Genomic DNA, 128,433 nt, shown 5'->3' with positions numbered 1-128,433 from the left:
ATACTTTTACACAAATAATTGTACATTTGCAGTTTTAAAACGGACAATTGTTTTTTTTGATTAAAAGTATTGTTGATGGGTGTTCAGTTGCTTCATGCATTGTGTGCATATGTTTACTGTGATTGTCACCCTAATATTGGCTACTAGGTATCCCCACATACTGGATCAAGGTGACATCTAGATGGTTATCAATATTAGTTATTTCTTGTGTTTTCTCATAATAGAGGAAAAAATGGCAGGCACATAGATACAACACCAGTGCACTGGTCGACTTGTCATGCAGCCCAATCAGCCACGCAAAAACCCTTCGGGTGAATGGTTGAGCCTTCTTGAGTGTGTGACGTCATAAAGATGCTCTAAAGAGCCATCTGTGTTCTTATGCTGCGTTCAAAACAACTGGGAACTCGGAAATTGCAGTGCAGACTTCAGTGCTTTCAAGAGAAATAGGAAAACGAGCTCCGACTGGGATTTTTTTGGGGAAACCCAGCTTCAGCTTGATCCCCAAATGAATTGGGAAGTAAACAAAAGCACCAGTTAGCTACCAATCTATTTTAGTTTCACTGTCTGATCATTCAAAAAACGAGCCCACTAATTGTTATATTTACCTTTCCACAAACGATCTGGTACGTGTTGCGCGATATGAGAAAGTGAACCCAAATGTATCAAAGAATAGGTCATGAGTCCATGAATAGTTAGTTAATGGCTGCTACCTGGCCAGTGAACTAGCTAGCTACATTTCAGTAATTAGCTATCCTCCTAAACGCAGTGATCAGTGGACAAACTGTAGTTGAAGAGTTGAATATATTTGTCTGAAAATGAACTAGTCGCCAGTTATTGTTGCCCATGGTGTAATGTCTAACCAGTTGGCTAATGTAGCTTGTGTGCTCCAGCAAGAAAATCCCAAATTCTCACTCAAACAGAAGGTAGAACTAACAAAGTGTCACACCCTGATCTGTTTCACCTGTCCTTGTGATTGTCGCCACCTCCTCCAGGTGTCACTTGTTTTCCCCGGTGTATTTATCCCTGTGTTTCCTGTCTCTCTGTGCCAGTTTGTCTTTTATGTCCAAGTCAACAAGCATGTATTTCCCGTGCGCCTGCATTTTCTATTCTCTTTTTGCTAGTCCTCCTGAGTTTGACCCTTGCCTGTTTCTGGACTCAACCCACCTGCCTGACCATTCCGTCTGCCTTGACCTCGAGCCTGCCTGCCACTCTGTACCTCCTGGACTCTGAACTGGTTTTGACCTTTTGCCTGTCCACGACCATTCTCTTGCCTACCCCTTTTTGGATCAATAAACATCTAAGACTCCAACCATCTGCCTCCTGTGTCTGCATCTGGGTCTCGCCTTGTGTCATGATACAAAGAGTCACTGACAACAAGCAAAATGAAACAGGTTGGGTTTTAGGAGGGGTTCTGAAAGACACTCAAGGGGTGTCCACTGAAAGTTGACTAGCAACAACAGCTGGGGCTTAAGTCACCCACCGTGAGCACCAACAACATTTGCCCAAGAAGAGGCAAACAAAATAAAATCCACACCAAACTTAAAGACAGGAAGCAAACCAAAATGAAAACAGGAAAGATCACAAAGGATTTTTTTATTTTATTTAGAAATCAAACCGGGAGAGTCAACTAAATGTGTTTTCTCTCTACATCTCTCAAGCCAACTGGAGCACTGGGCTGGCCACTCTTAAATATCACCTGGGCCAGCGCAGGCTTCCCTGTGGCTCAGTTGGCAGAGCATGGTGTTTGCAACGCCAGCATGGTGTGTGCAACGCCAGGGTTGTGGGTTCGATTCCCACGGGGGGCCAGTACAAAAAAAAATGCATGAAATGTATGCAATCACTACTGTAAGTTGCTCTGGATAAGAGCGTCTGCTAAATGACTAAAATGTAAATGTACTTCAATCTCACAACATGATCAATTTAACTGTGTCGCCCAGTTGCGGCCCACTATTTGGAAGCGAGCCACTCTATTTCGTTCCTACATCATATCGGCATCGAACACATCACCCTCCCTAGGAGAGGGGGTGACCTTGACAATTTATTGTTAAAATGAGAGGCTGCCTGGATCTTTAGTTGGTCTCAAGGTAGACTTTGATTTGAAGCCATTCTTGTGATTCATTTGATTTCGCTATTCATTGTAAATGTTTTGTAGGCCTATCTAGCCAAATTGTGTCTATGATTGTATGCTATGCATTCATGATTTTTATATGTTCTATTTATATCTGTAAATTAACCAATAACATCAAGCCACACTCGAGTGGCGCAGCGGTCTAAGGCGCAGCGGTCTAAGGCACTGCATCTCAGTGCTAGAGGTGTCACTACAGACCCTGATTTGATTCCAGGCTGTATCACAACCTGCTGTGATTAGGAGTCCCATAGGGCGGCTCACATTTGGCCCAGTGTCATCCGGGTTAGGGATTGGCTGGGGTAGGCCGTCATTGTAAATAAGAATGTGTTCTTAATTAACTGACTTGCCTAGTTAAATAAAACACTGGGCCATGATTACAGACACCTGTGTGTTCTTATAAACTAGTTGTGTCGAAAGGAAATTTGTGTAACCCTGATGAAGACAGCTTGTCTGTTGAACCGTTGGTTATTAAATGATTGTATCTGAGCTGCTAGAGTGTGCGGCTCTCCTTTTCCTTTCCAAGTGTTCTACTCCGCTAGCCAGCACCTCAGCTTAGCAGGTGTTCTACTCCGCTAGCCAGCACCTCAGCTAAACAGGTGTTCTACTCCGCTAGCCAGCACCTCAGCTAAACAGGTGTTCTACTCCGCTAGCCAGCACCTCAGCTAAACAGGTGTTCTACTCCGCTAGCCAGCACCTCAGCTATACAGGTGTTCTACTCCGCTAGCCAGCACCTCAGCTAAACAGGTGTTCTACTCCGCTAGCCAGCACCTCAGCTAAACAGGTGTTATACTCCGCTAGCCAGCACCTCAGCTAAACAGGTGTTCTACTCCGCTAGCCAGCACCTCAGCTAAACAGGTGTGCGTTTCTTTCGCCTCCAGTCTACTGGGTGTCAACATTTAAATACAAGACAGAACAGCCACCTTTTTTTGGTAAATATACAGTACTAATTCCAGGGTTTATCTTAATTTTTTACTATTTTCTACATGGTAGTATAATAGTGAAGACATCAAAACTATGAAATAACACATAGAATCATGTAGTAACCAAAAAAGTGTTGAACAAATCAAAATATATTTAATAATTTTGTGATTCTTCAAAGTAGCCACCCTTTACCTTGATGACAGCTTTGCACACTCTTGACATTCTCTCAATCAGCTTCATGAGGTAGTCACCTGGAATGCTTTTCAATTAACAGGTGTGCCTTGCTAATTTGTTGGAATTTCTTTCCTTCTTAATGCGTTTGAGCCAATCAGTTGTGTTGTGACAAGGTAGGGTTGGTATACAGAAGATAGCCCTATTTGGTAAAATACTGTCAGTGATTTATTTAGAATTCAAGGCACACTTGACCAGCATGGCTACCACAGCATTCTGCAGCAATACGCCATCCCATCTGGTTTGAGCTTAGTGGGACTATCATTCGTTTTTCAACAGGACAATGACCCAACACACCTCCAGGCTGTGTAAGGGTTATTTGACCAAGAAGGAGAGTGATGGAGTGCTGCATCAGATGACCTGGCATCAACAATCACCCGACCTAAACCCAATTGAGATGGTTTGGGATGAGTTGGAAGGAAAAGCAGGCAACAAGTGCACAGCATATGTGGGAACTCCTTCAAGACCCTTGGAAAAGCATTCCCCTATTATTCTACAATATAGTAAAAATAAAGAAAAACCCTGGAATGAGTAGGTGTGTCCAAACTTTTGACTGGTACTGTATATATGGAAGGACATTTATCCTCCAGCGAGAGCAAGCATGCTAGCTAGCCAGATACATTTCTGTCAGTAGCTATCCTTCTAAATGCGATGGTCACTGGATAAACTATGATGTGAACATTGATGGCTGAAAACGAATTAGTAGCCAGTTGTTGTTGCCCATTGTGGAATCATATCTAACCCACTGGTTCCTGAAGGCTATGTCCCCATGAGCTCCCGAGTCTCACTAACGTTAGCTAGCGTTGCAAATTGTAATTTTTCTAACTAGCTGAGCTGTTTTATAAGAACATTTCTGATATGAATCAAACACTGTATCTAGCTAGCAAGGCCTCCTGGGTGACAATGCCATTGCTAGACCCGGGAGCTTTATTAGGGATAGTTTCCCTGGGACAAATGCATTTGTGGTACAATTCCCATTTAGCATTTCTGGCACAAATCCCATTCAAGTCATGGGACCACTATAAGACATTTTCTCCCATAATCGTCAAAACATCTATAAGTGACTTATTGGAGCTTCACAATCAATTTTAGATCGTTTCGGATTATTTGGACATGATACGCGAATAATGATAATATCGGTCTCATGACTTGAATGGCATATATGCCACAAATGCTAAAACGTTAGCATGTGGAAACAGTGCCAGGTAAACTAACCAAATCATCGATTGCTGTCATACCTTGTCCATAGACTGCTTACAGGGTATGGAAACCAATGTGTCTTTTTGTAATTTGGGTGAACTATCCCTTTAAAGAGGCGTGTGTGTGTGTGTGTGTGTGTGTGTGTGTGTGCGTGCATGCGTGTGTGTGCGTGCGTGCAGACAAACAGACATAGACAGACAGAAAAGAGGGATACTTTACAAGTGTCACACAGGAATTGGTGAAACAGTTTAATGCTCTCAGCTCAAGTTACTAAGGAGAGTTTATGAAAGCACATTTTACAGCAAAGCCTGTACCAATACAGATGTTCCTACTTGAAAGTGTGTGGTTCAATAACATTCATTACATACAAAGACAAAACAAATGTAAAATGAAATGAATAAAATTCTGGCAGCATTTTGGCTACTTTTTTCAGCAATTTTCAGTGCATCAGCATCAAGAATATTTAGCAAAATAACGTTTAAACAAATGTTTTGAATGTCTCTGTAATGGAGAATAAAATCTATAGGTAGACATGGAAACAGAAGCCAGTGAAAGGTTCACAGTACAATTTAACACAAAACAATGTCCATTTTAAACATTTTATGCAGTGTACAAGTCCCTTATTTCCAAAAGTACAATAATAATGTGAAGATTCTCTATCTACATGCATTCAGACACTTCCTTTTCACTCCATTGTTTGTAAAATGAATAAGCCAGTGTTGTGTTTTGGCCCTGTCGTGAAGTCAACCAGGAGCTCTTTTAATAAGAGATTAGATGAACTCACAGAGAATAGCTGCAGACATACAATAGAGCAGGAACTTTCTTCATGTTTCTTATAACACTGTTCCTTACTCTAAGCTAATATTCTAGTTTGGCTCAGTCTATAGTCCGATGTAATGAAAATATGCCTACCATTTAGAACCTGGATCTGTATATAAACAACTTCATGAACAGAGAGGGGTTGGGGGGGAGTACAAGATTTGGATACTATATTCCTTTTCAGGTTAATAAAATCTACACGCGTGTGAGCATAGAATTTAATTGTGTTGTTTTTGGATTAAGTTTGCTGTGTGTAAAATCTATCCATGCTTGCATCTTATATAGTGGAGCATTGTACCATGCACTCAATGACAAAATCTAAAACTTTAAACAAACTTGTAGCGGCAAGTGAAAGACTAACCTTGACCACTGTAACTGTATATGCCTCTCAGTAGACTACCAAGCCTTGCATACACAATATCTTTGCTGTAAAACTAAAACACAGGATACTGGCCCTCTACTTTACACGAACCCTGTCCATGAGATGTATTACCAAATAGAAAAGGGATAACAAAACAACATTAGATGGAAAGTCTTCATACATCAGAGATACAAGTATGTCTATGTCTGATCTCTGTATATCATCAGTTCTCTGTGCTTGTTGTAGGAGTGGAGTGTAAGAGCAAGTAAGATCTTGATGCTCTGCATACAAAGGTTTTGTTCTTTTTAAATGTACTTGAGTTGAATTTTCTCTTTGAAGTTCCATGAGAGACAGTGGTTAGAACACGGGCCTTATGATAAGAGCTCACATTTTGGTTGAATGCATTCAGTTGTGCAACTGACAAGGTATCCCCTTCCCCTTTCCCTTTCTAAATAAAAACTAAAACAATTTGAAAAGCTGTTCTTAAGTTGTTGTTGTTGTGTGTGTAGTGGTTGTCATGACATAACGGAGTGAGTCTAATCGCAAAAGAGAGTGAACTGCTATCAAACAATCTACCACAGATAACATTAAATCATCAACAGGGATGCAGCACTATATATACAGTGAGGGAAAAAAGTATTTCATCCCCTGCTGATTTTGTACGTTTGCCCACTGACAAAGAAATGATCAGTCTATAATTTTAATGGTAGGTTTATTTGAACAGTGAGAGACAGAATAACAAACAAAAAAATCCAGAAAAACACATGTCAAAAATGTTATAAAATGATTTGCATTTTAATGAGGGAAATAAGTATTTGACCCCTCTGCAAAACATGACGTACTTGGTGGCAAAACCCTTGTTGGCAATCACAGAGGTCAGACGTTTCTTGTAGTTGGCCACCAGGATTGCACACATCTCAGGAGGGATTTTGTCCCACTCCTCTTTGCAGATCTTCTCCAAGTCATTAAGGTTTCGAGGCTGACGTTTGGCAACTCGAACCTTCAGCTCCCTCCACAGATTTTCTATGGGATTAAGGTCTGCAGACTGGCTAGGCCACTCCAGGACCTTAATGTGCTTCTTCTTGAGCCACTCCTTTGTTGCCATGGCCATGTGTTTTGGGTCATTGTCATGCTGGAATACCCATCCACGACCCATTTTCAATGCCCTGGCTGAGGGAAGGAGGTTCTCACCCAAGATTTGACGGTACATGGCCCCGTCCATCATCCCTTTGATGCGGTGAAGTTGTCCTGTCCCCTTAGCAGAAAAACACCCCCAAAACATAATGTTTCCATCTCCATGTTTGACGGCGGGGATGGTGTTCTTGGGGTCATAGGCAGCATTCCTCCTCCTCCAAACATGGCGAGTTGAGTTGATGCCAAAGAGCTCCATTTTGGTCTCATCTGACCACAACACTTTCACCCAGTTGTCCTCTGAATCATTCAGATGTTCATCGGCAAACTTCAGACGGGCATGTATGTGTGCTTTCTTGAGCAGGGGAACCTTGCGGACGCTGCAGGATCAGTCCTTCACGGCATAGTGTGTTACCAATTGTTTTCTTGGTGACTATGGTCCCAGCTGCCTTGAGATCATTGACAACATCCTCCCGTGTAGTTCTGGGCTGATTCCTCACCGTTCTCATGATCATTGCAACTCCACGAGGTGAGATCTTGCATGGAGCCCGAGGCCGAGGGAGATTGACAGTTCTTTTGTGTTTCTTCTATTTGCGAATAATCGCACCAACTGTTGTCACCTTCTCACCAAGCTGCTTGGAGATGGTCTTGTAGCCCATTCCAGCCTTGTGTAGGTGTACAATCTTGTCCCTGACATCCTTGGAGAGCTCTTTGGTCTTGGCCATGGTGGAGAGTTTGGAATCTGATTGATTGATTGCTTCTGTGGACAGGTGTCTTTTATACAGGTAACAAACTGAGATTAGGAGCACTCCCTTTAAGAGTGTGCTCCTAATCTCAACTCGTTACCTGTATAAAAGACACCTGGGAGTCAGAAATCTTTCTGATTGAGAGGGGGTCAAATACTTATTTCCCTCATTAAAATGCAAATCAATTTATAACATTTTTGACATGCGTTTTTCTGGATCTTTTTGTTGTTATTCTGTCTCTCACTGTTCAAATAAACCTACCATTAAAATTATAGACTGATCATTTCTTTGTCAGTGGGCAAACGTACAAAAGCAGCAGGGGATCAAATACTTTTTTCCCTCACTGTAGGGGTAGTTGCTTTTGTGATGTTGTTTTTCTTTTATGTTGTTGTTGTTGATGTTATTTAGTCCATTTCCCCTTCTATTGGCTACTTTAAGAGATGGGCAGCTGGTCTGTCCAATCAGGTCTCTACTTTCCCATAGGTGCCCTCAGGTGGGCGGTACTGTTTTGGAAAGGCCTTCAGCTGGAGGGAGTTGAAGGCGTATTTACGGCATCCTACATTCTTCATGGTGTTCTCTCGTCTGCAGCCCTCACTATTGGGAGAAGGAGATGAGAAGAGAGAGGAGGGGAGGGTAAAGTAGAAGAGAGAAGAGAGAGGAGGGGAGGGTAAAGTAGAGGAGAGAGAAGGAGAGGGGAGAAGGAAATGGGGAGAGGAGGAGAGAGAAGGAGAGGGGAGGGGAGGAGAGAAAAGAGAGGAGAAAAGAGGGGGTGATTGGTTAAAAGGTAAAAGGAGATGAGTTAGAGGGTATATGAAAATATGAAGTTATTATAAACATTGACATAATTCTTCCTTTCCTCAAATTTTACATGATAAATGCTACAACTTGTCTCGTTTTGTTCAAGCTGACCTGCGCATGCAGTCAAGGGCCTGGGAGAAGACCTGTGGGGCCAGTCCGTGCTCCTGCTGGAGGATGAGACACTGCTCCAGGGTTAGAGACATGGCTGTACGGTCTTTAGCACTCTTACAGCTGGTAAAACGCACTCCGTTCAGACGCCGACAAGCCTGGGGAGGGAGAGACAGGGAGAGAGAGAGAAAGAAGAGGGGGGCAGAGGAGAAAGGGTGAGGAGAGGAATGTAGAGAGTAGTGGAAGGAATGGGGAAGTATAGAGAGTCAGGCAAAGACTTCAATTCATTCAGTTAGCGATAGAAGTGTATTGTGGAGAGAGAGAAAGAGAAGAAGGAGAGAATGTCTCTACCTCCGCTGCCTGCCACAGGATCTCTACGTTCTTGCTCTTCCTGGCGTTGATGTTCTGACTCAGCAGCTTTAGCAGCTCAGGCAGGCTGGTCTGACTACGGATACAAGGGAGGCCTGGAGAGAGAGAGGAGAGAGGAGTATCATTGCACTGACGTACATTTTAAGAACCAGGTTGTTAACCATTTTATTAGGGCTTGAGGTCAAGATGATGCTGTGTGACTCACAGTCCTCAGGTAGGACCTCTTTAAACTGGTCATAGTATGAGCTGAGACGAGCCATATTCTCCATGTTAATCCCCTCCTGGAGAGACGTGTCTCCAAACCTATAGACACATAGATGGACAGATGGACAGACAGATTGGATTGTTCTTCAGGGGGAATTGTACTGCTCATTAAGCAAAGCTACAACACATCATCATTTCTTACAGTCTATAGAGAGTAGACCTAATGTTCTCACAGTCTCCGTCATTGGCATCGTTGAGGAATTACCATAGCATTATTTGCAATCATTTCTAGTCTGTACTGGCAAATCTAATAAACACGCTTTGAAAACACACAATAATCAGACGCTTGTGATTATTCGAGGTAACCATCATCACTTATATGGTATTACCACAAATGGCAGCTGGCTGCCATTGCCATGGTAACACACCTCCTGACTACCCTCTCTCTTCCATTGTGCTGCTGTCCTCTCCTCCCTCCACCTCTCCTCTTATCCCGTATCTCCTTCAATCCTCTTATAACCTCTCCCACTCTCCTTTCCCCTCCTTGTCTCTCCTCATCTGTCCTCTTCTCTCCTCTCTCGTTTACTCACTTCTCGGCCAGTGTCTGCTGTTCATTGATTCCCACATTGAAGAGAACAGGCTGAACCCTCAGCAGCATTCCATTCTGGATCTCCCGCGGCAACGCATCAAACATCGCTGCTGGTAACGGAACCCTGACGTTGAAGCCGTCCCGGTTCCCGGTGATGACAGGCAACATATCTGGGCCGAAGACCGAGGTTGCCTGGGTAACCTTAAAAGTGACATTTCGCAGGTCCATCACACCAACACTCATGTCCTCCAACATGGCCAGCTCCTCCCCTTTAAGATTGAAGAGAGTAAGGGGTAAGAGTAGGTTTCAGTTGTCATATTTTAAAATCTACAAATAAAGTATAGAAAACGAGGAGGTTTCAAATCAACATATTTGTGTTGGTATTCTAAGACATAAACACAAGAATACACGCACACACACACACACACACACACACACACACACACACACACACACACACACACACACACACACACACACACACACACACACACACACACACACACACACACACACACACACACACACACACACACACACACAGCAGGTTACCGTAGGTGCTGAGCAGGCCCTCATACTGGACTAGCAGGCCGATGATGTGGAGCTGCCTGAGGAAGCCATCGTCATGGAGACAGTTCCTCAGCTTGATGATGAAACCACAGATCAGAGCTGACAGCTACAGAAGGGGAAACACCAATACAACTATTCATCATCAATATAATCACCAATACAACTATTCATCCTCTATATAATCACCAATACAACTATTCATCACCTATATAATCACCAATACAACTATTCATCATCAATATAATCACCAATACAACTATTCATCACCTATATAATCACCAATACAACTATTCATCACCAATACAACTATTCATCATCAATATAATCACCAATACAACTATTCATCATCTATATAATCACCAATACAACAATTCATCATCAATACAACTATTCCTCATCTATATAATCACCAATTCAACTATTCATCATCTATATAATCACCAATACAACTATTCATCATCAATACAACTATTAATCACCAATACAACTATTCATCATCTATATAACCAACAATACAACTATTCATCATCAATACAACTATTCATCATCAATATAATCACCAATACAACTATTCATCATCAATATAATCACCAATACAACAATTCATCACCAATACAACTATTCATCATCAATACAACTATTCATCATCAATACAACTATTCATCACCAATACAACTATTCATCACCTATATAATCATCAATACAACTATTCATCATCAATACAACTATTCATCACCAATACAACTATTCATCTATATAATCACAAATACAACTATTCATCACCAATACAACTATTCATCTTCAATACAACTATTCATCATCAATACAACTATTCATCATCAATATAATCACCAATACAACTATTCATCATCAATACAACTATTCATCATCAATACAACTATTCATCATCAATACAACTATTCATCACCTATATAATCACCAATACAACTATTCATCACCAATACAACTATTCATCATCAATATAATCACCAATACAACTATTCATCATCAATATAATCACCAATACAACTATTCATCATCAATATAATCACCAATACAACTATTCATCATCAATATAATCACCAATACAACTATTCATATCAATACAACTATTCATCATCAATATAATCACCAATACAACTATTCATCATCAATATAATCACCAATACAACTATTCATCATCAATACAACTATTCATCATCAATATAATCACCAATACAACTATTCATCATCAATATAATCAACAATACAACTATTCATCATCAATACAACTATTCATCATCAATATAATCACCAATACAACTATTCATCATCAATACAATACATCACCAATACAACTATTCATCATCAATACAACTATTCATCATCTACATAATCACCAATACAACTATTCATCATCAATACAACTATTCATCACCAATACAACTATTCATCACCTATATAATCACCAATACAACTATATAATCACCAATACAACTATTCATCATCAATATAATCACCAATACAACTATTCATCATCTATATAATCACCAATACAACTATTCATCATCAATATAATCACCAATACAACTATTCATCATCAATACAACTATTCATCATCAATATAATCACCAATACAACTATTCATCACCTATATAATCACCAATACAACTATTCATCATCAATACAACTATTCATCATCTATATAATCACCAATACAACTATTCATCATCAATATAATCACCAATACAACTATTCATCATCAATATAATCACCAATACAACTATTCATCATCAATATAATCACCAATACAACTATTCATCATCAATATAATCACCAATACAACTATTCATCATCAATATAATCACCAATACAACTATTCATCATCAATATAATCACCAATACAACTATATAATCACCAATACAACTATTCATCACCAATACAACTATTCATCACCAATACAACTATTATCATCAATACAACTATTCATCATCTATATAATCACCAATACAACTATTCATCACCAATACAACTATTCATCATCAATATAATCACCAATACAACTATTCATCATCAATATAATCACCAATACAACTATATAATCACCAATACAACTATTCATCACCAATACAACTATTCATCACCAATACAACTATTCATCATCAATACAACTATTCATCACCTATATAATCACCAATACAACTATTCATCACCAATACATCTATTCATCATCAATACAACTATTCATCACCAATACAACTATTCATCATCAATATAATCACAAATACAACTATTCATCACCAATACAACTATTCATCTTCAATACAACTATTCATCATCAATACAACTATTCATCACCAATACAACTATTCATCATCAATATAATCACCAATACAACTATTCATCATCTACATAATCACCAATACAACTATTCATCATCAATACAACTATTCATCATCTATATAATCACCAATACAACTATTCATCATCAATATAATCACCAATACAACTATTCATCATCAATATAATCACCAATACAACTATTCATCACCAATATAATCACCAATACAACTATTCATCACCAATACAACTATTCATCATCAATACAACTATTCATCACCAATACAACTATTCATCATCAATATAATCACAAATACAACTATTCATCACCAATACAACTATTCATCATCAATATAATCACCAATACAACTATTCATCATCAATATAATCACCAATACAACTATTCATCATCAATATAATCACCAATACAACTATTCATCACCAATACAACTATTCATCATCAATATAATCACCAATACAACTATTCATCATCTATATAATCACCAATACAACTATTCATCATCAATATAATCACCAATACAACTATTCATCATCAATATAATCACCAATACAACTATTCATCATCAATACTAATCACCAATACAACTATTCATCACCAATACAACTATTCATCATCAATATAATCACCAATACAACTATTCATCATCTATATAATCACCAATACAACTATTCATCACCAATACAACTATTCATCATCTATATAATCACCAATACAACTATTCATCATCAATATAATCACCAATACAACTATTCATCATCAATATAATCACCAATACAACTATTCATCATCTATATAATCACCAATACAACTATTCATCATCAATACAACTATTCATCATCAATATAATCACCAATACAACTATTCATCACCTATATAATCACCAATACAACTATTCATCATCAATACAACTATTCATCATCTATATAATCACCAATACAACTATTCATCATCTATATAATCACCAATACAACTATTCATCACCAATACAACTATTCATCATCTATATAATCACCAATACAACTATTCATCATCAATACAACTATTCATCACCAATATAATCACCAATACAACTATTCATCATCAATACAACTATTCATCATCTATATAATCACCAATACAACTATTCATCATCTATATAATCACCAATACAACTATTCATCATCAATACAACTATTCATCATCAATATAATCACCAATACAACTATTCATCATCAATATAATCACCAATACAACTATTCATCATCAATACAACTATTCATCTTCAATACAACTATTCATCATCAATACAACTATTCATCATGAATATAATCACCAATACAACTATTCATCATCAATACAACTATTCATCATCTACATAATCACCAATACAACTATTCATCATCAATACAACTATTCATCATCTATATAATCACCAATACAACTATTCATCATCAATATAATCACCAATACAACTATTCATCATCAATACAACTATTCATCACCAATACAACTATTCATCATCAATATAATCACCAATACAACTATTCATCACCAATACAACTATTCATCATCAATATAATCACCAATACAACTATTCATCATCAATATAATCACCAATACAACTATTCATCATCAATATAATCACCAATACAACTATTCATCACCAATACAACTATTCATCATCAATATAATCACCAATACAACTATTCATCATCTATATAATCACCAATACAACTATTCATCACCAATACAACTATTCATCATCTATATAATCACCAATACAACTATTCATCATCAATATAATCACCAATACAACTATTCATCATCAATATAATCACCAATACAACTATTCATCACCAATACAACTATTCATCATCAATATAATCACCAATACAACTATTCATCACCAATACAACTATTCATCATCAATATAATCACCAATACAACTATTCATCATCAATATAATCACCAATACAACTATTCATCATCAATACAACTATTCATCATCAATATAATCACCAATACAACTATTCATCATCAATATAATCACCAATACAACTATTCATCATCAATATAATCACCAATACAACTATATAATCACCAATACAACTATTCATCATCAATATAATCACCAATACAACTATTCATCATCTATATAATCACCAATACAACTATTCATCATCAATATAATCACCAATACAACTATTCATCATCAATATAATCACCAATACAACTATTCATCATCAATATAATCACCAATACAACTATTCATCACCAATACAACTATTCATCATCAATATAATCACCAATACAACTATTCATCATCAATACAACTATTCATCATCTATATAATCACCAATACAACTATTCATCATCAATACAACTATTCATCATCAATACAACTATTATCACCAATACAACTATTCATCATCAATATAATCACCAATACAACTATTCATCATCAATACAACTATTATCACCAATACAACTATTCATCACCAATACAACTATTCATCATCTATATAATCACCAATACAACTATTCATCATCAATATAATCACCAATACAACTATTCATCATCAATATAATCACCAATACAACTATTCATCACCAATACAACTATTCATCACCAATACAACTATTCATCATCAATACAACTATTCATCATCAATATAATCACCAATACAACTATTCATCACCAATACAACTATTCATCATCAATACAACTATTCATCACCAATACAACTATTCATCATCAATATAATCACAAATACAACTATTCATCACCAATACAACTATTCATCTTCAATACAACTATTCATCATCAATACAACTATTCATCACCAATACAACTATTCATCATCAATATAATCACCAATACAACTATTCATCATCAAATAATCACCAATACAACTATTCATCACAAATAATCACCAATACAACTATTCATCATCAATACAACTATTCATCATCTATATAATCACCAATACAACTATTCATCATCAATATAATCACCAATACAACTATTCATCATCAATATAATCACCAATACAACTATTCATCACCAATATAATCACCAATACAACTATTCATCACCAATACAACTATTCATCATCAATACAATTATTCATCACCAATACAACTATTCATCATCAATATAATCACAAATACAACTATTCATCATCAATACAATATTCATCATCAATACAACTATTCATCACCAATACAACTATTCATCATCAATATAATCACCAATACAACTATTCATCATCACATAATCACCAATACAACTATTCATCACCAATACAACTATTCATCATCTATATAATCACCAATACAACTATTCATCATCAATATAATCACCAATACAACTATTCATCATCAATATAATCACCAATACAACTATTCATCATCAATATAATCACCAATACAACTATTCATCATCAATACAACTATTCATCATCAATATAATCACCAATACAACTATTCATCACCTATATAATCACCAATACAACTATTCATCATCAATACAACTATTCATCATCTATATAATCACCAATACAACTATTCATCATCAATATAATCACCAATACAACTATTCATCATCTATACAACTATTCATCATCTACATAATCACCAATACAACTATTCATCACCAATACAACTATTCATCATATATACCAATACAACTATTCATCACCAATACAACTATTCATCATCTATATAATCACCAATACAACTATTCATCACCAATATAATCACCAATACAACTATTCATCATCAATACAACTATTCATCATCTATATAATCACCAATACAACTATTCATCATCTATATAATCACCAATACAACTATTCATCATCAATACAACTATTCATCATCAATACAACTATTCATCATCAATACAACTATTCATCATCTATATAATCACCAATACAACTATTCATCACATATAATCACCAATACAACTATTCATCATCAATACAACTATTCATCATCTATATAATCACCAATACAACTATTCATCATCAATATAATCACCAATACAACTATTCATCATCTATACAACTATTCATCATCTACATAATCACCAATACAACTATTCATCACCAATACAACTATTCATCATCTATATAATCACCAATACAACTATTCATCATCAATACAACTATTCATCATCATATAATCACCAATACAACTATTCATCACCTATATAATCACCAATACAACTATTCATCATCAATACAACTATTCATCATCAATATAATCACCAATACAACTATTCATCATCAATATAATCACCATTACAACTATTCATCACCAATACAACTATTCATCTCAATATAATCACCAATACAACTATTCATCATCTATATAATCACCAATACAACTATTCATCATCAATACAACTATTCATCATCCAATACAACTATTCATCATCAATACAACTATTCATCTTCAATACAACTATTCATCATCAATACAACTATTCATCATGAATATAATCACCAATACAACTATTCATCATCAATATAATCACCAATACAACTATTCATCATCAATACAACTATTCATCATCAATATAATCACCAATACAACTATTCATCATCAATACAACTATTCATCATCTATATAATCACCAATACAACTATTCATCACCTATATAATCACCAATACAACTATTCATCATCAATACAACTATTCATCATCTATATAATCACCAATACAACTATTCATCATCAATACAACTATTCATCATCAATACTATTATCACCAATACAACTATTCATCATCTATATAATCACCAATACAACTATTCATCACCAATACAACTATTCATCATCTATATAATCACCAATACAACTATTCATCATCAATATAATCACCAATACAACTATTCATCAAATCCAATACATATTATCACCAATACAACTATTCATCATCAATATAATCACCAATACAACTATTCATCATCAATACAACTATTCATCACCAATACAACTATTCATCACCAATACAACTATTCATCATCAATACAACTATTCATCATCAATACAACTATTCATCATCAATATAATCACCAATACAACTATTCATCATCAATATAATCACCAATACAACTATTCATCACCAATACAACTATTCATCATCAATATAATCACAAATACAACTATTCATCACCAATACAACTATTCATCATCAATATAATCACCAATACAACTATTCATCATCAATACATATTATCACCAATACAACTATTCATCATCAATACAATATTCACCAATACAACTATTCATCATCAATATAATCACCAATACAACTATTCATCATCAATATAATCACCAATACAACTATTCATCATCAATATAATCACCAATACAACTATTCATCATCAATACAATATTCATCATCAATACAACTATTCATCATCAATATAATCACCAATACAACTATTCATCATCAATATAATCACCAATACAACTATTCATCATCAATATAATCACCAATACAACTATTCATCACCAATACAACTATTCATCATCTATATAATCACCAATACAACTATTCATCATCAATACAACTATTCATCATCAATATAATCACCAATACAACTATTCATCATCTATATAATCACAAAACAACTATTCATCATCAATACAACTATTCATCATCAATATAATCACCAATACAATTATTCATCATCAATACAACTATTCATCATCAATACAACTATTCATCATCTACATAATCACCAATACAACTATTCATCATCAATACAACTATTCATCACCTATATAATCACCAATACAACTATATCATCACCAATACAACTATTCATCACCAATACAACTATTCATCATCAATACAACTATTCATCACCAATACAACTATTCATCACCTATATAATCACCAATACAACTATATAATCACCAATACAACTATTCATCATCAATATAATCACCAATACAACTATTCATCATCTATATAATCACCAATACAACTATTCATCATCTATATAATCACCAATACAACTATTCATCATCAATACAACTATTCATCATCTATATAATCACCAATACAACTATTCATCATCTATATAATCACCAATACAACTATTCATCATCAATACAACTATTCATCATCTATATAATCACCAATACAACTATTCATCATCAATATAATCACCAATACAACTATTCATCATCAATATAATCACCAATACAACTATTCATCACCAATACAACTATTCATCATCAATATAATCACCAATACAACTATTCATCACCAATACAACTATTAATCACCAGTACAACTATTCATCATCAATATAATCACCAATACAACTATTCATCATCAATATAATCACCAATACAACTATTCATCACCAATACAACTATTCATCATCAATATAATCACCAATACAACTATTCATCATCAATACAACTATTCATACAATACAACTATTCATCACCAATACAACTATTCATCATCAATACAACTATTCATCATCAATACAACTATTCATCATCAATATAATCACCAATACAACTATTCATCATCAATATAATCACCAATACAACTATTCATCACCAATACAACTATTCATCATCAATATAATCACCAATACAACTATTCATCATCTATATAATCACCAATACAACTATTCATCATCAATATAATCACCAATACAACTATTCATCATCTATATAATCACCAATACAACTATTCATCATCAATATAATCACCAATACAACTATTCATCATCAATACAATAATCACCAATACAACTATTCATCATCAATATAATCACCAATACAACTATTCATCATCAATATAATCACCAATACAACTATTCATCATCAATATAATCACCAATACAACTATTCATCATCAATACAACTATTCATCATCAATATAATCACCAATACAACTATTCATCACCAATACAACTATTCATCACCAATACAACTATTCATCACCAATACAACTATTCATCATCTATATAATCACCAATACAACTATTCATCATCAATATAATCACCAATACAACTATTCATCACCAATACAACTATTCATCATCAATACAACTATTCATCATCAATATAATCACCAATACAACTATTCATCACCTATATAATCACCAATACAACTATTCATCATCAATACAACTATTCATCACCAATACAACTATTCATCATCTATATAATCACCAATACAACTATTCATCACCAATACACTATTCATCGCCAATACAATATTCATCACCAATACAACTATTCATCATCAATACAACTATTCATCATCTATATAATCACCAATACAACTATTCATCACCAATACAACTATTCATCACCAATACAACTATTCATCACCAATACAACTATTCATCATCAATACAACTATTCATCACCTATATAATCACCAATACAACTATTCATCACCAATACATCTATTCATCATCAATACAACTATTCATCACCAATACAACTATTCATCATCAATATAATCACCAATACAACTATTCATCATCAATATAATCACAAATACAACTATTCATCACCAATACAACTATTCATCACCAATACAACTATTCATCATCAATACAACTATTCATCACCTATACAACTATTCATCATCTATATAATCACCAATACAACTATTCATCATCAATACAACTATTCATCATCTATATAATCACCAATACAACTATTCATCATCAATACAACTATTCATCACCAATACAACTATTCATCATCTATATAATCACCAATACAACTATTCATCATCAATACAACTATTCATCACCAATACAACTATTCATCATCTATATAATCACCAATACAACTATTCATCATCAATACAATATTCATCACCAATACAACTATTCATCATCAATACAACTATTAATCATCAATACAACTATTCATCACCAATACAACTATTCATCATCAATATAATCACCAATACAACTATTCATCATCAATATAATCACCAATACAACTATTCATCATCAATATAATCACCAATACAACTATATAATCACCAATACAACTATTCATCACCAATATAATCATCAATACAACTATTCATCATCTATATAATCACCAATACAACTATTCATCACCAATACAACTATTCATCACCAATACAACTATTCATCATCAATACAACTATTCATCATCTATATAATCACCAATACAACTATTCATCATCAATATAATAACCAATACAACTATTCATCATCAATACAACTATTCATCATCTATATAATCACCAATACAACTATTCATCATCAATATAATCACCAATACAACTATTCATCATCAATATAATCACCAATACAACTATTAATCACCAATACAACTATTCATCACCAATACAACTATTCATCATCAATACAACTATTCATCAACCATATAATCACCAATACAACTATTCATCAACAATACTATATCACCAATACAACTATTCATCATCAATACAACTATTCATCACCAATACAACTATTCATCATCAATATAATCACCAATACAACTATTCATCACCTATCTAATCACCAATACAACTATTCATCATCAATATAATCACCAATACAACTATTCATCACCTATATAATCACCAATACAACTATTCATCATCAATATAATCACAAATACAACTATTCATCACCAATACAACTATTCATCATCTATATAATCACCAATACAACTATTCATCATCAATACAACTATTCATCGCAATACAACTATTCATCACCAATACAACTATTCATCATCAATACAACTATTCATCATCTATATAATCATCAATACAACTATTCATCACAAATACAACTATTCATCACCAATACAACTATTCATCACCAATACAACTATTCATCATCAATACAACTATTCATCACCTATATAATCACCAATACAACTATTCATCACCAATACAACTATTCATCATCAATACAACTATTCATCACCAATACAACTATTCATCATCAATATAATCACCAATACAACTATTCATCAACAATACAACTATTCATCACCAATACAACTATTCATCATCAATACAACTATTCATCATCTATATAATCACCAATACAACTATTCATCATCAATACAATATTATCACCAATACAACTATTCATCACCAATACAACTATTCATCATCAATACAACTATTCATCATCAATATAATCACCAATACAACTATTCATCACCAATACAACTATTCATCATCAATACAACTATTCATCACCAATACAACTATTCATCATCAATATAATCACCAATACAACTATTCATCATCAATATAATCACCAATACAACTATTCATCATCAATATAATCACCAATACAACTATTCATCATCAATACAACTATTCATCATCAATACAACTATTCATCATCAATATAATCACAAATACAACTATTCATCACCAATACAACTATTCATCACCAATACAACTATTCATCATCAATACAACTATTCATCACCTATACAACTATTCATCATCTATATAATCACCAATACAACTATTCATCATCAATACAACTATTCATCATCAATACAACTATTCATCATCTATATAATCACCAATACAACTATTCATCATCAATACAACTATTCATCACCAATACAACTATTCATCATCAATACAACTATTAATCATCAATACAACTATTCATCACCAATACAACTATTCATCATCAATATAATCACCAATACAACTATTCATCATCAATATAATCACCAATACAACTATTCATCATCAATATAATCACCAATACAACTATATAATCACCAATACAACTATTCATCACCAATACAACTATTCATCACCAATACAACTATTCATCATCTATATAATCACCAATACAACTATTCATCACCAATACAACTATTCATCACCAATACAACTATTCATCATCAATACAACTATTCATCATCTATATAATCACCAATACAACTATTCATCATCAATATAATAACCAATACAACTATTCATCATCAATACAACTATTCATCATCTATATAATCACCAATACAACTATTCATCATCAATATAATCACCAATACAACTATTCATCATCAATATAATCACCAATACAACTATATAATCACCAATACAACTATTCATCACCAATACAACTATTCATCATCAATACAACTATTCATCAACCATATAATCACCAATACAACTATTCATCAACAATACAACTATTCATCACCAATACAACTATTCATCATCTATATAATCACCAATACAACTATTCATCATCAATATAATCACCAATACAACTATTCATCACCAATACAACTATTCATCACCAATATAATCACCAATACAACTATTCATCATCAATATAATCACCAATACAACTATTCATCACCATATAATCACCAATACAACTATTCATCATCAATACAACTATTCATCACCAATACAACTATTCATCATCTATATAATCACCAATACAACTATTCATCACCAATACAACTATTCATCATCAATACAACTATTCATCACCAATACAACTATTCATCATCAATACAACTATTCATCATCTATATAATCATCAATACAACTATTCATCACAAATACAACTATTCATCACCAATACAACTATTCATCACCAATACAACTATTCATCATCAATACAACTATTCATCATCTATATAATCACCAATACAACTATTCATCACCAATACAACTATTCATCTTCAATACAACTATTCATCACCAATACAACTATTCATCATCAATATAATCACCAATACAACTATTCATCATCAATATAATCACCAATACAACTATTCATCACCAATACAACTATTCATCTTCAATACAACTATTCATCATCAATACAACTATTCATCATCTATATAATCACCAATACAACTATTCATCATCAATACAATCCAATACAACTATTCATCATCAATACAACTATTCATCATCAATACAACTATTCATCATCTATATAATCACCAATACAACTATTCATCACCAATACAACTATTCATCATCAATACAACTATTCATCATCAATACAACTATTCATCATCAATATAATCACCAATACAACTATTCATCATCAATATAATCACCAATACAACTATTCATCACCAATACAACTATTCATCACCAATACAACTATTCATCATCAATACAACTATTCATCATCAATACAACTATTCATCATCTATATAATCACCAATACAACTATTCATCACCAATACAACTATTCATCATCAATATAATCACCAATACAACTATTCATCATCAATACAATATTATCACCAATACAACTATTCATCATCTATATAATCACCAATACAACTATTCATCATCAATATAATCACCAATACAACTATTCATCATCTATATAATCACCAATACAACTATTCATCATCAATACAACTATTCATCACCAATACAACTATTCATCATCAATACAACTTTTCATCATCAATACAACTATTCATCACCAATACAACTATTCATCATCTATATAATCACCAATACAACTATTCATCATCAATATAATCACCAATACAACTATTCATCATCAATATAATCACCAATACAACTATATAATCACCAATACAACTATTCATCACCAATACAACTATTCATCATCAATACAACTATTCATCATCTATATAATCACCAATACAACTATTCATCACCAATACAACTATTCATCACCAATACAACTATTCATCATCAATACAACTATTCATCATCTATATAATCACCAATACAACTATTCATCATCAATATAATAACCAATACAACTATTCATCATCAATACAACTATTCATCATCTATATAATCACCAATACAACTATTCATCATCAATATAATCACCAATACAACTATTCATCATCAATATAATCGCAATACAACTATATCATCCAATACAACTATTCATCACCAATACAACTATTCATCATCAATACAACTATTCATCAACCATATAATCACCAATACAACTATTCATCAACAATACAACTATTCATCACCAATACAACTATTCATCATCTATATAATCACCAATACAACTATTCATCATCAATATAATCACCAATACAACTATTCATCACCAATACAACTATTCATCATCAATATAATCACCAATACAACTATTCATCACCAATATAATCACCAATACAACTATTCATCACCTATATAATCACCAATACAACTATTCATCATCAATACAACTATTCATCACCAATACAACTATTCATCATCTATATAATCACCAATACAACTATTCATCACCAATACAACTATTCATCATCAATACAACTATTCATCACCAATACAACTATTCATCATCAATACAACTATTCATCACCAATACAACTATTCATCACCAATACAACTATTCATCATCAATATCATCACCAATACAACTATTCATCACCAATACAACTATTCATCATCAATATAATCACCAATACAACTATTCATCACCAATACAACTATTCATCATCAATACAACTATTCATCACCAATACAACTATTCATCATCAATATAATCACCAATACAACTATTCATCATCAATATAATCACCAATACAACTATTCATCAACAATACAACTATTCATCACCAATACAACTATTCATCATCAATACAACTTCATCAATACAACTATTCATCATCTATATAATCACCAATACAACTATTCATCACCAATACAACTATTCATCATCTATATAATCACCAATACAACTATTCATCATCAATACAACTATTCATCACCAATACAACTATTCATCATCTATATAATCACCAATACAACTATTCATCATCAATACAACTATTCATCATCAATACAACTATTCATCATCTATAATACAACTATTCATCATCAATACAACTAATCACCAATACAACTATTCATCATCAATACAACTATTCATCATCAATACAACTGTTCATCACCAATACAACTATTCATCATCTATATAATCACCAATACAACTATTCATCATCAATATAATCACCAATACAACTATTCATCATCATAATCACCAATACAACTATTCATCGCAATACAACTATTCATCACCAATACAACTATTCATCATCAATACAACTATTCATCATCTATATAATCACCAATACAACTATTCATCACCAATACAACTATTCATCACCAATACAACTATTCATCATCAATACAACTATTCATCATCTATATAATCACCAATACAACTATTCATCATCAATACAACTATTCATCACCAATACAACTATTCATCATCTATATAATCACCAATACAACTATTCATCATCAATATAATCACCAATACAACTATTCATCATCTATATAATCACCAATACAACTATTCATCACCAATACAACTATTCATCACCTATACAACTATTCATCATCTATATAATCACCAATACAACTATTCATCATCAATACAACTATTCATCACCAATACAACTATTCATCGTCAATATAATCACCAATACAACTATTCATCATCAATACAACTATTCATCACCAATACAACTATTCATCATCAATACAACTGTTCATCATCAATACAACTATTCATCACCAATACAACTATTCATCATCAGTATAATCACCAATACAACTATTCATCATCAATATAATCCCAATACAACTATTCATCATCAATATAATCACCAATACAACTGTATAATCACCAATACAACTATTCATCACCAATACAACTATTCATCATCAATACAACTATTCATCATCTATATAATCACCAATACAACTATTCATCATCAATACAACTATTCATCACCAATACAACTATTCATCATCAATACAACTATTCATCATCTATATAATCACCAATACAACTATTCATCATCAATATAATCACCAATACAACTATTCATCATCAATATAATCACCAATACAACTATTCATCATCAATATAATCACCAATACAACTATTCATCATCAATATAATCACCAATACAACTATTCATCGCCAATACAACTATTCATCCAATACAACTATTCATCATCAATACAACTATTCATCACCAATACAACTATTCATCACCAATACAACTATTCATCATCAATACAACTATTCATCATCTATATAATCACCAATACAACTATTCATCATCAATATAATCACCAATACAACTATTCATCACCAATACAACTATTCATCACCAATATAATCACCAATACAACTATTCATCACCAATATAATCACCAATACAACTATTCATCACCTATATAATCACCAATACAACTATTCATCATCAATACAACTATTCATCACCAATACAACTATTCATCATCTATATAATCACCAATACAACTATTCATCACCAATACAACTGTTCATCATCAATACAACTATTCATCACCAATACAACTATTCATCATCAATACAACTATTCATCATCTATATAATCATCAATACAACTATTCATCACCAATACAACTATTCATCACCAATACAACTATTCATCACCAATACAACTATTCATCATCAATACAACTATTCATCACCTATATAATCACCAATACAACTATTCATCACCAATACAACTATTCATCATCAATACAACTATTCATCACCAATACAACTATTCATCATCAATATAATCACCAATACAACTATTCATCATCAATATAATCACCAATACAACTATTCATCATCAATACAACTATTCATCACCAATACAACTATTCATCACCAATACAACTATTCATCATCAATACAACTATTCATCATCTACATAATCACCAATACAACTATTCATCACCAATACAACTATTCATCATCTATATAATCACCAATACAACTATTCATCATCAATACAACTATTCATCACCTATACAACTATTCATCATCTATATAATCACCAATACAACTATTCATCATCAATACAACTATTCATCATCAATACAACTATTCATCATCTATATAATCACCAATACAACTATTCATCATCAATACAACTATTCATCACCAATACAACTATTCATCATCAATACAACTATTAATCATCAATACAACTATTCATCACCAATACAACTATTCATCATCAATATAATCACCAATACAACTATTCATCATCAATATAATCACCAATACAACTATTCATCATCAATATAATCACCAATACAACTATATAATCACCAATACAACTATTCATCACCAATACAACTATTCATCATCAATACAACTATTCATCATCTATATAATCACCAATACAACTATTCATCACCAATACAACTATTCATCACCAATACAACTATTCATCATCAATACAACTATTCATCATCTATATAATCACCAATACAACTATTCATCATCAATATAATAACCAATACAACTATTCATCATCAATACAACTATTCATCATCTATATAATCACCAATACAACTATTCATCATCAATACAACTATTCATCATCAATATAATCACCAATACAACTATTCATCACCAATATAATCACCAATACAACTATTCATCACCAATACAACTATTCATCATCAATACAACTATTCATCACCAATACAACTATTCATCATCAATATAATCACAAATACAACTATTCATCACCAATACAACTATTCATCATCAATATAATCACCAATACAACTATTCATCATCAATACAACTATTCATCACCAATACAACTATTCATCATCAATATAATCACAAATACAACTATTCATCACCAATACAACTATTCATCAGCAATATAATCACCAATACAACTATTCATCATCTACATAATCACCAATACAACTATTCATCATCAATATAATCACCAATACAACTATTCATCATCAATATAATCACCAATACAACTATTCATCATCAATACAACTATTCATCATCAATATAATCACCAATACAACTATTCATCACCAATACAACTATTCATCATCAATATAATCACCAATACAACTATTCATCATCTACATAATCACCAGTACAACTATTCATCACCAATACAACTATTCATCATCTATATAATCACCAATACAACTATTCATCATCAATATAATCACCAATACAACTATTCATCATCAATATAATCACCAATACAACTATTCATCACCAATATAATCACCAATACAACTATTCATCATCAATACAACTATTCATCATCAATATAATCACCAATACAACTATTCATCACCAGTATAATCACCAATACAACTATTCATCATCAATACAACTATTCATCATCTATATAATCGCAATACAACTATTCATCACCAATACAACTATTCATCATCAATATAATCACCAATACAACTATTCATCGTCAATACAACTATTCATCACCAATACAACTGTTCATCATCTATATAATCACCAATACAACTATTCATCACCAATACAACTATTCATCATCTATATAATCACCAATACAACTATTCATCATCAATATAATCACCAATACAACTATTCATCATCAATACAACTATTCATCATCAATACAACTATTAATCACCAATACAACTATTCATCATCTATATAATCACCAATACAACTATTCATCATCAATACAACTATTCATCATCTATATAATCACCAATACAACTATTCATCATCAATATAATCACCAATACAACTATTCATCATCAATACAACTATTCATCATCTACATAATCACCAATACAACTATTCATCACCAATACAACTATTCATCATCAATATAATCACCAATACAACTATTCATCATCAATATAATCACCAATACAACTATTCATCATCAATACAACTATTCATCATCTATATAATCACCAATACAACTATTCATCATCAATATAATCGCAATACAACTATTCATCATCAATATAATCACCAATACAACTATTCATCATCTATATAATCACCAATACAACTATTCATCATCAATACAACTATTCATCATCAATATAATCACCAATACAACTATTCATCATCAATACAACTATTCATCGTCAATACAACTATTCATCACCAATACAACTGTTCATCATCTATATAATCACCAATACAACTGTTCGTCGTCAATATGATCGCCAATACGACTGTTCATCGTCAGTATAATCGCCAGTACGACTGTATGGTCGCCAATACAACTATTCATCGTCAGTATACGCCGACTGTTCATCGTCTATATAATCGCCAATACGACTGTTCATCGTCAGTATAATCACCAATACGGCTATTCATCGTCAATACAACTGTTCATCGTCAGTACAACTGTTCATCGCCAGTACGGCTGTTCATCGTCAGTATAATCGCCAGTACAACTGTTCATCATCAGTATAATCACCAATACAACTGTTCGTCGTCAATACAACTGTTCATCATCAATATAATCGCCAATACAACTGTTCATCACCAATACAACTGTTCATCATCTATATAATCGCCAATACAACTGTTCATCGTCAATATAATCACCAATACAACTATTCATCATCAATATAATCACCAATACAACTATTCATCGTCAATACAACTGTTCATCATCAATACAACTATTCATCGTCAATACAACTGTTCATCGCAATACAACTATTCATCATCAATACAACTATTCATCATCAATACAACTATTCATCGTCTATATAATCACCAATACAACTATTCATCATCAATATAATCACCAATACAACTATTCATCGCCAATACAACTGTTCATCATCAATATAATCACCAATACAACTATTCATCATCTATATAATCCCAATACAACTATTCATCGTCAATATAATCACCAATACAACTATTCATCATCAATATAATCCCCAATACAACTGTTCATCATCAATATAATCACCAATACAACTATATAATCACCAATACAACTATTCATCACCAATACAACTATTCATCATCAATATAATCACCAATACAACTATTCATCATCAATATAATCACCAATACAACTATTCATCATCAATATAATCACCAATACAACTATTAATCACCAATACAACTGTTCATCACCAATACAACTATTCATCATCAATACAACTATTCATCAACAATATAATCACCAATACAACTATTCATCACCAATACAACTATTCATCACCAATACAACTATTCATCATCAATACAACTATTCATCATCTATATAATCACCAATACAACTATTCATCATCAATATAATCACCAATACAACTATTCATCACCAATACAACTATTCATCACCAATATAATCACCAATACAACTATTCATCACTCAATATAATCACCAATACAACTATTCATCACCTATATAATCACCAATACAACTATTCATCATCAATACAACTATTCATCACCAATACAACTATTCATCATCTATATAATCACCAATACAACTATTCATCACCAATACATCTATTCATCATCAATACAACTATTCATCACCAATACAACTATTCATCATCAATACAACTATTCATCATCTATATAATCACCAATACAACTATTCATCACCAATACAACTATTCATCACCAATACAACTATTCATCACCAATACAACTATTCATCACCAATACAACTATTCATCATCAATACAACTATTCATCACCTATATAATCACCAATACAACTATTCATCACCAATACATCTATTCATCATCAATACAACTATTCATCACCAATACAACTATTCATCATCAATATAATCACCAATACAACTATTCATCATCAATATAATCACAAATACAACTATTCATCACCAATACAACTATTCATCACCAATACAACTATTCATCATCAATACAACTATTCATCACCAATACAACTATTCATCATCTATATAATCACCAATACAACTATTCATCACCAATACAACTATTCATCATCTATATAATCACCAATACAACTATTCATCACCAATACAACTATTCATCACCAATACAACTATTCATCATCTATATAATCACCAATACAACTATTCATCATCAATACAACTATTCATCACCAATACAACTATTCATCATCAATATAATCACCAATACAACTATTCATCATCAATACAACTATTCATCACCAATACAACTATTCATCATCAATACAACTATTAATCATCAATACAACTATTCATCACCAATACAACTATTCATCATCAATATAATCACCAATACAACTATTCATCATCAATATAATCACCAATACAACTATTCATCATCAATATAATCACCAATACAACTATATAATCACCAATACAACTATTCATCACCAATACAACTATTCATCATCAATACAACTATTCATCATCTATATAATCACCAATACAACTATTCATCACCAATACAACTATTCATCATCAATACAACTATTCATCATCTATATAATCACCAATACAACTATTCATCATCAATATAATAACCAATACAACTATTCATCATCAATACAACTATTCATCATCTATATAATCACCAATACAACTATTCATCATCAATATAATCACCAATACAACTATTCATCATCAATATAATCACCAATACAACTATTCATCACCAATATAATCACCAATACAACTATTCATCACCAATACAACTATTCATCATCAATACAACTATTCATCACCAATACAACTATTCATCATCAATATAATCACAAATACAACTATTCATCACCAATACAACTATTCATCATCAATATAATCACCAATACAACTATTCATCATCAATACAACTATTCATCACCAATACAACTATTCATCATCAATATAATCACCAATACAACTATTCATCACCAATACAACTATTCATCAGCAATATAATCACCAATACAACTATTCATCGTCTGCATAATCACCAATACAACTATTCATCATCAATATAATCGCCAATACAACTATTCATCATCAATATAATCCCAATACAACTGTTCATCATCAATACAACTATTCATCATCAATATAATCCCAATACAACTATTCATCACCAATACAACTATTCATCATCAATATAATCACCAATACAACTATTCATCATCTATATAATCACCAATACAACTATTCATCACCAATACAACTATTCATCATCAATATAATCACCAATACAACTATTCATCATCAATATAATCACCAATACAACTATTCATCATCAGTATAATCCCAATACAACTATTCATCACCTATATAATCCCAATACAACTGTTCGTCATCAATACAACTATTCATCATCAATATAATCACCAATACAACTATTCATCACCAATATAATCACCAATACAACTATTCATCATCAATACAACTATTCATCATCAATATAATCGCAATACAACTATTCATCATCTATATAATCCCAATACAACTATTCATCATCAATACAACTATTCATCATCTATATAATCACCAATACAACTATTCATCATCAATACAACTATTCATCCTATCACCAATACAACTATTCATCACCAATACAACTATTCATCATCAATATAATCACCAATACAACTATTCATCATCATATAATCACCAATACAACTATTCATCACCAATACAACTATTCATCATCAATATAATCACCAATACAACTATTCATCATCTATATAATCACCAATACAACTATTCATCACCAATACAACTATTCATCATCAATACAACTATTAATCACCAATACAACTATTCATCATCTATATAATCACCAATACAACTATTCATCATCAATACAACTATTCATCATCTATAATCACCAATACAACTATTCATCATCAATACAACTATTCATCGCCAGTACAACTGTTCATCACCAATACAACTATTCATCGCCTGTATAATCACCAATACAACTATTCATCGTCAATACAACTGTTCATCGCCAATACAACTATTCATCGCCTATATAATCACCAATACAACTATTCATCACCAATACAACTATTCATCATCAATACAACTATTAATCACCAATACAACTATTCATCATCAATATAATCACCAATACAACTATTCATCACCAATACAACTATTCATCACCAATACAACTATTCATCACCTATATAATCACCAATACAACTATTCATCATCAATACAACTATTCATCATCTATATAATCACCAATACAACTATTCATCATCAATATAATCACCAATACAACTATTCATCACCTATATAATCACCAATACAACTATTCATCACCAATACAACTATTCATCATCAATATAATCACCAATACAACTATTCATCACCAATACAACTATTCATCATCAATATAATCACCAATACAACTATTCATCATCAATATAATCACCAATACAACTATTCATCATCAATATAATCACAAATACAACTATTCATCACCAATACAACTATTCATCATCAATATAATCACCAATACAACTATTCATCATCAATACAACTGTTCATCACCAATACAACTATTCATCACCAATACAACTATTCATCATCAATACAACTGTTCATCATCAATACAACTATTCATCATCTATATAATCACCAATACAACTATTCATCATCAATATAATCACCAATACAACTATTCATCACCAATACAACTGTTCATCATCAATATAATCACCAATACAACTATTCATCATCAATATAATCACCAATACAACTATTCATCATCTATATAATCACCAATACAACTATTCATCATCAATATAATCACCAATACAACTATTCATCATCAATATAATCACCAATACAACTATTCATCACCAATACAACTATTCATCCAATACAACTATTCATCCAATACAACTATTCATCATCAATATAATCACCAATACAACTATTCATCATCAATATAATCACCAATACAACTATTCATCATCAATACAACTATTCATCACCAATACAACTATTCATCATCAATACAACTATTCATCACCATATAATCACCAATACAACTATTCATCAACAATACACTATTCATCACCAATACAACTATTCATCATCAATACAACTATTCATCATCTATATAATCACCAATACAACTATTCATCACCAATACAACTATTCATCATCAATATAATCACCAATACAACTATTCATCATCAATATAATCACCAATACAACTATTCATCATCTATATAATCACCAATACAACTATTCATCATCAATACAACTATTCATCACCAATACAACTATTCATCATCAATACAACTATTCATCACCAATACAACTATTCATCACCAATACAACTATTCATCATCAATACAACTATTCATCATCAATACAACTATTCATCATCTATATAATCACCAATACAACTATTCATCACCAATACAACTATTCATCACAATACAACTATTCATCACCAATACAACTATTCATCATCAATATAATCACCAATACAACTATTCATCATCAATATAATCACCAATACAACTATTCATCATCAATATAATCACCAATACAACTATTCATCATCAATATAATCACCAATACAACTATTCATCATCAATACAACTATTCATCACCAATACAACTATTCATCATCAATATAATCACCAATACAACTATTCATCATCAATATAATCACCAATACAACTATTCATCATCAATATAATCACCAATACAACTATTCATCACCAATACAACTATTCATCACCAATACAACTATTCATCACCAATACAACTATTCATCATCAATATAATCACCAATACAACTATTCATCAACAATACAACTATTCATCACCAATACAACTATTCATCATCAATACAACTATTCATCATCTATATAATCACCAATACAACTATTCATCATCAATATAATCACCAATACAACTATTCATCACCTATATAATCGCAATACAACTATTCATCACCAATACAACTATTCATCACCAATATAATCACCAATACAGCTATTCATCACCTATATAATCACCAATACAACTATTCATCATCAATACAACTATTCATCACCAATACAACTATTCATCATCTATATAATCACCAATACAACTATTCATCATCAATACAACTATTCATCACCAATACAACTATTCATCATCAATACAACTATTCATCATCTATATAATCACCAATACAACTATTCATCATCAATACAACTATTCATCACCAATACAACTATTCATCACCAATACAACTATTCATCATCAATATAATCACCAATACAACTATTCATCATCAATATAATCACAAATACAACTATTCATCACCAATACAACTATTCATCACCAATACAACTATTCATCATCAATACAACTATTCATCATCAATACAACTATTCATCATCTATATAATCACCAATACAACTATTCATCACCAATACAACTATTCATCATCTATATAATCACCAATACAACTATTCATCATCAATATAATCACCAATACAACTATTCATCATCAATATAATCACCAATACAACTATTCATCACCTATATAATCACCAATACAACTATTCATCATCAATACAACTATTCATCACCAATACAACTATTCATCATCTATATAATCACCAATACAACTATTCATCATCAATACAACTGTTCATCATCAATACTATTATCACCAATACAACTATTCATCATCTATATAATCATCAATACAACTATTCATCACCAATACAACTATTCATCACCAATACAACTATTCATCACCAATACAACTATTCATCATCAATACAACTATTCATCACCTATATAATCACCAATACAACTATTCATCACCAATACATCTATTCATCATCAATACAACTATTCATCACCAATACAACTATTCATCATCAATATAATCACCAATACAACTATTCATCATCAATATAATCACCAATACAACTATTCATCACCAATACAACTATTCATCACCAATACAACTATTCATCACCAATACAACTATTCATCATCAATACAACTTTTCATCACCAATACAACTATTCATCACCAATACAACTATTCATCACCAATACAACTATTCATCATCAATACAACTATTCATCACCTATACAACTATTCATCATCTATATAATCACCAATACAACTATTCATCATCAATACAACTATTCATCATCAATACAACTATTCATCATCTATATAATCACCAATACAACTATTCATCATCAATACAACTATTCATCACCAATACAACTATTCATCATCAATACAACTATTAATCATCAATACAACTATTCATCACCAATACAACTATTCATCATCAATATAATCACCAATACAACTATTCATCATCAATATAATCACCAATACAACTATTCATCATCAATATAATCACCAATACAACTATTCATCACCAATACAACTATTCATCACCAATACAACTATTCATCATCAATACAACTATTCATCATCTATATAATCACCAATACAACTATTCATCACCAATACAACTATTCATCACCAATACAACTATTCATCATCAATACAACTATTCATCATCTATATAATCACCAATACAACTATTCATCATCAATATAATCACCAATACAACTATTCATCATCAATATAATCACCAATACAACTATTCATCACCAATATAATCACCAATACAACTATTCATCACCAATACAACTATTCATCATCAATACAACTATTCATCACCAATACAACTATTCATCATCAATATAATCACAAATACAACTATTCATCACCAATACAACTATTCATCATCAATATAATCACCAATACAACTATTCATCATCAATACAACTATTCATCACCAATACAACTATTCATCATCAATATAATCACAAATACAACTATTCATCACCAATACAACTATTCATCAGCAATATAATCACCAATACAACTATTCATCATCTACATAATCACCAATACAACTATTCATCATCAATATAATCACCAATACAACTATTCATCATCAATATAATCACCAATACAACTATTCATCATCTATACAACTATTCATCATCAATATAATCACCAATACAACTATTCATCACCAATACAACTATTCATCATCAATACAACTATTCATCAACCATATAATCACCAATACAACTATTCATCAACAATACAACTATTCATCATCTATATAATCACCAATACAACTATTCATCATCTCACCAATACAACTATTCATCATCAATATAATCACCAATACAACTATTCATCACCTATATAATCACCAATACAACTATTCATCATCAATACAACTATTCATCATCTATATAATCACCAATACAATTATTCATCATCAATACAACTATTCATCATCAATACAACTATTCATCATCTACATAATCACCAATACAACTATTCATCATCAATACAACTATTCATCACCTATATAATCACCAATACAACTATATAATCACCAATACAACTATTCATCATCTATATAATCACCAATACAACTATTCATCACCTATATAATCACCAATACAACTATTCATCATCAATACAACTATTCATCATCTATATAATCACCAATACAACTATTCATCATCTATATAATCACCAATACAAGTATTCATCATCAATACAACTATTCATCATCAATACAACTATTAATCACCAATACAACTATTTATCATCTATATAATCAACAATACAACTATTCATCACCAATACAACTATTCATCATCTACATAATCACCAATACAACTATTCATCACCAATACAACTATTCATCATCAATATAATCACCAATACAACTATTCATCATCTATACAACTATTCATCATCAATATAATCACCAATACAACTATTCATCACCAATACAACTATTCATCATCAATATAATCACCAATACAACTATTCATCATCTACATAATCACCAATACAACTATTCATCACCAATACAACTATTCATCATCTATATAATCACCAATACAACTATTCATCATCAATATAATCACCAATACAACTATTCATCATCAATATAATCACCAATACAACTATTCATCACCTATATAATCACCAATACAACTATTCATCATCAATACAACTATTCATCATCAATATAATCACCAATACAACTATTCATCATCTATATAATCACCAATACAACTATTCATCACCAATACAACTATTCATCATCTACATAATCACCAATACAACTATTCATCATCAATATAATCACCAATACAACTATTCATCACCTATATAATCACCAATACAACTATTCATCACCAATACAACTATTCATCATCAAATACAACTATTCATCATCAATACAACTATTCATCACCAATACAACTATTCATCACCAATACAACTATTCATCATCAATACAACTATTCATCACCAATACAACTATTCATCATCTATATAATCACCAATACAACTATTCATCATCAATATAATCACCAATACAACTATTCATCACCAATACAACTATTCATCACCAATATAATCACCAATACAACTATTCATCATCTATATAATCACCAATACAACTATTCATCATCTATATAATCACCAATACAACTATTCATCATCAATATAATCACCAATACAACTATTCATCATCAATATAATCACCAATACAACTATATAATCACCAATACAACTATTCATCACCAATACAACTATTCATCATCAATATAATCACCAATACAACTATTCATCATCTATATAATCACCAATACAACTATTCATCATCAATATAATCACCAATACAACTATTCATCATCAATACAACTGTTCATCACCAATACAACTATTCATCATCAATACAACTATTCATCAACCATATAATCACCAATACAACTATTCATCAACAATACAACTATTCATCACCAATACAACTATTCATCATCAATACAACTATTCATCATCTATATAATCACCAATACAACTATTCATCATCAATATAATCACCAATACAACTATTCATCACCAATACAACTATTCATCCAATATAACCAATACAACTATTCATCACCAATATAATCACCAATACAACTATTCATCACATATAATCACCAATACAACTATTCATCATCAATACAACTATTCATCACCAATACAACTATTCATCATCTATATAATCACAATACAACTATTCATCATCATATAATCACCAATACAACTATTCATCATCAATACAACTATTCATCCAATACAACTATTCATCACCAATACAACTATTCATCATCAATATAATCACCAATACAACTATTCATCATCAATATAATCACAAATACAACTATTCATCACCAATACAACTATTCAGTACCAATACAACTATTCATCATCAATACAACTATTCATCATCAATACAACTATTCATCATCTATATAATCACCAATACAACTATTCATCACCTATACAACTATTCATCATCTATATAATCACCAATACAACTATTCATCACCAATACAACTATTCATCACCTATACAACTATTCATCACCAATATAATCACCAATACAACTATTCATCACCTATATAATCACCAATACAACTATTCATCATCAATACAACTATTCATCACCAATACAACTATTCATCATCTATATAATCACCAATACAACTATTCATCACCAATACATCTATTCATCGTCAATACAACTATTCATCAACAATACAACTATTCATCATCAATACAACTATTCATCATCTATATAATCATCAATACAACTATTCATCACAAATACAACTATTCATCACCAATACAACTATTCATCACCAATACAACTATTCATCATCAATACAACTATTCATCACCTATATAATCACCAATACAACTATTCATCACCAATACATCTATTCATCATCAATACAACTATTCATCACCAATACAACTATTCATCATCAATATAATCACCAATACAACTATTCATCATCAATATAATCACAAATACAACTATTCATCACCAATACAACTATTCATCACCAATACAACTATTCATCATCAATACAACTATTCATCATCAATACAACTATTCATCATCTATATAATCACCAATACAACTATTCATCACCTATACAACTATTCATCATCTATATAATCACCAATACAACTATTCATCACCAATACAACTATTCATCACCTATACAACTATTCATCATCTATATAATCACCAATACAACTATTCATCATCAATACAACTGTTCATCATCAATACAACTATTCATCATCTATATAATCACCAATACAACTATTCATCATCAATACAACTATTCATCACCAATACAACTATTCATCATCAATACAACTATTAATCATCAATACAACTATTCATCACCAATACAACTATTCATCATCAATATAATCACCAATACAACTATTCATCATCAATATAATCACCAATACAACTATTCATCATCAATATAATCACCAATACAACTATATAATCACCAATACAACTATTCATCACCAATACAACTATTCATCATCAATACAACTATTCATCATCTATATAATCACCAATACAACTATTCATCACCAATACAACTATTCATCACCAATACAACTATTCATCATCAATACAACTATTCATCATCTATATAATCACCAATACAACTATTCATCATCAATATAATCACCAATACAACTATTCATCATCAATATAATCACCAATACAACTATTCATCACCAATATAATCACCAATACAACTATTCATCACCAATACAACTATTCATCATCAATACAACTATTCATCACCAATACAACTATTCATCATCAATATAATCACAAATACAACTATTCATCACCAATACAACTATTCATCATCAATATAATCACCAATACAACTATTCATCATCAATACAACTATTCATCACCAATACAACTATTCATCATCAATATAATCACAAATACAACTATTCATCACCAATACAACTATTCATCAGCAATATAATCACCAATACAACTATTCATCATCTACATAATCACCAATACAACTATTCATCATCAATATAATCACCAATACAACTATTCATCATCAATATAATCACCAATACAACTATTCATCATCTATACAACTATTCATCATCAAAATAATCACCAATACAACTATTCATCACCAATACAACTATTCATCATCAATATAATCACCAATACAACTATTCATCATCTACATAATCACCAATACAACTATTCATCACCAATACAACTATTCATCATCTATATAATCACCAATACAACTATTCATCATCAATATAATCACCAATACAACTATTCATCATCAATATAATCACCAATACAACTATTCATCACCTATATAATCACCAATACAACTATTCATCATCAATACAACTATTCATCATCAATATAATCACCAATACAACTATTCATCACCTATATAATCACCAATACAACTATTCATCATCAATACAACTATTCATCATCTATATAATCACCAATACAACTATTCATCATCAATACAACTATTCATCACCTATATAATCACCAATACAACTATTCATCACCAATACAACTATTCATCATCTATATAATCACCAATACAACTATTCATCACCTATATAATCACCAATACAACTATTCATCATCAATACAACTATTCCTCATCTATATAATCACCAATTCAACTATTCATCATCTATATAATCACCAATACAAGTATTCATCATCAATACAACTATTCATCATCAATACAACTATTAATCACCAATACAACTATTTATCATCTATATAATCAACAATACAACTATTCATCACCAATACAACTATTCATCATCTACATAATCACCAATACAACTATTCATCATCAATATAATCACCAATACAACTATTCATCATCAATATAATCACCAATACAACTATTCATCATCTATACAACTATTCATCTTCAATACAACTATTCATCATCAATACAACTATTCATCATCAATATAATCACCAATACAACTATTCATCATCTACATAATCACCAATACAACTATTCATCATCAATACAACTATTCATCATCTATATAATCACCAATACAACTATTCATCATCAATATAATCACCAACACAACTATTCATCATCAATATAATCACCAATACAACTATTCATCACCTATATAATCACCAATACAACTATTCATCATCAATACAACTATTCATCATCAATATAATCACCAATACAACTATTCATCACCTATATAATCACCAATACAACTATTCATCATCAATACAACTATTCCTCATCTATATAATCACCAATTCAACTATTCATCATCAATACAACTATTCATCACCTATATAATCACCAATACAACTATTCATCACCAATACAACTATTCATCATCTATATAATCACCAATACAACTATTCATCACCTATATAATCACCAATACAACTATTCATCATCAATACAACTATTCCTCATCTATATAATCACCAATTCAACTATTCATCATCTATATAATCACCAATACAAGTATTCATCATCAATACAACTATTCATCATCAATACAACTATTAATCACCAATACAACTATTCATCATCTATATAATCAACAATACAACTATTCATCATCAATACAACTATTCATCATCTACATAATCACCAATACAACTATTCCTCATCTATATAATCACCAATTCAACTATTCATCATCAATACAACTATTCATCACCTATATAATCACCAATTCAACTATTCATCACCAATACAACTATTCATCATCTATATAATCACCAATACAACTATTCATCACCTATATAATCACCAATACAACTATTCATCATCAATAAAACTATTCCTCATCTATATAATCACCAATTCAACTATTCATCATCTATATAATCACCAATACAAGTATTCATCATCAATACAACTATTCATCATCAATACAACTATTAATCACCAATACAACTATTCATCATCTATATAATCAACAATACAACTATTCATCATCAATACAACTATTCATCATCTACATAATCACCAATACAACTATTCATCATCAATACAACTATTCATCACCAATACAACTATTCATCACCAATACAACTATTCATCACCTATATAATCACCAATACAACTATATAATCACCAATACAACTATTCATCACCAATACAACTATTCATCACCATATAATCACCAATACAATTATATAATCACCAATACAACTATTCATCATCAATATAATCACCAACACAACTATTCATCATCTATATAATCACCAATACAACTATTCATCATCTATATAATCACCAATACAACTATTCATCATCAATACAACTATTCATCATCTATATAATCACCAATACAACTATTCAACACCTATATAATCACCAATACAACTATTCATCATCAATACAACTATTCATCATCTATATAATCACCAATACAACTATTCATCATCAATATAATCACCAATACAACTATTCATCACCATATAATCGCCAATACAACTATTCATCACCAATACAACTATTCATCATCAATATAATCACCAATACAACTATTCATCACCAATACAACTATTCATCATCTACATAATCACCAATACAACTATTCATCATCAATATAATCACCAATACAACTATTCATCACCTATATAATCACCAATACAACTATTCATCACCAATACAACTATTCATCATCAATACAACTATTCATCACCAATACAACTATTCATCACCAATACAACTATTCATCATCAATACAACTATTCATCACCAATACAACTATTCATCATCAATATAATCACCAATACAACTATTCATCATCAATATAATCACCAATACAACTATATAATCACCAATACAACTATTCATCACCAATATAATCACCAATACAACTATTCATCATCTATATAATCACCAATACAACTATTCATCATCAATATAATCACCAATACAACTATTCATCATCAATATAATCACCAATACAACTATTCATCATCAATATAATCACCAATACAACTATATAATCACCAATACAACTATTCATCACCAATACAACTATTAATCATCAATATAATCACCAATACAACTATTCATCATCAATATAATCACCAATACAACTATTCATCATCAATATAATCACCAATACAACTATATAATCACCAATACAACTATTCATCACCAATACAACTATTCATCATCAATACAACTATTCATCAACCATATAATCACCAATACAACTATTCATCAACAATACAACTATTCATCACCAATACAACTATTCATCATCTATATAATCACCAATACAACTATTCATCATCAATATAATCACCAATACAACTATTCATCACCAATACAACTATTCATCACCAATATAATCACCAATACAACTATTCATCACCAATATAATCACCAATACAACTATTCATCACCTATATAATCACCAATACAACTATTCATCATCAATACAACTATTCATCACCAATACAACTATTCATCATCTATATAATCACCAATACAACTATTCATCATCAATACAACTATTCATCATCTATATAATCATCAATACAACTATTCATCACAAATACAACTATTCATCACCAATACAACTATTCATCACCAATACAACTATTCATCACCAATACAACTATTCATCATCAATACAACTATTCATCACCTATATAATCACCAATACAACTATTCATCACCAATACATCTATTCATCATCAATACAACTATTCATCACCAATACAACTATTCATCATCAATATAATCACCAATACAACTATTCATCATCAATATAATCACAAATACAACTATTCATCACCAATACAACTATTCATCACCAATACAACTATTCATCATCAATACAACTATTCATCATCAATACAACTATTCATCATCTATATAATCACCAATACAACTATTCATCACCTATACAACTATTCATCATCTATATAATCACCAATACAACTATTCATCACCAATACAACTATTCATCACCTATACAACTATTCATCATCTATATAATCACCAATACAACTATTCATCATCAATACAACTATTCATCATCAATACAACTATTCATCATCTATATAATCACCAATACAACTATTCATCATCAATACAACTATTCATCACCAATACAACTATTCATCACCAATACAACTATTCATCATCAATATAATCACCAATACAACTATTCATCATCAATATAATCACCAATACAACTATTCATCATCAATATAATCACCAATACAACTATATAATCACCAATACAACTATTCATCACCAATACAACTATTCATCATCAATATAATCACCAATACAACTATTCATCATCAATATAATCACCAATACAACTATTCATCATCAATATAATCACCAATACAACTATATAATCACCAATACAACTATTCATCACCAATACAACTATTCATCATCAATACAACTATTCATCAACCATATAATCACCAATACAACTATTCATCAACAATACAACTATTCATCACCAATACAACTATTCATCATCAATACAACTATTCATCATCTATATAATCACCAATACAACTATTCATCATCAATATAATCACCAATACAACTATTCATCACCAATACAACTATTCATCACCAATATAATCACCAATACAACTATTCATCACCAATATAATCACCAATACAACTATTCATCACCATATAATCACCAATACAACTATTCATCATCAATACAACTATTCATCACCAATACAACTATTCATCATCTATATAATCACCAATACAACTATTCATCATCAATACAACTATTCATCATCTATATAATCATCAATACAACTATTCATCACAAATACAACTATTCATCACCAATACAACTATTCATCATCAATACACTATTCATCACCAATACAACTATTCATCATCAATACCTATATAATCACCAATACAACTATTCATCACCAATACATCTATTCATCATCAATACAACTATTCATCACCAATACAACTATTCATCATCAATATAATCACCAATACAACTATTCATCATCAATATAATCACAAATACAACTATTCATCACCAATACAACTATTCATCACCAATACAACTATTCATCATCAATACACTAATCATCAATACAACTATTTATCATCTATATAATCACCAATACAACTATTCATCACCTATACAACTATTCATCATCTATATAATCACCAATACAACTATTCATCACCAATACAACTATTCATCACCTATACAACTATTCATCATCTATATAATCACCAATACAACTATTCATCATCAATACAACTATTCATCATCAATACAACTATTCATCATCTATATAATCACCAATACAACTATTCATCATCAATACAACTATTCATCACCAATACAACTATTCATCATCAATACAACTATTAATCATCAATACAACTATTCATCACCAATACAACTATTCATCATCAATATAATCACCAATACAACTATTCATCATCAATATAATCACCAATACAACTATTCATCATCAATATAATCACCAATACAACTATATAATCACCAATACAACTATTCATCACCAATACAACTATTCATCATCAATACAACTATTCATCATCTATATAATCACCAATACAACTATTCATCACCAATACAACTATTCATCACCAATACAACTATTCATCATCAATATAATAACCAATACAACTATTCATCACCAATACAACTATTCATCATCTATATAATCACCAATACAACTATTCATCACCTATATAATCACCAATACAACTATTCATCATCAATACAACTATTCCTCATCTATATAATCACCAATTCAACTATTCATCATCTATATAATCACCAATACAAGTATTCATCATCAATACAACTATTCATCATCAATACACTTAATCACCAATACAACTATTCATCATCTATATAATCAACAATACAACTATTCATCATCAATACAACTATTCATCATCCACAATCACCAATACAACTATTCCTCATCTATATAATCACCAATTCAACTATTCATCATCAATACAACTATTCATCACCTATATAATCACCAATTCAACTATTCATCACCAATACAACTATTCATCATCTATATAATCACCAATACAACTATTCATCACCTATATAATCACCAATACAACTATTCATCATCAATATAACTATTCATCATCTATATAATCACCAATACAACTATTCATCATCTATATAATCACCAATACAAGTATTCATCATCAATACAACTATTCATCATCAATACAACTATTAATCACCAATACAACTATTCATCATCTATATAATCAACAATACAACTATTCATCATCAATACAACTATTCATCATCTACATAATCACCAATACAACTATTCATCATCAATACAACTATTCATCACCAATACAACTATTCATCACCAATACAACTATTCATCACCTATATAATCACCAATACAACTATATAATCACCAATACAACTATTCATCATCAATATAACTATTCATCACCAATATAATCACCAATACAACTATTCATCATCTATATAATCACCAATACAACTATTCATCATCTATATAATCACCAATACAACTATTCATCATCTATATAATCACCAATACAACTATTCATCATCAATACAACTATTCATCATCTATATAATCACCAATACAACTATTCAACACCTATATAATCACCAATACAACTATTCATCATCAATACAACTATTCATCATCTATATAATCACCAATACAACTATTCATCATCAATATAATCACCAATACAACTATTCATCACCTATATAATCACCAATACAACTATTCATCACCAATACAACTATTCATCATCAATATAATCACCAATACAACTATTCATCACCAATACAACTATTCATCATCTACATAATCACCAATACAACTATTCATCATCAATATAATCACCAATACAACTATTCATCACCTATATAATCACCAATACAACTATTCATCACCAATACAACTATTCATCATCAATACAACTATTCATCACCAATACAACTATTCATCACCAATACAACTATTCATCATCAATACAACTATTCATCATCAATACAACTATTCATCATCTACATAATCACCAATTCAACTATTCATCATCAATATAATCACCAATACAACTATATAATCACCAATACAACTATTCATCACCAATATAATCACCAATACAACTATTCATCATCTATATAATCACCAATACAACTATTCATCATCAATATAATCACCAATACAACTATTCATCATCAATATAATCACCAATACAACTATTCATCATCAATATAATCACCAATACAACTATATAATCACCAATACAACTATTCATCACCAATACAACTATTAATCATCAATATAATCACCAATACAACTATTCATCATCAATATAATCACCAATACAACTATTCATCATCAATATAATCACCAATACAACTATATAATCACCAATACAACTATTCATCACCAATACAACTATTCATCATCAATACAACTATTCATCAACCATATAATCACCAATACAACTATTCATCAACAATACAACTATTCATCACCAATACAACTATTCATCATCAATACAACTATTCATCATCTATATAATCACCAATACAACTATTCATCATCAATATAATCACCAATACAACTATTCATCACCAATACAACTATTCATCACCAATATAATCACCAATACAACTATTCATCACCAATATAATCACCAATACAACTATTCATCACCTATATAATCACCAATACAACTATTCATCATCAATACAACTATTCATCACCAATACAACTATTCATCATCTATATAATCACCAATACAACTATTCATCATCAATACAACTATTCATCATCTATATAATCATCAATACAACTATTCATCACAAATACAACTATTCATCACCAATACAACTATTCATCACCAATACAACTATTCATCACCAATACAACTATTCATCATCAATACAACTATTCATCACCTATATAATCACCAATACAACTATTCATCACCAATACATCTATTCATCATCAATACAACTATTCATCACCAATACAACTATTCATCATCAATATAATCACCAATACAACTATTCATCATCAATATAATCACAAATACAACTATTCATCACCAATACAACTATTCATCACCAATACAACTATTCATCATCAATACAACTATTCATCATCAATACAACTATTTATCATCTATATAATCACCAATACAACTATTCATCACCAATACAACTATTCATCATCTATATAATCACCAATACAACTATTCATCACCAATACAACTATTCATCACCTATACAACTATTCATCATCTATATAATCACCAATACAACTATTCATCATCAATACAACTATTCATCATCAATACAACTATTCATCATCTATATAATCACCAATACAACTATTCATCATCAATACAACTATTCATCACCAATACAACTATTCATCACCAATACAACTATTCATCATCAATATAATCACCAATACAACTATTCATCATCAATATAATCACCAATACAACTATTCATCATCAATATAATCACCAATACAACTATATAATCACCAATACAACTATTCATCACCAATACAACTATTAATCATCAATATAATCACCAATACAACTATTCATCATCAATATAATCACCAATACAACTATTCATCATCAATATAATCACCAATACAACTATATAATCACCAATACAACTATTCATCACCAATACAACTATTCATCATCAATACAACTATTCATCAACCATATAATCACCAATACAACTATTCATCAACAATACAACTATTCATCACCAATACAACTATTCATCATCAATACAACTATTCATCATCTATATAATCACCAATACAACTATTCATCATCAATATAATCACCAATACAACTATTCATCACCAATACAACTATTCATCACCAATATAATCACCAATACAACTATTCATCACCAATATAATCACCAATACAACTATTCATCACCTATATAATCACCAATACAACTATTCATCATCAATACAACTATTCATCACCAATACAACTATTCATCATCTATATAATCACCAATACAACTATTCATCATCAATACAACTATTCATCATCTATATAATCATCAATACAACTATTCATCACAAATACAACTATTCATCACCAATACAACTATTCATCACCAATACAACTATTCATCACCAATACAACTATTCATCATCAATACAACTATTCATCACCTATATAATCACCAATACAACTATTCATCACCAATACATCTATTCATCATCAATACAACTATTCATCACCAATACAACTATTCATCATCAATATAATCACCAATACAACTATTCATCATCAATATAATCACAAATACAACTATTCATCACCAATACAACTATTCATCACCAATACAACTATTCATCATCAATACAACTATTCATCATCAATACAACTATTTATCATCTATATAATCACCAATACAACTATTCATCACCTATACAACTATTCATCATCTATATAATCACCAATACAACTATTCATCACCAATACAACTATTCATCACCTATACAACTATTCATCATCTATATAATCACCAATACAACTATTCATCATCAATACAACTATTCATCATCAATACAACTATTCATCATCTATATAATCACCAATACAACTATTCATCATCAATACAACTATTCATCACCAATACAACTATTCATCATCAATACAACTATTAATCATCAATACAACTATTCATCACCAATACAACTATTCATCATCAATATAATAACCAATACAACTATTCATCATCAATACAACTATTCATCATCTATATAATCACCAATACAACTATTCATCATCAATATAATCACCAATACAACTATTCATCATCAATATAATCACCAATACAACTATTCATCACCAATATAATCACCAATACAACTATTCATCACCAATACAACTATTCACCATCAATACAACTATTCATCACCAATACAACTATTCATCATCAATATAATCACAAATACAACTATTCATCACCAATACAACTATTCATCATCAATATAATCACCAATACAACTATTCATCATCAATACAACTATTCATCACCAATACAACTATTCATCATCAATATAATCACAAATACAACTATTCATCACCAATACAACTATTCATCAGCAATATAATCACCAATACAACTATTCATCATCTACATAATCACCAATACAACTATTCATCATCAATATAATCACCAATACAACTATTCATCATCAATATAATCACCAATACAACTATTCATCATCTATACAACTATTCATCATCAATATAATCACCAATACAACTATTCATCACCAATACAACTATTCATCATCAATATAATCACCAATACAACTATTCATCATCTACATAATCACCAATACAACTATTCATCACCAATACAACTATTCATCATCTATATAATCACCAATACAACTATTCATCATCAATATAATCACCAACACAACTATTCATCATCAATATAATCACCAATACAACTATTCATCACCTATATAATCACCAATACAACTATTCATCATCAATACAACTATTCATCATCAATATAATCACCAATACAACTATTCATCACCTATATAATCACCAATACAACTATTCATCATCAATACAACTATTCATCATCTATATAATCACCAATACAACTATTCATCATCTATATAATCACCAATACAACTATTCATCATCAATACAACTATTCCTCATCTATATAATCACCAATTCAACTATTCATCATCAATACAACTATTCATCAACTATATAATCACCAATTCAACTATTCATCACCAATACAACTATTCATCATCTATATAATCACCAATACAACTATTCATCACCTATATAATCACCAATACAACTATTCATCATCAATACAACTATTCCTCATCTATATAATCACCAATTCAACTATTCATCATCTATATAATCACCAATACAAGTATTCATCATCAATACAACTATTCATCATCAATACAACTATTAATCACCAATACAACTATTCATCATCTATATAATCAACAATACAACTATTCATCATCAATACAACTATTCATCATCTACATAATCACCAATACAACTATTCATCATCAATACAACTATTCATCACCAATACAACTATTCATCACCAATACAACTATTCATCACCTATATAATCACCAATACAACTATATAATCACCAATACAACTATTCATCACCAATACAACTATTCATCACCTATATAATCACCAATACAACTATATAATCACCAATACAACTATTCATCATCTATATAATCACCAACACAACTATTCATCATCTATATAATCACCAATACAACTATTCATCATCTATATAATCACCAATACAAATATTCATCATCAATACAACTATTCATCATCTATATAATCACCAATACAACTATTCAACACCTATATAATCACCAATACAACTATTCATCATCAATACAACTATTCATCATCTATATAATCACCAATACAACTATTCATCATCAATATAATCACCAATACAACTATTCATCACCTATATAATCACCAATACAACTATTCATCACCAATACAACTATTCACCATCAATATAATCACCAATACAACTATTCATCACCAATACAACTATTCATCATCTACATAATCACCAATACAACTATTCATCATCAATATAATCACCAATACAACTATTCATCACCTATATAATCACCAATACAACTATTCATCACCAAAACAACTATTCATCATCAATATAATCACCAATACAACTATTCATCATCAATACAACTATTCATCACCAATACAACTATTCATCACCAATACAACTATTCATCATCAATACAACTATTCATCATCAATACAACTATTCATCATCTACATAATCACCAATTCAACTATTCATCATCAATATAATCACCAATACAACTATATAATCACCAATACAACTATTCATCACCAATATAATCACCAATACAACTATTCATCATCTATATAATCACCAATACAACTATTCATCATCAATATAATCACCAATACAACTATTCATCATCAATATAATCACGAATACAACTTTTCATCATCAATATAATCACCAATACAACTATATAATCACCAATACAACTATTCATCACCAATACAACTATTAATCATCAATATAATCACCAATACAACAATTCATCATCAATATAATCACCAATACAACTATTCATCATCAATATAATCACCAATACAACTATATAATCACCAATACAACTATTCATCACCAATACAACTATTCATCATCAATACAACTATTCATCAACCATATAATCACCAATACAACTATTCATCAACAATACAACTATTCATCACCAATACAACTATTCATCATCAATACAACTATTCATCATCTATATAATCACCAATACAACTATTCATCATCAATATAATCACCAATACAACTATTCATCACCAATACAACTATTCATCACCAATATAATCACCAATACAACTATTCATCACCAATATAATCACCAATACAGCTATTCATCACCTATATAATCACCAATACAACTATTCATCATCAATACAACTATTCATCACCAATACAACTATTCATCATCTATATAATCACCAATACAACTATTCATCACCAATACATCTATTCATCATCAATACAACTATTCATCACCAATACAAATATTCATCATCAATACAACTATTCATCATCTATATAATCATCAATACAACTATTCATCACAAATACAACTATTCATCACCAATACAACTATTCATCACCAATACAACTATTCATCATCAATATAATCACCAATACAACTATTCATCATCAATATAATCACAAATACAACTATTCATCACCAATACAACTATTCATCACCAATACAACTATTCATCATCAATACAACTATTCATCATCAATACAACTATTCATCATCTATATAATCACCAATACAACTATTCATCACCTATACAACTATTCATCATCTATATAATCACCAATACAACTATTCATCACCAATACAACTATTCATCACCTATACAACTATTCATCATCTATATAATCACCAATACAACTATTCATCATCAATACAACTATTCATCATCAATACAACTATTCATCATCTATATAATCACCAATACAACTATTCATCATCAATACAACTATTCATCACCAATACAACTATTCATCATCAATACAACTATTCATCATCAATACAACTATTCATCACCAATACAACTATTCATCACCAATATAATCACCAATACAACTATTCATCATCAATATAATCACAAATACAACTATTCATCACCAATATAATCACCAATACAACTATTCATCATCAATACAACTATTCATCACCAATACAACTATTCATCATCAATACAACTATTCATCACCAATACAACTATTCATCACCAATATAATCACCAATACAACTATTCATCATCAATATAATCACAAATACAACTATTCATCACCAATATAATCACCAATACAACTATTCATCATCAATACAACTATTCATCACCAATACAACTATTCATCACCAATACAACTATTCATCACCAATATAATCACCAATACAACTATTCATCATCAATATAATCACAAATACAACTATTCATCACCTATATAATCACCAATACAACTATTCATCATCACTACAACTATTCATCAGCAATATAATCACCAATACAACTATTCATCATCTATATAATCATCAATACAAGTATTCATCATCAATACAACTATTCAGCATCTATATAATCATCTATACAATTATTCATCATCTTTATAATCACCAATACAACTATTCATCACCAATACAACTATTCATCATCAATTTCAACTATTCATCATCTATATAATCACCAATACAACTATTCATCACCAATACAACTATTCATCATCTATATAATCAACAAAACAACTATTCATCATCAATACAACTATTCATCATCTACATAATCACCAATACAACTATTCATCATCAATACAACTATTCATCACCAATACAACTATTCATCACCAATACAACTATTCATCACCTATATAATCACCAATACAACTATATAATCATCAATACAACTATTCATCACCAATACAACTATTCATCACCTATATAATCACCAATACAACTATATAATCACCAATACAACTATTCATCATCTATATAATCACCAATACAACTATTCATCATCTATATAATCACCAATACAACTATTCATCATCAATACAACTATTCATCATCTATATAATCACCAATACAACTATTCATCATCAATATAATCACCAATACAACTATTCATCACCTATATAATCACCAATACAACTATTCATCACCAATACAACTATTCATCATCAATATAATCACCAATACAACTATTCATCACCTATATAATCACCAATACAACTATTCATCACCAATACAACTATTCATCATCAATATAATCACCAATACAACTATTCATCACCAATACAACTATTCATCATCTACATAATCACCAATACAACTATTCATCATCAATATAATCACCAATACAACTATTCATCACCTATATAATCACCAATACAACTATTCATCACCAATACAACTATTCATCATCAATATAATCACCAATACAACTATTCATCATCAATACAACTATTCATCACCAATACAACTATTCATCACCAATACAACTATTCATCATCAATACAACTATTCATCATCAATACAACTATTCATCATCTACATAATCACCAATTCAACTATTCATCATCAATATAATCACCAATACAACTATTTAATCACCAATACAACTATTCATCATCAATATAATCACCAATACAACTATTCATCATCTATATAATCACCAATACAACTATTCATCATCAATATAATCACCAATACAACTATTCATCATCAATATAATCACCAATACAACTATATAATCACCAATACAACTATTCATCACCAATACAACTATTAATCATCAATATAATCACCAATACAACTATTCATCATCAATATAATCACCAATACAACTATTCATCATCAATATAATCACCAATACAACTATATAATCACCAATACAACTATTCATCACCAATACAACTATTCATCATCAATACAACTATTCATCAACCATATAATCACCAATACAACTATTCATCAACAATACAACTATTCATCACCAATACAACTATTCATCATCAATACAACTATTCATCATCTATATAATCACCAATACAACTATTCATCATCAATATAATCACCAATACAACTATTCATCACCAATACAACTATTCATCACCAATATAATCACCAATACAACTATTCATCACCAATATAATCACCAATACAGCTATTCATCACCTATATAATCACCAATACAACTATTCATCATCAATACAACTATTCATCACCAATACAACTATTCATCATCTATATAATCACCAATACAACTATTCATCACCAATACATCTATTCATCATCAATACAACTATTCATCACCAATACAACTATTCATCATCAATACAACTATTCATCATCTATATAATCATCAATACAACTATTCATCACAAATACAACTATTCATCACCAATAAAACTATTCATCACCAATACAACTATTCATCACCAATACAACTATTCATCATCAATACAACTATTCATCACCTATATAATCACCAATACAACTATTCATCACCAATACATCTATTCATCATCAATACAACTATTCATCACCAATACAACTATTCATCATCAATATAATCACCAATACAACTATTCATCATCAATATAATCACAAATACAACTATTCATCGCCAATACAACTATTCATCACCAATACAACTATTCATCATCAATACAACTATTCATCATCAATACAACTATTCATCATCTATATAATCACCAATACAACTATTCATCACTTATACAACTATTCATCATCTATATAATCACCAATACAACTATTCATCACCAATACAACTATTCATCACCTATACAACTATTCATCATCTATATAATCACCAATACAACTATTCATCATCAATACAACTATTCATCATCAATACAACTATTCATCATCTATATAATCACCAATACAACTATTCATCATCAATACAACTATTCATCACCAATACAACTATTCATCACCAATATAATCACCAATACAACTATTTATCATCAATATAATCACAAATACAACTATTCATCACCAATATAATCACCAATACAACTATTCATCATCAATACAACTATTCATCACCAATACAACTATTCATCATCAATACAACTATTCATCACCAATACAACTATTCATCACCAATATAATCACCAATACAACTATTCATCATCAATATAATCACAAATTCAACTATTCATCACCAAAGTAATCAGCAATACAACTATTCATCATCAATACAACTATTCATCACCAATACAACTATTCATCACCAATACAACTATTCATCACCAATATAATCACCAATACAACTATTCATCATCAATATAATCACAAATACAACTATTCATCACCTATATAATCACCAATACAACTATTCATCATCACTACAACTATTCATCAGCAATATAATCACCAATACAACTATTCATCATCTATATAATCATCAATACAAGTATTCATCATCAATACAACTATTCAGCATCTATATAATCATCTATACAATTATTCATCATCTTTATAATCACCAATACAACTATTCATCACCAAAACAACAATTCATCATCAATTTCAACTATTCATCATCTATATAATCACCAATACAACTATTCATCACCAATACAACTATTCATCATCTATATAATCAACAATACAACTATTCATCATCAATACAACTATTCATCATCTACATAATCACCAATACAACTATTCATCATCAATACAACTATTCATCACCAATACAACTATTCATCACCAATACAACTATTCATCACCTATATAATCACCAATACAACTATATAATCACCAATACAACTATTCATCACCAATACAACTATTCATCGCCTATATAATCACCAATACAACTATATAATCACCAATACAACTATTCATCATCTATATAATCACCAATACAACTATTCATCATCTATATAATCACCAATACAAATATTCATCATCAATACAACTATTCATCATCTATATAATCACCAATACAACTATTCAACACCTATATAATCACCAATACAACTATTCATCATCAATACAACTATTCATCATCTATATAATCACCAATACAACTATTCATCATCAATATAATCACCAATACAACTATTCATCACCTATATAATCACCAATACAACTATTCATCACCAATACAACTATTCATCATCAATATAATCACCAATACAACTATTCATCACCAATACAACTATTCATCATCTACATAATCACCAATACAACTATTCATCATCAATATAATCACCAATACAACTATTCATCACCTATATAATCACCAATACAACTATTCATCACCAATACAACTATTCATCATCAATATAATCACCAATACAACTATTCATCATCAATACAACTATTCATCACCAATACAACTATTCATCACCAATACAACTATTCATCATCAATACAACTATTCATCATCAATACAACTATTCATCATCTACATAATCACCAATTCAACTATTCATCATCAATATAATCACCAATACAACTATATAATCACCAATACAACTATTCATCACCAATATAATCACCAATACAACTATTCATCATCTATATAATCACCAATACAACTATTCATCATCAATATAATCACCAATACAACTATTCATCATCAATATAATCACCAATACAACTATTCATCATCAATATAATCACCAATACAACTATATAATCACCAATACAACTATTCATCACCAATACAACTATTAATCATCAATATAATCACCAATACAACTATTCATCATCAATATAATCACCAATACAACTATTCATCATCAATATAATCACCAATACAACTATATAATCACCAATACAACTATTCATCACCAATACAACTATTCATCATCAATACAACTATTCATCAACCATATAATCACCAATACAACTATTCATCAACAATACAACTATTCATCACCAATACAACTATTCATCATCAATACAACTATTCATCATCTATATAATCACCAATACAACTATTCATCATCAATATAATCACCAATACAACTATTCATCACCAATACAACTATTCATCACCAATATAATCACCAATACAACTATTCATCACCAATATAATCACCAATACAGCTATTCATCACCTATATAATCACCAATACAACTATTCATCATCAATACAACTATTCATCACCAATACAACTATTCATCATCTATATAATCACCAATACAACTATTCATCACCAATACATCTATTCATCATCAATACAACTATTCATCACCAATACAACTATTCATCATCAATACAACTATTCATCATCTATATAATCATCAATACAACTATTCATCACAAATACAACTATTCATCACCAATAAAACTATTCATCACCAATACAACTATTCATCACCAATACAACTATTCATCATCAATACAACTATTCATCACCTATATAATCACCAATACAACTATTCATCACCAATACATCTATTCATCATCAATACAACTATTCATCATCAATACAACTATTCATCATCTATATAATCACCAATACAACTATTCATCATCAATACAACTATTCATCACCAATACAACTATTCATCATCAATACAACTATTCATCATCAATACAACTATTCATCACCAATACAACTATTCATCACCAATATAATCACCAATACAACTATTTATCATCAATATAATCACAAATACAACTATTCATCACCAATATAATCACCAATACAACTATTCATCATCAATACAACTATTCATCACCAATACAACTATTCATCATCAATACAACTATTCATCACCAATACAACTATTCATCACCAATATAATCACCAATACAACTATTCATCATCAATATAATCACAAATTCAACTATTCATCACCAAAGTAATCAGCAATACAACTATTCATCATCAATACAACTATTCATCACCAATACAACTATTCATCACCAATACAACTATTCATCACCTATATAATCACCAATACAACTATTCATCATCAATATAATCACCAATACAACTATTCATCACCTATATAATCACCAATACAACTATTCATCATCAATACAACTATTCATCATCAATATAATCACCAATACAACTATTCATCATCAATATAATCATCAATACAAGTATTCATCATCAATACAACTATTCAGCATCTATATAATCATCTATACAATTATTCATCATCTTTATAATCACCAATACAACTATTCATCACCAAAACAACAATTCATCATCAATTACAACTATTCATCATCTATATAATCACCAATACAACTATTCATCACCAATACAACTATTCATCATCTATATAATCAACAATACAACTATTCATCATCAATACAACTATTCATCATCTACATAATCACCAATACAACTATTCATCATCAATACAACTATTCATCACCAATACAACTATTCATCACCAATACAACTATTCATCACCTATATAATCACCAATACAACTATATAATCACCAATACAACTATTCATCACCAATACAACTATTCATCACCTATATAATCACCAATACAACTATATAATCACCAATACAACTATTCATCATCTATATAATCACCAATACAACTATTCATCATCTATATAATCACCAATACAAATATTCATCATCAATACAACTATTCATCATCTATATAATCACCAATACAACTATTCAACACCTATATAATCACCAATACAACTATTCATCATCAATACAACTATTCATCATCTATATAATCACCAATACAACTATTCATCATCAATATAATCACCAATACAACTATTCATCACCTATATAATCACCAATACAACTATTCATCACCAATACAACTATTCATCATCAATATAATCACCAATACAACTATTCATCACCAATACAACTATTCATCATCTACATAATCACCAATACAACTATTCATCATCAATATAATCACCAATACAACTATTCATCACCTATATAATCACCAATACAACTATTCATCACCAATACAACTATTCATCATCAATATAATCACCAATACAACTATTCATCATCAATACAACTATTCATCACCAATACAACTATTCATCACCAATACAACTATTCATCATCAATACAACTATTCATCATCAATACAACTATTCATCATCTACATAATCACCAATACAACTATTCATCATCAATATAATCACCAATACAACTATATAATCACCAATACAACTATTCATCACCAATATAATCACCAATACAACTATTCATCATCTATATAATCACCAATACAACTATTCATCATCAATATAATCACCAATACAACTATTCATCATCAATATAATCACCAATACAACTATTCATCATCAATATAATCACCAATACAACTATATAATCACCAATACAACTATTCATCACCAATACAACTATTAATCATCAATATAATCACCAATACAACTATTCATCATCAATATAATCACCAATACAACTATTCATCATCAATATAATCACCAATACAACTATATAATCACCAATACAACTATTCATCACCAATACAACTATTCATCATCAATACAACTATTCATCAACCATATAATCACCAATACAACTATTCATCAACAATACAACTATTCATCACCAATACAACTATTCATCATCAATACAACTATTCATCATCTATATAATCACCAATACAACTATTCATCATCAATATAATCACCAATACAACTATTCATCACCAATACAACTATTCATCACCAATATAATCACCAATACAACTATTCATCAACAATATAATCACCAATACAAATATTCATCACCTATATAATCACCAATACAACTATTCATCACCAATACAACTATTCATCACCAATACAACTATTCATCATCTATATAATCACCAATACAACTATTCATCACCAATACATCTATTCATCATCAATACAACTATTCATCACCAATACAACTATTCATCATCAATACAACTATTCATCATCTATATAATCATCAATACAACTATTCATCACAAATACAACTATTCATCACCAATACAACTATTCATCACCAATACAACTATTCATCACCAATACAACTATTCATCACCAATACAACTATTCATCATCAATACAATAATCACCAATAAAACTATCCATCATAAATATAATCACCAATACAACTATTCATCATCAATATAATCACAAATACAACTATTCATCACCAATACAACTATTCATCACCAATACAACTATTCATCATCAATACAACTATTCATCATCTATATAATCACCAATACAACTATTCATCACCAATACAACTATTCATCACCAATACAACTATTCATCATCAATACAACTATTCATCATCTATATAATCACCAATACAACTATTCATCATCAATATAATAACCAATACAACTATTCATCATCAATACAACTATTCATCATCAATAACTATATCACCAATACAACTATTCATCATCAATATAATCACCAATACAACTATTCATCATCAATATAATCACCAATACAACTATTCATCACCAATATAATCACCAATACAACTATTCATCACCAATACAACTATTCATCATCAATACAACTATTCATCACCAATACAACTATTCATCATCAATATAATCACAAATACAACTATTCATCACCAATACAACTATTCATCATCAATATAATCACCAATACAACTATTCATCATCTATACAACTATTCATCATCAATATAATCACCAATACAACTATTCATCACCAATACAACTATTCATCATCAATACAACTATTCATCAACCATATAATCACCAATACAACTATTCATCAACAATACAACTATTCATCACCAATACAACTATTCATCATCAATACAACTATTCATCATCTATATAATCACCAATACAACTATTCATCATCAATATAATCACCAATACAACTATTCATCACCAATACAACTATTCATCACCAATATAATCACCAATACAACTATTCATCACCAATATAATCACCAATACAACTATTCATCACCTATATAATCACCAATACAACTATTCATCATCAATACAACTATTCATCACCAATACAACTATTCATCATCTATATAATCACCAATACAACTATTCATCACCAATACAACTATTCATCATCAATACAACTATTCATCACCAATACAACTATTCATCATCAATACAACTATTCATCATCTATATAATCATCAATACAACTATTCATCACAAATACAACTATTCATCACCAATACAACTATTCATCACCAATACAACTATTCATCACCAATACAACTATTCATCATCAATACAACTATTCATCACCTATATAATCACCAATACAACTATTCATCACCAATACATCTATTCATCATCAATACAACTATTCATCACCAATACAACTATTCATCATCAATATAATCACCAATACAACTATTCATCATCAATATAATCACAAATACAACTATTCATCACCAATACAACTATTCATCACCAATACAACTATTCATCATCAATACAACTATTCATCACCTATACAACTATTCATCATCTATATAATCACCAATACAACTATTCATCATCAATACAACTATTCATCATCAATACAACTATTCATCATCAATATAATCACCAATACAACTATTCATCATCAAACAAATACAACTATTCATCACCAATACAACTATTCATCATCAATACAACTATTCATCATCAATACAACTATTCATCATCTATATAATCACCAATACAACTATTCATCATCAATACAACTATTCATCATCAATATAATCACCAATACAACTATTCATCACCAATACAACTATTCATCACCTATACAACTATTCATCATCTATATAATCACCAATACAACTATTCATCATCTATATAATCACCAATACAACTATTCATCACCAATACAACTATTCATCATCAATACAACTATTCATCACCAATACAACTATTCATCACCAATATAATCACCAATACAACTATTTATCATCAATATAATCACAAATACAACTATTCATCACCAATATAATCACCAATACAACTATTCATCATCAATACAACTATTCATCACCAATACAACTATTCATCATCAATACAACTATTCATCACCAATACAACTATTCATCACCAATATAATCACCAATACAACTATTCATCATCAATATAATCACAAATACAACTATTCATCACCAATATAATCACCAATACAACTATTCATCATCAATACAACTATTCATCACCAATACAACTATTCATCACCAATACAACTATTCATCACCAATATAATCACCAATACAACTATTCATCATCAATATAATCACAAATACAACTATTCATCACCTATATAATCACCAATACAACTATTCATCATCACTACAACTATTCATCAGCAATATAATCACCAATACAACTATTCATCATCTATATAATCATCAATACAAGTATTCATCATCAATACAACTATTCAGCATCTATATAATCATCTATACAATTATTCATCATCTTTATAATCACCAATACAACTATTCATCACCAATACAACTATTCATCATCAATTTCAACTATTCATCATCTATATAATCACCAATACAACTATTCATCACCAATACAACTATTCATCACCAATACAACTATTCATCATCAATATAATCAATAATACAACTATTCATCATCAATATAATCACCAATACAACTATTCATCACCAATAAAACTATTCATCATCAATATAACTATTCATCTTTAATAAAAATAATAATGTCCGATGTAGAACATCAATCATACTAATATAATTGGCGTGTGCACACGAATCTGTGTACGATGTGTGAACGATTTTGTGTGCATTCGTGATGTTGTGTGTGTGTGTATATGTATATGTGTGTGTGTGCGTGTGTGTGTGTGTGTGTGTATGTGTGTATGTGTAAACCCACCGTCTGGCAGAAGACCACATCTCTCCTGTACTGTAGCGTGAGGCTCATGGCGATGGTGGGAGCACTGTCCTGCATTAGGAGGAACACCATGGACTTCTTAGCCTTGTCACTCATCAGAGACACACACTCTGACAGGGTAGTCAGGAGAGGGTACAAGGCCTCAATCCATTCACCTGGTAGAGAAAGGAGAGAGGTTATACAGTATATCTATACACACACGCACATACGTATACGACACACACACACACACACACACACACACACACACACACACACACACACACACACACACACACACACACACACACACACACACATTATTGTTCTTACCTGGGGAGGGCTTTTCCTTTTCTACATCTGGGCTGCTGTCTAAAGGGGAGATAATAACAACATATTTATTTTAAAGACAGAGTGCTGTGTGCATTTGTGAGTGTATGTCTGCTAGTTAAAGAATAATACAGAACAATATTACAATATGGAGGAGTCAAACTGGACATGAACCTACAGTGCTGTTGTCTTTCATGGTTTGACTGACATGTGATGGTCAGATTAGGGAATGATGACAATGAGGATGATGATGATGGAGGAAGAGAAGAAGAACGAGATGAAGATGACGATTCTGGGTGTATCCAGAAGACTTCTCTGTTTCCATGGATACCTCAAGGGATTCACACACATTCCCTTTTATCCCCTGACCCACTCAGCCAATCAACCAATTAAATAATACATTAATCAACCAATCAATCAATTAAACAATACATTAATCAACCAGTCAATCAATTAAACAATACAATAATAAACCAATCAACCAGTCAATCAATTAAACAATATATTAATCAACCAATCAACCAATCAACCAACTAAACAACACACTAATCAACCAATCAACCAATCAACCAATTAAACAATACATTAATCAACCAATCAACCAATCAACCAATTAAACAATACATTAATCAACCAATCAACCAATCAACCAATTAAACAATACACTAATCAACCAATCAACCAATCAACCAATTAAACAATACATTAATCAACCAATCAACCAATCAACCAATTAAACAATACATTAATCAACCAATCAACCAATTAAACAATACATTAATCAACCAATCAACCAATCAACCAATTAAACAATACAATAATAAACCAATCAACCAGTCAATCAATTAAACAATACATGAATCAACCAATCAACCAATTAAACAATACATTAATCAACCAATCAACCAATTAAACAATACAATAATAAACCAATCAACCAATCAACCAATTAAACAATACATTAATCAACCAATCAACCAATTAAACAATACATTAATCAACCAATCAACCAATCAACCAATTAAACAATACATTAATCAACCAATCAACCAATTAAACAATACATTAATCAACCAATCAACCAATCAACCAATTAAACAATACAATAATAAACCAATCAACCAGTCAATCAATTAAACAATACATGAATCAACCAATCAACCAATTAAACAATACATTAATCAACCAATCAACCAATTAAACAATACAATAATAAACCAATCAACCAATCAACCAATTAAACAATACATTAATCAACCAATCAATCAATTAAACAATACAATAATCAACCAATCAACCAGTCAATCAATTAAACAATACATTAATCAACCAATCAACCAATTAAACAATACATTAATAAACCAATTAACCAATCAATCAGTTTACCTATTTTACTTTAACAGCTGCCTAATTTCAGTCAGTTAATTTGACTGTATGAAGTGTGCGTGCGTGTTTACCTTTCTTAGTAGTGACATTGGTCTGCTGCTGAGCGTCCAGGAACACATCCTCACTGCTGCTGTCACTCTGCAGCCTGTCTTTGGCCAGCAGTCTGTCCACCCTCTGGATCACACAGTCCAGACTCTTATCCACATTCAACCATACCTTCCCCTGAAGGGGGGTTGAAAGCGACAGAAAGCGAGAGGGATGAAAGATTAAATATGAAATACACTTTCTATATAAATTCTATACAATATTGTTGTTATTCTCAAATCTTAAACAAAATATATCAATGTCATCTTACCCAGTTCTCCTCATGCCAGTCAGCCTGTAGGGAGGAGCGCTTGTCTCTCCCCCCCTCTCCTTCCTGGTATACGGAGTGGCGAGGGGAGATGGAGTGGCGAGAGGGGGAGGTAGAGTGGTGAGAGGGGGAGGTAGTGTGGCGAGAGGGAGAGCGGGATGGAGAGGGTGAAGGAGTGAGGGATGAGGGGGAGGGAGTGCCCTTCTGGGAAATGTATTCTGGACGGGCGGCAGAGAGGGCCAGGATGGCAGAGGACAGCAGCTTAGAGTCACAAACTGTCACCAACTGACGAGTCTGGAGAGGGGGAGAGAGATGGAGGAGAGACAAGGAGAGGAGGAGAGAGATGAAAGAGTGACAGGGAGAGGGGGAGAGAGATAGAGGAGAGACAGGGAGAGGGGGAGAGAGATAGAGGAGAGACAGGGAGAGGGGGACAGAGAAAGAGGAGAGACAGGGAGAGGGGGACAGAGAAAGAGGAGAGACAGGGAGAGGGGGACAGAGATAGAGGAGAGACAGGGAGAGGGGGACAGAGATAGAGGAGAGACAGGGAGAGGGGGACAGAGATAGAGGAGAGACAGGGAGAGGGGGACAGAGATGGAGGAGAGACAGGGAGAGGGGGACAGAGATAGAGGAGAGACAGGGAGAGGGGGACAGAGATAGAGGAGAGACAGGGAGAGGGGGATAGAGATAGAGGAGAGACAGGGAGAGGAGGAGACAAGGGATATGTAATAGTGTGTATTAATACAGTGAAATACATATTGATTGTATAGATAGATACATGTTTCAATGCTTCTCTCCCCTCTGTCTTCCCCCTCTCTCCTTCTCCCTCCCCGCCTGCCTCCCTCTCTACCCCTCTCACACCTTCTCAGAGAGGATGGCGAGGGTTCTCTCCAGAGCGTTGGCTGAGCGTTCCTTGGCAGCGCGGGACAAACGTTCGGTGTAGTAGCACACCTGGGTCTTCAAGGTGTTGATCTGACCAATCAGCTCCTTCGCTCTTACCACATCCTGAGGCAGGTAGGCCACCGGCTTAGAGCCAGACCCAGCACTGCTGGTAGGTGTGTGTTTATATGTGTGTGTGTGTGTGAGAGGGAGAGAAAGAAAGAAAGAGAGAGAGATAGAGAGAATGAGAGAGAGATCAGGGTGAAAATGTGCTGGTTTAAAACGATGTAATACAGAACACAAACAAACACATCCACTGAGACTGCACACATAAACGGAGCAGGTGACAGATCTCACCATTCCTCCTCATATGCGCTGATCAGAAAGTAAGCAAAAAGGAGACATTTCAATCAAAGGTTAGAAATCAAAATTGATGATAACAATTAAATCATGAACTCATGTATTTGGCTATAGCAGGGTTTCCCAATTGATTTTATTTGGCTTCCCAAGTTTTCTAAGCAAATAAATATTAATACACCTTTTCGGTGTTGGACATAAAAGACTGTAAAATCACCAGGAAATCAGCTCAAAGTTATTTTAATTTAGGAAATCTCAACAACAAAAAAACGTACAAAAAAATGTTTTTGTCAAATACTATATTTGTTTGAGCTTTTTTGTGGTGAATTTGCAGTGTACAAATGATTCAAAACGCTGTTCAGGTCCCCCAACCATACGCTCAAGAAAATATGGACTCACTGTTTCCTAGCCTCCTCAAACTTGTGGATGAGTTTCCGGAGACCACAGTGCTTAAAGCCTTGGTGGTGGGCTGCTGGAGCACCTATAGTCACTACGTCATAGGTCCTGTCTGGGAGAGGAGAGGAAGGGAGATGGAGGGAGGAAGAGGGAGGAGGGAGATGGAGGGAGGAAGAGGGAGGAGGGAGAGGAGAGATGGGAGAGAGGGAGGAGGAGGGAGGAGGGAGAGGAGAGGGAGTTGAAGGGGTAGAGAGCACCTTTAGACAAATAGATATAACAGGTTCCCTACCATAGAGACTGATAGATATAACAGGTTCCCTACCATAGAGACTGATAGATATAACAGGTTCCCTACCATAGAGTCTGATAGATATAACAGGTTCCCTACCATAGAGTCTGATAGATATAACAGGTTCCCTACCATAGAGACTGATAGATATAACAGGTTCCCTACCATAGAGACTGATAGATATAACAGGTTCCCTACCATAGAGACTGATAGATATAACAGGTTCCCTACCATAGAGACTGATAGATATAACAGGTTCCCTACCATAGAGACTGATAGATATAACAGGTTCCCTACCATAGAGACTGATAGATATAACAGGTTCCCTACCATAGAGACTGATAGATATAACAGGTTCCCTACCATAGAGTCTGATAGATATAACAGGTTCCCTACCATAGAGTCTGATAGATATAACAGGTTCCCTACCACAGAGTCTGATAGATATAACAGGTTCCCTACCATAGAGTCTGATAGATATAACAGGTTCCCTACCACAGAGACTGATAGATATAACAGGTTCCCTACCATAGAGACTGATAGATATAACAGGTTCCCTACCATAGCCAGACTCTCCTTGTACTCTCATCCTCTGGACGTGTAGGTTAGTGGGGATAAACTCCAGCTTCTTCTCTGCTTTCAGAGTACTGGACTTAAAGGAGGGACCTGGAAGAGGAGTAGGATGGATATGTTATGATGATGCCAACTATTGTACTTTTGCATGTTGCTGATGGTCTCTTTCTGTATGTTACTGACGCATTAGTGATATTAAATATTATATTATAGTACTAACAGTGCTAATGTAGCAGGTTTCTGATATATCTGTAGTGACATGTTATAGCATATCATTGCATAGCCCTATAAATTGAATGCCGAATTAATTATATTTTATATAAACTTTAACATTTGGACATTGTCTTTTGATTTATGTTATGAATATGTTAGATGACCAAATGTAAAAGTTCATATAAAATACCATGAATTTGGCATGCCATTTATAAGGCTAATCATTGCAGTCAGTGGCGACCCATCATTCAGAGCAGGTTGGGCAAAGGCAGCTCCAAAATGCAGGTGTTTCAGCCTATCTCAGTGCTTTCTGTGGTGGTGGGGCAAGCCAGCAGAAAATACGGAGCGTTGCGCCGTGATTGGCTCAGTGTTCTGTAACTCATGGGGACACTACGTCACCGCCAAGTCTAAGGGGAGAGCTAGAATATTCTAGCCCCTTGGGTGATGCCATAGAGTTACATTAGAAGTGCCCATCCAAGAAGGCTCAAGATCATTGGCCACAGATAAAATGACGTCAAATCACTTCATATGTACAATAGCTTTGATTGGACTGATCATGTCAACATCATACTTTCAAAATCTTAGCTAGCAGTCATCATCATGAATCAAGTCAATCTGCTGGCAAATCCTTTTTATCCTTGTCATATGAATATAAATAATGAAGATAAAACGTATCAGTGCTCATCGGCCATTGGACATAAACATTACACAACAAGTTGGAAATCGTAAATTCAACAATGAGTGGTTTGGAAGGAATTAGTGACAGTGGCTAACTGCAAAAATTGCAAAGCAATCACTAGCCTGCTATTCAGTGGAGTGGCTGTGTGGTCCCAAATCTGGGATTAAGGGGCTCTTTTCCAAGTTTATGATGTTGAATGATAAACATTCATCATTGGCCATGCTGTCAATGAAGCATGATTTGTGCCTCGCTCAAAACAACTGTTAACTTGTACTGCAAAAACTTGACTTCAGTGAGTTCAAGACAACTGGGAAGTTGGAAATAAATGAGCTCTGACTGGGAAAATACGTTTTAAACGGTCATCCAACTCGGAGTTGTAAATCCGGCCTCTTTCTAGAGCTACGACCTGAAAATCAATGACGTCATCATGATTCAACCTTGTTTTTTTGGGGAATTCCCAGTTGTTTTGAAAGCACCATAAATCCAGAGAATGCCAGACTTTGATGACAAAATTTTCCCACGAAGGACGTCCTGTTCAAGTGAGCACATCACAAGGTGAGTCCAAAAATGTATTGTATTGTATGCTACTGCATAAATTATGTAATATGCCAGGGAGATATGTATACTGTAGCTAAGAAAGTAATACTAAGTGTATGTTGTGTAGTAAGCTGTTAGTAGCCCATGTGCCTCACCCTAATAATTTGCTCTATATACGCCTCTTAATTTCACCTACTGTTCTGACTTGGTGGTGCACATGTAGCCTATAACCTGTTTTAGAGAAATGTAATCATCAAATATTGTAAGAGCTTTCATTGTCTGCTTATAAGCCCCCTTTATTTATCTTACAGTTCTGACTTGTACAGGGAGAACACTGTTTTGAATTCTGTTGGTGTACATTTCAAAAGTGCTGAACAAATAGTTATATTGACTACGTCCATCCTAGCTCGCTCATTAATGTCTTAATCGAAATAAGGGATGGCCTTTTATCAGCTTGTAGTCCCCTTATGCCATAGTTTGTACATCTTAATTGTCATTAGAAACCACATTTGTCAGCCATATCAGCTATGTTTTTTTAAAAGGCAGTAAATGAAGCTGAATGAACTGTTTCGCTGCCAGACAAGGCTCCGCTGATAGGCAGGTGTAGCAGTGGTAAGGTGTTGGGACTGCTGTTGGGAGGGACTCTGCTGTTGGGACAGCTTTATGTAGGCCCTAACAGTTTGTGGGCACTGTTTGTCACCGTTATAGTGCAATTCATGTATTGTTTTGTGTTGTGTAATGGTTTTGCTGGCATGCATCCCACTCCCCCCCCCCCCCGTGTTGTTAACACTTGTACTAACAACACTGATATTAATAATATGTTTTTAAAATGTTTAGGTGCAGTCCAGCAGGATTGTTGTGTTTTCTGGAATGTTGGTGTAATGTTCTATAAAGTATGGCGCTAACCTTTATATTCGTGTAGGTCGCCGATGGTCTCCTGGTAGCTGAGGATGATGGTCTGGTACTGAGCAATAATCTCCCTCCGCAGGTTCTCCCAACATGGAGACAACTCCCCCAACTCCTCCAGTTCACACACCCTACACACACACACACACACACACACACACACACACACACACACACACACACACACACACACACACACACACACACACACACACACACACACAAAGTAGTACACTGTAAAAGTAAAAAGACTCAATACACCATGATTGTGTAGTTCAATCTGAATATTTGTGTTTTTAAGAGAATGTTGTGAAAACACTTTTTGGGGTTTCAGTGCATGTAAAAGGGAGCATCAACACACTAAATTATCATGTACAGCACCAGTCAAATGTTTGGACACACCTACTGATTCCAGGGTTTTTCTTTATCTGACTATGTTCTGCATTGTAGAATAATAGTGAAGACATCAAAACTATGAAATAACACATATCATGTATCATGAATCATGTAATAACCAAAAAAAGTGTTAAACAATTCAAAATATATTTTATATTTGAGCATCTTCAAAGTGGCCACCCTTTGCCTTGATGACAGCTTTGCGCACTCTTGGCATTCTCTCAACCAGCTTCATGAGGTAGTCACCTGGAATGCATTTCAATTAACAGGTGTGCCTTGTTAAAAGTTAATTTGTGGAATTTCTTTCCTTCTTAATGAATGTGAGCCAATCAGTTGTGTTGTGACAAGGTAGGAGTGGTATACAGAAGACTGCCCTGATTGGTAAAAGACCAAGTCCAAATTATGGCAAGAACAGCGCAAATAAGCAAAGAGAAACAACAGCACATCATTACTTTAAGCCACGAAGGTCAGTCAATATGGAACATTTCAAGAACTTTGAAAGTTTCTTAAAGTGCAGTCGCAAAAACCATGAAGCGCTATGATGAAACTGGCTCTCATGAAGACCGCCACAGGAAAGGAAGACCCAGAGTTACCTCTGCTGCAGAGGTTAAGTTCATTAGTTAACTGCACCTCAGATTGCAGCCCAAATAAATGCTTCACAGAGTTCAAGTAAGAGACACATCTCAACATCAACTGTTCAGAGAAGACTAAAGGACACCAATAAGAAGAGACTTGCTTGGGCCAAGAAACACCGGTGGAAATCTGTATTTTGGTCTGATGAGTCCAAATTTTGGTTCCAACCGCTGTGTCTTTGTGAGATGCAGAGTAGATGAACGGATGATCTCTGCATGTGTGGTTCCCACCGTGAAGCATGGAGGAGAAAGTGTGATGGTGTAGGGGTGCTTTGCTGGTGACACTGTCAGTGATTTATTTAGAATTCAAGGCACACTTAACCTCTCCTGGGTAGGGGACAGTATTTTCACCTCCGGATGAAAAGTGTGCCCAAAGTAAACGGCCTGTTACTCAGGCCCAGAAGCTAGGAAATGCATATAATTGGTAGATTTGGATAGAAAATACTCAAAAGTTCCTAAAACTGTTAAAATAATGTCTGTGAGTATAACATAACTGATATGGCAGGCGAAACCCCGAGGACAAACCATCCAGGTGAAAAGTAAATTGAGGTCATAGGATTTTCCAAAGTTTTTTAATGGGATACCCTTATTATTAGGAACCTGGTTGCAGTTCCTATGGCTTCCACTAGATGTCAACAGTCTTTAGAAATTGTTCGATGTTTTTCTTTTGAGAAATTAAGAAGTAGTCCTATTCATTGTAAGTGTCACTCCAGGTGGACTCTACCGTTTTGGTGGCGTGATCTGGAGCGCGCTTCACATTCTTTTTATCCGGTATTAGAAACAGTTTATTCCGTCTTCAATTTTATCGATTATTTATGTTTTAGGGTACCTGAGGTTGGATTAGGAACGTTGTTTGAAATGTTTGGACCAAGTTTACAGGTAACTTATTAGATACTTTGTAGGCATGTTGGGCGAGTTGAAACCGGTGTATTTCTGAATCAAACGCGCCAAATAAATTGACATTTTTGGGACATAAAGAAGGACATTATCGAACAAAAGGACCATTTGTGATGTTTCTGGGACATTTTGGAGTGCCAAGAGAAGAAGATCGTCAAAGGTAAGGCATTAATTATATCGCTATTTCTGACTTTTGTGGCGCACCTGCCTGGTTGAAATATGATTTTCATGTCTTTGTATGCGGGGCGCTGTCCTCAGATAATCGCATGGTTTGCTTTCGCTGTAAAGCTTTTTTGAAATCTGACACAGCGGCTGGGTTAACAAGAAGTTAAGCTTTATTTTGATGTATAACACATATATTTTCAAGAATGTTAAATATTTGAATTTTGTATTTTTGAATTTCGCGCTCTGCAATTTCACCGTGATGTTGGCCAGGTTGGACTCTACTGTCCCACCTGCCCGTAAGAAGTTAACCAGCATAGCTACCACAGCATTCTGCAACGATATGCCATACCATCTGGTTTGCGCTTGTTTTTAATTTGTTTTCCAAGAGGACAATGACCCAAAACACACCTCCAGCCTGTGTAAGGGCTATTTGACCAAGGAGAGTGATGGAGTGCTGCATCGGATGACCTGGCCTCCACAATCACCCGACCTCAACCCAATTGAGATGGTTTGGGATGAGTGGGACCGCAGAGTGAAGGAAAAGCCACCACAAAGTACTCAGCATACGTGGGAAATCCTTCAAGACCATTGGAAAAGCCTTCCTCATGAAACTGGTTGAGAGAATGCCAAGAGTGTGCAAAGCTGTCATCAAGGCAAAGGGTGGCTAATTTGAAGAATCTCAAATATAAAATATATTTAGATTTGTTTAACACTTCTTGGGTTACGACATGATTCCATATGTGTTATTTCATTGTTTTTACAATGTAGAAAATAGTAAAAATAAAGAAAAACCCTTGAATGAGTACTGTATATGCTCCCAGTCCCTGGCAAGGTGTTGCTCAACTCTTTATTAAGTGGTGTAATAATAATGTAATAATAGCGCAGTTTTACAGGCTCCTAACCAACTGTGCTATTTTGTTTGTTTTTCCGCATTGTTTGTAACTCATTTTGTACATAAAGTTGCTGCTACCGTCTGTTATGACCGAAAAGAGCTTCTGGTCATCAAAACAGCAATTACTCACCATCCAACTGGAGGAAGATTTTTTCTTTAATGAGTCAGGCGGGAAGAATATACTGCTTTCCGGAGAACAGGCCCAAAACCCCATCATTAGCGTGAAATGGCGGAGATACCAAGGGAAAAGGTCGGGGTGCCTTGTTAGGATTCGTATGCGAGTGAGTAAATCGCCATTACCATCAGTTCTATTGGCCAACGTGCAATTACTGGAAAACAAACTAGATGATCTACGGTCGAGACTATCCTACCAACGAGACATTAAAAACTGTAATATATTATGTTTCACCGAGTCATGGCTGAATGACGACATGGATAATATAGAGCTGGCTGGGTTTTCCGCGTATTAGGAGAACAGAGAAGCTAAGTCAGGTAAGACGAGGGGCTGTGGTGTGTCTATTGGTCAATAACTGCTGGTGGGCGATGTCTAATATTAAAGAAGTCTCTAGGTATTGCTTGTCTGAGGGAGAGTACCTCATGATAAGCTGTAGACCGCACTATCTACCAAGAGAGTTCTCAACTATATTATTCGTAGCCGTCATTTACCACCACAAACTGATGCTGGCACTAAGATCACACTCAACGAGCAACATAGGGCCATAAGCAAACAAGAAAATGGTCATCCAGAAGCGGCGCTCCTAGTGGCCGGGGACTTTAATGCTGGCAAACTTCAATCAGTTTTACCTCATTTCTACTAGCATGTCACATGTGCAAATTGAGGGAAAAAACCTATACCACTTTTACTCCACACACAGAGACGCATACGAAGCTCTCCCTCACCCTCCATTTGGCAAATCTGACCATAATTATATCCTCCTGATTCCTGCTTACAAGCAAAAACTAAAGCAGGAAGTACCAGTGATTCTCTCAATACGAAGTGGTCAGATGATGCGGATGCAATGCTACAGGACTGTTTTGCTAGCACAGACTGGAATATGTTCCGTGATTCATCCAATTGCATTGAGGAGTATACCACCCCAGTCACCGGCTTCATCAATAAGTGCATTGACGACGTTGTCCCCACAGTGACCATATGTACATATCCCAACCAGAAGCCATGGATTACAGGCAACATCCGCACTGAGCTTTATCTTTCAGGAGCGGGACACTAATCCGGACACTTATATAAAATTCCACTATGCCCTCAATCGAACCATCAAACAGGCAAAGCGTCAATACAGGACTAAGATTGAATCCTACTATACCGGCTCTGACGTTTGTCGGATGTGGCAGGGCTTACAAACTATTACGGACTACAAAGGGAAATACAGCCACGAGCTGCCCAGTGACGCAAGCCTACCAGACGAGCTAAATGCCTTCTATGCTCACTTCGAGGCAAGCAGCACTGAAGCATGCATGAGAGCACCAGCTATTCCGGACGACTGTGTGATCATGCCCTACGTAGCCGATGTGAGAAGAACTTTAAACAGGTCAACATTCACAAAACCGCTGGGCCAGACAGATTACCAAAGCGTGTACTCAGAGCATGCACTGGCAAGTGTCTTCACTGACATTTTCAACCTCTCCCTGACCGAGTCTGTAATACACATATGTTTCAAGCAGACCACCATAGTCCCTGTGCCCAAGAATTTGAATGTAACCTACCTAAATGACTACCGCCCAGTAGCACTCACGTCGGTAGCCATGAAGTGCTGTAAAAGGCTGCTCATGGCCCACATCAACACCGTCATCCCGGAAACCCTAGACCCGCTCCAATTCGCATACCACCGCAACATATCCACAGTTGACGCAATCTCAGTCACACTCCACACTGCCCTTTCCCACCTGGACAAAAGGAACACCTATGTGAGAATGCTGTTCATTGACTACAGCTCAGCATTCAACACCATAGTGCTCACAAAGCTCATCACTAAGCTAAGGACCCTGGGACTAAACACCTCTCTCTGCAACTGGATCCTGGACTTCCTGACGGCCATCCCCAGGTGATAAGGGTAGGCAACAACACATCTGCCACGCTGATCCTCAACACCGGGGCCCAACAGGTGTGCGTGCTTAGTCTCCTCCTGTACTCCCTCTTCACCCACGACTCCAACACCATCATTAAGTTTGCTGACGACACAACAGTGGTGTGCCTGATCACCGACAACGATGAGACAGCCTATAGGGAGGAGGTCAGATACCTGGCAGTGTTGTGCCAGAACAATAACCTTTCCCAAAATGTGAGCAAGACAAAGGAGCTGATCGTGGACTACAGGAAAAGGAGGGCCGAATACGCCCCCATTCACATCGATGGGGCTGTAGTGGAGCGGGTAAAGAGTTTCAAGTTCCTTGGTGTCCACATCACCAACAAAGTATCCTGGTCCAAACTCACCAGGACAGTCGTGAAGAGGGCACGACAACAGCTTTTCCCCCTCAGGAGACTGAAAAGATTTGGCATGGGTCCTCAGATCCTCAAAAGGTTATACAGCTGCACCATCGAGAGCATCCTGACTGTTTGGATCACCATCTGGTGATCTGGCTCGGCATCTGACTGTAAGGCGCTACAGTGGGTAGTGTGTATGGCCCAATACATCACTGGGGCCAAGCTTCCTGCCATCCAGGACCTATATACTAGGTGGTGTAAGAGGAAGCCCCAAAAAACTGTCAAAGACTCCAGTCACCTAAGTCATAGACAGTTCTCTCCCCTTGTTTTTACACTGCTGCTACTCACTGTTTATTATCTATGCATAGTCACTTTACAAATTGCCTCGACTAACCTGTACCCCCGCACATTGGCTTGGTACCGGTACCCCCTGTATATAGCCTTGTTATTATGTAATTTTATTGTGTTACTTTTAATTTTTTACTTTAGTTTATTTTGTAAATATTTTCTTAACTCTATTTATTGAACTGCATTGTTGGTTCTATTGTTGGTTCTATTCTGTTCTATTTGGCGCATGTGACAAATAACATTTAATTTGATTTGTTACACACGCCATGTAATGTTTAAAAATCTCTCAGGATGATGTGTTTCAATACTCCAACAGAGTTAATATTTTGTCTCCTTCACCTTGGTGGCAGCTCAGTTGCCATTAGTTTTTGCGTTACAAAGCACTTCATTTTAACAGTGTATAGCAGCGTACCTGACAGCGTCCTCCTCCAGCAGTAGTTTGACAAACTGCCGAGGGATGTGTAGAGAGAGGACACTCTCAGCCATCTGCTCCAGGATACGTAGGTGGTTCCCGTCCGTGGTGGGGAAACGGTACATACGAGACATGGTGCCACCAAACACTGACAGCACAGCAAAACACTAGTCAATACATCAATGAATCATTCATTACATAATTTATTAAATGCATTTATTTGATTTAACCCTTATTTTTCCAGGTAAGTTGACTGAGAACACATTCCCATTTACAGCAACAACCTGGGGAATAGTTACAGGGGAGAGGAATTGCCCCTACACAGGGCAATGTCCCCAATCACTGCCCTGGGACATTGGGATACTTTTTGTAGGTCAGAGGAAAGAGTGCCTCCTACTGGCCCTCCAATACCACTTCCAGCAGCATTTGATCTACCATCCAGTGACCGACCAGGACCAACCCTGCTTAACTTCAAATGCAAGCCAGCAGTGGGATACAGTCATAATTCCTAAATCTGTAAACTGTCTGTATTGTTAGATTCTGGGTTAAACTTTGAACATTGTTATACTAGAGACATGATACATCAGAAGTAATACTATAGTGTCTGATGAGTGAAAGAGACTGGTTTTCACATCAGAAGTTAAATGGTTATCTGTAGGAGCCAGATGGCTTTGGAATGTGCTGGTTAGAGGAGAGGCAGTTAAGGGAGTGCTATAGGTGATATGGGTGGAGAACTTTGGATTAGGCATCAAGGGGGTTGAGGTCAGGTCAGGTCAGGTCACCTTAAGGGAGGAGGAACAGTTTATTACCCCATCACTTCATCTTCCTGTCGAACCATAACAGATGTAAGGGTTGGAGAGAAGGAGTGCATCTAAATTGGAGTATATATATACTTGTGTTGGTGGAAACATGTTTTGTCTGAATGCAGCTGTATTGACCCTCTGGGAAGAATAAAACTTGGTTAAGCTTTCATAGTGTCCGTATAGTTTTTTACTCTGAGAATTAGAACCTAGGAGTATGCTATGAATAGAGAAGGACATACATACTATCTCATTAAAACACACACTTAAAGGGCAATTTCAACACTTTCAAGCAAATGTTCATTATCTCCAGCACAATACCAGTGTCTACATATGTGAAAACAGCGCATTTCTATGTTTTGTGGAACAAAAATTGTTAAAAAGTTCTACCCGATGACATCATCGAAAGTTAAAACATATATTTTTTTTAACACTTTGAGATTCACGGTGATGTGGAAATCAAATCAAATCAAATAGTATTTGTTACATGCACTGAATACAACTGGTGTAGACTTTAATGTGAAATGCCCCAGAGTCTTAAAATATAAATAAAATAGGAACACAGAGGAATAAAATAAAATACACAAGAATGGTACTACATACAGGAAGTACCAGATCAATGTGCAGAGGTACAAGGTATTTGAGATAGATATGTAAATGAAAGCAGGCTAAAGTGACTAGGCATCAGGATAGATAATAATAATAGTAAAATAAAGAAGAGTAGCAGCAGTAAATTAGTGTAAATGTGTGTGTGAGTGTGCATGTGTAATGTGTATGTACAGTGTCGTGAAAAAGTATTTGCCCCCTTTCTAATTTTCTCTACATATTTTTGATACCGAATGTTATCAGATCTTCAACCAAAATCTAATATTAGATAAAGGGAACCTGAATGAAAAAATAGACAACAATTACATACTTATTTAATTTACTTCATTAACAAAGTTATAAAACATCCAATGCCCTTGTGTGAAAAAGTAATTGCTCCCCGCCAGTGATGTACTGGGCTGTCCGAACAACCCTCTGTAGAGCTTTGAGATCAAGGGCGGTGCATTTGCCATACCAAGCGGTGATGCAACCAGTCAAGATGCTCTTGATGGTGCAGCTGTAGGACATTTTAAGGATCTGAGGGCTCATGCCCAATCTTTTCAGCCTCCTGAGGGGGAAGAGGTGCTGCCGTGCCCGCTTCACGGCTGTGGGGGGGTGTATGTGGACCATGTTAAGTCCTTATTTATTTCACCTTAATTTAACTAGGTAGGCAAGTTGAGAACAAGTTCTCATTTACAATTGCGACCTGGCCAAGATAAAGCAAAGCAGTTTGACACATACAACAACACAGAGTTACACATGGAGTAAAACAAACCTAGTCAATAATATAGTAGAAAAATAAGTCTATATACAAAGTGAGCAAATGAGGTGAGATAAGGGAGGTAAAGGCAAAAAAGCCCATGGTGGCTAAGTAAATACTGAAATGGTAGATTTGCAGTGGAAGAAAGTGCAAACTAGAAATAGAAATAATGGGGTGCAAAGGAGAAAAAAAAAAAAAAAAAAAAATACAGTAGGGGAAGAGGTAGTTGTTTGGGCTAAATTATAGATGGGCTATGTACAGGTGCAGTAATCTGTGAGCTGCTCTGACAGCTGGTGCTTAAAGCTAGTGAGGGAGATAAGTGTTTCCAGTTGTAGAGATTTTTGTAGGTCGTTCCAGTCATTGGCAGCAGAGAACTGGAAGGAGAGGTGATGTGATGTGTGATGTGGACGCCAAGGAACTTGAAGCTCTCGACCCGCTCCACAACAGCCCCGTTGATGTGGATGGCGGCGTGCTCTCCCCTCTTTCTCCTATAGGCAACGATCAGTTCCTTGGTCTTACTGACGTTGAGGGAGTGGTTATTGTCCTGGCACCACACTGCTAAGTCTCTGACCTCCTCCCTGTAGGCTGACTCATCGCCATCGGTGATCAGGCCTGCCACCACCATGTCATCAGCAAACTTGATGATGGTGTTGGAGTCGTGCGTAGCCACGCAGTCGTGGGTGAACAGGGAGTACAGGAGGGGACTGAGCACACACACCTGAGGGGCCCCGTGTTGAAGGCTGGGCCTGTGGTCAGGAAGTCCAGGATCTAGTTGCAGAGGGAGGGGTTAAGTCCCAGGGTCCCTAGCTTGGTGATGAGCTTGGAGGGGACTATGGTGTTGAAAGCTGAGCTGTAGTTTATTAACAGTATTCTCACATAGTTATTTCCCCTCTTGTCCAGGTGGGAGAGGGCAGTGTTAAGTGCAATTGAGATTGCATCATCTGTGGTTCTGTTGGGGCGGTATGCGAATTGGAGCGGGTCTAGGGTGTCTGGGATGATGGTGTTGATGTGTATCATGACCAGCCTTTCAAAGCACTTCATAATTACAAATGTGAGTGCTAAAGGGTGATAGTCATTTAGACAGGTTACCTTGGAGCTCTTGGGAACAGGGACAATGGTGGTCAGTTTTAAATATGGTGGGATTACAGACTGGGACGAGGATAGATTGAACATGTCTGTGAAAATGTCTCAATCAAGAAAATACCCTCCCTCTGGCTAGAAACTCATTGCCGGTTTTGAAAATTGCATTATTTTATTTAATTTTTTACTTTTAATCCTACCCTGTGATGTCACAGAGAAGCATTTTTTTAGGACCTTTGTTTTTTTTTTCACCACAGATTATAGAAATGTGCTGTTTCACATACACTGTTTTGGTGCTGGAGATAATAAATATGAGGTTGAAAAGTGGCGGAATTGCCCTTTCAGACAAACACACACTTGCCAATAGAGAAACACACACTGACTGACACACACTGGAACACACACTCACCAGCCTTCAGCAGTGTGTCTTTGCACAGAGACGCAGACTTGGCCCTGATGTTCACGGACTCAGTCAGGCTGTCATCCACTGGAAGAACCATCTGAGAAACACAAAAGGAACAGACATCTTCATTGTATGATTCATCCTGGATACCCTTCACTTGAACAGTAACCTGAACCGACTGGCTGAATTTCTACCATGTGGATTTAACCTTTCTCCTTGTCCTTCTTGGCCATTCACCAAACAAGTGAAAGCAATATGGCTGTCCCTAGCTTGCCTCGAGCAGAGGACAGTGATCTGAACACAGACAGGTAAGCCAGAAAAGGGGAAAAGGGGCAAAAAATAATCCTACAAACATTTAACAAAGTAGGTCTACAGTACATAATCCGTGGTACATCTTCAAACAAATCAGATAATATGGTTATACTAAGTTTTGACCTTACGGTCTTCCTTCCTCATTAAGAAGCAGACCAGGCTACTCACCCTGCCATTGATGGTGTCCTGCCGGGCGACAGGGGCTCTCTGCTCCCTCCTCTCCTCTATCTGCCAGGCGATGATGGTGATGTTGCCCATGCGCTCGTTCTCCGCTGACCTGGGGACAGACAGTAATAGGTGTCTCTACAGTACTTAGGCTCTTATGCCCATACCCGGCCCTACTATTTAACAATAGTTGAGGATGTATGTGGAGGTTGTGTGTGTGTATGTGTATGTGTGTGTGTGTTACCTGAGGGTGAGGTGGAGTCTGTGGTGTTTGTCCTGCAGCAGCTCCTTCACAGGGAACATGGCTGACCCTAGCAGGTACATCTGGGAGTGGAGTGTTTGATTAGTTTGGGGTTGAAGATTTTGGAAGGTTGTGAGGTTTTGGGCAGTTGAATGTAGTGGGGGAGTTGGAGTAGTTTTTGAGGGTGATATTTCGTACCGTGCCCTGGGAGCGGTCCTTGACGTCGTACACAGATAGCTTGACCTGGGTCTGCTGAGTGATCAGAGAGTCCTGGAAGAACGCTATACTGCTCAGATAGATAGGATTACTAGTACCCTAGAGAGACAGAGAGAGAGAGAGAGAGAGAGAGAGAGAGAGAGAGAGAGAGAGAGAGAGAGAGAGAGAGAGAGAGAGAGAGAGAGAGAGAGAATTCACTGACTGTAAGTCGCTCTGGGTAAGAGTGTCTGCTAAATGTGAAAATGAACAATTGCAAAGCACACTGGGTATTATTATTGGCCTTGTTTTGGGGGCAGAGCTCATTATAATCCTATCCAGCATGCTTTACAAGCGTTAATTTTTTTACATTTACATTTAGGTCATTTAGCAGACACTCTTATCAAACCCTAGTGCCATCAGCCTTCTGATACCAATGCAGGGTGAAAGGGGGCCACAAAATTGTGAACCCCTATAAAGAATAGTACAGAAAAGTTACAAAATACATTAGATTGTTGTTCAGAAGTAATTAAATATGTATTTTGAATACATGTAACAGAAATACTGCCCATCTCTGGGTGTGGTTCTACCTCTATGATCTCTGTCTGAGCATGTTTGGTCCAGAAGGCCTGGGGAGGAGTGGTACAGCTGACCGCCACAAAGCTGGTCGGTTTACGGTCCAATGCTGGGGTGATCAGCTCACTGCATGCTGGGGGTATAACAGGGAAGTGAACATTAAAGGCAAAATCTGAAATGTCAATCCTGGCCCTAAAATAGGGATGGGGCTGGGGAAATGTAATTTGTTACCGCTCTGAAATTCATAGACAGTAATACAACTTCATTTTTTTGTGTTATGATAAGTAAGACAGTTGTACTAAACTAATAAGGAGTTTATAAGCTTTATACTTCAAGAATCAATGGGTACTGTTTAGGGTTTCCATTTGACCTGCAACATTTTAATTGACCGGACATTTAAGAAATTTACTGGATCCGTATGCATTGGTTAGGGCGTCCGCCCAGAATGCTCAGAATGACATAAATCAAATTTAGAATATGGTAATTCATATTAACACAACATGCAAGTCGAGGATACAACGATGTGTGGTCCTTCTTATCGATTTCATATGTGCACTTTGAAAATGTTAGACTGAAATCAAATCAAATCAAATTTTCACATGCGCCGAATACAACAAGTGTAGACATTACCGTGAAATGCTTACTTACAAGCCCTTAACCAACAGTGCAGTTCAGGAAGAGTTAAGAAAATATTTACCAAATAGACTAAAGTAAAAAATAATAATAAAAAGTAACAAAACATAATAACAATAACGAGGCTATATACAGCGGGTACCGGTACCGAGTCAGTGGGGGTACAGGTTAGTTGAGGTAATTTGTACATGTAAGTAGGGGTGAAGTGACTTTGCATAGATAATAAACAGCGAGTAGCAGCAGTGTGCGTTGGTACCTTTCAACACCCCTCATGATCATATGTATACACGCAACCACTCACTTACACCACTGACTACTGATCACACACACCATTGTTAATTGTATTTACTTTACTTCAGTTAATAAATATATTTTGTTATTCTTTATCTCCACGTTGTCTCCCTTTTGTTACGAACTTTGAGCCGGTTCGTGACACTGGTTAGACTGTAAACTCTCCTTCCAGACTCACATTAAGCATCTCCAATCCAAAATTAAATCTAGAATCGGCTTCCTATTTCGCAACAAAGCCTCCTTCACTCATGCTACCAAACATACCCTCGTAAAACTGACTATCCTACCGATCCTTGACTTCGGCTATGTAATTTACAAAACAGCCCCCAACACTCTACTCAGCAAACTGGATGTAGTCTATCACAGTGCCATCCGTTTTGTCACCAAAGCCCCATATACTACTCACCACTGCGACCTGCATGCTCTCGTTGGCTGGCCCTCATTACATATTCGTCGCCGAACCCACTGGCTCCAGGTCATCTATAAGTCTTTGCTAGGTAAAGCCCCGCCTTATCTCAGCTCACTGGTCACCATAGCAACACCCACCCGTAGCACACGTTCCAGCAGGTATATTTCACTGGTCAGCCCCAAAGCCAACACTTCCTTTGGCCGCCTTTCCTTCCAGTTCTCTGATGCCAATGACTGGAACGAATTGCAAAAATCACTGATGCTGGAGTCTTATTTTTCCCTCTTTAACTTTAACCATCAGCTGTCAGAGCAGCTTACCAATTACTGTACCTGTACACAGCCAATCTGTAAATAGCACACACAACTACCTCATCCCCATATTATTCTTTATCCTCTTGCTCTTTTGCACCCCAGTATCTCTACTTGCACATCATCATCTGCACATCTATCACTCCAGTGTTAATGCTAAATTGTAATTATTTTGCCTATATTGCCTATTTCTTGCCTTACCTCCCTGCTCTTCTACATTTGCACACACTGTACATAGATTTTTCTATTGTGTTATTGACTAAGTTTGTTTATGTGTAACTCTGTTGTTGTTTTTGTCGCACTGCTTTGCTTAATCTTGGCCAGGTCACAGTTGTAAATGAGAACTTGTTCTCAACTGGCCTACCTGGTTAAATAAAGGTGAAATAAAAAATTAAAACATTGAGGAAGAGGTTGTTGTGCTGGCACCACAGTGCCAGGTCTCTGACCTCCTCCCTATAGGCTGTCTCATCATTGTCGGTGATCAGGCCTACCACTGTTGTGTCGTCAGCAAACTTAATGATGGTGTTGAAGTTGTGTTTGGCCACGCAGTCATGGGTGAACAAGGAGTACAGGAGGGGACTAAATACACACCCCTGAGGGGCCCCAGTGTTAAGGATCAGCGTGGCAGACATGTTGTTGCCTACTCTTACCACCTGGGGGCGGCCCGTCAGGAAGTCCAGGATCCAGTTGCAGAGGGAGGTGTTTAGTCCCAGAGTCCTTAGCTTAGTGATGAGCTTCGTGGGCACTATGGTGTTGAACGCTGAGCTGTAGCTGAGCTGTAGTCAATGAACAGCTTTCTCACATCGGTGTTCCTTTTGTCCAAGTGGGAAAGAGTAGTGTGGAGTGCGATTGAGATTGCGTAGGTTTGCGTCACTGGGCAGCTCGCGTCTGGGGTTCCCTTTGTAGTCCGTAATAGATCTCAAGCCCTGCCACATCCGAAGAGCATCAGAGCCGGTGTAGTTGGATTCAATCTTAATCCTGTATTGACACTTTGCTTGTTTAATGGTTCATCTGAAGGCATAGCGGGATTTCTTATAAACGTCCGGATTAGTCTCCTGCTCCTTGAAAGCGGCAGTTCTAGCCTTTAGCTCAGTGCGGATGTTGCCTGTAATCCATGGCTTCTGGTTGGGATATGTACGTATGGTCACTGTGGGGACGACATCGTCGATGCACTTATTGATGAAGCAGATGACTGAAGTGATATACTCCTCAATGCCATTGGATGAATCCCGGAACATATTCCAGTCTGTGCTAGCAAAACAGTCCTGTAGTGTAGCATCCGTGTCATCTGACCACTTCCATATTGAGCGAATCACTGGTACTTCCTGCTTTAGTTTTTGCTTGTAAGCATGAATCAGGAGGATAGAATTATGGTCAGATTTGCCAAATGGAGGTTGGGGGAGAGCTTTGCATGCATCTCTGTGTGTAGAGTTAAGGTGGTCTAGGATTTTTTTCCTCTGGTTACACATGTGACATGCTGGTAAAAATTTGGTAAAACTGATTTAAGTTTGCCTGCATTAAAGTCCCCGGTCACTAGGAGCACCTTCTTTGCATTTTCTTCTTTGCCTCTTGGGGCTAGGGGGCAGTATTTTCACGGCCGGATGAAAAACGTACCCAATTTAAACAGGTTACTACTCTGGCCCAGAAAATAGAATATGCATATTATTAGTAGATTTGGATAGAAAACACTCTGAAGTTTCTAAAACTGTTTGAATGGTGTCTGTGAGTATAACAGAACTCATATGGCAGGCAAAAACCTGAGACAAAATTGAACCAGGAAGTGGGAGAAATGAGAAATGTAGTTCTTCTTTTGAATCCCTTGAGAAACTACAGTGACATAGGGTTTACGTTGCACCTCCTAAGGCTTCCATTGGCTGTCAACAATCTTTAGAAACTGGTTACATCCGTCTCCTGTTACCGGGCAGAAAATTGTGGCTCAGTCAATCAGTGGCCAGTCTGAGGACAGGTGTCTCGTGATGCGCGTCCACGAGACATTGTCCGGTTGGAAAATTATCGCAATTTTACATAAAAAAATACCCTAAAGATTGATTGTAAACATCGTTTGACATGTTTCTACAAACGGTAATGGAACTTTTGAACTTTTCGTCTATGGATTTACACCCACGCCTCATGGCATTGTAAAGTGTTCTGGATGGGCCAACAAAACAGAGGTATTTGGACATAAATTATGGACTTTGCAGAACAAATGAACATTTCTTGTGGAAGTGGGAGTCCTTCCGAGTGCATTCCGCCGAAGATCAGCAAAGGTAAGAAAATATTTCGAACATATTTTAGAGATTTGTCGACGCCGTGGTTGTAGGCTAACTGTATAGCTTAGCATTGAAGGCTAAATTCTGTACTCAGAATATTGAACAATGTGCTTTCTCCGTAAAGTTATTTTGAAATCTGACCAAGCGGTTGCATAAAGGAGTAGATTATCTATAATCCTTTAAATAATTGTCAACGTTTATGATGAGTATTTCTGTAAATTGATGTGCCCATTCACCGGATGTTATGGGGAGAAAACATTTTCTGAACGTCACGCGCCAATGTAAAATGGGGTTTTTGGATATAAATATGAACTTGATTGAACAAAAAAATGCATGTATTGTCTAACATGATGTCCTAGGAGTGTCATCTGATGTTGTCAAAGGTTAGTGCTTAATTTTAGCTGTATATCTGGTTTTGTGACGGTTATCCGTGCTTGGAAAATGGCTGTTTTCTTTTTTTTGCTAAGGTGCTATCCTAAGATAATCTAATGTTTTGCTTTCACCGTAAAGCCTTTTTGAAATCGGACAATGTGGTTGGATTAACGAGAAGAGTATCTTTAAAATGCCGTATAATACTTGAATTTTAATTTAGAGATTTCTTTTTTTGAATTTCGCGCCGTGCTATCTCACTGGTTGTTGTCCAACCAATCCCGTTAATGGGATTTTATCTCGAAGGGGTCCTCAGTTAAGGCCTAATAGAGTTGGTTGAGAGCGGTCTTAGTGCCAGCTTCGTTCTGTGGTGGTAAATAGACGGCTACGAGTAATATAGATGAGAACTCTCTTAGTAGATAGTGTGGTCTACAGCTTAGGTACTCTACCTAAGGCGAGCAATACCTCGAGACTTCTTTAATATTAGACATCGCGCACCAGCTGTTATTGACAAATAATCACACACCCCCACCCCTCGTCTTACCAGACATAGCTTCTCTGTTCTGCCAGTGTATGGAAAATCCCGCCAGCTCTATATTATCCGTATCGTCGTTCAGCCACGTCTCGGTGAAACATAAGATATTACAGTTTTTAATGTCACGGTAGGATAATCTTAATCGTACGTCATACATTTTATTTTCCAGTGATTGCACGTTAGCAAGAAGAACGAATGGCAGTGGGAGTTTACTCGATCTGCGGCCCCTTTTCCTGCGTCTTTTCTTCATGGGTCTTCATGGGTCTGTTCCAGTGAAAGCAGTATATCCTTCTCGTTGGACTCGTTAAAGGAAAAAGTTTGTTCCAGTCCGCGGTGAGTAATCGCTGTTCTGATGTCCAGAAGTTATTTTCAGTCATAAGAGACAGTAGCAGCAACATTATGTACAAAATAAGTACAAAAATAAGTTACTCAAAAAACAAACAAAATAGCACAATTGGTTGGGAGAATGTAAAACCTCAGCCATGTTCTTCGGCGCCACACTTACTTTTCCTCAGCCAACAACACGTAACAAACAGCAAAATGTCAATCTACTATAGTAGAAAAGTTTAGGCTACTTATTCTATTGATCAGCTTGTCGAGAAAGATATTGTTTATTCCAAACTCTGGGACAGATTCAAAATTCATACAACCAGTTGGCCTAGCAAAAGTCTGATGTAACAGATGAGAACGTTTAGCTTAAAATGTTGATAAAGTATTATTTCTTCACAATATAAGCGCAGCAATGCGCACAAGGCAGTAGGCTACGTGCGGGTGTTTGTTCCATAATGCAATTAGCAGCAAAACACTGTTGTCAAAAGGGCACTGCACATTCGAGCGGTTTCATGTGACAGAGATGAAAATATTCGTTACAAATTTAGAAAAAGAGGAGATCTAAATGGCTACTTTGAAGAAAGTTAAGACATGCCTCATAATATGTATTAAAACATTCAGGCCTCTTTCTAGAGCGCCGACTTTCCTACCTGAACATCACTGACATCACGATTTGACCTTTTATTTTTCAGAGTTTACAGTTGTCTTGAAAGCACCACAAGTTGTTGCAGCAGCAGCAGCTCTTGCGCTGTCTGACAGCGTGTGATAAATAAGATAGCCTACATAACAAATATACTGTACATGCGGCAATTTAATTCCATTAAATCATGCAAATTAACCTATAGACCGATAACCATGACCAGTCAAATGTATTTCCATCGACTGGTATTTCCATCAATGAATAGGCTAAAAAGTATAATTTCGTAATGGGACCCTGACAATTGACCAGCAGCAATTTTATTTATGGGTTTTTCAATTTTTTTAACTGGACAAAAGCCGGCTATTAACCGCTAACGGAAACCCTGGTACTGTTGTAAATATCAAAGACAATTGAACCGGAGTGAGAAGATGACTTCAGCAACATCACTCACCCAGGCTGAACTCCAGCACTGGCTCATCTGGGTCCTGACTGTTACCTACAAGAACACAAGATATTATTATTATTATTTTTTTACAACTACAGCGACAAACAAGGCAAGTTTATGCACATACTTATTTTCAGTGGGCAAACATACAGGAATACTGTTACTATGGTAACTATGGTAACATGGCCCTTACCTGCCAGAGTCAGCCCCATCATCTCAGCTGAGAGGTCAAAGGTGTTAGCCCGGTACACGGACCATGGCCGGTGACGCGGGCTAGCCTTCCCCTTCCCCGACATCATGGCTGGGGGTTAGGGGTCAGGGGGTAAGGGAGGTTGGAGAACACGATTGTGGGTAAGGAGTGGAGGGGTGGAGGGGGTTAAGAACAAACACCACACGGCCTCCTCACACACACACACTCTCTGCAGATTAGATCCCTATGTGTGTTCTGGAAGGATCCTTTCCTGGTGATTATCTCTTCAGTCTCTGGACTCTTAGTGTGGAGCTGGAGGGAGAGAGAGAGAGAATGACAACAAAGGTATTAGCCACGTCAACATAGAAAGTGAATAGATGGAGTGGACACACACTTCACCTGATCTTTATTTTACATCTACATTACCCTTCTCAGTTGAATTAAGCAGGTATTGTTACACTGGTGATGCACATACACTGTAGCTAAGGATTGTCATGAATAGAACAATGGCAATGCAACACAGCTACATCTCCTACGTGCTATTCTAGTCAATTCTAGATATGTCAGGTCCATAATTATTGTCACTCTTGATAAAGATTAACAAAAAAAGAGAGTATAAAATAAGCTATATTGCATGCTCCAAAACGGGTTTATTATATTATTTTATACTAATACAATTGCTCAGAGAACAAGTAATTTAAAAAACATCTAGGGCTCTAGGACCAGTGGAAGCAAAATAGCCCCATAACATAAAATATCCACCACCATATTTTACTGTAGGTATGAGGTACTTTTCTACATACAGTTGAAGTCCGAAGTTTACATACACTTAGGTTGGAGTCATTAAAACTAGTTTTTCAACCACTCCACAAATTTCTTGTTAACAAACTATAGTTTGGGCAAGTCAGTTAGGACATCTACTTTGTGCATGACACAAGTAATTTTTCCAACAATTGTTTACAGACAGATTATTTCACTTATAATTCACTGTATCACAATTATGTCATGGCTTTAGAAGCTTCTGATAGGCTAATTGACATCATTTGAGTGAATTGGAGGTGTACCTGTGGATGTATTTCAAGGCCTACCTTCAAACTCAGTGCCTCTTTGCTTGACATCATGGGAAAATCAAAAGAAATCAGCCAAGACCTCAGAAAAGAAATTGTAGACCTCCACAAGTCTGGTTCAAACGCCTGAAGGTACAACGTTCATCTGTACAAACAATAGTACGCAAGTATAAACACAATGGAAACAATGTGAATTTAAGTATGCTCTCTCTAATTCTCCCTTTCTCTCTTTCTTTCTTTCTCTCTCTCTCTCGGAGGACCTGAGCCCTAGGACCATGCCTCAGGACTACCTGGCATGATGACTCCTTGCTGTCCCCAGTCCACCTGGCCGTGCTGCTGCTCCAGTTTCAACTGTTCTGCCTGCGGCTATGGAACCCTGACCTGTTCACCGGACGCGCTACCTGTCCCAGACCTACTGTTTTCAACTCTCTAGAGACAGCAGGAGCGGTAGAGATACTCTCAATGATCGGCTATGAAAAGCCAACTGACATTTACTCTTGAGGTGCTGACTTGTTGCACCCTCGACAACTACTGTGATTATTATTATTTGACCATACTGGTCATTTATGAACATTTGAACATCTTGGCCATGTTCTGTTATAATCTCCACCCGGCACAGCCAGAAGAGGACTGGCCACCCCTCATAGCCGGGTTCCTCTCTAGGTTTCTTCCTAGGTTTTGGCCTTTCTAGGGAGTTTTCCCTAGCCACCGTGCTTCTACACCTGCATTACTTGCTGTTTGGGGTTTTAGGCTGGGTTTCTGTACAGCACTTTGAGATATCAGCTGATGTAAGAAGGGCTATATAAATAAATGTGATTTGATTTGAACATACTTTGGTGCGAAAAGTGCAAATCAATCCCAGAACAACAGCAAAGGACCTTGTGAAGTACTGGAGGAAACAGGTACTAAGTATCTATATCCACAGTAAAACGAGTCCTATATCGACGTAACTGAAAGGCCGCTCAGCAAGGAAGAAGCCACTGCTCCAAAACCGCCATAAAAAAGCCAGACTACGGTTTGCAACTGCACATGGGGACAAAGATCGTACTTTTTGGAGAAATGTCCTCTGGTCTGATGAAACAAAAATAGAACTGTTTGGCCATAATGACCATCAATATGTTTGGAGGAAAAATGGGGAGGCTTGCAAGCCAAAGAACACCATCCCAACTGTGAAGCATGGGGGTGGCAGCATCATGTTGTGGGGGTGCACTTCACAAAATAGATGGCATCATGAGGATGGAAAAGTATGTGGCTTAAGGACAATAAAGTCAAGGTATTGGAGTGGCTATCACAAAGCCCCGATCTCAATCCCATAGAAAATTTGTGGGTAGAACTGAAAAAGTGTGTGCGAGCAAGGCCTACAAACCTGACTCAGTTACACCAGCTCTGTCAGGAAGAATAGGCCAAAATTCACCCAACTTATTGTGGAAAGCTTGTGGAAGGCTACCCGAAACGTTTGACCCAAGTTAAACAATTTAAAGGCAATGCAACCAAATACTAATTGAGTGTATGTAAACTTCTGACCTACTGGGAATGTGATGAAAGAAATAAAAGCTGAATTAAATCATTCTCTCTACTATTATTCTGACATTTCACATTCTTAAAATAAAGTGGTGATCCTAACTGACAAAAGACATAGAATTCTTACTAGGATTAAACGTCAGGAATTGTGAAAAACTGAGTTTAAATGTATTTGGCTAAGGTGTATGTAAACTTCCGAGTTCAACAGTATGCTTCCGTTTTTCAACGCCAAACTCACCATTGGTGTGCGTGGCCAAAGAGCTCTATTTTCATGTCATCGGACCATAGCGTTGGTCCCAATCCAAGTGCCAATGCCGTTTATCAAACTCCACACATACCAGTGGTGGATTTAGCGTTGAAAAACGGAAGCAGAAGCAGAAAAATACCTCAAAGCTACGATAAAATATGGTGGTGCATCTTTGATGTTATGGGGCTATTTTGCTTCCACTGGTCCGATTGCCCTTGTTAAGGTAAACAGCATCATTAACTTCACTCAGTATGAGGACATTTTAGCCAAAAACCTGGTTGCCTCTGCCAGGAGGCTGACACTTGGCCGCAAGTGGATCTTTCAGCAAGCCAATAACCCCACGCATTAATCAAAATCCACAAAGAAATGCTTAATTGACCACAAAATGTACATTTTGCAATGGCATTTCAGTCTCAGGACTTGAACCCCATTGAAAACCTGTGGTTTGAATTGAAGAGGCAGTCCATAAGAGCAGACGAAGGATATCAAGGATCTAGAAAGATTCTGCATGGAGGTACAGTCTAAAATCCCTCCCAACATGTTCTCCAATCTCATAAAACATTTTAGAATAAGGCTCAGTATCATTATCCTCAGAAGGTGACGGTGCTGGCGTATTGAAAACAGGGTTGCCAATAATTTAGACCCCTATCTTTTTTAGATCTCTTTTATTACTTGTTTAACAAAATGTTGTTCTCTGAGCAATTGTATTAGTATAAAATCATGTCCCAATTTTTTTAGCATACTGTCACGTCCTGACCAGTTTAGGGATTATTTGCTATTGTAGTTTGGCCAGGACGTGGCAGAGGGTATTTTGTTTATGTGTTTCGGGGTGGTGGTGTATGTAGTAGGGTGTTTTATTTATTATTTCCGGGTTTTGGTCTATGTTCTATGTTTTGTATTTCTATGTTCTTTCTGGTTTGTTGTATTTCTATGTTTAGGTTGATGGGGGGGTTGGACTCTCAATTGGAGGCAGGTGCTTTCTCGTTGCCTCTGATTGAGAGTCCTATATATGGGTATTGTTTGGTTTGGTGTTGTGGGAGATTTATATATTTTTTTTGGTTGGTTTTTTGGGGGCTGAGTGTGCCTGACAAGACTGTCTAGTTCGTTTGTGTTTTGTATACGTTTTGTTTTTTTCCTTCTTTCCCTAATAAAAGAAGATGAGTATTCATGTCCCTGCTGCGTTTTGGTCCTCTATTCCCGACGACAGCCGTGACACATACAATATAGCTCAGTATTTGTATAATTTATTTATACAAATACTGAGTTATACACTGAGTGTACAAAACATTAGGAACACCTGCTCTTTCCATGACAGACTGAACAGGTGAATCCAGGTGAAAGCTATGATCCCTTATTGATGTCACCTGTTAAATCCACTTCAATCAGTGTAGATAAAGGGGAGGAGACAGGTTAAAGAAAGATTTTTTTTATGCCTTGAGACAATTGAGACATGGATTGTCTCCGGGTCTCCGGCAGCCTCTGGAACTGCCGGTCTGCAGCCAACAAGGCTGAGTTCATCTCAGCCTATGCTACCCTCCAGTCCCTAGACTTCCTGGCGCTGACGGAAACATGGATTACCACAGATAACACTGCTACTCCTACTGCTCTCTCTTCGTCTGCCCACGTGTTCTCGCATACCCCGAGAGCAGCGGGGTGGTGGCACTGGAATCCTCATCTCTCCCAAGTGGACATTCTCTCTTTCTCCCCTGACCCATCTGTCTATCTCCTCATTTGAATTCCATGCTGTCACAGTTACCAGCCCTTTCAAGCTTAACATCCTTATCATTTATCGCCCTCCAGGTTCCCTTGGAGAGTTCATCAATGAGCTTGACGCCTTGATAAGTTCCTTTCCTGAGGATGGCTCACCTCTCACAGTTCTGGGTGACTTTAACCTCCCCACGTCTACCTTTGACTCATTCCTCTCTGCCTCCTTCTTTCCACTCCTCTCCTCTTTTGACCTCACCCTCTCACCTTCCCCCCCTACTCACAAGGCAGGCAATACGCTTGACCTCATCTTTACTAGATGCTGTTCTTCCACTAATCTCATTGCAACTCCCCTCCAAATCTCCGACCACTACCTTGTATCCTTTTCCCTCTTGCTCTCATCCAACACTTCTCACTCTGCCCCTACTCGGATGGTATTGCGCCGTCCCAACCCTCGCTCTCTCTCTCCCGCTACTCTCTCCTCTTCCATCCTATCATCTCTTCCCTCTGCTCAAACCTTCTCCAACCTATCTCCTGATTCTGCCTCCTCAACCCTCCTCTCCTCCCTTTCTGCATCCTTTGATTTTCTCTGTCCCCTATCCTCCAGGCCGGCTCGGTCCTCCCCTCCTGCTCCGTGGCTCGACGACTCACTACGAGCTCACAGAACAAGGCTCCGGGCAGCCGAGCGGAAATGGAGGAAAATTCGCCTCCCTGCGGACCTGGCATCCTTTCACTCACTCCTCTCTACATTCTCCTCTTCTGTCTCTGCTGCTAAAGCCACTTTCTACCACTCTAAATTCCAAGCATCTGCCTCTAACCCTAGGAAGCTCTTTGCTACCTTCTCCTCCCTCCTGAATCCTCCTCCCCCTCCCCCCCTCCTCCCTCTCTGCGGATGACTTCGTCAACCATTTTGAAAAGAAGGTTGACGATATCCGATCCTCGTTTGCTAAGTCAAACGACACCGCTGGTCCTGCTCACACTGCTCTACCCTGTGCTTTGACCTCTTTCTCCCCTCTCTCTCCAGATGAAATCTCGCGTCTTGTGACGGCCGGCCGCCCAACAACCTGCCCACTTGACCCTATCCCCTCCTCTCTTCTCCAGACCATTTCCGGAGACCTTCTCCCCTTCCTCACCTCGCTCATCAACTCATCCTTGACCGCTGGCTACGTCCCTTCCGTCTTCAAGAGAGCGAGAGTTGCACCCCTTCTGAAAAAAACCTACACTCGATCCCTCCGATGTCAACAACTACAGACCAGTATCCCTTCTTTCTTTTCTCTCCAAAACTCTTGAACGTGCCGTCCTTGGCCAGCTCTCCTGCTATCTCTCTCAGAATGACCTTCTTGATCCTAATCAGTCAGGTTTCAAGACTGGGCATTCAACTGAGACTGCTCTTCTCTGTGTCACGGAGGCTCTCCGCACTGCTAAAGCTAACTCTCTCTCCTCTGCTCTCATCCTTCTAGACCTATCTGCTGCCTTTGATACTGTGAACCATCAGATCCTCCTCTCCACCCTCTCCGAGTTGGGCATCTCCGGCGCGGCCCACGCTTGGATTGCGTCCTACCTGACAGGTCGCTCCTACCAGGTGGCGTGGCGAGAATCTGTCTCCGCACCATGCGCTCTCACCACTGGTGTCCCCCAGGGCTCTGTTCTAGGCCCTCTCCTATTCTCGCTATACACCAAGTCACTTGGCTCTGTCATATCCTCACATGGTCTCTCCTATCATTGCTATGCAGACGACACACAATTAATCTTCTCCTTTCCCCCTTCTGATAACCAGGCGGCGAATCGCATCTCTGCATGTCTGTCAGACATATCAGTGTGGATGACGGATCACCAGCTCAAGCTGAACCTCGGCAAGACGGAGCTGCTCTTCCTCCCGGGGAAGGACTGCCCGTTCCATGATCTCGCCATCACGGTTGACAACTCCCTTATGTCCTCCTCCCAGAGTGCTAAGAACCTTGGCGTGATCCTGGACAACACCCTGTCGTTCTCCACTAACATCAAGGCGGTGACCCGATCCTGTAGGTTCATGCTCTACAACATTCGCAGAGTACGACCCTGCCTCACACAGGAAGCGGCGCAGGTCCTAATCCAGGCACTTGTCATCTCCCGTCTGGATTACTGCAACTCGCTGTTGGCTGGGCTCCCTGCCTGTGCCATTAAACGCCTACAACTCATCCAGAACGCCGCAGCCCGTCTGGTGTTCAACCTTCCCAAGTTCTCTCACGTCACCCCGCTCCTCCGCTCTCTCCACTGGCTTCCAGTTGAAGCTCGCATCCGCTACAAGACCATGGTGATTGCCTACGGAGCTGTGAAGGGAACGGCACCTCCATACCTTCAGGCTCTGATCAGGCCCTACACCCAAACAAGGGCACTGCGTTCATCCACCACTGGCCTGCTGGCCCCCCTACCTCTGAGGAAGCACAGTTCCCGCTCAGCCCAGTCAAAACTGTTCGCTGCTCTGGCACCCCAATGGTGGAACAAGCTCCCTCACGACGCCAGGACAGCGGAGTCAATCACCACCTTCCGGAGACACCTGAAACCCCACCTCTTTAAGGACTACCTAGGATAGGATAAAGTAATCCTTCTAACCCCCCCCCTTAAAAGATTTAGATGCACTATTGTAAAGTGGTTGTTCCACTGGATATCATAAGGTGAATGCACCATTTTGTAAGTCGCTCTGGATAAGAGCGTCTGCTAAATGACTTAAATGTAAATGTAAATGACTGTGTGTGTGACATTCAGAGGGTAAATGGGCAAGACAAAATATTTAAGAACCTTTGAATGGGGTATGGTAGTACTGTAGGTGCCAGGTGCACTGGTTTGAGTGTATCAAGTATTGCAACGCTGCTGGGTTTTTCACGGCCAACAGTTTACCATGTGTATCAAGAATGGTCCACCACCCAAAAGACATCCAGCCAACTTGACACAACTGTGGGAAGCATTGGAGTCAACATGGGACAGCATCTCTATGGAACGCTTTCGACATCTTGTAAAGTCCATGCCCGACGCATTGAGGCTGTTCTGAGGGCTATAAAAAGTATTTTTTGGTAATCTTTATCAAGGGTGCCAATAATTATGGACCTGACTGTACTTGCCTTTAAGTAGTCTTACATCTATACTTTAAAGTTGACTTTCCATTCCGGTCTCAGTTGGAGCTCCTCCATAATTCATCGTTCCTGATTCCTAACAACACATTAAAATATTCAACAGCTCGGAGACAGGGAAGAAAACCAAGAAAACTTCCGCTTTCATGAACTGATGGGAGGGTTGAGTGTGATCCGGAAAACTCCAAACTCCAGAGCCCGGGGGGAAAGCGAATGTGTGTGAAGTTCTAGGAATCTTTGGATATTCCAAAAGGAAAGCATCTGACAACAGTGAGTGAATGGTGGAAGATGAGGTACACCGTGATGGATAATCTGTGCACAGTGGTGACTGATTTCTATTCAAATCATATCAAAGGGCTTTATTGGCATGAGGAACGTGTTTACATTAAAAAGCAAGTGGAATAAATAATAAACAATCAGAAATTAACAGTAAACATTACTCACAAAAAAAAGAGATATTTCAAATGTTATATTATGGCTATGTACAGTGTTGTAACAATGTGAAAATTGTTGTAGTACAAAAGGGAAAATAAATAGACAGATAAATATAGTTTGTATTCACAATGGTGTTTGTTCTTCACTGGTTGCCCATTTCTTGTAGCAACAGGTCAAAAATATTCCTGATTTGATGGCACACATTGGTATTTCACCTAATAGATATTGGAGTTGATCAAAATTTGATTTATTTTTGAATTATTTGTGGGTCTATGTAATCTGAGGGAAATATGTGTCTCTAATATGGTCATACATTTTTGAAGTAGGTCAGGAAGTGTAGCTCAGTTTCCACCTCATTTTGTGGGCAGTGGGCACATTGCCTGTCTTCTCTCTAGAGCCAGGTCTGTACATAGTCAAAGCTTTCCTTAAGTTTGGGTCAGTCACAGTGGTCAGGTATTCTGCCACTGTGTACTCTCTGTTTAGGGCCAAGTCGCATTCCAGGTTGCTTTGTTTTTGGGTTAGTTCTTTCCAATGTGTCAAGTAATGATCTTTTTGTTTTCTCATAATTTGTTTGGGTCTAATTGCGTTGCTGTCCTGGGGCTCTGTAGGGTCTGTCTGTGTTTGTGAACAGAGCCCCAGTACCAGCTTTCTGAGTCAATTATTCTCTAGGTTCACCTCTCTGTAGGTGATGGCTTTGTTATGGAAGGTTCGGGAGTCGCTTCCTTTTAAGTGTTTGTAGAATTTAACAGCTCTTTTCTGGATTTTGGTAATTATCGTCCTATTTCTGCTCTGCATGCATTATTTGGTGTTTTACGTGTTTTTGCAGAATTCTGCATGCAGTGAATTCTTGGTTGGTGATCAGATCCCAGACCTCACAACCGTAGAAGGCAATAGGTTCTATAACTGATTCAAGTATTTTTAGCCAGATCCTAATTGGGAAGTCAAATTTTATGTTCCGTTTGATGGTGGAAAAGGCCCTTCATGCCATGTCTCTCAAATTGTTCACAGCTTTGTAGAAGTTACCTGTAGTGCTGATGTTTAGGCCGAGTTAGGTATAGTTTTTGTGTGCTCTAGGACAACGGTGTCAAGATGGAACTTGTATTGTGGTCCTGGCAACTGGGCCTTTTTTGAAACAGGGCCCAGATCTGTGCAGAAGATCTAGGTACTGCTGTAGAACCTCCTTGGTTGGGGACAGAAGCACCAGATCATCAGCAAACAGTAGACATTTGACTTCAGATTTTAGTAGGGTGAGGCAGGGTGTTGCAGATGATTCTAGTGCCCTCGCCAATTCGATGATATATATGTTGAAGAGGGTGGAGCTCAAGCTGCATCCCTGTCTCACCCCACAGCCCTGAGGAAAGAAATCTGTTTTTTGCCAATTTAAACCGCAAACTTGTTGTTTGTGTACATGGATGTTATAATGTTGTATGTTTTTTCACCAATACCACTTTCCATCAAATTCTATAGCAGACCCTCCTGCCAAATTGAGTCAAAGGCTTTTTTGAAATCAACAAAGCATTGTTTTTATTTGTTTGTTTATCAATTAGGGTGTGCAGGGTGAATACGTGGTCTGTCGTACAGTAATTTGATAAAAAGCTAATTTGCCATTTGCTCAGGACATTTTTTTTCACTGAGGAGTCTGCTGTTAATGATTATGCAGAAGATTTTCCCAAGGTTGCTGTTTATGCATTTTTTTTTGTACCTTTATTTAACTAGGCAAGTCAGTTAAGAAAAACATCTTATTTTCAATGACAGTGGGTTAACTGCCTTGTTCAGGGGCAGAACCACAGATTTTTTCCTTGTCAGCTCAGAGATTTGATCTTGCAACCTTTTGGTTATTAGTCCAATGCTCTAACCACTAGGCTACATGCCACCTATCCCACAGTAGCTATTGGGGTCGAATTTGTCTCTACTTTTGTGGATTGTGATTATTCCTTGGTTCCAAATATTGGGGAAGATGCCGAGCTGTGGATTATGTTAAAGAGTTTACGTTTCGCAATATTGAAATTTGTGTTCTGTATATTCTATCATTTCATTTAGGATACCATCAACGCCACAGGCCTTTTTTGGGTTGGAAGGTTTGTATTGTGTCCTGTAGTTATTCAGTGTAATTGGAGAATCCAGTGGGTTCTGGCAGTCTTTAATAGCTGATTCTAAGATTTGTAATTGATCGTGTATATGTTTTTGCTGTTTGTTCTTTGTTATAGGGCCAAAAATAATGTTGAAATGGTTTATCCATACATCTCCATTTTGGATAGATACTGTAGCTCTAAAGTATGTTCCAATTTTCCCAGAAGTGTTTAGATTTTATGGATTCTTCGATTACATTGGGCTGTTTTCTGAAGTGCTGTTCCTTCTTTTTCCTTTGAGTATTTCTGTACTGTTTTAGTGTTTCACCATAGTGAAGGCTCAGGTTTTCTTGGTTGGATGGGTTTCTCAATTCTCTTTCTTAGGTTTTTGCATTCTTCATCAAACCAAGTTGTCTAAAATGGATTTAATTTGTTGTTGCCCATTGTTTTTTGGTAGGTTTCTACACCACACTCCTTCCATCTATAGCATTTTTTAATAGTAGGCAGTTATTTCGGCTTTGATTTCGCATGATTCAGTACTGCACTGTTCAGTAGACTGGGATTTTGCTGGGATCTGATAGGGGTGTCAGTGTGCTGAATGAGAATGCTCTGAGAGACTCTGGGTTGAGGTCAGTGATAAAGTAATCTACAGTACTACCGAGGGATGAGCTGTAGGTGTACCTACTGTAGTAGTCCCCTCGAAGCCTACCATTGACTATGTACAGACACAGTGTGCGACTGTCTGCAAAAAGTGCTAACATATGCAGTGGGCAGAGGCTGAGTTAGGGGAAAGCAAATCAACACTTCATCTTTCGTGTCAAAAAACGAATGGTGTTTGTCTAATTCTCATTATTTTGCCCAGCAACAGTTTACAGACAAAGACAGCACACACGACGCACAAATGCATGCATGCACGAACACACACACACACACACTTTTCCCCTAAATCAGCCTCTCCCCACGGCATATGTTAGTATTTTTTTGTGGGATCTCCACCGAATAAGGTAAATCTGCCTTCAGTTTTTGAATAACGTAAAGAACTCCCTGCGTCTTGATTCCATTGTGCCGCTGGGCAGTTTAGGAGTCTAATGTTAAATGAGAATTTGATCTGTTTTGATTAACTCTACAAATGTATTGTGATGGGGGGGTGTTCGTGTTGAATTTGTTGTCTTCAGGGCACCATTGAAAATGAGACCCTGGTCTCAATGGGCTCCCATGATGAAATGAAAATAACACACACACACACACACACACACACACACATCCCAGTTTCCATGGTCCTAGCCAGGGAGAACACCTGCTACACACAGCATGAAAAGCAGGCCAACTCCCAGAATCCTATGCTTCATTGCTCCTTCCTTCCTCTCGGCATTAACCCTGTTTCAAAAGATAGGATGGTTCCTGGAAGTAATAACAGATCATCTGACTGGATAGATGAAAGAAAGTGGACACTGCTTTCACTTCTTGTTTACCATCAGATCAGTGAGTACTTCAAGGAAGGAAGGTGTCTTTTTTAAGTATTGGAAGAATGAAATCCCATTAATTATGTATCTATGTACTGCAGTATTTGCAACAAGGGTTGCTTTCGTTAATCAAAGATCACAGATCTAGCTACCAGAAATACTGAGTTGAGCTTGCCGGTTCCTTATTCTACACTAACATGGTATATATAAGGTGCTCTGTTTCTATGTATAAATATGTGTATTAATGACCGTTCGCTCACCTCTAATCAAGTGTGCACATTTTCATCCAATATGAATTTTGTCACAGAGGTGCTTACTGCTGCAGCATCTACATCTAGACAACTGAATGAAAACAGGAAACAGGAAACTCTCTCTGTCGCCTTGCCCAACTGTCAAACACAAACGTACAACCATGTCCTCCTGGTCACAGACCGGGGGGGGAACTGTGACATTCTCTTTCCTTCGCTCTCTCGCTCGCTGTCGCTCTCGCTCTCTCTCTCCTTTTGACCTGAGTTGTTTTCAGGGCAGAAGAGCCCTCACATGCCCTTCATTTGATTTGTTCATTGCATAACCCTGTACAATCACATCAGTTTAAAAACAACTCTGTTTCCTTCTTTCTCCTCTGTCTCTATCCCTTTCTTGCAAAATGATCTCCCAAACTCTCACCCTCTCTTCTCTACAGTATTGTTAACAGCTGATCAATGCGGTTCTGTTACACAACACACACCACTTCTGATTTCAGCAAGACAGAAGAGGCAGAACGGAGTGGTGGAGGAATATGAACCATAAACTGACAAGTAGAAGATTTTTACAGACAGGGGGAAGGCATTTTGATGACAACACTGAGTGACAACTGTCACTTGAGTCAGAATCACAGAGCACAGCCACAGAGGTGCTAGTCTTGCTTAGCCATGAGGTTTTAAAGTACGGTGACAAGTGACATGACTGACCTGGTCCACGTCTTACTGATATGCAGAGACACAGCAAGGATGTGATACATTTAGATAGAGGGTCAATTCCAAAATCCACTGTTCAACAACTTCATTTTTCCTTTACTTAACTAGGCAAGTCAGTTAAGAACAAATTCTTATTTACAATGACAGCCTAGGAACAGTTGGTTAACTACCTTATTCAGAGGCAGAACGACAGATTTTTACCTTGTCAGCTCGGGGATTCAATCTTGCAACCTTTCGGTTACTAGTCCAACGCTCTAACCACTAGGCTACCTGCCGCCCCAACTTAACAGCTTTTCTTTTTCTAGAATGGAGGTAGCAGATAATGAAAAGATAACAGAACATAATAAAAGAAGAGAACATGAAAAAGATGAGATGCGAGAGAGAAGATAAAAAGAGAATGGAAAGAGTAGAAAAGAGAAAGTAGTGAGAAGTACTTCTGAGATAACTCATCTAACCTGAAAGGATCTTGCGCTCGCCCTGAGAGCAAACGTTTTCCTTTCCTGTGGCATTGACATTTCCTCTTACAGAAACTCCTGCACGAACACACACACAGGTGAGTGCATGTGCGCGCACACACACACACACACATCTATACATACACACACCTACACACACCTACACATACACACACGTTCCTTCCCATCTGTCTTCCGGATCTGTTTATTGTCAGGTAAATAATATATCAGTACTGGGACAAAAGGGCACAGGAACTCAAGCTGAGCCTTTGTGTGTAAGGGCAGGTGGATGGGTATGTGTGTGTGTGCACATGCAGCTATTTGTTTGTGACTGTGTATGATACTTGTATAGAGACCCTCGTGTGTGCCTGTGCATCCATCCAGAGGGCTTCTGTGTATGCAAGTCTATTTTGCATACACACACACACACACACACACACACACACACACACACACACACACACACACACACACACACACACACACACATATTCCTACTCATGAAAACATAAGCAGTCACAGAGAAGCGCACATTCACCATCATACAGACATAAAGACTCCTACCCTCCCAGAAAGGCTGCTCGTTTACCCATTCAATCACTGCCAGGGTAATCTGGCAACTCCGTATGAAACCAGACAGTAGGCAATTAGCACCACTAGAAGTCTGGTAATGGGCGCTGGTATCATTAGGCTGTATGAGTCATTGTCAGTGGGAACAGGCTTTAACACATTGTAATCCTCATAGCCTGGGCCCCTGGGGCTGTGGGAGAAGGACTGTGTGATGCCCCGTCTTTCTGGATCTGAGGCACAGCCATGGGGAGCCAATCAAGCATCAGACATCCATCACAAATTATGATGATGATGACTTGTAGTTCATTATCAGTGGATGTGGCCCAGCAGGAGGGATCAAACCCCACAACACTGGTGTGGCATCAAGCACCCTGCTCCAGGAGACTGAAACATCAGAACCATGGATATCTGACCCAACGCATCACTGGGGGCACACTGCCTTTCTTCCAGGACATCTACAGCACCCGGTGTCACAGGAACGCCAAGAAGATCATCAAGGAACTCAGCCACCCGAGGCACGGCTTGTTCACCCCGCTACCATGTAGAAGGTGGAGACATCACAGGTGCTTTAAAGCTGGAACCGAGAGACTGATAAACAGTCATTACTAGCCAGCCTCCGCCCAGTACCCTGCCCTGAACCTTAGACACTGTCACTACTCTAGCCTGCCGGTACTCTAGCCTGCCGGTACTCTAGCCTGCCGGTACTCTAGCCTGCCGGTACTCTAGCCTGCCGGTACTCTAGCCTGCACCTTATTGACTGCTGCCATATGTACATAGAGTCATTGAACATTAGTCACTGTAGACCCCTTTCCTGTAGTCATATGACCTAGTGGCCTAATGGGTGGAATGTTATTCATATTTTTCATTATTTCATAATTAATTAATAAACATTATTTGAAAAACTCTCAGAAAATCCGGTGTTTCTATGTCAAACAATTTTGTTATATTTCAGTCTTCTGTGACGTATATAAAGTGTAAATATTGGGATGCAAACTCAAAATGTAATACATTTGAACGTAAATTTTATCTGACATGGTACAGGTGTCTTATTTTTTTAAAGCCCATAACCATGCGTGTGAGGTGTATACTTTTGTTTCAAAGTAGATTTGCAGTAAAAGGTTAATAATGTTTACATAACATTTTACCCACTTTATATGTACAGTATATACTGTATTCTAGTCATGACTCATCCTATATAACTACTGTTGTACACACCTTTTCTATTCACAAACTGTCCATATTGTCTTTACACACCATTCACATACATACAGTTGAAGTCGGAAGTTTACATACACTTAGGTTGGAATCATTAAAACTCGTTTTTCAACCACTCCACAAATTTATTGTTAACAAACTATACTTTTGGCAAGTCGGTTAGGGCATCTACTTTGTGCATGACACAAGTAATTTCTCCAACAATTGTTCACAGACAGATTATTTAACTTATCATTCACTGTATCACAATTCCAGTGGGTCAGAAGTTTACATACACTAAGTTGACTGTGCCTTTAAACAGCTTGGAAAATTCCAGAAAATGATGTCATGGCTTTAGAAGCTTCTGATAGGCTAATTGTTATCATTTGAGTCAATTGGAGGTGTACCTGTCGATGTATTTCAAGGCCTACCTTCAAACTCAGTGCCTCTTTGCTTGATTTTCATAATGTGAAAATCAAAAGAAATCAGCCAAGACCTCAGAAAAACAATTGTAGACCTCTGCAAGTCTGGGTCATCCTTGGGAGCAATTTCCAAACGCCTGAAGGTACCATGTTCATCTGTACAAACAATAGTATGCAAGTATAAACACCATGGGACCATGCAGCCGTCATACTGCTCAGGAAGGAGACGCGTTCTGTCTCCTAGAGATAACGTACTTTGGTGCGAAAAGTGCAAATCAATTCCAGAGCAACAGCAAACGACCTTGTGAAGATGCTGGAGGAAACAGGTACAAAAGTATCTATATCCACAGTAAAACGAGTTCTATATCGACATAACCTGAAAGGCCACTCAGCAAGGAAGAAGTCACTGCTCCAAAACCACCATTAAAAAAGCCAGACAACGGTTTGAAACTGCACATGGGGACAAAGATCGCACTTTTTGGAGAAATGTCCTCTGGTCTGATGAAACAAAAATAGAACTGTTTGGCCATAATGACCATCAATATGTTTGGAGGAAAAAGGGAGAAGCTTGCAAGCCGAAGAACACCATCCCAACCGTGAAGCATGGGGATGGTAGTATCATGTTGTGGGGGTGCTTTGCTGCAGGAGGGACTGGTGCACTTCTCAAACTAGATGGCATCATGAGGAGAGAAAATTATGTGGATATATTAAAGCAACATCTCAAGACATCAGTCTGGAGTTAAAGCTTGGTCGCAAATGGGTCTTCCAAATGGACAATGACCCCAAGCATACTTCCAAAGTTGTGGCAAAATGGCTTAAGGACAACAAAGTCAAGGTATTGGAATGGCCATCACAAAGCCCTGACCTCAATCCTATAGAAAATTTGTGGGCAGAACTGAAAAAATGTGTGCGAGCAAGGAGGCCTACAAACCTGACTCAGTTACACCAGCTCTGCCAGGAGGAATGGGCCAACATTCACCCAACTTATTGTGGGAAGCTTGTGGAAGGCTACCTGCAATGTTTGGCCCAAGTTAAACAATTTAAAGGCAATGCTATCAAATACTAATTGAGTGTATGCAAACGTCTGACCCACTGGGAATGTGATTAAAGAAATAAAAGCTGAAATAAATCATTCTCTCTACTATTATTCTGACATTTCACATTCTTAAAATAAAGTGGTGATCCTAACTGACCTAAAACAGAGAATTTTTACCAGGATTAAATGTCAGGAATTGTGAAACTGAGTTTAAATGTATTTGGCTAAGGTGTATGTAAACTTCCGACTTCAACTGTATATAGTTATATTCCAGACTCTGGACCGGATGCTAATTTCCTGCAATTCTATCCATTTTGCTATATGGTTTTGCACTGCGTATTTATATACTGGAATTTTGACATAGCCCCCTCTAATACATCGACTGTTGTACATATCATTCTTAGTATATCTTGTGTACATTAATCTGGTGTTTATACATATAGATTTTTGAGGAGAGAAAGTGGTAAGAGCAATTGGTCTTGCCTTTCAGAGGGTGAGTGGGGTGGGGGTTGAGAGAGGGGTAAAGTAGTGGGTCCTATGGGGTTTGGGGTACTTAAATTCTGTGATGGAGAGGCTGAAAGAAGGGGTCAGGGTTGAGAGGAGGCCAGCTCAAAGTCAGCTGCTCAGACAGCTCAGACACCCCTCTCCAGGGATGCACGGAAGGTGAGGACAGTGACCCAGTTAGGAGAACCTGGCTCTGGCTGTGTGGTACACCAGACATCCTGCAGAGACTGTCAGTACTGGAGCATCTCTCATCCTCATCTATTCCCCTTCTTTCCTCTCCACCTCCCCTTTTCCTCTCCCCGCCTACCATTGTCCATCTCTTCTGTGGTTTTCTCCCTCTCTGTCTCACTCTATTCTCTGCTCCCCAGTCTATTTTTCTCTCATCTCATCCCCTCTCCCCTCTTTATTGCTCTATTTCCATATCCTCTTGTCTAGTCCTTTCACCTCTCTTCTGTTGCTCTTTCCTACTGTATCCCTGCCAACCACTGTGCTATTCATCTTTTTATTTTAGGATTTGTTTTATTTATTTTACATTTATTTAACTAGGCAAGTCAGTTAACAAATTCTTAACAACAATGACAGCCTACCAGTGAACAGTGGGTTAACTGCCTTGTTCAGGGGCAGAGTGACAGATTTTTTACCTTGTCAGCTTGGAGATTTGATCCATAAACTTTTCGGTTACTGGCCCTACGCCCTAACCACTAGGCTACCTGCCTCCCTAAGCACTAGGCTACCTGCCGCCCTAACCACTAGGCTACCTGCCGCCCTAACCACTAGGCTACCTGCCGCCCTAACCACTAGGCTACCTGCCGCCCTAACCACTAGGCTACCTGCCTCCCTAACCACTAGGCTACCCGCAACCCTAACATTTACATTTACGTCATTTAGCAGACGCTCTTATCCAGAGCGACTTACAAATTGGTGCATTCACCTTATGATATCCAGTGGAACAACCACTTTAGGATAGTACATCTATATATATTTTTTTTTTGGGGGGGGGGTTAGAAGGATTACTATATCCTATCCCAGGTATTCCTTAAAGAGGTGGGGTTTCAGGTGTCTACGGAAGGTGGTGATTGACTCCGCTGTCCTGGCGTCGTGAGGGAGCTTGTTCCACCATTGGGGTGCCAGAGCAGCGAACAGTTTTGACTGGGCTGAGCGGGAACTGTGCTTCCGCAGAGGTAGGGGGGCCAGCAGGCCAGAGGTGGATGAACGCAGTGCCCCCGTTTGGGTGTAGGGCCAAACAAGGGCACTGCGTTCATCCACCTCATCCCCATATTGTTTTATTTACTTTGCTGCTCTTTTGCACACCAGTATCACTACTTACACACCTTCATCTGCTCATCATCATCTGCTCATCTATCCCTCCAGTGTTAATCTGCTAAATTGTTATTACTCTGCTACTATGGCCTATTTATTGCCTTACCTCCTCATGCCATTTGCACACACTGTATATAGACTTTATTTTGTTCTATTGTGTTATTGACTGTACGCTTGTTTATTCCATGTGTAACTCTGTGTTGTTGTTTCTGTCGCACTGCTTTACTTTATCTTGGCCAGGTCGCAGTTGTAAATGAGAACCTGTACTCAACTAGCTTACCTGGTTAAATAAAGGTGAAATAAAATTTAAAAATGAATAAATAAATAAACTGACATTTTGCCCACCCAATGAAAGGATCAGAGAATGAATCTAGTACTGAAAGCATAAGCTACAGCTAGCTAGCACTGCAGTGCATAAAATGTTGTGAGTAGTTGACTCAAAGAGAGAGAAAGATAATTGTTGAACAGTTTTGAACAAATTAATTTATTCCAAAATGAAGCAAGAGAGAGAGATTTTGTCATTTATTTGCCACTTTCAGTTTCACTTACTTAGCTAGCAAATGCAGCTAGCTAGTTTAGCCTACTCAAACACCAGGCTCAAACAGAGGGATGCTAGCTGACTATGGCTATCCAACACAACACTGGAACTCTTCCAAGTCAAGGTAAACTTTTGGTTTTACAAATGTCTTGCCACATGGGCCCGCCAATGTAAGTGCTAAACTGCTTACTGACTGTACACTGTAACATTACTGCATGATTATAGCAGCTTTACTAACACGTTAATTCTATTAGCTATGTTGACTATGATGTTACTTTAGCTAATATGGTGACAACAATGTAGGCTGTGTGTAGCAGTTATGATATGGTTTGGGTTGGAAAGGTTTTTTCTCCTGGTCACATACAGCTGATGTGTTGTGCATTGAAGTCCAGAAGCAAAGGGGAAAAGGTGAGAGGAGGAGAGAAGGAATACAACGTGGCTGTTATGAAAGTGAACTGTGTTTACGTGTGATCAGTGGTTGACAAACGTTACTTAAACAGAAAAAAATGGGATAAACATAGCTGAATTTGTCAAATAATATATAATAATAATAATAATATCTAACCACTAGGCTACCCGCCGCCCTAACCACTAGGCTACCTGCCGCACTAGGCTACCTGCCAATAGATCTATTGATCTTGTATGGAATCAGAATATGGGCTGAGCTGACCTCACTCTGCACTGTTAGGAGCATAGAAATAAGAATGAAGCTCCAACCCTGGCAAATGACTGGTTAACTCATTGGTACACTTGCAATGGTTGCCTGGTATTGTGATGCAATCATTTCCATGGTGTTTTGGAATGTTCTATCAACTGATGATGGATTGCCATGGTAATGCAGAATGTTCATTCAAATGACGCTAACTGCTGTGGCTGATGGAATGGAATGTATTTTTTGTAATGTCAGTTGAGTTTGTTCAACAAATCATAACACAGATTGAAGGGTACACTTCCTGATTTTACTTCCTGGCATGGGTACACTCAAAATGGCTTTATGCCACCACTAACTTGAATGGAGATGCCCTTTCAATTCATTCTTATTTCTAAGACTCTGGATCTGTCTGAAAGTACACACTATTACCTATTCAGTAGTACACTACCAGAGCCCTAAGTGACTGACCGATGTGGTTGTAGTGAACAGAATGGAAATATATCATTTGACATGTGGAATCTCTAACGGGCACACATGTAGGAGCATAGATACAGAACCCTGACAGAACTGATATATTGTCTATGTGTTGAGAATGTACTGTAGGTGGTGGCAACTCTGATCTGACTCTGATCTCCCAGGCCTAACCAATCAATCGCATACATTGATCAGGTAAAAGCTGAGGTTTAATATCAAACAACCCAGTACATCCTTTAGCCATAGAGGAGATAAGTCTTTGTGTAAATCCCAATCTAAACAGATGACTCTCCTATCCTTTCCTTCATCTGCACTGTGAAGGTGTTCTTAGATCAGTGTTAATAAAGACAGAGATATTAAGAGAGGAGGTCACTTGAGACCATTGAGATACACCCCTTATGACGGTTTTGACACAGAGCACACTCAGAGGACTCAGTCTCAGAGGTAAACCTGACACAGAATGAGGAAGGAACCCAGGACAAAGAAGCTCTTGTTACACCTGGACAACAATGTTGTTCTCCCACACTGTCAGACAGCATGAGAAAGTGACCTTTATTAATATTAATGAGGAGGAGGAAGAAAGACCTTGATCTTCATAATTATGCTATTCTGAGTCTGACTCTCTCTCTCTCTCGCGCACACACACACACACACACACACACACACACACACACACACACACACACACACACACACACACACTACTGGTCAGGGTGCTTTTAATCATGTTGAAGCTATAAATTCTTGCTTAGTGGACTGCTTTACTGACACTTGAGGGTCTATGTTAAAGACTCGAGAGAGATAGCCTTGCGCTGCTTAGGGTCAATGGTTTTAATCAGTCTGCGTTCATGACACACATGCACACATAGCTGTCTTGTCATAATAAATAAACTGCTAAAAGATTAAACGGATCAAAGCTAATCCTCTCCAGAGCATAATGCTTTTGAACATCTCGTTCATGCAGTCACTTAGCCCACAGTTAAATACAAACACACGCAATACCACTGCCTTTGCTGTAGGCCTAAGTGATGCTGTTCTTTGTAAGACTGATCCGGGCGTCAACAAACCACCCGCAGTTTGTCTTGGGCTATACTATAAGCTGTAGGATGCAGACATAAAGAAATTAGGCTACATACACCATTGGATAAATATAGTACCTGAATCAATCATACTATTATTTGTATTCTATTGCATTAGGCCTACATCAGTCTCAATGAGTGTTATTGCCTTTGATGCTCCGACAATAACAAATATTGTGTCATGATGAAATCTGCTATTCTGAAGCTCATTCAAAGGGAACTCGTTGTTGGTAGTGCTTATTGAATGAGCAGTTCCGTTATTCAGAAATATGCTACAACGGGATGGTCACGTCATGCAAACAGACATGTTTTATTTGACATCATAGAATAGCGATTTTTATAACGTGTTTATTGTGGGCTGTCAATATATAGCCGAATAAATGTCAGCGATAAACACATACGTATTTAAATATACTTACTTTATGAGACGGGTAACGGTAACCATCCCTGTATTGAAACGGTAAGTGTGCTGTTTATTTGATAGCCTAGTGATGCTCATCTCGGTTCCTCCTTGAGTCGACGGAGTCTGCAGTGGTACAGGACTTGCCCTACCCCATGCTCCGGAGTGACACATTTTGACGTAATAACCCTGCTGCGAGGCCCGCCCATCCATTCCAGTGGGGCGGTTGCGCGCTCCATCTGCAGTCTCGTGCTTCATAAATTGTGGCGATGTTGAAATGAAATAGTAATTGTGAATCCACATTTGTGCCACATTTGCCTTAGGCCTGAATGATATTAAAGATTGTGCTTATTCGTTTGTATTGTATTGTTCTTCAGGCAATATAATGTTTGTGTGATCATCCCAAATCAACTGCATTATACTTAAAAACACTTAAACTAGTAAAATGGCTCTTTGGCCAGCTTTTGCTACAGCCTATATCAATGAGCGTTAGCATTCTAGCTAAAAACTGCTGCATCCAAAATAGTTATGTTGCAAAGATCACAACCAAATATAATCTTAGCGAATGTTCAAGCAAGAATCAACACACCATTGTAAGCATATGAGAACCCCCAAAAGTTATTTTTAGAAGTAATAAAAAGGTACATTAGGCAGATGGGTGCAGATGGCGTTGGCTTTCTTATGCCTCGATCACATTGATAGCTTTATTGCGCAAAATGGCACACAGCACCATCTGGATGTGGGCAACAAAAGTTCAACATTCACCTGATGCTACCATTTCTGTCAAGTCGTCTACACATACAGTTTGATGCATACATTCGATGAATCCAAGGTATGCACCACACCGAACGCACTGCAACTGCCTCTGAAACGCAATGCTGCAAGGCAAACGCAGCGTTCCATTGGAAATATATGTACTTCTGGTGTACCAAAACGCAATAACACTGGTGTGATCGAGGCGTTACTACCACCAAGAGTCGTGCTAGTGTGTCGTGTAGTGTGTCTCTTAATTTCGTGTATTCATGGATACCAAGGGAAGCCAGGCTTCACCCAAAAATTGACCAATAATGTATCTTTCATTTCTGTGTTTCATAACTTTCCTTCAATTTGCAAGAGGCTGGATGTATCTAACAGGAGAATCTATCTGATGCTGTTTGGTCAAATAGAGTATGACATTGTTGCCGCCCATAGCATTGAATGTAAGGAAAGCCAGAGCGCATTTGGCCTCCCTTAATAAAAAGAAAACAAAAAATAATAGCCACTGCCTGAGCTAAACTGTGAATGGTCCTGGCACATCAAAAGGAAGTGTCAAGGGAAGCCAGTTTAGATTTGGCTCCACACCAAACATATCACATCAAAAGCTAAATGTAATTTGCAAAAAAAACTTGAATTGTTGCATCTCGTTGTGCTGTCCTCCGGTTGCTAGCTAGCCATGAATGGAGATAGAGATTTGGACTTGTGGTTTTACTTAATTCTCCATATTGGTCAATGATTATAACGGTGATTCTGATCCAACTATAAATGTATACATTGTGCCCCTGGCCTGAGAACATAGAAGCTCAGTGTAGCTAATTAGATGTAATAGGCTCATGTTAACTAGCTGGTCTGGTGCATCATTGTCCATGAAATGAAGTTATCTTAGCTAGCAAGCATTTTAGTAGGGTGAGTCAACATGTTTTTCTACTTACACACACACACACACCCACACACACATCTGTACCATGGACAGCCACATCATATTTAGCTTACGTTGATTGGACTAAATTGTTTTTGGTATATTTTAGTTGCCACTGTATTAGACTAAGCAGAGGTGATTTGAAGATGTTGAAATGCTGTTGGAATATTGGAGGCAGCTCCTGTTTTCTTTTCAACTTACAGTAAGTTCCCTGTGGCTCAGTTGGTAGAGCATGGTGTTTGCAACGCCAGCATGGTGTGTGCAACGCCAGGGTTGTGGGTTCGATTCCCACGGGGGGCCAGTACAAAAAAAATACATGTTTTTTTTTTTTTAAATGCATGAAATGTATGTATTCACTACTGTAAGTTGCTCTGGATAAGAGCGTCTGCTAAATGACTAAAATGTAATGTAAATGTTACTCTCCGTGGTTCTAAATTAAAGGTTGCTAGTCTGAAAATGTCAGAAACATTAACTTGAGTGACCATGCTGCAGGTCATTTGTTACATGCAATGTGCTTTGTGGACTTCACCGGACAGATGTTGCTCTCCGGTTTTATGATGAAACAAAGGTGTGGTTGAATTTATTCTGCCACTGTGTCTTCTTATTGTCTCGGCCTTAGTTCATATATCATGGTGATCTTGGTAGAGATGGAGCAGTGTTCATAGTCATGCTGCGTTCATGACAAGTGGGAACTCGAAAAATACTAATTATAAACCGGGAGCAACGAGTTGAGTGCATTCAGTTACTTTAAACTCATTAAGAACGCAGATCGGCTAATGGCAAACAAGCCGTGTCAACTACAAACTAAAAGTACAGCTATTATGCTCGTAAACAAGTTAGTGTTAAAAAAACAAATACATAATGTGTTCTTGTATTTAACTGCTGAAAACGCTGTTATCAAGGTCATTTCCTTAGTAGGATATGTCAGAGTTCAACATGTGGGAGCACAGGGACGATAGACGAGTTTCTCACTAGTAATTACAAGTTGGAGGGGCGTTCGTGTGGATTTTCCTCAGTCGTATCGAGATGTCATTAGTAACAGAGCTAAAACCACCTTGTCAGAGAAAGAAATCTCACATAAACTTGAACATTCAGTCATCCGTCATTAAATAAAACCCGTTTGCATTCATCAAGCACATTCACATGTTTAGATATACTTGGATTTGATTGATCTATCATTCAATAAAATGATTTTGTCTTCATAACATTCACTAGCATTTGGGTCATTGTAAGGGCAACCCCATTCAAAATAAGAGGAAAACGTCATATCAAAATAATAATTCAGATGTTTTATTTGATTGATAATTAAGCCCACTTTCTGATAAATCAATTCATTTGAATAAAATCAATATGGACTATGGGGTTTAAAATTAAAAGCAAATAATATATACCAACGTCCATTGAAAAGGTCCTGATACCTTAGTTCCACAGGGTCCTGTTAAAAAGCAGTGCAATGAGGGTAAACAGTGGTTACAAAAGAAGTAGGCTGAAGTTACCAACAGACACTGATCTAAGACACTTTTTGAAAAATAATTGTATTCCCCCCACATGGGTTAGAATTTAGGAAATGTAAGCTTATCCTAGATTTGTAGCTGTGGACTACCCTTACTCAAGATCAATTCAGTGCTCAATTCAGTGCTTGACCCTTTTCCCCGAAGTGTGTACTCATTCACTCCCCCACAATGGATTTAAAAGCATTGGATTGGTGTGAACATTTTCACACCAATCTAATTATTTTCAACCCTTAAGGGAGGGTGAATGAGTACATACTTCGGTGAGAAGGGAGAGAAAATGGAATTCGGCTCCAGAGAGGTAAGAGTAGGTTCTTCACCTGCGGCCCACACTCATAGGGTAGGTCAGAAACAGAGCATTTTGGGAAATGAAGTGCTTTTTCAGGACAAAGAACCCCCAAGGCATTCCTAGACTATTTGTAGTGGTTATAAAGGAAGAGCACGAGTACATTATATTTATATTTTGTGTTTTTTAATGTTATTATTGTCTCTCACAAGAGACATATATAAAATGTTTACTATTCCTAGGCTTTATGAACACGACTGTATGTGCCATTGACATGATGACCTATGCTAGTCTATTTTAGCATTGACCCCCTCACTCCTTTTACAGAGGGCTGCTGGCCTAGGTGTTTGTTCACCCTGTTTGGTGTACTGAAGGGCGGGAACAGCAATGCTGATGATGACCCGGTACCTTTCAGGGTGCTGTGATGTCATCACTTTGAGACCAAACCAACAGAACGGCAGAGCGGAGATGTGGCTCCGTCGTCAACAGTTACAAAACAAACAACGAAACACCCCGCTGACATGTCCCCAACAGATCTGCATCAGTTCTGTCTCCAGTGCTGTCTTTAGACCAGACATCTCCTGAGGATGGTAGTTTCGCATCGGTGCTCTTTCTCTCTCTCTCATTCATTCACTCGCACTCTCTGTGTGTTTTACCAAGTTTGGCCTCTTTCCTCTTGCCTCTCCCGTCCCATTTGGGCACTCTTACCAGCAGCAGGGCGACGGCTGCTAACGCCAGCCCCACCCCCAGACTCGGCGGCCCGCAGGGACTAAACTCCTGGGCCAGCCCCGAAAGCAGGGGGGCGAGCACCCGACCCACCGCCGTCACCGACTGCCCTGCCCCGATTAGGGTGCCACTGGCGTGAGCTCCCCCTTTCTGCAACTCAAGGTCGGTGATGCAGGTGCGTCCGATGGTCGTGGAGATGGCGAAGAAAGTGGAACTTAACAACACGTGCCAGACACTGGGCGCCATGGCATAGAGCAGGATCAGGCAACACGTGAGGACTGTAGAGTGTAGCAACAGCGCCGGCATGTCGTTACCGTACAGTTTGGTGACGGGCCCCACCAAGCAGCCGGCCAAGGCCCCCAGGGTAGAGCTGTAGCTAATTAGATAACCTGTGGCTTTGGGCTTCAGCATGAAGCGCTCCTCCATGGCCAGAGAAAAGTTGCTGTAGTAAAGCATAATGGCGATGGCCATGAGCAGACGCACCAGGAACAGGTCCCACATGTCCGAGGAGGCCACCGTGCGGATCTTGGAGCCCACTGAGGAGAGCTGACGCCAGGCAGGTTGGAGCAGTGACACCTCCCCCCAGTCCAGGTCCCAGCTCCAGACCCTCTGGTTCGTTTCTGGAGCCCCCGATCCTGTGACTGCTGCCCCCGACGCTGTAGTGTGGTTGTTGCCATGGGATGAGTTTTGCTGTGTCGAGGTGACGTGGTTGTCATTGACGTAGCAGCTGGCTTTACTAGCGCTGCTGTTGTAGTTAGCATTGGCCTGTGGGGTTAGCGCATCGCTCCAGGGAAGCAGCCAAACCAGACCTGGATGGAACACGACAAACACCAGGTTAGAAAGCACATAGACTGGCTAGGTATTTGCTGTATGATAATATCTGATTCTATCTGACTGGAAGAGGAGGGAGGGGGGGGGGCAGAGACACTACAGGCACATCAAAGCCGGGACTGAGGGACTGAAAAACAGCTTCTATCTCCAGGCCATCAGACTGGTGGTCAGCCAGGTGGTGCACACTCACTCACACAAAACACACACACAAGCTATCACACACCTCATACACATGAGTTCTCCTGCACTCACATATACACTCACTAACACACACACTCCCATACTAACAACACACACACTTACACACAATCACTCACAATCACACACAGCCAACACTGCTGTCCCATGTTATAGAGACATTAAACACTGGACACTTCCCATTTCTTTTATACAGTTTTTCACACTGTGTATTTACATACTGTATTCTTCACAAAGCTCATTCTAATGAAAAAAAAAATCACTGAAGCTGGAGTCTTATATCTCCCTCTCTAACTTTAAGCATCAGCTGTCAGAGCAGCTTACTGATCACTGTACCTGTACACAGCCAATCTGTAAATAGCACATCCATCTACCTCATCCCCATATTGCTATTTATCCTCTTGCTCTTTTGCACCCCAGTATCTCTATATCATCTGCACATCTATCACTCCAGTGTGAATGCTAAATTGTAATTAATTTGCCTCTATGGTCTATTTATTGCCTTACCTCCCTACTTTTGCACACACTGTACATAGATTTTTTCTATTGTGTTATTGACTCTACGTTTGTTTATGTGTAACTCTGTGTTGTTGTTTTTGTCGCACTGCTTTGCTTTATCTTGGCCAGGTCGCAGTTGTAAATGGGACCTTGTTCTCAACTGGCCTACCTTGTTTAATGAAGGGGAAATAAAAATAAATATAAAAAAACATCTACTACTGTACATTGCATTTTAGTTACACTGTTTATACACACCACATATTTATTTATATACTGGATTCTTGATATGGCTCATTCTAATATATCTACTGCTGTACATATCATTCTTAGTATATCTTGTGTAAATTAATCTGATGTATACATGTATAGATTGCATTTGGATTACCGATACAGTGCTATTTGGGTTGGATTCGTTCCGATATTTCTTGATTTCTTGTTTTAAAATGTTTGACTTGTGTACTTGTTTGGCATTTTACTGCATTGTCAGGAGATAGTAACACAAGCATTTCAATGCACTCGCTATATCTGCTAAACTGTGCACGTGACCAATAAACTTTGATTTTATTTTCACTATATTGCTTGCACCTATCCCATCCTTTCACATTCACAGAGTGCCTAGAATTAAGATGTGATTTAGAATTGGTGGGAATTGGGAAAACCAACATAATTGCCTTACACCACCTTTGCCTACTCTCCTGCTCCTCCCCTCTCTCCTTGCCCCTCACTCCCTTCATCTTCCCTCTCCCCATCCACCTGTGTTGAGGAGGAAGATTGCGGCGCAGGTGAAGGAGGAGGTGTAGAAGCCCCCCTCGTGCTCTGTAAGGTATCCCCCCACCACGGGTCCCAAGATGAAGCCCACGCTGGAGGCAGCATTGAAGTGTCCCATCACCAGGGGGCGCTCCGCCTCAGACACCAGGTCAGACAGCAAGGCCCGGCAGATAGACAGGGAGTGCTTGAACAGCCCTGGAGGACAGAGAGAGGGGGAAAGGACACGACACAGATAAAAATACTGAACAAAAATATAAATGCAACATGTAAAGTGTTGGTCCCATACTTCATGAGCTGAAATAAGAGATCCCAGAAATGTCCCATATACACAAAATGCTTATTTCTCTCAAATTGTGTGTACAAATGTGTTTACTTCCCTGTTAGTGAGCATTTCTCCTTTGTAAACACACCAACCCAGGAATTCCACATCCAGCTTCTTTACCAGCGGGATCGTCTAAGACCAGCCACCAGGACAGCTGATGAAACTGTGGGTTCGCACAACCTGTCAGAAACCGTCTCAGGGAAGCTCATCTGCTTTCTTGTCGTCCTCACCAGGGTCTTGACCTGACTGCAGTTTGGCGTCGTAACCGACTAAAGCGGGTAAATGCTCACCTTCGATGGCCACTGGCACCCTGGAGAAGTGTGCCCTTCACGGATGAATCCCGGTTTCAACTGTACCGGGCAGATGGCAGACAGCGTGTATGGTGTTGTGTGGGCAAGTTGTTTGTGGATGTCAATGTTGTGAACAGAGTGCCTCATGGTGGCGGTGGGGTTTTGATATGTGTAGGCATTAGCTACAGACAATGGACACAATTGCATTTTATCGATGGCAATTAGAATGCACAGAGATACAGTGACGAGATCCTGAGGCCCATTGTTGTGACATTCATCTGCCGCCATCACCTCATGTTTCAGCATGATGATGCACGGCCCCATGTCATAAGGATGTGTACACAATTCCTGGAAGCTGAAACTGTCCCAGTTCTTCCATGTCCTGCATACTCACCAGCCATGTCACCCATTGAGGATGTTTGGGATGCTCTGGATCTACGTGTACGACAGCATGTTCAAGTTCCTGCCAATATCCAGAAACTCCGCACAGCCATTGAAGAGGAGTGGGACAACATTCCACAGGCCACAATCAACAGCCTGATCAACTCTATGCGAATGAGATGTGTCGCGCTGCACGAGGCAAATGGTAGTCCCACCAGATACTGACTGGTTTTCTGATACAAGCCCCTACCTTCTTTTTTAAGGCATCTGTAAACAACAGATGCATATCTGTATTCCCAGCCATGTAAAATCAATAGATTAAGGCCAGATGTATTTATTTCAATTGACTGATTTCCTTATATGAACTGTAACTCAGTAAAATCTTGGAAATTGTTGCAGGTTGCATTTCTATTTTTGTTATATTTGTGTGCAACAGAATGTAACTGATGAATTATGTCTGTATGTATTTATGTAGGTAGTGGACATCACGGTGCAATCAAATTGACCCTTTGTGGAACATCAAAGTATTTTCTTGTTTTAACATACATGTGATTAAGATTCACATAAAAGGTAGAGCTCTTTCAAGGCCAAAGCCTCTGAAGCAGGACGTTTCCCCCCAGACAGACTCACCCACAGGGATCCTAGCCAGGACAAACAGGCCGATGCTGGTGGACATCCCCAGCAGGCCGTAGCCCAGAGCACTCAGCAGCAGACACGTCAGCATAGAGTACCGCCTCCCCACCACGTCACTCCAGCTGCCCTGCCAATCACAACCACCATCATCACATCACGGGAAGTGGCATATAGGAAAGAGTAGTATTTTCTCACATAACAACACAAGGCATTAAACATCTCCACAATGTTGCTGGATACAGTGTTCATCTCAATGGTTAGTACTGGCTTCCTTTCCTTCAAAGCCCCAGGTAGACGAGGAAAGGAATCCACTTAAAACTATTGAGATGCAGCCTGGCTGCCCAACAAACAACATATGTATGAGATAATGAGAGCCTGCCCCTCTCTCTGAGGTCGTAACACGAGGACATGAGTGTGAGTGGTCAGGTGACCCCAAACAAAGGAATTCCACAGCCTGGTCCCCTTGGCCAAGCAACCCAGGCGCCTCCACTCAGTCTCTCATTACACTGATATATGAATGACACACACACACACACACACACACACACACTTCTATGCACAACTAGAAATACACACACACACGTAGGTGGGCCTACACACGCAAACACATAACACAAAACTTGACTAGATAGCGTGCATGTAGAAATGGACACACACACACACACACACACACACACACACACACACACACACAATGACGATATAATGAAATCAGGGTAAATTGAATTTGCTGTGTTCTGGATGTGGCCTGTGAGGATTACCATAGAGACCTGGCTGTTCCCTCTTCCCTCCATCACACTATCCCTCCCTGCCTGTCTGTTCACTGGGACCACAAATGACTCCTTCTCCTCCTTTAATTTGTCTCATGACCCCTGAGATTTAAACCAATTTCAGGAGACCAAGAGGGAGGGGGGAGTGCCTTACACAACTCAAGTATGAGAATCTCGATCTCTCTTCAGAGAAGGCCTCACTCAGTGTACAGTAACAAGTCAGCCTTGTTAAGAGACATGGATTCAGAGGAATGTGTGGATGTTAATTGAGTGTTAGTGGTTAGGGCATGGTGGAGCATCCAGCTCCAGTCCACTGCTGGTGTACAATCAGAACTTCAGATGTTGACAAATGACACAAACACCATGTCAGGAGATGTCTTATGGTAGGGTTGTGTGTGTGTGTGTGTGTAAGTGTAACCGATGTGAAATGGCTAGTTAGTTAGCGGTGGTGCGCGCTAATAGCGTTTCAATCGGTGACGTCACTCGCTCTGAGACTTGAAGTAGGGTTTCCCCTTGCGTTGCAAGGGCCGCGGCTTTTGTGGCGCGATGGGTAACGATGCTTCGTGGGGTGTCAGTTGTTGATGTGTGCAAGGGTCCCTGGTTCGAGCCCAGGTTGGGGCGAAGAGAGGGACGGAACCTACACTGTTACATAAGCATCACACTGGTATAGCACAAGGCATACAGTACTACAACACAAATACCTGTCTTCAGAACACCAAGTCAATACTTACAACTATAGTGCTAGAGAACAGTTGTAGGATCCCATATGTAGAGCCTGAAACATGAATCAATGCATTAGGTACAGATTATGGCACATTATGATTACAGCTAGTCTACAATGCATGCCGCTATAGCGCTTTGCATAAACTATCAGACCCCGTGACCTCAATCAGCACCCACAGCTATATGAAATTAGAGATATGATTGAGCACATCAGCTGGTGATTTCAAACAGTTACGCTACTCGCCATTCCTTAATCTGTTGTCCTTAGATGCCTGATGTGCTCAGAGGTCTTCTTCATTTTGTTACATACAATATTTGGCAAAAATGCATTAAAAGGAATTTTACAATGTATTGGTTTGCCTGCTCCTGCTAAATTATACCACCACGTCTGATGTACTGTATGAAAACATCTTACAAACTTTGACGCTGATGTGAACTCTTCCATATTTACAGTGTTATATCACCATCATCCCACCTACCTACTAAGCCTGCCACAGTGGGGCTGGCACCCAGGGCCTTGACATGGTGACTCAGCAGGGGAATGATCATGCTTACCCCAAACAGGTCCTGTTGAGGAGAGAGAGAGAAAATAAATGATGAATGACACCAAAGACTTGAGTGACCGCAGTAGGTGTACATTCAGTTTAAACACCGTTGAGCTACAGTAACTACATTGTCACAGACATTAAATAGACATGTCAACAAACAATAACCAAAACAAAAACCCAGGAAGCAGTTGAATGATCAGAGGTTGACCTATCAATCGCCAATGTAAACACAGTCACATTAAGGGTTAATGTGAAGGTGACCGGCCTGACAAATCACCCTTTCTAATATTCAGCACGCACCATCGCTACAGTCTGCTTTAAAAAGTTCAAACTGTTTATAAAGGGTGGGGTTCACAAACGCTGCAACTTATATTCAGCAGGGTAATGAGGCATTAGAGATTCATTTGTTACGTCTGTGGAACCGGTTTATTCAAAAGGACAATGACTGAATCAAACATAGTGAAGCAACTGCATGACAAACCACCAGTGTTGTTGGAGATAGTTTCTTCTCTGTGGATGGGCTGGTATCTCCAGGGCTGCTCTGTGGCTGGAGGTAGAGAGATCAGCTAGAGACCTAGGGTATACCAGTTTTTTTCTAGCCTGATGTTTCGTGGGTGTGCCACAGAGAGAGTTCAGGGCCTGAGGAGAGAAATAGACACTCTCCCAACCTGTTGATCTGCATTTGTGAGGCCATCTCCAGAGAGGCTCTTGCCAGAGACTTGATTGAAGTCACACTGTAGCTCCTGCTGTCTCACTGCCCTACCCATTAAACTAACTGTTTGATTCTCCCTCAGTTCAACTCTACTTCTGTATTCAAACTGGGCACAAACATATGGTGTGTGGGAGTTAGTGCATGTGTGTGTGCCCTTGAGCAAGGCACTTAATTGCTCCTGCAAGGCACCCGAATTGCTCCTGTAAATTGCACTGGATGAGAGCATCTGCTAGCTGACTCAAATGTAAAATAAATAAATAAATAAATAGTGTGTGTGTGTGTGTGTGTGTGTGTGTGTGTGTGAGAGAGAGAGAGAGGATCAGAGCGTTCACAAGGGAATATTCTTTGGGTGAGAATGTTCATGAGATGTTCTGTAGCATTCACTTCCATTCATTTTATCTGGATTGCATTACACACAGAAAACGTTTAGCATACACCCAATATGTCTTCAAAATGATCTGTGTCACTCGAGTTCTGTGAGTTTACATTATGTTAAGTGTGTGTCCAGTCCACAATCCACATCAGATTAAATAAACAATACATCAATCTAATCCTGTACAACAGGATATTTATGTTTATCCTACTGAGTTTTACAGAGTCAGTGTGATGTTCTTGCGAACACCCTGAGCATCTCAGAATAGCAAGTCCTTCCGAGGCGAACTCAGATTTCCAAGGACTGGATTCTGCTGGACAGGTTGTTTTGACAGTGCTATGACAGGGCTCAACCCGCCTCTTCTAAATAGCTGGATCAGCATTTGAGTGAATGGAGAACAATCGAGTAGGCTGTTTAATAAATCTGATGTATTTTGTGGTAGCCTGCAGGTCAGCTTCTCATATGCCATGATGGAGCAAGGAGCCGCCTAAACCAGAATAATATTTGACATAGCCTAAAGCCCCTAATGTCCTGATATAGCCTCTGTAAAATTGACTACAGCCAACAGATCAATAAACTGATGTCATCGCCAATCATTTGCCTCAACAGTAAGGTTGTGTCCACAGCGAGTACTGCTGTTCTATAACCTTTTAGGAAAGAAATGAAAGAATGACAGCAATACCAAACGTTCTCAAAAGTAGCCACATCTTCAACAAAGGTTATGTTGCACTTACCATGAACCCCACCACATAGACACATTGTATAATCCGCTTTCGTCTCCTTGGTATCTGATTTAATATGCTACATTTCGCGTTATTCATTCTCCCGCAATGACAGCTCACCGATTGTCAATGCGGAAACGCTCACTGGCTGCTACAATGCCGATCAACCATAACGAAGACAGTACAGTATGAAGATAGGCTACAACTGCTTCTCCAATAGAAATCCCCGATCACAATTGTAGGCGATGTCATGGCGACGTTGGCTCGCTAAACTCACGCGTAGAAACACCTCAGTCGGGTCGGTCGTCTCCTGCAGAACTGCGCATGTGCACGCCATCAAATCAACGGCACTTCTTCGATATAAAGTCGTTTTTGAAGGAAATTAAAAGCGATCAGTTTGTCACTTTCACGAGATTGAAGTAATAACATATTAAACTACTTAATACATTGCCTTGAATTTAGGTTGTGCTATTAGATTTTGAGAAGATTAACAACTAAGGAATATTTTTTTACTTCTCTCATTGACTTCAAAACCCCCAAACCTCGGCATAGTCTGTTTGGTCTGTTTCGCAAGCGTTCCTGGAAGTCTCGCGATGTTGCGCCTATGGGTGTAGAAACTCTGTGACCATAACAAAGAACACCACCCGGTCCGTGCGTTAACCGCTCTCTTCAGGGATGTTCGTGTTCGATTCAACTTCCCGAGAACCGCAAGTCATTCTGTTGATGAATTGTCAATATTTTAATATTCGGCAGAAAATAGCCTACATTTAATCAATGTGGATTAATTGAAGCGTCATGTGAATGTTTGAGCTGCTGAGGTCTCATCTCATCCCATTTGGTCCAACGAGAGCTCCACCAGATGGCATCGACCTGACGTCAGACAAGGCCAAGCGATGTATTTTAATATAGTTAGTTGTCAGTCACAAGGGCACCATACAGCTCTGATGGGAACAAGACACTCAGAATAGAATATAAATTGATATATACAATATAATAGAAAATATCTATTCTTCTATTCTGGACTCTTTGTTATTCTGCATACATTCGGTCTCACTTGGTATCACTGCACAAACCTGCTTGCAATTATAAAGTCATTACTTAAATAGGTATGATAAATAAAGTAATGTGTCTGACAGCCAAGGGACATGCACTGGACAACAATGTTCCAGGTGAAGTCAGGTGTTTTACTTACAGCATGGTGATCACTGACTGGCAGTCGACTTGAATATATACAAATAGATCCAGAAATACTAAGAAAAGGCTAGAATAAACACATCTAGCAAACATTATTTTCAGTGTACTACAGGTATTTACTATTGAGTTGCACTTGCTGAGAATGACATGTTCTGACTGCAATGTTGGCACAAAGCCACATTGTCACAGGTAGAAAGATTGCTCATAAAATGCAATAACACTGTAGCATGCAGTAATGGCACGTGTCTGTGATTGGGTAAGTGGTAAAAGTAGGAACGTTTTATGGTTGCTTTTACTCCACCTACTGGACGCGGCTGGAACATTAAATGCTGCCCCTTCTCACTATGCATTCCACTTTTCTAGCATCTTTCATCGAAGATCTGGACTTGCAGACTTATCACTGGCATATCTCATGCTGTCATAGCAGGTAGATGAAGGCATTCCCTTCCTCATTCTCATCGTCTTCAGGCCCAGGGCCCCAGAGGTTGAGTTCTCCAGGGGAGAATCTCAGTTGCGTTTCCTAGATTCTCCGCATCCTCTGACTCCTCTTTCCTCGCCTCCTCAATTCCCATTGGATGAAAAGGTCAGAGGGACCTTCTTGTCCAATGGGTTTTGAAAAGGAGGTGAGATGACGCACAAATCAAGGAAATGCAATGGAGATTCTCCCAAGGTATCAGGTTAGTTGATCTGATCTGATCACACACACACACACACACACACACACACACACACACACACACACACACTGTGGGAAAGCTAAGTCAGCCTCTGTTTATAGACAGTATGTCTAGTGGAATTTTGTTTACCCATGGTGTGTAGCGGGACTGAAGGGGTGTGGAGTGTGGATATCAGGTTGCAGCTGTGTATACTGTGTTGAACAGCTGAGACACTGATAGTTCCCAAAGAACTACACACACACACTAAACATGCAGGTGAGACACGCAGCAGGCTATCTAATGTATGGTGCATACACAAATAAAAGCTCTGTTCAAACTATCAGTCTCAGTCGGCTTACATGATGGGAAGTGCTTTAAAGACCAACATAAATGTAATCTGTTGCCTGAGATCCCCAATGCGCTCTGTTTGTGTGTAATAAAGTAGCAATGTGATATAATAAAGTAGCAGTATGATGTAATATAGTAACAGTATGATATAATAAAGTAACGGTATGATGTAATAAAGTAACAGTATGATGTAATATAGTAACAATATGATGTAATAAAGTAACAGTATACAGTAACAGATGTATAGTGCTGGCAGTTAACCAAAATTTCAGTTATTGTTTGGTTTTTAAACAACTAATTGACCAACATCGGTTAAATTATTTGAATTCCATTTCATTCGTTTTTATCTGTGAGCTCAATGCGCTCATTTCACAGTTTCTCTGGAGATCGATCAGATCCAGCCATAACTGTGCGATGTAGTAGGGAGTTGTAGTTTCCAACAGGCCAATATTCCACATAGTTTAGCGCATAAAACGTTGTATTTGACTACAATGACCACAATTCATTGGGCATCTACTTGTCCGGTCTGTGCTTCTTTTCGTCTGCCACACCGACAGCGTCATTGCGCAAAAAATAGTATGCAGCATCATCTGGATATGTATGCAACAAAAGTTCAACATTCACCTTCTGCTACCATTTCTGTCAAGCCATCTACGTTTGACGAATACGTTCGATAAATCCAACATATGCACCACACCAAACGCACTGCCTCTGCAACGCAATGCTGCTAGGCAAACACAGCGTTTCATTGGAAAATAATGTAATTCTTGTGTACCAAAATGCAAAACGCTGTTGGTGTGTTTGAAGTGATATGTGTTGAGCATAATGCACGATTGTAAGGGGATATAGAGAGCAGCTGTTGCTTCGCAAGGTATCTCTAACTGAAAATGCATGATCTAAGTGATTGATAGTCGGCATTCAGTGGCAGGTAGCCTAGCGGTTAAGAGCGTTAGACCAGTAACCGAAAAGTCGTTGGTTCAAATTCCCGAGGTGACTAGGTGAAAAATCAGTTTATGTTCCCTTGAGCAAGACACTTAACCCTAGTCACTCTGGATAAGTGTGTCTGCTAAATGACTTAACATGTAATTAATTACAAGTGTGCCTTATTTATTTTGAAGAACTACCAAATAGTGATTTTGTCAGACAGCATAGGCAGTAGCGCCATTAAAGATGAGATGATGACTTGGAATTAAATAATAAAGTAATCAAATAATACAGCATTCAACCCAAATAATCAAAACCAAAATCGAAAACCGTGATTATTTTTGAATAATCGAACCAAAACCCGAACCGACATCAAAAAGCACTAGTCACTCAGCACCAAGGATGTAATAAAGTAACAGTATGATGTGCTCTTATCTCCATCTCTCTGGAGAGTGACACAGAGGGATCAAAGAGACCCACTGGAAATCTCTCAGCTTATCAGACCATGGCTCTCACAACAACAAACAACCTTAGGCTTGCTTGCTTTATTCCTTTATTCCTTTTGTGCTTCTGTGCAAAGTGCTTATTTGTTATTTTTCTGCCCCTGAACTGTGTTTTTCAGCCAGGTCACCTGTGATACAAGTCAGTTTTTTATTTTTATTTTTCAAAAAATTGTGTTATCAACAAATATCAACAAACAAAAGAGGAATAGTCACATGCAAACAAGCATACATACAAACTATTTACATTGGCAGGAATCCTAAACAAACAAATCATATTCATTAATAATATAACAAGTTTTAATTTCCTTTTTGTTTTTCATTTTAGTTAAAGTAGTGCCATATTGTTTAAATCAAATCAAATGTATTTATAAAGCCCTTCTTACATCAGCTGATATCTCAAAGTGCTGTACAGAAACCCAGCCTAAAACCCCAAACAGCAAGCAATGCAGGTGTAGAAGCACGGTGGCTAGGAAAACTCCCTAGAAAGGCCCAAAATCTAGGGAGAAACCTAGAGAGGAACCAGGTTATGAGGGGTGGCCAGTTCTCTTCTGGCTGTGCCGGGTAGAGATTATAACAGAACATGGCCAAGATGTTCAAATGTTCATAAATGACCAGCATGGTCAAATAATAATAATCACAGTAGTTGTCGAGGGTGCAACAGGTCAGCACCTCAAGAGTAAATGTCAGTTGGCTTTTCATAGCCGATCATTGAGAGTATCTCTACCGCTCCTGCTGTCTCTAGAGAGTTGAAAACAGCAGGGCTGGGGCAGGTAGCATGTCCGGTGAACAGGTCAGGGTTCCATAGCCGCAGGCAGAACAGTTGAAACTGGAGCAGCAGCATGGCCAGGTGGACTGGGGACAGCAAGGAGTCATCATGCCAGGTAGTCCTGAGGCATGGTCCTAGGGCTCAGGTCCTCCGAGAGAGAGAAAGAAAGAAAGAAAGAAAGAAAGAAAGAAAGAAAGAAAGAAAGAAAGAAAGAAAGAAAGAAAGAAAGAAAGAGAGAATTAGAGAGAGCATACTTAAATTCACACAGGACACCGGATAAGACAGGAGAAATACTCCAGATATAACAGACTGACCCTAGCCCCCCGACATAAACTACTGAATTAGACCATTTGCATTTGTGAATATGAAATTTACCTAGTATTATTTGCAGTTGAATTAAATATACTATATCTTCATCTATGTCAGAATTTCTGAAATAAATCTTTATATCAAAACCATTAAATAGTACAACCGTTACTATTTTTTTTGTATCAAAAATCAGTATGTCAATCCAAAAAATTCTACTATAAATACAGGCAAAAAACAAATGCAAAATGGTCTCCTCCATTCCACAGAAATCACATTTATAGTCAATATTCAGCTTGAATCTTTCCAAAACATGTTTCACAGGATAAATTCTATGTAACATTTTAAATGAAACTTCCTGTACCTTGTTACTGATACAATATTTGTTAGCAATTTTCCATGCTTTCCCCCATTGTATATCACCATAGATATTTGGACAAAATAATCTTGCTGATTGAATTGTAGTATCACAAACAATATTCTTAATCTGTTTATTACTACATTTATCTTTGATGTTAATATTGCCAATGAATATATTTTCATGTAAATCTATGTTA

At 36.2% G+C, this 128,433-nt stretch overlaps 2 protein-coding genes across 6 annotated transcripts; both read right to left on the bottom strand.

Moving 5' to 3' along the window:
* Nucleotides 1–7,875: 7,875 nt before the first annotated feature.
* LOC106581879 (inositol polyphosphate-4-phosphatase type I A) lies at nucleotides 7,876–111,372 on the bottom strand. Of its 5 annotated transcripts, none has more exons than XM_045704573.1 (25): nucleotides 111,232–111,372; nucleotides 90,003–90,311; nucleotides 89,816–89,860; nucleotides 83,594–83,712; nucleotides 83,010–83,126; nucleotides 82,815–82,894; nucleotides 82,574–82,682; nucleotides 82,100–82,190; nucleotides 78,466–78,613; nucleotides 72,281–72,411; nucleotides 69,934–70,038; nucleotides 69,087–69,195; nucleotides 68,688–68,705; nucleotides 68,313–68,499; nucleotides 67,458–67,748; nucleotides 67,174–67,324; nucleotides 65,895–66,047; nucleotides 65,720–65,758; nucleotides 65,390–65,562; nucleotides 10,158–10,281; nucleotides 9,607–9,874; nucleotides 9,018–9,115; nucleotides 8,795–8,907; nucleotides 8,447–8,601; nucleotides 7,876–8,131 (listed from the first exon to the last, which is right to left on the bottom strand). In XM_045704573.1, exons 2-25 carry the CDS (start codon nucleotides 90,106–90,108, stop codon nucleotides 7,999–8,001), a joined length of 3,063 nt encoding a protein of 1,020 aa, XP_045560529.1. In that variant the 5' UTR covers nucleotides 90,109–90,311; nucleotides 111,232–111,372; the 3' UTR covers nucleotides 7,876–7,998. The 5 variants fall into 5 exon arrangements, with proteins under 5 accessions (XP_045560529.1, XP_045560530.1, XP_014019794.2 ...); XM_045704574.1 differs by having other exon boundaries at nucleotides 68,313–68,496; XM_014164319.2 differs by lacking the exon at nucleotides 65,895–66,047.
* A 2,789-nt stretch (nucleotides 111,373–114,161) lies between these two features.
* On the bottom strand, nucleotides 114,162–124,188 carry LOC106581991 (major facilitator superfamily domain-containing protein 9). Its single transcript, XM_014164602.2, has 6 exons — nucleotides 123,192–124,188; nucleotides 121,304–121,391; nucleotides 120,833–120,876; nucleotides 119,329–119,458; nucleotides 117,691–117,900; nucleotides 114,162–116,219 (listed from the first exon to the last, which is right to left on the bottom strand). The coding sequence occupies exons 1-6, from the start codon at nucleotides 123,276–123,278 to the stop codon at nucleotides 115,315–115,317; spliced, it is 1,464 nt and encodes a 487-aa protein (XP_014020077.2). The 5' UTR covers nucleotides 123,279–124,188; the 3' UTR covers nucleotides 114,162–115,314.
* Between the last annotated feature and the right edge of the window lie 4,245 nt (nucleotides 124,189–128,433).

The sequence above is a fragment of the Salmo salar genome, chromosome ssa21 (genome assembly GCF_905237065.1).
Source record: "Salmo salar chromosome ssa21, Ssal_v3.1, whole genome shotgun sequence".
NCBI classification, from domain to species: Eukaryota; Metazoa; Chordata; class Actinopteri; order Salmoniformes; family Salmonidae; genus Salmo; species Salmo salar.
The sequence above is the reverse complement of the archived record's forward strand: the minus strand, read 5'-3'. Positions and strand labels throughout refer to the sequence as shown.

Excerpts from the sequence above, each read along its gene's own strand:
- LOC106581879 (XM_045704573.1), bottom strand. The coding sequence starts at position 90,108 with ATGATGTCGGGGAAGGGGAAGGCTAGCCCGCGTCACCGGCCATGGTCC. Across the intron at positions 65,563-65,719 it reads AAAGGAAAAGCCCTCCCCAG|GTGAATGGATTGAGGCCTTG; the intron begins GTAAGAACAATA and ends TTTCTCTACCAG. Across the intron at positions 8,602-8,794 it reads TCCTGTGGCAGGCAGCGGAG|GCTTGTCGGCGTCTGAACGG; the intron begins GTAGAGACATTC and ends CTCCCTCCCCAG.
- LOC106581991 (XM_014164602.2), bottom strand. The coding sequence starts at position 123,278 with ATGAATAACGCGAAATGTAGCATATTAAATCAGATACCAAGGAGACGA. Across the intron at positions 120,877-121,303 it reads CACTGTGGCAGGCTTAGTAG|GCTCTACATATGGGATCCTA; the intron begins GTAGGTGGGATG and ends TTCATGTTTCAG. Across the intron at positions 116,220-117,690 it reads AATCTTCCTCCTCAACACAG|GTCTGGTTTGGCTGCTTCCC; the intron begins GTGGATGGGGAG and ends TGTTCCATCCAG.